At 48.0% G+C, this 135,291-nt stretch overlaps 3 protein-coding genes across 3 annotated transcripts in view; all 3 read right to left on the reverse strand.

The window, feature by feature from the left end:
* The window catches only part of LOC149364321 (uncharacterized), a 48,865-nt gene extending 2,085 nt beyond the window's left edge, over nucleotides 1-46,780 (reverse strand). The window contains exons 1-14 of the mRNA XM_089568668.1: nucleotides 44,946-46,780; nucleotides 42,466-42,622; nucleotides 35,271-35,442; nucleotides 33,876-33,988; nucleotides 33,250-33,571; nucleotides 32,584-32,863; nucleotides 17,366-17,508; nucleotides 13,684-13,975; nucleotides 6,360-6,516; nucleotides 4,790-4,961; nucleotides 4,147-4,259; nucleotides 3,721-4,024; nucleotides 1,198-1,465; nucleotides 223-339 (exon numbers count right to left, since the gene is read on the reverse strand). Of these exons, the coding sequence (XP_089424794.1) occupies nucleotides 223-339; nucleotides 1,198-1,465; nucleotides 3,721-4,024; nucleotides 4,147-4,259; nucleotides 4,790-4,961; nucleotides 6,360-6,516; nucleotides 13,684-13,975; nucleotides 17,366-17,508; nucleotides 32,584-32,863; nucleotides 33,250-33,571; nucleotides 33,876-33,988; nucleotides 35,271-35,442; nucleotides 42,466-42,622; nucleotides 44,946-45,235 (2,900 nt within the window). The 5' untranslated portion in view covers nucleotides 45,236-46,780. The remainder of the gene's footprint in view (nucleotides 1-222; nucleotides 340-1,197; nucleotides 1,466-3,720; nucleotides 4,025-4,146; nucleotides 4,260-4,789; nucleotides 4,962-6,359; nucleotides 6,517-13,683; nucleotides 13,976-17,365; nucleotides 17,509-32,583; nucleotides 32,864-33,249; nucleotides 33,572-33,875; nucleotides 33,989-35,270; nucleotides 35,443-42,465; nucleotides 42,623-44,945) is intronic.
* Nucleotides 46,781-55,776: 8,996 nt separating this feature from the next.
* On the reverse strand, nucleotides 55,777-89,528 carry LOC149364322 (uncharacterized). Its single transcript, XM_089574264.1, has 14 exons — nucleotides 89,290-89,528; nucleotides 80,750-81,038; nucleotides 78,234-78,390; nucleotides 76,618-76,792; nucleotides 75,959-76,068; nucleotides 73,720-74,291; nucleotides 73,489-73,586; nucleotides 70,737-71,004; nucleotides 67,812-67,968; nucleotides 66,284-66,455; nucleotides 65,107-65,219; nucleotides 60,716-61,016; nucleotides 58,299-58,578; nucleotides 55,777-57,016 (listed from the first exon to the last, which is right to left on the reverse strand). The coding sequence occupies exons 1-14, from the start codon at nucleotides 89,333-89,335 to the stop codon at nucleotides 56,809-56,811; spliced, it is 2,946 nt and encodes a 981-aa protein (XP_089430390.1). The 5' UTR covers nucleotides 89,336-89,528; the 3' UTR covers nucleotides 55,777-56,808.
* A 5,877-nt stretch (nucleotides 89,529-95,405) lies between these two features.
* Nucleotides 95,406-119,626, reverse strand: LOC149364323 (uncharacterized). Its single transcript, XM_089568669.1, has 13 exons — nucleotides 119,515-119,626; nucleotides 117,643-117,931; nucleotides 113,515-113,671; nucleotides 112,615-112,786; nucleotides 109,708-109,817; nucleotides 108,311-108,870; nucleotides 108,087-108,187; nucleotides 105,811-106,084; nucleotides 102,297-102,453; nucleotides 101,097-101,259; nucleotides 99,782-99,894; nucleotides 97,725-97,986; nucleotides 95,406-95,689 (listed from the first exon to the last, which is right to left on the reverse strand). Exons 1-13 carry the CDS (start codon nucleotides 119,624-119,626, stop codon nucleotides 95,406-95,408), a joined length of 2,754 nt encoding a protein of 917 aa, XP_089424795.1.
* Nucleotides 119,627-135,291: the final 15,665 nt, after the last annotated feature.

A 135,291-nucleotide genomic window follows, 5' to 3' on the forward strand; every position in this document is an offset into this window, starting at 1 on the left:
GGTACAGGGCTGGACAAGTTTTCAGGCCACAAGGTCTGCTTTTCATCAGTACAACCTGGCCCCTACGATGCCGATAAAGCTATCAAGGTTCTCAGAAGTTAGAACGATATTTCTACCCTCTACAGATATTTTGAGCTTCGGGGTGTCGTAACTGCCTTACTACACTGCTCAAAAGCAGACCCTGTGGCCTGTGAACTTTTGATGTTTTGAACACGTACAAACCTTTCCAAGTACCGCTGTCGGAAAGTTGGTGCACGGTGATGCGGAGCCCACTTGTTCCTGGTGTCATGCATCCCAGAAGGCACATTTAGAGTCTGCGATGAGACCAGGCTGCGAGGCCTGCGATACAAGAAGGCACAGGTACACATTTACAGCCTGCTGCAGAGGCGTGAGGGCCATGGCATTTGTGATCATTTTGATAGATGCATGTGCGCTGCCTAAACGTGCAGTGATGTATGCGGAAGGCTTGGGGTTCGATCCTTAGTGCCATCGTTTATCTAGCGGTTTTCCAATGGGTAAAAGCTTTCCCTGGCCTGGTGCTCGGCATCTCTGGATGTGAAATGCTTGGAAAATGACTCTTTTACTCCACCTCGGTTAGACAAAAACACCTTGTGCCAAGGCGCTCTCTAGCCACGGCTGACCATGCACCATTAAAATTTGCCGTAATCAAAAGCTCAATGGCTCTGATCGGCAATCTCCCGAGGAACATACTCTAATTGCGCCTCACATATTTTGGTTAGAAATGCCGTGCCAGCACATGATCTACATTCCAGATACCATCAGCACTATAGCAGTGTTTTTCATGGCACACAGCAGGCTGCGTTGGACAGATACATGGCACTATGCCTGGACCTTTACAATGAGCACATCCTGGGTGCCACCATAATGCTCACTGGACCGCTGTGCGCACCTGGCTCAAGCATGGTAAAAGCAGTAGCGTGAGTTGTCTGTGCCTGTTATCAACAATTCAAATAGCAAGCATTTTCACATCTGCGTGTATACCCCATGGAAAGGTCTATAGACACGTCAGGATGGACGGCTACCTACAGGCTGTACAGTATTGTTAAATACAAGGATGGAACACACAGAGCCTGGACGAATACGTAGACAGTGAGCTAGCTTTGACTAACAGATCAGCGACACAAATTGCAACAGCATAGTGACAGTGATGGTCGAGAACGGGAAAAATACTCTTACGTGGTGTGGGGCTGGTAATAACCTGTGAAGACAACATCCATCTCCACCGCCAGGTCGACAAGGAGGAAGACACCGTCGATTTGTGAGCCGTAGATGTCAATGCCAGCAACTGTCTTCACGCAGTCCTTTCCTGCTGCTGACTGTGTGCTCCAGAAGTGCAGCTTGGAATAAAGAAGCCTCCACGGAGCGGCCACGGCTCCGCTGTAGGTGTACTTGATCCCATCAAGCGAGCCAAGGGGCATGAAGGTAATCCTCGACAGCTGTGTGTCTGGGCAGACGCAGTGTCAGAGCTTCCAGTTAGCTGCATACTCAAAGCAGTCCGCCTGCTTAGCAAACTGAACAGTGAACAGAAAAGGTAAAGCGGCCCACCATCATTCTTTTGTACGAAAGTAAGCGATACTTAATGCTAATCAGGTCTTATTCCGGCTGTGAGCCGGCTATGTCTACACTGGAGAGCTTTCTCATTGTAAAAGCTTCTCTAAAAGTAATACATTATTTCCTCCACATGTAATTTCTCAGCGCCAGCACAAAAATAGCAGCTTTAAATAGCAGCTTTAAATCTCTAAAATCATTTTTTAAGACATTCATCTGCGAATCCTGGCCAATATCTCCCCTAGCGAGTACATACCATTTCAGACGAGCTTTGCAAGGACAACAACAACATGCAAAGTGCCATTTACGACCTATTTCACAATGCTCCTGATTTTAAGCTGAGGTGTTCTTTGCATTTTATCTATTTATTTATTTCAATACCCTAAAGGCCCAATGCGGGCATTACATAGGGGGGGATTCATCAAAGAAAACAACAGATATACAACACAGAATACAAACGGCTGAAAACAGAAGTAAACAAGTTAAGAAGGCAGGTACAAGCTAATAAGAGGAAGGAAAAAAAAAGGCTAATATGGGGTATTTGAAAAAATGCAGATGTAGCAAACCCCGCAAAAAATCAAGAAAAAAATCACGGCTTCGAAAGTTACTAAACACAGCATCTAACATTTTGCGGAATGTTACGGCCAGCACACACACACACACTGGAGCAACCAAGAAAAAAAAAAACATAAGAAGTGAATCACACAGTGAAAAAAAAAAAAAAAAACGCACATCAACATATGTTAGAATTTTCTAAATAGGACCAAAGAGCTGTTTGAAATGATGATGTTTCAGCGATAGTTGCAATGCTAGAAGGAAGCGAATTCCACTCTTCGATATACAAGACCAAAGGTGAGTATTTGTATTGTTCTGTCCGAGCGAAAATAGGTTTAATCTTCTGCATGTGATCTACACGAGCCGATGTGTGCGGTGCCGGGTGAAGATGAGAGCTTGAAAATGGTGTGTTGCTGTGGTAGATAGTATGGAAAAAGGATAAACGGCTGAATTTTCTGCGCATGGCCAGAGGCGAGAGATGGAGCGATAGTTTCAGTGCGGTTACACTTTGATACCGAGAGTAACAGGAAAGGATGAAACGAGCCACTTTGTTTTGAATAGATTCCAACATGTTGATGAGATAGACGTGATGAGGGTTCCAGATCACCGACGCGTATTCTATCGCAGGCCTGATCAGCATGTTGAATGTGTGTAGTTTTGCGTCCTGGTTGGCTTGGTGCAGTCGGCGTTTAAGAAGACCAAGTTTTTTTAAAGCTTTGTTAGTGATTTGTTCAATATGAGAGCTCCAGGATAAATTAGAGTTAAAATATACACCGAGGTATTTTACCAACGCTGCAGTTGCAATGTAGTATTATTAACTGAGTAGGCATTAGGGCTCGTTTTGGCAACGGAAGTAAACTTGAGGTGTTTAGTTTTATCGGCGTTAATTACCATTTGCCACCTGCCGCACCAATTAGTTAGCTCATCAAGGTCAGTCTGGAGAGCAACGATGTCGCGAGGGCTCGATATTACTCGGTAAATTACACAGTAATCTGCAAATAATCGTATTGTTGATGTTATGTTCGACGCAATGTTATTAATATATATTAAGAAAAGCAGTGGACCCAGCACCGAACCCTGAGGTACTCCTTAAGCAACACCTGTACGTCTTGATAAGAAGCTCCCTAATTTAACTGACTGAAAGCGGTTTGTTAGAAATGCGTTAATCCACTGCGTAGTATGTTGATCCAGCAGCAAGTTGCGTATTTTTATCATCAGACGGTTATGAGGCACGCGATCGAAGGCTTTAAAGAAATCAATAAAGATGGAGTCAATGTAGAGGGAAGAATCGATTGCTTGATGAAGGTCCGTTATTAGCTCAAATAACTGTGTCTGGCGCGATAAATGTTTGCGGAAGCCATGCTGGTTGTTGTGAAGCAAGTTGTTCTGGTTAAGATGAGTCATAATATTTGTGTATATTATGTGTTCGAATAACTTGCAACATATCGAGGTTAGTGAAATTGGCCTGTAATTATTAGGAACGGATCTGTCTCCAGATTTAAATACTGGGATTACATTTATGATAGCTTGAAAATTAAGGTCACAAGCGGTAGTGGTTGGCTAGCATTCCAGTACCAGCCTCTTTTGTGCTCTTGCCTTTCAGCTTAATCCGCTCGCCATCACAGCGTAGACAATCCTCTTGGCGACTACCGCCACCACCTTCAGTCGTGAACTTGGTGACGTCGACTGTGCAGGGCTCTTCATTCCACCATGAGGGACCTGGGCTCATCAAGCCAGCGTAGATGTCACTGTCAGCTCCATGTCCGCAGCCAGCGCCATCACGGCCCATGGTCAGCAAAGCCTGGTCGTCGCTAAGCTCCATCATGGCAAACAGGAAGCCTTGAGCAACGGCGTAGCCAAACACACGAAGCGTGTCGCTCTGCCCATAGGCTTTTCTCACCTGCGTAATTAGCGTGTTCAATTGCAGTTCAACAGTGTTCAACAGTGGGACAGTGGCTTGTCCTTATGCACAGGGCATTGAACAGATGTGCTGTACACTCATCTCTGCAGCTATCAATGTACCTGTTCACTGCAACAGTAGTCGTTGTCCACTTTGGCTCTTCCAAAGAGACACAGCCGTGCCAGACAAAAAGGAAACACGCAGGTGTTGGCCACGTTTTCCAGATCAAGGGAGTCTGAAAAAAGATGGCGTAAAGTAAGTAGGGATTTTTTTTTAGACAGGAAAAAAAGAAAGAATTCAAACAGCAGTAAGGCATGGGTCTGAGCAAGACGGTAAATCACGCATCGGTCTGAGCAAGACGGTGAATCATGATATAAATGTAACCCCTTTGTGTGCATTACGTTAACTACCACCTACTCCAGACCCATAAGTTAGTTATATTAGTGCTTTTTTTCTATAAACAAAGAAACTGTCTTTGTCGGTGTGAGCGCAACGTTAATCAAACGTAACACATATTTTCCCATCTCCCTGACTCTCAGCATGTAAAAGCTCGAGCTATCTCTTTCAAAATGACACAGACTAACTAGAAATCATGTGGTCAAATTCAGTTTCCATGGAGGTACTTGCCACTAAATTTTTTTTGTAGGTGATCGCTGTCTTAGCGCAAAAAACATCAAAACACTCCAGAAAAGTGATGTATTCGCTTTTCACGGTGCTTTCTCTAATTTACTGTGAATGCGAAGCCCTCAGATTTCAGACACTCACGGGGTTTCTTGAGCAGTGCTGTCCTCAGCTGCCGGAACCGTTGCACGAGCCATGCTGCGTCCTTGGGCCTTGGGGACCAGCCTGTGGCGAACGGGTGCACCTCCTCCCATTGCTGCACTCGATTGGTACAGTACGTCTCGCTGAGGCCCTTGTTGTTCGTTGCCGTTAGAAGCTGTGCCAAGACAAAATCAAGTGGTCTTTCTGCACCTTTGATCTGGCAGTCATGGAGCCTAAATAAATTCTTTACAGTGAAACAAAATCTGGCAGCTTATACCTTCTCTCTAATGTATAATACCTGTCCAGAGGCATTTGAGGAATAAATAAATAGGCGACTATTTAAGAAAGAAAATGTTGCCAGCGGGATCCGTGACTCTTAAAGGCTCAAATTCAACTTTTTTAGAGCTTCGATTTTGTAGTCTGTCTTGTGCAGTAATGCATTTCTCCTCGCTTTCTGAGAAATTCGTCAGGTAGAAATGTCAAACCACAGTAGCGTGCCATGCGTACTTCGGAAGTGCCTGCGGCAGAGTGTACCTACGGTCCACTCATCTGTTTACACAAGCACCGTCACCAGCCGGGAAGAGTTGGAGCAAACAAATCAAGAACTGCTGGTTGTGGTTCTTATTTATTTATTTCAGTACCCTCAGGGCCCGAGGGCATTACAGAGGGGAGTGGGGTACAATAGACAAAATGACAAAAGAACAGCAGTTACAAGTAACACAAAATGAACAAAAATATGGCTCGCGCAAATCAGTAGGTTACAGCAAATACAATCAAACAAATTAACAGTCATTTAACACGAAATTATAAGCAAAGGATAAAAGTAAGCATACCACGCAAAAAAAAAAAAAAGAAAACACGAGGAAGTTGTTGAAAATGGCAGGAAAACACTGGTGCACACATTCTGTCATGCCCTTAAACAGCAGAATTTGTGAAGGAAAAAAAAAACAAAAAAAAAACACCAGGTCTGTTTGAACTACAACATATGCTGAAAAGAATAAATGGCAGGGCGCAAGAATTACATGTACTATGTTACCATCAAGTTAGTTAAAGCCGATTTAAACACAGAATGGTCACTTATTTCAACGACCGATCGGGGAAGGTGATTCCATTGTGCCGATGTGCTGGGGATGAATGAGTTGCAAAAGTGGTTTGTTTGGCATGAAAGAATACCAACTTTATGACGATGATCGATCCGAGCTGAAACGTAGCAAGGTGGCGTTATAAATTTTCTCTTAAGGATGGGGTTATCATAGTAAATCTTATGGAATAGACAAAGGCGGGATGTATTCTACGTTGCGTCAGTAGTGGGAGTACTTGCATATTTTCCCGGCGAATGTCAAAATCACTTAACTCAGTTCAACTGGCACTACAAGATGAATTCTCTCTGACGAGCACGCAATTTGCGAAGGCATTCATCTCCTAGGTAACGCAATTTGAGAACTACGTGGTGAGTGATAAATGTTGAAAATTTTCTTAATTTTGTTTTACAGAAGAGCAGTTTGGTTGCAGTATTATGGGCCTAGGTCACAAGAATCGTGTGAAAGCAGCAAGAAATCAGTGGCTACCGTACCTTGGGGTCCGAGGCGAAATAAGTGGGCATGTTGACCAGAATGACAGTGTAACCGTACTTAGATGCCAGCTTCAGAAACTTTTCAATTTCCCACACCATGACATTGGTGTTCTTGTTTATGATCACTGGTACGTCATTTGTCATGAAACCTTCGATTCTGGAACAACGATGAAGAAACAAAAATTATCAGAGAAACTAGGCTATGGCTTGTTTAAAAGATTCGGCGAGAGCCCCAATGGGTCGAAGCTGCTATGGCAGCTCTGTAGCAGCTTCGGCCAACAAACATTTTCAACAAAAACAGCCGGCAATGATCGCAAAGCTCATGTGGAGGTGGTGGCTGCTTAGCAGTGACACTTTCTATACTCTTGACTGCTGCATAGCCTTCCACAGGGTGATTCTTTTAAAAACGTTTACGGAAGTTTGCTCTCGATAAGGTCAGTAGTTAACTCACAGGAATTTTTTAAAATCCCCCAGATAAGAACGGACTTCTCTGTACATACAAAGACAAACAGGAATTTCTGTTCTCCCGTTCCTCTCGCTCGTAATGCCTCCCACGGCTGTGTCAACCTCGCGAAATATTTGCATAGACCTCGTCTTTGAGAACCAGGCATTGGTGCAGCAAGACGAGCATGCATCCATCTATTTCTCCGACCACAAATCTTCCTTCATGACAATCAAGAACTGTTAGTGGAGTGTTTCTTGAATAAGGAATATGTGTGAAAAATAAGTTGTCTGTAATTGTACATACATGTCTTGCTGATGAAACAGCTGATGAGCTGCGCTCATATTTCGCACTAGGAAGTAATGTAATCGTATGCCATTTTTTTTGTTGGAGGGTATTGTAGTGTACGCTACACTACGCGGGTTGGAAGGAGTTTCGCGTGCCCTCTGCGCCGACCATACTGCGCATGCGCGGCAGCCCCGTGACGTCACGAGAGGCGCATCTGCGCAAAGCCATTCAAGATGGCGCTGATCTGCGTCGCCCTCGCCGCCGCGCTCCTCTCCAATGCTTCGCCAGTCGACGCATTCCAGAGGCGTGACGTCACAGTGTCGGCAGACGCGCCGGAGCAACACCGCCGGAGCCGCGTGCTCCCGCTGCTGTGTTTACGACTGCCGCGCGCAACTGCCATGCGCGAGGAGGGCGCACCGTGCGTATATAATGCGCTCAACATGGAGTTAAAGTAAGCCGAGCCGCTGCCAGTCGGCGGAGAAGACTGGAAAACCTCAATTCCTCAGACCCCGAGGTTGTCGCTTGGCAGTTCGCCGCTTACGCTACGTATACCTGGCACAGCAGAGCCAAGCCACCACCACCCTCAAGAAACTTAAACAGGTTGTAGGCGCGATATCGCACCTCACCCGCAGGGTTTCGGGACATCATACAGGCTTGAAAGAGCGCGACCTATGTCGCCTCATTCATGCCTTTGTCCTCAGCCGTGTGTTGTGCACTACCCCATATCTTCAACTATCCAAACATGACATAAGCGCTTTGGATGCCTTGATTCGCAAGACATTCAAGGGAGCCCTTCATATTCCCCTCAACACACCCACAGACAGATTATTAGGCCTGGGCCTCCACAACACGATCGGGGAACTGATGGAAGCCCACCGACAGGCCCAATACATCAGGCTCACACAAACCTCCATAGGCCGGTATATCCTGGACTCCCTCGGAATCAGAATACAGGTCAACGACCCAACCCTCCTCACTATCCCACGGCCTCTTCACCGGGAGCTCCTCTTCAGGCCTCTACCGAGGAATATGCACCCGTCCCACCATGAGCAGCGCCGCAGAGCCCGTGCGAAGGCACTCCATCGAGCGTACGGCTCCGAGCCGGACGCCGTATGGGTGGACGCTGCCTGCACGGGTGATGAAGCGACAGCAGCTGCGGTGGACTCCTCTTCATCCACCCTCCTCACACTACCTCTCCCTCCAGACACATCCCCAGAGGCTGCAGAGGAAGCCGCCATCGCACTCGCTATCACTCGCACGGAAGCCCGGTATATTTTTAGTGACTCGAAACAGCGATTCTAAATTTTGCTCGAGGCCGAGTTCATGTCCCTGCTTTTGACATGCTGGACTCGCCCGACGCACCCCCTCCCCGCCAAGTGGAGTTGATATGGGTGCCTGCGCACTCCGGGAATCCCGGAAACGAGGCTGCCAACCTTTTAGCCCGAGGTTCTTTAAACCGGGCTCAGGTGGCCTCGGATCGGGGATTCACGAAGGAGCGCATGCACTCATTCAGCGAGCTGACGCAGGCATACAGAGCCTCACGCCAGCTCTATCCCCCGCCCCACACCTCCCTAGATAACAAACACGCAACACTCTGGCACAGACTACAGACACACATCCTCCCCTCACCCCTTACCTTAGCCCACTATCATCCCTCCTTCCCCACTCCAGCATGCGCCCTATGCCCAGAACCCTTCGCTTCTTCCCTTCACATCCTTTCCCTCTGCCCGGCGGACCCTCTCCCGCGGGGCCTAGAGAACCTCAAGACCTGGGAGGACTAGGAGACCCTGCTGCGCTCGGAGGACCCGGCCGTGCAGACCATCGCCACCAACCGGGCTGCCAGTGTTATGGACCTTAGGAACATAAACACTTGAGTGCAGTGGGGTCGTGCGGGGACCCTGGGGCGTGCCTAGAATTCCTGTTGTAATAAAGTTTCTCTCTCTCTCTCCGCTGTCAATTTTTTTTTTGCGAAGCGGCGTTTTTTAGCAACACTACGCTAGGTGTGAGCGATTTCGTGAAGCCCCGGAGAGCCCCAACTGCGCATGCGCGAGAGTGAGCCAATTCCTCTCCTTAAATACAATTTTCATTTTCTTCATTACGGCCCTCTTTCTCTTCTTTCATTCCCACTTCCTCCCCTCCTGTAAGGTGCGGTTCAGGTGTCCACCGAGATAACCGAGAATTACTGCGGCATTTCCTTTTCTCAAAAAGCGTCGCGCATTCAAAGGGCAAGGCATCGCGCCAAACGGGTGGTGGTGTTTCGTGGACTCCCTGGCAGCGCTACAACACGCTGTCGCGTTCCACTCCTAAAGGCGAAGCTTAAGCGTGATTAATTAGCAGTTAATTAGTATTCAGTCATTAAGCATTAATTAGTCATTAATTAGTAATTGGTGATTAATTATGTCTGACGTCATCCAATTGTGACGTCACCGGTGCCACAGAGGCAGTCAAAAAGGTGCGGAAAACGCTTTCGCCTTTACGAACTTTAGACAGACCCTGAGATGCCGCCGCCACTGCGATTGCCGCGCCGTTGCTTATTCTACTCGGGATGGCCATTGGTCAAACCACAGCCAATTTTTTGTTGGCCTCCACCTTTCTGCCCCACGAACAAACCAATTAGCAGCCAACACCCACCACCTCGTTTCAAACGGGACGCTCCCGCCCGCCCGCCCGCCCGCCTGTTCGTCCGTCCGTCCATCCACGTGGAGAAAGGGTGAACATCGTAGTTTTAGGAGACAGCACATTACATCGACAAACACGCTGATACCGCTTACCCCAGGGAAATTTGTTCGATATAGACGGAATTCGAACTAAACGTTCCCGGATCAGTGTCACAAAGTGCGCGCATGCTTTATTTTTCTTCTTTCTTCTCCGACCAAAGTGGCCACGGCTGGCCACGGCGCCGGTAGTATGCGGGCATGTCGCGACGCAGCGGCGATGACTTTGCCTCCCCCCGCGTGGGCGTTGACCCCTCGCGACGCTGGGGGGTCAAGACTACGCCGCCCCCCTCCTCAGGATTATCGCCGGGAGGCGAGTGCTTTCACGAGGGGGGGACGGGAAGCGGCCGGTGAATGCCCTAGCATCCGTCCCAACCTTGGGAAGTTAACATCGCTCCTCGTTAGGACCATACCTTTCCTTCGCCCCGTCAGTTTCTTCATGTTTCTTCTCCCCCCTTCTCAACATCTGTAAATCGTTGGTGCACGGGGCCGAGAGGATTCGTTTGCTTTTATTTGTTTTTTTGTGGTTTGTCACGTGAACACGGTGGCGGGAAAATCACGACCGAGTTAGTTGGTTTTGAGATTTCGGTGCGTGCCGACGTGTGTAGGGTCAGCCAGGGCAGTGGTCGGCAAGCGAGCCTAGGCGGTGTCTGACGCGTAGAGCGCGGCGAAGGCGGCCCCGAAAGACGCGTGGAAGACGCGTAACCCCTGGCCCAAGTTCGCCCGTATCCGCACCCCCCCATCAGCACCGCGCGCTTCCGCAGCCCGACGCTCCCTGCGACCGGACCTTGCCACTACGCAGCTAAGCCACCGATTCTCACCACTCGCTTTGCTCTTTTCTTTGTTCTGTCGCTGTTCTCGTCCTATTCTTTTGTATATTGCTTTAATCGTGTAACCTTGTTGTATAGTTCTCACCCTGTTGTCTTCCTTCTTCTTGTTAATAGTTTGTGTTTGTGTTCTGATTTTGTGCTTGTTGTTCGCATCGCGCCTGTGCATTACCGCTATTTTGCTTGGCTTGTTTCGTAACCGTTGTTCTTGTTCTTACCCGAGTAAAAGGGTTGCTGAGAAACTTGCCTATACGCCTCATCCCTCCGGTCAACGGCTAATCAGGCGTGGCCCCTATCGCCGGTAAGCAGTCTATCCTCATCTTCCGCACGCGGGGTGGAGAAGTTTGTCGCTCCACCCCCTCCTAACTTACGGAGAGTGCAGTGGTGGGCAGGTTGGCCCGATTAATTATAATTTCGGCGCCAATCAAACATCTAGCCGCCCACCATATCGTGACAATCAGAAAGAGGAGCTGATGCACTGCGTTGACCGGGCAACAGCACTGAAAATGCGGCCGCTCGCGTTTGGCCTTTTACTGCATATGCAGCTGCTCATTACTGAAGGCATGTGATGGCAGGTGACGCCGGAATCATATCGATGTCACACGGCCGTGCGACATCATTTAAATTCACTGGTCCCCGGCCGTGACGGGGTATGGGAAAAAGGTACGTAAAAATGGACGGGCGCCTGCGGAAAGGCAGCGGGCATGGCAAGGAGCGTAGGCATGCCGTGCAGCGAGAACAAAAATCCGACGACAATCTGCGTGTTTTGAGGGTAAATAGTGCCGGAGAGTAAGAAGCCGCGCAAGCTCACGACATCGACAAAACTGCGGCAACCATGCGCTGAAGGTACTCGCACAATCGGAAATTTGCCACGGTTACTGCTGTGCCCGGAGGGGCCGCTGCAGGTCGGAAAGCATACGCCGTCGTGCTGGGCCGCGGCCGAGGCGGGCCGGCTCCACGACCGGTTCGCGAATCAACAGTTCCGTGCGCTCATGTGTTTGAATTGGTTGGCGTTTTGCACCGAAAGCTGCTACATAGAGCCCTGTCTGGCGACAGCGCAGACGGTCAACATGTGGACGCTGGCAGTCACGTGACCAAGCGCCCGCTGATAGAGTGGTAGCCCAGGTTGGCAGAGTGCACGTGCAGGTCATGAGCCAAAAACATACAAACAAACAACCAAACAAACATACGGCAAATACGTATTCGGCTTTCGCACCGGTCAGCGAGTTATGCGGCAAAGCGTAAAAGTACACCTGGAATATTTTCTCTTATCCGCCGCGGTGGCGGTTAGCGCGTTTGGGCTACGGAGTCGGAGTTCTAACCCGGCCGCGGCGACCGCGCTTCGATGGAGTTGAAATGCAAAGGCGCCCGTGTGCTGTGCGATGTCAGTGCACGTTAAAGATCACCAGGTGGCCGAAATAATTCCGGAGCCCTCCACTACCGCACCTCTTTCTCGATCTTTCTTCTTTCACTCCCACCTTCCTCCATTCCCTTACAGTGCGGTCCGGGTGTCCATCGGCATGTGAGACAATTACTGCACCCTTTTCTGTCCTCAAAAACCAACTTATTTGTACTTTATCACTGAGGTATACACATGATTTCCAGAAGAGGACAAATACGGGCTGGTTGGTACATGTTTTACGAATTGGAAGAACAGCGCAATGAAAGACGACGCAAGAGAAGGACAAAACACCAGCGCTGACTAACAACCAAATGGTTTATTGCTACAGGTGAGGCAGCATATAAATGAAATGGCACGAGTAAAAACACAAATAAAGCATGGTGGTGGTGGTGAAAACATTTATTACGAATGAACAGGAGGTATGTTTGGATCAGCCCATAAGGGACCGATCCTTACAAACACTAGGTGGAGGTCCCTAGTATGGGATCCCAGTGGCGGTTGCCGCCGCCCGGGCGCGCCCGACTAAGGCTTGTTGGGCCTGTAAGCCGTGGCAGCCGAGCAGGGTCGCCTCCCAGTTCTCCCGGGTTGGGTTGGGGATGGGGGGAATAGCGGGGTTGGAGGGGCAGGCCCACACCATGTGATAGGCGTCAGAAGACACTGCACTACAGTGTGGGCAGCTGCCGTTAAAGGAGGGGTCAAAATGTTTTAGCGCTGCCGGGTACAGCAATGTATTGGTGAGAAGGCGGAGAAGGAGCCGCTCATCCGCCTTCTTCAGGCCTTTACATGGGCTAGGGTAAAGGCGATGACAATTTTGATAATATGTTGTAGTATCTTGAATGTATAGACCGGATTAAAATCGGGTTCCTGATCGGATGGGGAGGAGAAAACAGCCCGGTGAGAGAGCGCGCGGGCGGCTGCGTCTGCTGCCCTCGTTTCCTGCCAAACCCTGATGAGCAGGGGCCCATATGAGGTAACGGTGTGCGGGGTCCGTATCCCGTATGCAATTTTGGTATATTCGATAGGCTAGGAAGGGAGTGCAGCCTTGTTCGACGTTCCGACAGGCCCCTCGCGAGTCGGTGATTATGTATTTTGAATTGGAATGTGAGGCCGCGAGAGCAATCGCGACCTCTTCTGCTTGTGTTGCACACAAATAAAGCATGAAAGAAAGATAGCGCGACCACACAACTTGACTAAAAAAGTCACTTGACTGATTAAGATACGCAAGTTCCTTAGATAGTAAATTTATCTATGGGCTGCTGATACAGGTGCTACCTAGTATCAGCAGCCCATCGATAAATCTACTACCTAAGGAACTTGCGTATCTTAATCAGTGACGTGCCTTCTTTAGTCAAGTTGTGCGGTTGCGCGCTATCTTTCTCTCATGCTTATTTTGTGTTTTTACTCGTGCCATTTCATTTATATGCTGCCTCACCTGTAGCAATAAACTATTTGGTTGTTAGTCAGCGCTGGTGTTTTGTCCTTCTCTTGTGTCGTCTTTCATTGCGATGTTTTTCCAATTCTTAATACACATGACCTTGACAGAATTACGGTGCTAGTTAGAGTAAACCGGATATTCGAATACGACATTCCACTTTATCTTCACAGGGTTGGCAACCTGTACGCAGCTCGCCAAAGCACATAGAAGACTCACTTGCTGACGCAGAGCGCGTGCGAGTCGCGCATTGTCTCCCAGTTCCTCTCGGGGGCCATGGGTGAGCTGAACAGCTTGTCGGACCAGTAGGACCGGCTATCCGGGTACAGCTTCTGGAGCTCGGCGACCACGATGTTCTTGCCAGTGCCGGGAGGTCCACGCACCAAGAACAGCAGGCGCCCGTGGGTGCGCAGAAAGCGCTGCGTCTTCTCGACCTTGACGCACGGGGCGTCTACGCGGTCCAGCAGCTGCGCATTGTCCACCGCCCGATCCGAGCCGCTGCCCGCCATCACTGCACACGGCACAGTTATCGTGGAGCAAAAAAAAAAAAAGAGAAAAAAAAATAGGAGGAGACACTTAAATTGCGCCTTAAGGGTATGACGCAACAGCGAAATGGATTATTTCCCATATATGCAAGTCATTCTCTACTTCATAGATCCCTAGGAGTTTTCGTACCTCTCCTGGGGCAGTGATGCAGTGGTTAAGCGATGCGCCCCTGCCCTGCTGTAGTGGGTGCTCCCAGCGGTGGGCTCTGTGCGGCCCAGGTTGTTCTTCCCGAGCGACTAATCATTAATTTAACCGCCACCTGCCATGATGGACAGTTTGCTCACTAGCAGGTGGGCAGGTTGTGATGACGCCGCAATGTCACGTGACCTAGGTAGCCCAACCGCCTCCTAGGTTGCCCTCTGGGGATCACCTGTCAGAGCCATGCCCGTGATTTTGTAGCCAAAGCTACATAAGATATACCTCACACTTCGCGTGCCCAGCCGCCGACGTTGAATGACCTTGGTTGAGCTATGGCTCGTGTTCCTAAGCGCTTATGTCTGGTTCGAGCCTATGGCTGGTGTTGCTATGCGCTTATGCCTTGCCATGTGCGGTCCAGTCAGTGGACCACCCTTGCCCTTAGACCGTATACAGCGTCGAGAGTTGTATATAACCCCAGAGCTTTGCGCCATAGCTTTCGTTACGGTTAACTTGGTTCGGCCAAGTCGAATGGCAGCCTATTTCCCTCAGGGTGGAACCAGCGGAACACAGACGCAGGACAAGAAAAAAGGAGGGACACACACCGCACCGCTGGACTTGCAACTCAGTGGTGTGATGTGTGTTTCTCCTTTTTTTCTTGTCCTGCGTCTGTGTTCCGTTGGTTCCACCCTGACAACATTATGAACCAACTAGCCCAGCAAATTTGCGCTCCTGAACTTTTTCCCTCACAACACTGACGCCGGATTTTGTGCGTAACGCGTTAAAACCGCGGGTTTAGCACAGGGGAAGGGAAACGAATAAGATGCAGTCGAAGACATCTTAAAAGCGCTACAGAAGGGAGCTAACTACTACTCGCGCAAACGGTTTCAGTTACGTGAAGTGAAGGTACCTTGTAATGAATTCGATAAGTGAAACGAGAATACGAGCAGTGTATGACTGCAGGCAAACGAGTGAACCCACGCCGTATACTTCGTCGGGATACTGTGCTGTTACGTAAAAAGTGGAATGAAGGCCGTGGAATTCACGAAATTAAGCAAGAACTCCGAAAGGGATTATTCTCACGCGAATACGTCCCCGCAGCAGACACTCAATAAAAGCACCGTTTTGCAATCCAATACATAAGCCGACCCGAGGCGAGCTAGATCACATCAGATACAGCGCTCATTCTCGAGAGTATCTGCTTCACAGTTGTCCGTGGTAACATTCTCACTGACCATAGGGTAAACTCGCCGATTGTCAATAACGATGTAGTACGAAGTCGGTGCCGCGTACTTTAAAAAGAAACCGCTTTACAACAGCTACTGCGAGGCCTACCAGCTTGTATCTGTAAGCAAGAGCCGCCTCTGATGAGTGTCAACTTTGAGCGCCACGAGGATTCGCGGCCTAAAAACAGGCCTAAAAATAGAAGTTCAGGGTTCAAAACTGGCACAGCGTAAAAGACAAAGACAATCGATTCATTAAAAAAGCGAATGATTGGTTAAAGAAACACAGAGAAAGAATGCACAGGTGATCATGCGATCTGATCTAGTAGAGAATCTGCGTTCGCAGTATAGGTTGCATATTTCGCTTTTGCGTTAATAGCCTTCCCATTGCCTCCCCGGAGGGTGTAAGCCTCGCTCTCGCATGCACACACAAGCGTCTGGATGTGGGTGGAACTTCTGGAAGCTCTACCTGGGTAGATGAGGCTTGTAGGTGGGAGAAGCTTTTTAGTTTCTTTAGGGAGAATCGTGTAGCTTTCACCCATCGAGGGTGAAGGCTACACGCACGCACGCACGCACGCACGCACGCACGCACGCACGCACACACACACACACACACACGCACACACACACACACACACACACACACACACACACACACACACACACACACACACACACACACACGCGCGCCACCGAATTTCGATGGAGGTGAAATTTTAGAGGCCCGTGTACTGCGCGGTGTCAGTGCGCGTTAAAAAACCCCAGGTAGTCGAAAATTTCCGGAGCCCTTCACTACGGCGTCCCTCATAGCCCAAGTCGCTTTGGGAAGTTAAACCCCATAAACCCAACCAACACTTTTCGCAGAAGGCTGCTTCGTGGCTGCGCGCCTACCGCGCGAGGCGCTCGCTAAGTTCTCCAACCCCCTCCATGCCCCCCGGCCCCTCGACGCAAAAGGCCCCCGTGTGCTGTGCGATGTCAGTGCAGATTAAAGATTTCCAAGCGGTCGAAATTCCTGAGCCCTCCACTGCGGCCCCTCTTGCTTACCTTCTTTCACTCTCACCGTCGATCCCTTCCCTCACGCCACGCGTGAGGCGTCCACCGAGAATGAGACAGTTACTGAGCCATTTCCTTCTTCAAAATCTCCTACAAATCCAACGTTCACCTCCTGCTCCTCCAGGGGAATCGCAGGATCGTCGAGGCGCGGCGACACGATGACAGCCATGGTCAAAAGACCCCACATATGGTATATGAGAGAGTGTGCATGCTCCAAAAGTACATCTCATCTATCACCATCTCATCGCAATACACGTTGTGAAGAGCAGTTGTAAATATAGTCTGCTAAAAGCGAATCTCCTGATGCAAATTTCTTCACGCACAACTATGCCAAGAGCAAATATTCTTAAGCACACCTGAGCTCGAACCCTGCCCCTGCATCATTCGTAGCACGTGCTCTTCGAGGGTTTGTATGCCAACATTTCAGCGGCGCCACAATGTCAAAACCATTTGTAAACACATTACTGAAGATTCTCTTTATACATACAATGGCAGCCTTAACTCAGCTTGGCAGCTGGCTGCACTCAGCATTAATTACATACTTTATGTAGGAAGGGTGGCGTCATCCATTAGTGTAATTTTTCAGCAGGCGAAAAAACCGTTGATCGCAGGCATGGGCCACAAATCGGCTAACAGGGCATTAAGGATGCCACGAAATTAGATTTTTCTTGTCTGAACTCTGCTTTCTCATACGTTGCCCTCTATTTACGTCTTTTCGCGCTATAAGTCCAAACGATGCAAGTAAGACAACACGGCACATTAAATATAGGTTTTCCCGCCAACGTGCGCCGGAACACTGAGCCACATTTTCCGTGTACACTTAATAATCGCAAATTACAATTATATATTGTTGCTTCTTCTTCGATGAGAGACGTTCGAGTGCTCTCAAGCTGAGCTAAAGTCACGCACAGATTGAGCCGTGAGTTCAATGAAGAGACACTTACTTTTCCGTATCCGCGCAGACAGACCTGACGATTTGATTTGTTCCGAATAAAGCAGGCGAAGAAGCAGTTTATCGGAGCTGTCGGATGACCGTCGTAGATTTACAGCAACACCATTGGTTGACCCTTCTGGCTCTTCAGCAGTTTATCCCGCGGGGAATAAAACGAACGGAACAACGGAACAATAACACCTCCTAAATTCAAACACGTCGTCACGGGGGCAAGGAGAAGAATGGCGGGAAAAAGCCAGAGACCAGTCCTATGCTGTTTTTTTTTTTTTTCAGTCGTACATGTGGCGCCATCTGAGAGGCGCAGCGGGAAAAAAAAAAAAAAAGCTTGGTTTTGGTTTTGTTTCACGGGGCTTACGATCCCAAAGCGACTATGAGGGACGCGCCGTAGTGGAGGTCTCCGGAAATTTCGACGATCTGGGGTTCTTTTACGTGCACTGACATCGTACAGACACGGGCTTCTAACATTTCGCCTCTATCGAAATGCGACCGCCGCGGCCGGACAAACAGGAAATGCTTAATAAATCACACACCTCTGTTCACTGTTGCGTTTATGGCCATCTCACACCTGAATTCGTGTACAGTGCTTTTAATTTTGGCGGCGCATTTGCCATGTTTTTTTTTGCGGGACTGCGCAGTAACAGCACGGACTGTCGAGCTGGTGGATCCAGATGGAGCTTTTAGAATCAGTGATATGCACGCATGCCTGACTCGACGCTTCAAGGCGAGTCTTCAAGAGTGACCCGTGCTGATGAGCGAACGCGACGTCTGCCTTGATTGCAGAAACGCCTTCCTGTGATGATTTACTGCGGTTTTCTGCCTTCGCTTCTGGGCAGTATAGCCTGCCGTAGACGCACGCCACAGGGAACACAGGCCACCGCAGCAGTGCATTATTGCTTGCTTGCTAGGCGTTCGAACTGGTTGCCGGCAAGAACCAAGCGAAAAAGCCATTTAAAACAAGCAAGTCGATTTGCTGCTGCCATTATCGGTGTCATAACAGCTGCAGAAATACCGCCTGGAAGCAGTTAAAGGTTACGTTTTATCGTTTTCCCTGGAAATCATACGAGAGCAAAACGGAACAGCGCTGCCGAGAGCAGTACGGCGTGCAGGGTAAACAGGCTAGCGTAGAGCAGCGATAGAGAAAATTGTCAGGTGAGAGCTGTGTGCACACAAAACACAAAAAGTAAACAAAACTAGACTAGTAAACAAACTGTCACGGTCAGTGCTTAAAGTCCGGCTCCAGTGATGCGGGGTCTCTAGTGATTCGAGCATAGGTGGAGAGGGAAATAAATAGGGAGAGCGAGAAAGCGTCTGGCGCCCTGTTTTACACGTCGTTATATTCAACGGGGAGAAATCATTTTTAAAGGTTGTTTGCTCAGTTTATGTCATATATCTGAAACAAACGATCCTCACGCTCTGCCAGTGTGCTCGTTTGTTGTTGTGGAGCCTTGGAGCTGATCTACCAGCTCTGGACTGACTCGTAGTGCGAGGGCATGGGTGTTTCTTTTTTTGGTGCGAGAAGCTTCACTTCTCGCACGCAAAACTGAAGGCACAATGACGCTTGTATTTGACCTCAAACTGGAGGCTTGCCGCAGGGGCTGTGACGTCATACCACGTGCTTTTGCAGCTGTTACCACTCGTTCCGCCGCTGCGCCGACCGTCGCTCGCTATCGTCGGTTGTGTCACGTGACTAACCACGTGATTCGCTCTTACTGAATAAAGGCCATCGCAGAGGCATGGAGCCGGGACCGGTCACCGGGACGAGTTCGACTGAGCGTTGGAGGCGCCGGGCTGCTTTTAGCGATCCCTACGACAGAGAGCGCCACAAAGCCGCGTTGGCTAGAGATAAGTCGCGGAAGCGAGCTCGTTGAGTCGATGAAACTGATGAAGAACGGGAGGTACCTCTGGAGAAGCAGCGGCACATGCATCAAGAGTATCTCAAACGGAAAAGGGCAGCGGATGCTGCCAACGTCTCAGCGTCGACATTGGCCGCTGGTTCGGTTGCCTTTCGCTCTGTTTAACCTGGCTCAGCCGAGTTCAGCCACAGCCATTTTTTATAACGTTATTTACTGCTTCAGAGCACAAGAACTGTGAAGTTAAAAAGAAAGAAAAAGGGGGGTGGGGTGGCGTTAAATGAATGAGAAAAGGCGGGCCAATCTAATGAAGGCGAGAGAGCGGTGATGTGGCCCCTGCGTCTAAGAAATATATGAGGATGGGTTGTTCGGCGCGAGACCCGCTGCTACCAGGTGCCGAATTCTCGTTGGCTTCAGCGCCGGCAAACCTACAAGTGGTGAATATCGGCCTCAGTATCTTGGGAGTTACAGACAGGGCACCCTGGGCGGGGATATAAGTGGCGAAAGTGAGGCCACGTCCGAGTGACGCAGGTGACGCGGGAACCACACCACAGTAGCAATGATCGGTGGTCGTTCGGTCACGAGATTTTGTGCTGTTTCGTATACAGTCCCCCCCCCCCCCCCCCTCAACCCCCCTCCCAGAAGACTACAGAAGGTGTTTCAAGAGTCCGTGAGAATCGTTGGACTCTTGGGTTTGTGGTTACGGTGAAAGCTATCGCGGCTTTTACCGCCTAACTCGTGTCCGTGGTTTTGATCGATACCCAGTTGATTAGGTCTCCATTCGGTGTCACGACCGCTTTGGTGGTACACCCTGTGAAGTTTTGATTCCAGCCTGAATGTTTAAAAACTCTGCGCAGAGGTGTAGATGTCTGTTGCGTGTGCCGCTACACTCGTATTCTCGCCACGGGTAAGCTCTGGCGAATGCCCTTTTTTGAATGTACCGGAAGCCAGGAGTAGTTATAGTCGTGGGGTTTCGGAAGCAGGTGCGGAGGGTACGCGGGCGTCACGCTCACGGTGACGGCCGCCGAGCCATCCATATAATGACGTATTCCAATCGGCGATTCGAAGCAAGTTTTCTTGCTCCGAAGAGCGTGTTTCAGAGGGCGATTCGGATTCAGGTCACGAGTTCTGATTGGTATGCGACGATATTGTTCCTAGATTCTCTAGACATCTCGCTTCTTCACGTATTCGGTGAGCTGCTCCGGATAGCCGACTGGACTATGCGCCCTAAAGCGGGCCTCCGGAGTGACAGGCGCAGAAAGGAATACAGGCCAGGATGTAGATGAAGAGCAAAGGGAAAGACTACGGTAGAGAGGGAGAGAGAGAACTCTGACGCCACTGTTGACAACGGTGGGGGGGGGGGGGGGGGAAATCCGACTGTGCGGCCTGCCCGTGCCCCCCCCCCCCCCCCGCCCCCCCCCCCCCCCCCCCCCGCCACCAAATACGGACTGGTGCGGTTTCGGCTGCTAGGTTTTGTTTTGGTGCAACGCATGCACAGCGGTGAGTGGAGCCGCCGGAACCCACTCTTAGGGTTGCGAATCCCCAGGAAAGGTTCAGCAGACTTTCCGCGACATTGTGAGCGTGTCGCGCCCACGATGCCCGTTGCCTAAGTGGGAGGGCAGGTCCGAGAAGGGAGACGGACTGGGCGCGTGGAATCCGGCTCAAAAGCAGAACTGGTGACTAGAACGACTTGTTTGCTTTTGGCGTGGTCGCCCCGGTAGACGCGGTCGGGACTTTGTCGTTTTGCCGTTGGTGCTCGCGCCTCGGTAGACGCGGTTCCGACTTAGTCGTTTTGCCGAGCGACGAGATCACCCAGGTAGACGCGGTCGTTCCAAAATTCGCAAAATTGAAAGTCACACGGTTCCCTCTCGGTACGAGGGCGTACCACTCAGCCGCGGACGCGTTGGTTTCCGATTCCGGGGAGCTCGGTGCTTCGCGGGGGCATGCGGCTGGGCGAACCAAGCTTTGGTTTTGGGGAAGCCGCCTTGGGCCCGAAAGCACGAAAAGTGACGGAGTAAGTAGCACGCTCGGGAGGCCAGTAAGCACCGAAACGCGGGAAAGCCCGGCGGTTGTCAGAGTAACGGTTAGTAGACCTGGCAAAATCGCAGGGAAGCATCAAGCTCCTAAATACCTCGACGGGCTCAGTAAAGCCTGCTTCGCATTGGGTTGATGGGGCCCGTGCAGATATACCTTGTGGTAGCACGGGATGATAACTGCGGACATCAACCGAGACTTCACCCATAACTAGTAGGAGAATGGAGTGGAGTTTCAGATATTATGCCAGGGGCGATCGTTGGTGGGCACGAACGCAGCGAAAACCGTGAAAGGATATCTGTTGTGTGTGCGAGTACTGCTGGAGTAAGAGCCGAAGCACCGAACGAGTGATGGGAAAAATCCATCATCTTAGTACTGCGGGACGGTCGGGGTGGCGGAACCTGGCCTGGGGGAGGGGATCCTAGTCGAGCCCCGGTAGGTTTTCCCTGTCTGAGATGCCCACAAAACGCTCTCTGTGGTGTGGGAGTACGCTCGACGCCGAGGGCCCACTATTGGTGGACTGAGTGCTCGCCCTTCAAGGAGGCCTGAAAAGGAACTCAGGATCAAATCAAATCGGTCAAAATCCCTGCTGTCCCCAATCCCACCTAATTCCCAGAACCCAAACCAATTTCCAATTTCCCATTCCTACAGCCCATCCCATCCCTCTACTTCCCAGGGGAGATTAGGGGAGACTCCCCGGGCCCGCTCCCCCGGTCGTGGGTCGCTAAAGTAGAGCTTCCCCATTGATTGCTTTCCACCTTCGGGTGGCAAAATCACAACTGCCCTCGGGCCAAATCTTTTATATTACTATTGGGCTTACACCCGCTATACATCAGTGTTGCGGGAGAGGTAAATTTTCTTATTCATTTTTTACGCCTCAACTACCATTTGTTGACAACGGCATGATATTGGTGAACGCGCCATATAGAGCTGTCGCGGTAGTAGCGCTCAACGGGTTAGTCCGGCCCTGCAAAGAGACTCTTTTTCTTGATTCAAAGACTTGCCATGTGGCATAATAAGAGGCATACATTAAGCTAAAGTAGGTCGTGGAGCCTATTCTCTTCAAGAAATAGTAGCAAGCTCCGGCTCTTGGCGTTGTTCGTTAGCCACAAGGACAAGTATTCCTACCTTGCGGCTGTAAGTCGAACTTCCAGTAATCATATTCTTGAGTGCTGCGTTCCTGGACAAGCCTACAAAAAATTTGGCGGGGGCTTAGCTTTGGTTAAGCCTGGTAGGTTGCGAAAACAGGTGTTTTACACTGCATATGCAGCGCCTCTAGTGGGAAGAGCTCGGCGCGCCGTGCCAAGCGGCCGCCGTTACCCGACGAGCCGAGTTGGTAGCCCGGCTACAGAGGCTAGAAGGTTTTCCTAGTGTCGCGACCGGGCCGGCGCAGCTGAAATAACTTGCTATGCTCAAGGCAGACGGCGCTGCCGCCCGCTGGCGTGCTAAAGCCCCTCGATAATTTGAAAGTAGCGTCTTTCTGTGAACTATGCCGCCGCGCCGCGCACCCTCGCCGATCCTCCTCTCTCACCTCTCCCATCGGCGCTTTTCTCAACGGTGATTGGCTCCGCGGGCGGTCTCCGGGAAAAGCGCGCGGAAAGTTCGCTCTTTTTGTGTTTTCATTTTTCGTCGGCGCCATTTTTTGGCCAGCTGCCGCTGCTACGACCGAGCTCCCTGGCATTGCGCGCTTGCACTTCGCGTTATTCGCGCTCTTTTAGAGCAGCGCTATGCCGAGTTGCTGCGCATTTCAGTGCACAAGCCGGCGTGAAAAAACCTATGTTCTTTTCGCGATTCCGAGCGGCAAGAAAGACAGCATTAGAAGAAAAAAGCGGCTGCACAACATCGGCCGCAAGAACTTTACCCCGACGAAGACTGCCCACCTCTGCGATCAACTGCGCATTTTTTCCAAACGACTGTGTATACTGAAACTGCATGCATGCGCATCACAAAGCCAACAACCTCACTTAATTCACTGATCATTTTGCGTCGTAATGCGTGTTATTGTTGTCACTTCCTGGTTCCGCTGAACGTGCTATAATAGCACGTATGGTATGCGTGCAGCGGTATCCGCGGTGCGGTAAATTTTTCGAACCTCTGGTTATGGTGCACATCGCAGTGATGCGGCGCATGTCCCGAGCGAGATTTAACCTAGATTTTTTTTTTATGAATGCAACTTGTCTAACTATCTACGCTTGTTTGTTGTTTTGCTGAACTGTTACGCTTCTACCAGGTGAGATTATCAATGCCACATTCTCGGAAAAGACCTGATATTGCATTCACGTAAATAATTCATTTTTTAATAACTTCAGTGCTTTCCATTGTTGCCTGAATCTACTCAAGTATCGTAATACCCAATGCTTGCCATTTTTGTATATTCATTGCTACAGTTTGCGATCACTTGCTTTAGTTGAGCATGGTCGCGTAGCCTTTTGTTGAAGACATCATCCGCTCAAAAACTATAGGCATACATCTGAGCTGTTTCATTTCCCTAAGTATATTTTTGTTTTCTTTGTTTTGTTTGGAGAACTGCACCCAACGGGTGACAGATGTCCACAGCTGGCTTATTCGTGGTTTTTATGTATATTTTCGGCGTAAAACTACACGACTCATCTGTAATAAACATTGCATCTGAAAAACCGTGTGTCATATTGTGACTGTATTTGTACTCAAGACTTATATAAGTCAGGCACTTGCTTTAAGATAGCCGTGACTATGGCTGACCAAATTGCTAAGACCCTATAACTTTCTCTTGGGTTTTGTCACGGTCGTTGCTATCAGTTTATTTCTTTCCTAACGAAACATCTCTTTAAGCGGATTTAAAAAGGAATAGCATGTGGGCGGAAAATGCCGAAGTGTTTCGAACTTTGGGGGTGGTCTACCTAAATTTGGAAGCCAACACTGAGTTTCCCATAGCCAAATTAGGTTGGACCCCAATGTTGGTCAAATATGGACGACGTCAAATTTATGGGGTCCAGATAGACAAATTTTGGGGATAGCCCGCCTAATTTTGGAGCTCACCATTGAATTGCTCATATTAAAATTAGGCTTGACACCAATTTTGATGAAATTCGGACAAGGTCAAATTTCGGTGGTTGAGAGGGCCAAATTTTGGGGTGTGGACACTTTCCTTGGATGACGGAAAATCGGTGCGTGGATCTTTGGCTCTCGGCTTCGGCTCGACATCACCTCAAGGTCACCGACAGCGGGAGCTGAAGTCGTTTCATGCTTATATTAAAAGTTCATATTCGTTTTTAAGCCACCGCGAAAATTCTCAACTACAAAAACGATTACGCCGTTGCATGTGCACTGCGCGGTGCCAAACTCAGACTGAACCTTAATGAAAAATTCTAAGACGGCCATCGAAGCAAATGCCCCAGCTTGTTCCCAGCAACCATCCCATTTCTGAAACTCGACTCGTGAACAACTTCATAAACTGTACGTCCGCGATAATTAGTTCGAAGGGAATATACATTTAACTAAACATTGGTATGCTGAAAATATTCAGGAATGTTCAAATATATTGTAAATATTATGCTTCATATACTATGCCGTGTTGAGACTTACGGTACTGAAAAGTCAAAAAGGATGTGAGATGTATGCAGCAAGTGGTTTTTGTTCGTGCCGCAAGCGCTCGTAATTGGCACTTTCATTGCGCGTACGAGACGCTAATTTATGTGGCTCGTGGTAGTCGCGCGTGTCGCATGTCTTTCTCGTGTTTTTATTCAATAACAGAGCGTGGAAAAAGCGCGAACTTAAGAGCGCGCGCATGTGTCAGCCAACTGCACGGACGGCGAGCGAGCGATGGCCAAAAAAGCGTGCCTTGTGCAGCGCGCGCAGCCGACGGGCGAGGATATTCGAGGAGGAAAACACCGGAGTGGAGGAGAGTGTCGCTACTTTCAAATTATCGAGGGGCTTTACTGGCGTGCGGGCGGGCGCAAGAAGCCCCTATGGGTAGTGCTCGCTGGTTCAGTCGGTTGATCGTGTGTGGGTTGCTATCACTGCTTTGGCAAGGCGTTAAAGTGTTAAAGACGGTGCAAACACTGGCATAGGTTCTCTTCTCATTTAGATTCGACACGGACTAGCTGTAACACCGACAGTGTGCCGCGGCAGGAGCAAATGCAAGCGTCACGTCGGGCCTCACCTACTGCGCCGTAAAGAAGCGTAAAAACGCATTTTGTACATGATACCGAAATGAGAAAAGGAAGCGGCACAAATTGCAGGGTGGAACGTCTTTATTACACAAGGTTCCATGACAACAATGTACTAATGCCTTTTTTTGTGCGAAGTGCCCTGTGCGAGGCTACTGACAGCGCCTCATTTTCAGCAACTTTTTCTTTTCTCTCTGCGCGCCGCGCTCTTTGTTTACCGACTTTACCAGGAAATGCATCCTAGTCAAGGCGTAAAACTTGACCACTTCTGCCGTAATTCGACGTCCATGCTCCGCGCAGCCCAGACCTTGAAGCTCACGTCCCTGAAGAAAATGCAGAAAGCTGACCATGCTATCTGCGTGTAGCTCATTGCGGCTGAAAAACACAGTAAATGCGTCCTCAAGCTTAGCTATGAGCTGTTCAATTGGCCTTGACGGATAAACTAAGCCTCCATGGTCAAAATTTCGAGTAAGTGAGGCATTGTTGTTTGACTCGGCTTGCAAAGGCGAAGTGCTGAAACAAGTTGCACATTCGGGGCAAGGAAATCTTTTTTTTCTTACGACATACCCAGCTACATAAAAAATTGGTCTGCTGTCACTTTTTTTGTCTACTGAGCCCTGATGATCGCTCAGGCTGCTGTGCTCCTCGAGCAGCTCTGCAGCAGAAGCCAAGTTTCCGCCACCCAGTAAATTATCGAGAAGTTCAGTTATTCGTTCATTTTTTTCTTTGGGAACATCAGATGGTTACAAGAGGGCAGTCACGACTTCTGCAGGTACGTTTGCTCCTTTTGGAGGCTGTAGAAAGAAAGGTTGTTGATAATTATCAAAAACTGCCCCACAGTTGGATGATGCAACCGAAGCACTGGCGCACAATCCCAAATACATTCTCCATCCTGACTTGGCTTAGGTTTGCAGTCAACAAGTACTTGTATTGCAGCGACGTGGTCAGGTATTTTACAAGCGACAGTGTGCTTTGCAGCGTTACACGCAGCCCAAGGGTAGTTCCTGCACTTAAAAAGCCGCCACCATACTGTGCAGCATGTTCCTCCCATTCCTTGAGAAAAACAATGAACTCATTCAAAAACTGTGCACTTTTTGAATCAGCACGAAGGCCTTTTGATGGGATTCTATATGACATTATAAAAATTAGTCTTTCCATTAGTTTTACAAACCGTTCTGTCGGGTCGATGTTTCTGACGTTGTCCCTTTGCAAATTGTCCCGGTAAAAGAAAATACCCTTTAGTACCTCCTGACTGAACAGCTGAAATGCAAGGTTTACTCGCATTTTTTCGAATGCGTTTGGATGCACATGTGATTGCGTGATGTGTGGCATCACCTTCATCAACGCTGCGACGGCGTCCTTTTGACACTACACATGAAATTCTTCAACTTTGATGTTTCTGCAGTGTAATGTGCAGATGTACCCAGCTGCTTCGGCGCAAGCCGAAAACGTTACGTGCTTTATCAAGCGCACGTCACTTTGCTCCAAACTGAACAACGATACTTTTTCTTTCGACGACTTGTAGCCACCTTTGTAGAGCGGCACGAAACACATGCGACCTTTTTTTGTCGGCATTATCACACGTGCTGCACAGACGTCACTTTTTCTCAACACTACGAGGCATCGAGAGTCGCACAAACAAATCACGCCCGAATCGCCCGCGCGCACTTGCCAACTGGCTGGGCGAACGGCGCGGCTTGCATAGCGCGCCAAAAGCCGCACGCCTGGCAGCTGCAGCGCCACCTACGCTGTGCATCCAAACCGGTTTCACAGGGGCCCCTTGAAACGGCGGCCGTTCACGACACTAGGAAAACCTTCTAGCCTCTGTAGCCCGGCTCTCGCTTCTGGTATGACGTCACGCCATAACGTCACTAGCGCCTCTAGCGGGAGGAGCGCGGCGCGCCGTGCCAAGCGGCCGCCGTTACCCGACGAGCCGAGTAAGTAGCCCGTCTCTCGCTCCTGGTATGACGTCACACTGTGACGTCACTAGGCATGGTATGACATCAGGGGTCATTCTAAAGGTCAAACGTGCCAAGTGGCCGCCGCTACGCGAAAGGCCGCTCTTGGGAGTAATATTGCTTTCGCAATAAAAGTGGTGAAGATCCACCTCAGCGGCCGGCGTGGGACACTTGAGGCATGTGCCGAGCTCTGAATCTTCTGAGAGCCTCGTAGGCATGTCAGCGACGGGGCAAGGGCGACTCTAGCCCTTATCCTTCCAAGGTATACTTCATCTAATCTCGTTAAGAGGGAGGGGAGGCTCGCATGCGATTCGAATACCTCGGAGGTGGGAAGAAATCATTTGCTTTCCCTTAAGAAGCTTAGGACATCTAGGTGCGCTATAGCGCCAAGCAAAACCCTTAACAAAGACAGGACATATACTCCGCCTCTCTCTTGCAAATATGTGGGCTTCTTTGCGGAGCAAATGAGCGCGCTATTATGGATGAAAGATCGCAACTTCACGCTAGGGCACTTGTGCGTCAGTGCCCCTAGATTTGCAGCAAGGTTACGAGAGAATTCGCAGCGCCAGTCGCCCCAGGGGCACTCGAGATTGGTCGCTTTTAGCTTAGCAAGGAAGAGGAAGTTACAAGTAGAGGATTCATGCTGTAATTGTCGCGCAAAATCCTCCACCTGGCCTTGCATGGCTATTCGCGGAGCTGGTCGTAGGGCCACTGTGTTCTTGATCTAATTAGGGTGCCTCGATGTCCGCGCCCCCGCTTTCAGGGCTTTATTCAACCTGCACCTCCCGTTTTCCCTTGTGACGCCATGTTGGGTCTCCGTCGCAAGTCGCGCTACAAGACCTGTGGTGCGGATTCTGCACTGTGGCGTGATGGAAGAAATAATGTGACTTAACTGGAAAGAGACAGCAGATAGTTTGTTTTTCTCGTGGCAATGATGCTCTGGCTGTTTGCATAGTTTTCTGCGTGATGCATTGGCTGTGATTTCAAGGCGGTCGAAAAAAAATATTACGGCCTGATTGCGTTAGTGGAAAAGGGACAGTAGTTATTTTCCCGTGTGTCCCTTCGTATTCGTGAATTAAGTTTCTGGATCACCGCATTGCGTAAATTACTTTACCTTCGTTGCACGAAAGTAACGACTGTTGACAGAAGGCACCGAGTTCCTCGTAAGATCAGCTCAGCAATGCTAGCTCCTTTGCGCAGCTGACTCATATTCACTATTTAAATATTCCCTAGCCCTTTCGCTGTCACGGACGTACCGGTACGTTTTCGCGCTTCCCCCCCCCACAGTGTCAGTGACGTACTGGTACGTTCTCTATCGTGCGTTCAAAATTTCGCGCTTGAGCGCAAAGCTGACGCTCTTGGACTAGCCGCGCCATCTGTTGAATCTTTCTACAAGTTCGTATTTTCGCCCCTTACTGTTTTGGTACGTGTATTGAAGAGTACGGAGCGACTGCCATCCCACCCCTCTCTCTTTGCTGAGTGGCGCGGTCGCTCCGCGTTCGCCGGATCATGACGCGTGCACGAGTGGTTATGGGTCCAAGGGTTGTTCTGCCATCTGCCGCTGTTTTGCAGGTTTTTATTTTTCTTCTGTCGGCGTGTGAGCTACGGCGCTTCAAGTTCAAGGGCGCGCGCCGTTGCCACTCCGAGAGTCAAAGAAACCGACACATGACTCGATCGTTGCGTTCGCTCTCTCTCGTCGCACCGTCGCTTGCGGCTGGCAGCATCAAACGTAAAGCTCCTCCAACTTTGTTTTAGCCTTTTTCCATCTCCGTCTCTCATCTTTATTACACGGCGTCCCATTTCTCTCCGTTTTGCGGGCCACTGAAAGCACACCCCCGCTGCGCGCGGTTACTTTCGGATATGGCTGACCGCGCGGGACCTTCCTCTGCGCATTGGAGCGGTGGCTCTTCCGATTCTGAATACGAGCCGAGCTCGGATTCGGACTCGAACAGCATCTCATGTCTCATCCGAGGAAGAGGTGAGTTCCGCATCGTCAGATTCTGATGTTGAAACAGCGGGACCATCATCCCGGAAGCGTGCGACACTGGGGGTGCGTCACGGGCAGAAACACCCGACAGCGAAAGGGCTAGTAACAATGTCTCTTGTAACAGTGCTAAACGTGCAGAATCGCATGGAGTAACCGCCAATTTGAGCATGTTGGGTTTGGTTTTTTGGGGAATGGAAATGGCGCAGTAGCTGCCTCACATGTCTCGGTGGACACCGGAACCGCGCCGTAAGGGAAGGGATAAAGGAGGGAGTGAAAGAATAAAGGAAGAAAGAGGTGCCGCGGTGGAGGCCTCCAGAATAATTTCGACCGATTCTTGGACGATCCCCCAGAGTGGGTATGTGCCATTCTGTCGTAGGCTACAACAACAATTTCGACCGCCTGCGGATCTTTAACGTGCGCTGACATCGCACAGCACAAGGGCGCCTGTTACGTTCCACCTTGTTGGGTCCCGCTCTCCAGTCCTTTCCTAAAAAAACCAAACCAAACCAAACCCAACAAAGTGCAGGCGAATGCGGTGTCTCCACCTTGAAAACGACGTTGGCACATCGAGGCAGCCTAGCGCCAACATACCCTAACACGAAAGTCCGAGAGTGTATGCAAGCAGGTATTGCTGTAACAAGTTCTCTACATATTAAAGCGGAGACCAATCTTTTATTAACAAGTTTATTTTTTCGATGGCATGAACAAGAACACGAAAGTGAGATTGGGGCTACAGCAAATGTGCGTATCTTTTACGCGATCAGATATGCTTTATTGCAACAAGGAAAGCAAGACAAGTAAAGATACAACACACAACATGGGGTTTAATACATGAGCAAAACAAACGAAACTGAGATTTCAGAGTGCTTATGAAAGCTTTCTGCACGTGGTATTAAAAAGTATCTCCATTTTACTTTTTGCTTTTGTTATAGCAAATATTCGTGAAAAACATAAGTCCAGACACCCTAATGAACAACTTTCGCACGTCGCGTGCAGTGCTGTACCAGCTGAGCTTCGGCGGCTACTGTCTAGCCTTCGTTTTTCGAAATATATTAGTGCTACGTGTAGCCCAGGTTTGAGAATCAAAAACGCCAACCCCGACCATACCATACGGCAGACGTGAAGGCCCTGTTGATCCGCAATCATGCTTTCACCTGAGTTCGATCTAGGAGAGCCCGTGTTCGTCATTAGTTGTAATAACTGTACTATCAAACAGGAAGCAATGCAATTGACAAATTTCAAGAAAACGCCATAGCGAAAACTTCTGCTCAACTTTTGAGCACCCCATGAGAAGTGAAAAAGTGGGGGAGGAATGTGCCGGTATATGCTTCGCATATAAGACAAAAATAAAAGACAAAATTGAGAAGCGTAGGCAAATGGTTGCTGAAGCACCCTAAAAACATTTGTGCTTGAGTTTATGGGGACAGTGCACACTTATCCCCATTTTATGTTAAACTTTTAACGGTAAATACTTTCAGTGTTTTATTTTCTTTTGTTGCCAACCAGCTCCAAACGCGAGGTGAATTTTCTAGGTTTTGAACGTCCAGAAATTGCGTAAGGAGGTGATCTCCACCACAAAAAGCTATCGGAAGCATCCTGTATGGAAGCTTTCAAAAATCACCATATCTATCAGCTGTAGCTGTGTCTAGATGAAATACCTTTTAAACAGTTTTATCTCACCGTATGGCACATATCAAAACAAACTTATTTCAAGAACCCGCATGAGACGGCACTGTCAGTACAATAAATTGTATTGTTCAGTCTGGAGTCACAGCAGCCCAGGAATCCTGAACCGGTACAGCGTTTGGTGCAAGTGCCGAAGAACGGCGCACTGAGAGGCGGGCCTCCAAGATGTCTGGTGTGGCCTGCAGCAATGTGTCTCGGACCAATGCTTTTAGGCACAATAGGCCGGATTAACTCTGTGATAAGGCACAAGGAAAACAGAGCGGCACGCAGTGGCAATCAGGAAAACATGTAATCTGGCTCCCAGTCTTTGCCAGCATTCCACTGTCACTCCTCATTCAGCAGGTCGCCCAACATCCGCTACTGCAGGCGCGTACTGCGGTGAGAGCTCAATGGAAGTAGGTAAAAGGTCGGCGGGGCCCACTGCGCCTCGGCCGTGCCCCGGACGCCATGTTCCGCGTCGGGGACCAGGTGTTTCGGCTAAGCCTGCGAAAGATCAACAAAAGAAGCACGGGCCAACATGTTGTACACTCTTCAGTTTCAATCGCGACTCCGCAAGCAACGACACTCGTGACAGTCACTGAGGCGTGCTGCCACGGTGGGCCTCTTGCTCCGATCTCTGGAGAGTGAAGAGAAGAACACTTGTCCTCTCTTTCTCGTCATATTCGGAGATCAACAGAACTAGGCGGCTACCCTGGTGACGAGTGCCGCGGCCTGCGTATACTTTACACAACAATACACCAGCGCGACTCGTAAATGCGAACAACAGCCTAAACTGTGTCGCAACTAGATAAAATCATGCAAAGCAAAGAAACCGTGAACTGCGCCGACCACCGTATATGTCTCGGTCAGGGCTTACAGCTAAACAGTGACCGTCAGGAAGGAGGACTGAGTAGAACGGCAGAATGAAGGATACAAATTCCGGAGGATTTACGGATGAGCTGTTTAAAATCAGGCGAACCCTTAGCCGAAGAAGTGACACCGACAGCTGTACCCTGCTCCTCCGAGAGCGCCCATTCCTACTCCGAAACGGATGACGTCACCACAGGTTTGTATAGTACGGGGCCAAGCAATAAGTGCCGGACCCCGTTCGGTGCGGCCCAGGCATGTCCTGATCTATCGCTGTGGACGACAGAGATGAAAGGCCGCATGTGGCTTATTCTCAAGAACACCCACTCCTAAAACTGCATGGCCCTAACCTCATCACTCAGGGCTACATAGATAACTTCCTTGCGTCCCAGAACTACACGGATGACATTCTAGTGGCCCAGGAGTACACAGATAACGTTCTTACGGTCCAGGACTACACATATAACAATATTTTGGCCGCGGACTGCGCAGTGAACAGTTCATTGACACAGGGCTACTCAGATAAAATTCTTGTGGCCCATGACAACATAGATCATTTTGTGGCTCAGGACTACATAGTATGCCTACTAGTCAGTGAGCGACCGCGCGCTTTCTTTCACTTACTGTGTGCGACGACGGCATAATCAGGAATTCTCCACACAGCTATTATTTAACAAAAACCAAAAGAAAATGCTCCTCACGAAGTTGTGTAGGGCTGGTAGTAGCCCGTGAAGACGGCATCCAGCTCCACCACTGTGTCATACACCAGGAGGCAGGCTTCGTCAGCTGAGGACGTGGCACCGTAGACATCGAAGCCAGCGACCCTCTTCCTGCATCCTGCTCCCTCTGTTGATGAATTTATCCAGAAGCGCAGCTTTGATGAAAGCCACTTCCACGGAGCGGTAACGGCTCGACTGTAGCTGTACTCGGTTCCCTCCATGGAGCCAAGGGGCATAAAGGTGATTTTCGAGGGATGTATGCCTGGGAAGATGTAGTATCATTGCTTCCAGTCAATTGCGTCAACAAATGCACGTGCTTAACGCACCTAGAAAGGCCAACCTTCGCTAAGTTAGTTTCCTTATACGCAATGATGCCACCCCATTGGACTCGGCCTGTTCATATACACATAACGAGCCGACTGTGGTTTGTTTCGGTAGATTCCTTCTAGTTAAAAAGGTTCCATGACATAGAAATTGATTCTTCCGCACACAACTACACACTGTGAAAATGAGGGGTAAAAGAGAAGCTGAAATGCTGCAAGTGTCAATTACGATCACGCCGCGTTGTCCCCTATACTTCCGATTTCGTGATCGGCGTTTCCTAGCAGATGATCGGTTGGCGTATTGGAGGCAGCCTTGCATTCTTACCTTTGAGATTAATCCCTTCGCTAGCGCTGCACAGATCATCCTCTCCGTCGCCACTGCCACCATCTTCTGTTGCGAACTTGGCGAGGTCGACGATGCAGGCGACTTCCTCCCAGTTCGAAGGACTGAGGCTCATCGAAAAGCGAAGTATAACTGCATCCATGTCATCAGCTCCACCCGCATCACCATCACCCTCGCCACCGTCATGACCCTTGGTCAGTGACGCCTGGTCGTCGCTGAGCTCCACCATGGCGAACACGAAGCCTTGTGTGATGGCGTAGCCGAACACCCGAATAGTGTCGCTCCGACCATAGGCTTTTCTGACCTGCGTGAGTATGTTCGACTGCAGCATGTGTTGTTGCCATTAAATTCTCCACAGCTACAAAAACAAAACACAGTGAAGCCATTCATTCGCTTCGATTAGTGAATTTTATTGCGTCGGTCAATCAGGTTGCGGCGTGTAAGGAAAGAAGAAGAAAAAAACAAAGGTGATGCGCCAAGGCGATCCCAAGGAGACCTTTTAAACTATCAAAATTCGCGACTAAACGAAACCAGTGGGAAACCAACCTGAAGATAGGCACATGTCATAGAAGTACACCTTACACTCAACTGCGTGTCTTTCAACATACCTTCTCGCTGCAGCAGTAGTCGCTGTCAGCTTTGGCTCGCCCAAACAGACACAGCCGCGCCAGACAGAAAGGAAAAACACAGGTGTTGGCCACCGCTTTCAGGTTCACAGCGGCTGCACATGAAAATGACGAGGGTAAAACCTTATCTGACGATTACACATTAGTTGTAACGCGGATGATGAGCGCTAGCAGTCTTTCAGTCTTGCTTTTGCGAATAATTATTTTGCGGTTTGTACTTGAGAGATTTATGCTTTAGCTACTTCGACTGGCGTGGTTCTGATGGATGTCCCGCTACCACCGGCAGATGACCTGAGGGCCCTGACGTATTTCTCGGTGGCTTCTACTCGGCGACTCCGTACTTAAGGATCTTGCCGTCTTTCATGGGCATAGACAATCTATTGATTTATGGCCTTACACTTTTAGTAGACTTTTTCTTTCTATCGACTATGAATTGAGAAAAGGATATACTTATGTGAAGTCAGTAGAGCCTATAAGAGTCCATAAGAAGTCTGTAGACAGTCTATAGACCACTCTTATAAAGGACTGCTAGGGCCCGAAACGCTTATCAGAAATGACAACCCATGACCCACCTGCACCTCTAAACCGATTGCGAGCCCTGGCCGCTCGTTTATACGCCGTGTCCTTTGCCCTAGATTCTGCACGACGTTGTCCCTCCAAACAATTGACGCGAGCTTGGCAAGCACATGGCAACATCGGGACTAGCAGCGAAACGGCGGCGCTCCCTGGCGATGAAGTTTGCCAAGCCGATGGCAGCGCCCTAACACATAGCCTAGCGACGACGGAAGCAACTTTAAAGCGGCCTCATAGCGGTGTTGCGACGCCACCAGTCATAGTAGAGGTCGAGACAGGAGCGTCGTTGTTCTGCAGAGGCTCGAGTCCGATCGCCTAAGCAGCGAGGGACGCTCAAACCACATAGTGCACGCCTGCGCTTCCTATCGCTGCGACCCCCGAAGGTACCCACTCACGGATTGTGTCCGTCCGACTCTCCCATCAGCCAAAGATCCTGAAAATGAATTCCACGCGCGTCAAGGCTGAACAGACATTCCCCAGGCCCCATGATAGAATGTGAGACAACTAGAACTAAGCCGCCGGAGGAGTATGGTGCGCGATATGAGTGGATGCACTCCTTGTGTGTGTGTGCTAAGGTGGGGGGGTTCTGTGGAGGTGGTGTGGTTAAGCTATTTCAGCGACTTCGTCCACGAAAAGGGCGAACAGACTTCGAGTTTTTCTTCCTGTCTTTTCTTCTCCAGCGATAAAAAAAATTCAAATGAGACAGGAATCTGAGAAATGAGTTTTTCACGGCGCCCCCGTTAGCACCTGACCAAAAGCTAACCCGCGAGTGCTGACCCTTCTATGACGAGTTGCTGCACTCACAGTCTTCCTCATTCAGCGCCTTGCTCAGCTGCCGGAACCGTTGCAGCAGCCGCGCAGCGTCCTTGGGTCTCGGGGACCAGCCCGTGGCGAACGGGTGCACCTCCTCCCATTGTTTGACTCGGCTGGTCAAGTACTGCTCGCCAAGTCCCTTGTTGTTGGTGGCCGTCAGAACCTGTTGGAAAGACATGACAAGCCCAGTTCAGGGCTCTGGTAAGGCGTCGCCGCGCTAGTCATGAGATGAAAACTTTTCGACTTCTCGCGTCCTCCTCCGGCAGAGAGGCGACATCGACAGCTCTACCTCAAACCATCTTCATGCCATCAGGGGCTTGAGCCACGAGCACCCACTCCAGGCCCACATGGCTTGTGAGTGGGGATTTGAACAACATGTCAATAGGGGCAGTTTAGTAGTGCGTTAGTATTAAAGGAGTCTGTGCTAACGGAAATGGAGACCGCCGTCTGTCAATAGCCAGTGGAAAGCACGTTACCCGCATCCGGGTGGGCAGGTGACAGCATGCCACTTAGGATATAACGAACCTTAGTGTGCTAACCTCAGGCATAAGGAACAAAAGTATTCCACCTCGGATATAACGAACTTTCGCGTGTTCGGATATAACGAACGTTCTTTTCTGGACGTCGGGTATAACGAACCTATGTATGCCACTTTGTATATAATGAACGTTCTTGTCTGGACCTCGGATACAATGTACCCAAGTGTACCGTTTCGGATATAATGAACGTTATTGTCTGGTCCTCGGATATAACGAACCTAATGTACCATTTGGGATATAATGAACGTTCTTGTCCAGACCTCGGATATAACGAACCTAACGTACCATTTCGGATATAATGAACGTTCTTTTCTGGACCTCGAATATAATGAACCTAATGTACCATTTCGGATATAATCAACGTTCTTGTCAGGATCTCGGGTATAACGAACCTAATGTACCATTTCGGATATAATGAACGTTATTGTCTGGATCTCGGATATAACGAACCTAATGCACCATTTCGAATATAATGAACGTTTTTGTCTGGACCCCGGATATAACGAACCTAATGTACCATTTCGGATATAATGAATGTTCTTGTCTGGACCTGGGATATAACGAACCTAAATGTACCACCTTGGATATAACGATCTTTAGTGCGTTAACCACGGATATAACGAAGGTTTGGCTGCTAACGCATTCCTAAGAGTTTCTTAAGAGTTTTGAGAGTGCATAAGAACAGGGCCACCCCTACAGCGTCAGCGCTAATGATAAACGCGGTACGTTCACGTCCAGGCGTTCGACGCGAAGAGCGAATGAAATTCACCAACGCCGTAATGCTGCAGCGTTATTCACATTCTTTGCGGCCGCTTCGACGGCGAGAACAATGTGACTCTTGAAGGAAGTGAAAGTTGACTGGCGCGTGTAACTTTTGGGTTGCACGAACTGCTGTCCCGCGAATGACGCAATATCCTCCTTGCATTTCTCTAGGCTAGCGGGGAACGGTCTGTTGTTCGAAATACGTTCCCTATCGATCGCGCTCGTCGCCTAGACTTCCGCCGGAATTCCACAGCGGCTGATCTTGCTCGCTGAAGTGTTAGCGTGCCACTTGGACGCATTCATAATGGAAAAACAGGCCGATGCGGGAGTTTTCGCTTACATTATGGGACAACAGTAGCGGCGAGATGTCTATTTACCAAGAAAAAGTCTACACAGTTATAATTATAAAACAATTTGATCAGCGCAGATGCCAAGCTGCGCATGTACTGAGATATAGTACCAATTTACTGCAGACCAAGGCGGTAAGATTATAGTTTGGTTTATGGTTTATGGGGGTTTAACGTCCCAAAGCGACTCAGGCTATGAGGGACGCCGTAGTGAAGGGCTCTGGATATTTCGGCCACCTGGGGTTCTTTAACGTGCACTGACATCGCACAGTACACGGGCCTCTAGAATTTCGCCTCCATCGAAACTGGACCGCCGCGGCCGGGTTCGGTAAGATTATGGGACACAGAGCTCCTAAATCTTACCTCCAATGCGAACCTACGCCGGGACGTGCGCTTTTCGGACTTCAATGGCACGGCTGTGCGAATTCAATATTTTCGAGCGGCAAATCAAACACTATCTTATTGATTATGTGAACCAGATGTAAGTACGTTGCACATTGCAGTGTATTAGAATAAGCTGTGGCTACAGGTACGTCGGACGGATCCGACCAATGTTTTTCAAGGGCGCGGCTAGAGGCACGTCGGACGGACCTGGAGCATTCTTTTCCCGAGTACGTATAGGGCGTATTTGACAAGTATTTTTCAAACCCCGGACATTCGATTCTCGCTCGGCGGTCTGCTCGGTTCGTTCCCGTTGCGTTCCTTTGGGTTACCAACTACGAGGATAGGTATACCTTTGGTTCAAGAATATTTGCTCATTGCCCGATACAGGCTGATTTGCATTCAGTGCATGCGTGCACATCGAAATCGCCATGCAATGAACTGCTTGTTCTGATACGTGAATTACAAAAACCATGACGGATCCTCCGGTTACCCCGTTTGCCGCACGTCGTTTGATTGAGTCGTACGAACTGCAAAATTGCTCCTGGATATTTGTAGACAAACATATATGGGGCTCATGTGCATTTCAGCCGTGTGCCGAAGACCGCTTCGTGAACTTGAGGTTTATTTTGGATGCAGCGAGCTGCTGTCCTCAGGTCCAAGTTGTGTGCCCGCCGCATTCGTGCTCCAAGTCGTGTGGCGATGGCTGAGGGGCTCGAGCTAAGCTCGAACAAGCTGGCGTTTAACTTCCATATGCGGGAACTTCCATGCAAAAGACCACGCTGCGAGTAGCGCACTTTCCTCGTCTTCCCGTAAAAAAAATGTGATGTTTGCCCAGAAGCGACTCGTATGCGCTTTAGGCTTTGCGTTCGCTCCTCCCCAGTATCGCGGTGTATTGCGGTGCAGTACCTTCCGAACTCGTCATGCGCATTAGCCTGGTCATTGCCGTTACCAACCGCAGTCCTCAAATAAGTACCGCTTACTGATAACGTGATAGCGTTAAACGCCCCGTTGTCCAGAAAATCCGGTTTCGGCGTCGGCGTTTTGAGAGAAAAATCGCTATCATGACTCTGGCAGTTGATGCCCAGAGAGCAACCAAGGCGGCAGGGCGGCCACCTAGGTCACGAAATCGTGCAGCGTCATCACAACCTGCCCACTGGATAGTGAGTAAACTGACCACCGTGGCAAGCTGCAGATAAATTAATGATTGGTCGCACAGAAAGAGCAACCTGGGCCTCAAAAGCCCCACCGGTGGCAGCACCTGACATCGCAGGGAAGTGGCGCATCGCTCAACCGCTGCACCACTTCGCCAGGAGTGGTTTGAGGGCTCCCAGGGATCTGTGAATGTAGACAGTGAGGTTCTGCGTATATGAGAATTAATTAGGTTATCGCGTCATACATTTAAGGCGGAGCTTGTGTCCCCTCCATTTTTTTCTTCTTCCATGGCTGCGAGGTGGGAAAAAAAATTGAAGATTTTGCCGGTAAAAGAGCTAGAATGATATTTATAGCGTATTACGGTGTGTTGTGCCGGGTACGGGCGCTCGATCCCTAGCAAGCATACCGCTGCGCTGTCGGTGCATAACTGCCGCCGGCACAAGCGCTGGCGATAACTTGCTTAAATTACGAGCAGAACGAGGTGAAAGATTACGAGTACTAAGCAAGCCGGACGAAGGCACCGAGCGAATACACATTAGCTATTGTACGTCGCGTCGTTCGCATATGCGATCTGGTGCGAGTGACAATGGTGCTCGACGCGCACAACAGGACCTGAAGACGCCTTCTGTGCGACTTTTAAGGCGAAAGCCTTTAATGCCTCATGCTGTCGTTAGCAATCCGTGTCGGCAGCCGTGTCGACAGATGTGTCCGCGTTTTGACGGGTGTCCACCGAGATATGTGAGACAGTTACTGCGTCATTTCTTTCCTCAAATACAATTTTCAGTCCCTTCATTACGGCCCCTCATTCTTCTTTCACTGCCACTTCCTCCCTTCCTGTACGGTGCGGTTCAGGTGTCCACCGAGATGAGTGAGAATTACAGCGCCATTTCCTTTCCTCAAAAAGCGTTGCGTTCAAAGGGCAAGGCATCGCGCGGAACGGATGGTGGCATTCCGTGGACTCCCTGGCAGCGCTACAACACGCTGTCGCGTTCCACTCCTAAAGGCGAAGCTTAAGCGCCATTAATTAGCAGTCAATTAGTGCTGAGGGATTAATCAGTAATTAGTCATTACTTCGTCATCAATTATGTGTGACGTCATCCAGTGGTGACGTCAGCAGTGTCACATAGGCAAAGTGGTGCGGAAAACGCTTTCGCCTCTACGCACTCTAGACAGTCAAAGTGCCCCCGGAATTTTTTGGGAACGCTCGGAGTGTTTCACTACATCTCAACGTAATCGCACGCGTTCATGATCGCGGACCCTTCGCGCATGTCAGATGGCGGACGAGCTAGACATGATTCGTCTTCGCTGCATAAACTGAACGACAGCCGGAGATATAAAAATGGGCGTACTTGTCTTTCAGCTACTCGAAAGTAGCGAATTTGGCGTTCACCTCGCAATGTAAACGCTTCGCAGAGAAGATCGCGTAGCAAGCAGCACTGGGACACTGGCAGCATGAGGCGCATACGTTGGACGTCCCTTTAGCCATGGACCTACAGTGACGTCCATCATCATCATCATCAGCCTGACTACGCCCACTGGAGGGCAAAGGCCTCTCCCATGTCTCTCCAATTAACCCTGTCGTTTGCCAGTTGCGGCCACCGTATTGCCGCAAACTTCTTAATCTCCATACCTTTAATGAGAATGAATTGGGTCCATCGGACGTATATTTAAAGACTTGGATAGGAAAATTAAAGGGCTTTCGAAAAGATTTAACTTCCGGGAAGAACTTTTGAACGTTGGGTCTAACACTGCGTGGAGAGCAACATCTTCCCCTCAAAATTAAAAAAAACTGCTTTAGCCTGGTCATAATCGGTACTCTGAGTAATCAACGTAGTATATGACGTTCTTCGGCTCGTGCCAACGTTCTGCTCTTTACTCCTATGGGGATTGGGCTAGCGCAAGGCTAGTGGTATATTGCGCTAGTGTTCCTAACTTAATTTTAGGTGTGGTATATGATTTATGGGGGTTAAAGTCCCAAAGCGACAAAGGCTGTGAGGGACGCCGTAGTGAAGGGCTCCGGAAATTTCGACCACCTGGGGTTCTTTAACGTGCACTGAATTAGCACGGTACACGGGCCTCAAGAATTTCGCCTCCATCGAAATTCGACCGCTGCGGCCGGGATCGAACCCGCGTCTTTTGGGTCAGCAGCCGAGCGCCATAACCACTGAGCCACTGACTTAATTTTAATAGCCACTGTAAATAACAGACGAACCTCACTTCGCGCTATATGGTTATCAGGACGCCAGCGTGGTCACGTATCAAACATTTGCTTTTCAGGTTTTTAAGGCGGAAGCTTTTAATGCCTCATCGTTGTAAGCAGCGGTTGTCGACAGAAATGTCACGCTTTTCAATTGGTCGAAACGGTCGTGACGTCACAGTGCGCGCATTTCAAACGGGGCCAATTGTACTTTGGCTAGTAACCATGAAACCAATTAAAGGGATCGTATAGTGACGCTCTAAGTAAGTGGGAATGAGTTTAGTTAACTGATTAATTTACCCAATTAGCCGAATTAACCTTTCTAATCAGGCTAGATAAATGAATAAAATCGAGTAGGAAATTGGTCGAGTTCGGGAACCGAACCCCGGCCTCTGGTGTGCGAGACGAGCATGCTATCACTCCGCCATGCCTGCTCGATGGTTAGGAGTGAACAAAGGCGCGTCTAGTGAATACGGTGCATTAGTTCACTCCCATCTTCCTCCCTTCCCGTTACGGCGAGGTTCAGGTGTCCACCGAAGTACGCGAGACAGATACATTTCCTTTCCTCAAAAACCAATTTACCGACTAGCAAGGCGTACAACCGAACGGGCGATGGCGTTCTGTGGACTCCCTGGCAGCGTTACAAGACACTGTCGCGTTTTACTCTTACGGGCGAAGTTTAACATCTTAACAACACATCAGTGACACAAGCAGCAACACTGCGCTTAAGGCTTTCGCCTCACTGCACTTTAGGTCAACAAAGTGCCCCCCTGAATTTTTAGTATTGATCGGGTAGCAGCATTGTCTTGCAAGCTGGTCATAAAATGGCACTTTCAGAAAATGTACTTTCGAGATACTTTGCTTTCCTTTGCAAGCAGAGTACACAAAACATGGTAAAAGAAATTGATTCATACTTGATTGGCTTTATAAAAAAACTGGTTTCGAGGAAAGGAAATGACGCAGTCTCACAAATCTCGGTGGACTCCTGAACCGCGCCGCAAGGGAAGGGAGGAAGGTGGGGGTGAAAGAAGAAAGGAAGAAAGGTTCGGTAGTGGAGGTCTCCGAAATAATTTTGACCACCTGGGGATCTTCAACGTGCACTGGCATCGCACAGCACACGGGCGCCTTTTGCGTTTCGCCTACATCGAAACACGGCCGCCGCGGTCGGGTTCGAACCAGGGTACTCCGGTTAATTATAAATCGATTGCTATCTTATTCCCGTTTTACCACGAATTTCTTAATTGACTTGGTTTTGAAAATCACAATTCACTAATATTAATTCTTTGTATACCACTAATTTGTCGTATTTCACACAGGGATGACACCAGGGTCTATTTTGCAAAATAACAAATGTGCCTCCGGTTCTCTCCTAATACTCTTTCCAGCAGAAATGGGAAACAGCAGTCGTGCGCGCGGGCGATTATTGCGAGAGCTGCAAGTTCAGCCAGCCCAAAGCCAGCCGAGCTGAGGGTCGCCATCTGGCCGGAAAAAATGGAAACAGCAAATCAGCGGCTGCTGCTTTCAGCCGTAGTTTTGCTTCTTCCCGGCAGATGGTAAAGCTGCTGAGCTCAGTTTGACTGACATTTTAGCATCAGCACCCTCTGTGAGAGGTTGGTACGCAGATGTATTATTTTGACCATTTTGACTATAAAGGTTAGGGTGTAAACACAAATATCGGCGAAATCTGAGCGCTATAAAGCCAGCGATAAACGTGCGAAAATTTCGTACGTTGTGTCAGAAATGCGCAGGTCACGATATTTCGCTTCAAAACAACCGCAATCATTTGTAAGTAGCTGTATCTATACCTTGGGGTCCAAGACGAAATGATGCGGCATGTCGACCAGAATGACAGTGTAGCCGTATCTAGCTGCCAGCACCAGAAATTTCGCAATCTCCCACACCATGACGTTGGTGTTCCTGTTTATGATCATCGGCACGTTGTTCTTCATGAAACCTTCGATCCTAAAACAAAGGAGAAGAAGGCATGTAATACCCTCTAACCTTTGAGGGTATCCTGAATAAATAAATAAATAAATAAATAAATAAATAAATAAATAAATAAATAAATAAATAAATAAATAAATAAATAAATAAATAAATAAACTTGCAGCACACCTTGCCAAACTGTGCTTATATATATATATATTCAGTAAGCCTCTAAAAAGCTACCTAAGTTTCGGGACATTGTTTCCGCAGGTGTTCATCTGGAAAGCGGAAATAAATTGATACAAAAAGGTTTTATTGGCCCTTCCAGCGGTAACGCGTACAATTACAAAATTGATCAAAAAACACAGGAAGCATGGGTTGTTGCCGGGTTATGAACTGGGACTCCTGCAGCAACCCCGGAATCGCTGGCTATTCTGGAGGGGTGAATAATAGAGTTCCCCTTTCTTGGGAACTTCGGAATAAACAAACCACACACCATGCGCGCTCGAGAAGCGAAAAGAAAGGCAGGAGTATGCTCTTCAACAAACGGCTTTGGCTAAGATACGTCGGACGGACACGGTGTATATATGTTTTTTTCGGACATGTGGGACAGATCCAGTAAGTGTTTTTCGAAGCCCGACGTGTCTCACACTTTCTCGTAGGTTCGGTATCATAGGTACGATAGTGTGTTTCCGTCCTATTTTGGTCGTAACAATTCAAGTCGACACGATTGCAAAAGTGCGGGTCGCGGGCTGGCGTAGCTTTACCGACTGCTTTACGCATGTGTTCCCACTGCCCGGGACGGGGCGATTGGCGTACTGTGCGCATACTTTGAGTGCACCCAAATCAATCAAATTAGTTTTATTAACATCGCTATTAAAAACAATTGCTCATGGTTTAACTTGGCTTAAACCTGGTGTGTAAGCGAAATCTGCACAGCATGGCTACGGTAAGGCGCTGCTTGTGGTTAAGCAACGATTAAGCAGGTGGTTTGGCTTTGTTGAACTTTATTGCTGCTTCTTCTTGGTTAATCCTATGAAGACGCTGCGGTGATCCGTAAAGTACTGAGACTTGGTTTGAAGTTGGTTATCGTAGCACGCATGGCTTCACTCACGAGACTCAAATCTTGCTTGTGCCGCTGCCTTTCGCAGACTCAACACATGCTGCCAAACGGGTTCTCCGTAAACGTGCGGTGAAACTCTCTGGTCGCAGCCTCAAGAGAGAGACATGCCCTAGTGGAGGGCTCCGGAATAATTTCGACCACCTGGGGATCTTAAACGTGCACAGCACACGGGCACCTTTTGCGTTTCGCCTACATCGAAACGTGGCTGCCGCGGTCAGGTTCGAACCCGGGTACTCCGGCTTAGTAGCCGAGCGCCTAACCACTGTGCCACCGCGGCGGGTGGGGGCATTGGCGGGCAAGACATCCGGCGCGCCTCCGCACCTACCGGACTCGAAAAATGTCTGGAGGTGCACCCACCAAGGGGTGCTCCAGAGGAAGAACCTTCGCGCGGGTTCAACAGGCACCTGTCAAATTTTACGGGGCACGGTTACAAAAAGGTGTGCAAGGTGGGTTCCGTATAACGGCTGCCGCCGTAAAATTACGGGACATGTGATGTGACAATTATGTAACAGCAGTAACAGCAGTAACAGCAGTTGGACTTACCCTCCAAGATTACTTTGATGCCTTTACTCGATCCCAACGCTCTACATAGGTGAAAATTTTTGTGCAGAGTGAGGGTGCGGGGAGGTAGTTAGGTTAGAAATCCCCACTCCAGTTGTAGGGGAGAGACCCGAAGGCGGTTGCCACGGGAAGAACACACCAGAAATGGCCGTAACATTGATAATCATAATAATGACCACGAATGACTCAGCAAAAATGAAAAACACTAAAAATGACTCAGCAAACAGTATACCATAGTTGATCAGTAAAGTTGAGCAAAGAGCTTTTAATGAGCAAAGAAATACATGGCAAAGTACATAAGAAAACACGAAATGAAGATAAGCAGTAGAAGAGAATCAAAAGCAAGGAGAACGCCTAATACTAACGCAGTGTCTTCGCATAATGACAATTAACCGCTCCAGGAATGTTTGCCCGGAATGTACCAGTGTTAATCTTTTCTTGTGTCGTGCTACTCGTCGGGTGGTACGATGGTTCGCGAACCACATTAATCATGATGAGTCGCCTCCGAAAGAAAGACACCGCAAATGCGATGGCGCTCAACTGCGTCATTTAGCAACCAGCCCATAGAAAACAGGAGCCTTCAAGCCGAAACTAACCACACCGACACGACCACCACCGCCACACACAGAACATGAACATGGACGTGGGCGCTCTACGTGCGCATAGACGACTTACTTGCTGTGACAGAGATCGTGCGACTCGCGAATGGTCACGCTGCTTCTCTCGGGAGCCATGGGCGAACTGAACAGCTTGTCGGACCAGTAGGCACGGCTGTCTGGGTACAGCTCTTCCAGTTCGGAGGCGATGATGTTCTTGCCCGAGCCGGGAGGCCCACGCACCAGCAACAGCAGACGCCCGTGGGTGCGCAGGAAGCGCTGCGTCTCTTCATCCCTCACGCAGGGTGCGTCGACACGGTCCAGTAGCTGCGTGTTGTCCAGCGTCCGATCGGCGCCGTCGTCCCCCATCGCTGCACTCGGTGATAACGTTCACCCCAGCTGAAAGGACACGGCGTTAGGCTTCGTTACTGTCAGAAAACAAGGTCGCGTGACGTGGAAGAAGGAAGACGAAAACAGTTCGTGCTTCCCTAACAACAAATTTTTCAGACAGTCTATAGAGTGTCCACAGACTTCTGTCTATAAAGTCTATAGACTCTCTATAGACAAATCCTAGAGAACAGTTCATAGGCAATACAAATGCTATAGACTGTCTATAGACGATCTATAGATTTATGACCATACACACTTGGTAGACTTTTGTCTATAGACAGTCTATGGAGTATGAATAGACAAAAGAAGTATCTATAGGAAGGCAATAGGCTGTCTATAGACCATTTTTATATGGGTTACTACGTTGCACAGGCGGTGACGCTTACTTTTAATGCAATTCTGCCGTACGAGTCCTTCCTCCGTGTGACCGTAGCGGTAATGTATGCCTCTGACTAGAAACGTCGGGGCTGATACATAGGTCGCGATTATACTCACCAAGCGGGACTCCTCACCCTGAGCTCTACTCCTATCCACCCACTACGCCAAACGCCTCAACAGACGCCTGTACCCACCACCCCACAAATATCTTCCCCCGGAAGAATCATGCTTTCGCTGGCGAGTTCAGACACTCACATACCTATATCCCCCTCCATCGCCTTCGCACCGCACTATACGTAGATGCATGTCTTTGGTGTGGCTACACCCCTACTTTCGCACATATCTCATGGAGATGTCCACACAAACCCAACCCGCCTGATGCGGCTTTGGAGTTGAGGGAGGTGAAGCTGGTCAGCGTCCTTCTGGAAGGCCAGGGGGCGCTGCCAGCCAACCCGTAACAGCTTTAACAACCGCTTCTGCGAATAAATGTTCATTCATTCGTTCCTCTCCCTTCACTGTCGTGCAGGCCAGTGAGCCACGCCGATACGCTGGACTTTCTTTGATTGCAGACTTTAATCGCACCGAACTCTCCACGAACGACGACGTCGGCCGTGAGGATAACATGGGAAACGAGATAATGATGCGCAGTGTTCGATCAAAGCCAGCAGTTAAAGCTTTTGAAACAGCAGGGCGAAATTATATAGTAGTAGTAGTTATAAGGTTTATTAAAACCGAAACGATTTGAAGTTGAAGTTCCACTGATTTTATCCGGTGGGAGGGGCCCTTATTCCAGAGCTCCTGTTGCTTAGGCTAATCGTGCTTCAAATGCTCCGGGGCTCGCTCGCGCAAAGGGATCCCCGCTGATTATACTCCGCGTTTATAGCGCTCATGGTTCTCCGAAGCGTTAAGTGAAGCGGGCTATCTATAAAAAAATTGGCTGTGGTTTAGCTCTGGTTAAACCTGGGGTGACGCGAGAGCTGGACTGGTTTCACTATCGGCGGCTAGGCGCGCCTTCCGAACGGCGTGGTTACGCCGCATATTGAGGCGTATCGCACGCTCTACCTCCGTCTCGGCTCGCCGCCTCCTTTGGTTTCGTCCCAACGCCGAGCCCTGGCTTCTTTCAAAGCCGCCGAGCTCAGCTCGTCCTCTCCTCCGCTCTTCATCTTTGCCCCGGCGACTCCGCCGAGCCGCCCCACCCTCCCCCCCCCCCCCCCCCCCCTCGACACGGCGCATGCGCACAGCTGTTGCAGCTCGGTTTCGCCGACGCGCCGCGCCGCCGGCTGCAGCAGCTGCTCCGCATTACGTGACCAACCCACGTGGCCAACGGCGTAGCTCTCGCTACAAAAGTAGCATCATGCTAAAGAGCTGCGACTTTTCATACCAGCGGTTGCATAATGGCCTTCGTCATCATCCGGTGATTGCGCGAAACTATGATGCTTTTGACCTTCTTCAGAGATGCATTTAATTTGCCGTGCGTGCCAGCGCACGAGTGGGCTTGAGCATCACTACACCTTTCACTCGGAGGCAATATGAAGAACAAAGTGAAATAAAGTTTCCCATGCTGAGTGCGTACTGTTTAAACTCTTTAACTCTTTGTGTTGTCTCCAAGTTTCTGTTTTTTATTTTTGGTCTTTCAACCGCTTTCTACGTTTCGACTGCTTTTCAGCGCACCATCGGTTACAACGCAAGTGTAGAGCGAATCTATCCCCCCCCCCCATTGTTTCTGTGCGACAAGGAAATAGACCAAAGATACCCCAGCAAAAATCTAATCACAGGATAATTTTTAGCGTACAAATTTTGACGCTTCTGACATGTTTAATAGAATTATGTATTAAAATCATGATTTCGCATGCTGCTGTTGTTGGTGGACCACGGGCTGCTGTTGGCGTATCTGTTGTTTTTTTCCTAAAACCTGTATCCCACTCCATGACCACTGCGCTTGCTTTTATTCTATTATTTCGCCTTGCTAGTGCAGTCCGATTCTTTCACTCTACTTCTTGGCTCAGGCAGGCAGAAGTTGTGTACCACCTAATGGCATGTTGCAAGCTATTTTCTTTTTTACATTTTCACGTGCCCATCTTCAAACCAAATCGCAAAAAAATAATAAACATCTCACTGTGTTTTCCTAGACGTAATGCACGTTCCCAGGCTATCCCACCGCCTCTGTTTTAATACGAAGTCATGCGCGAGTTTACAAAAATCTCAACTTAAAACTTGGAGACAAATCTCATTCCAGCACGAGCAGAAATCTCAAGAGAGAGAATAGGATTTGCGCAAACCGCTCACGGACGACGCATTCGAACGTACTCCATATCGTAAACGTTTTGAAGCGCAGTGGTAACGCGAGGAGTACGAGCTCTGGAGTCGTGTGAACAGTACACCGACTGCGAGAGCCAAGCATGGCTAGCCTCCGGCCTGCTCCGGCGATACCGCAGCCGGCCTGTCTGATCTGTTGCGGCAAGGGCGATAAAAATAGAAAAAAACGAAAGCAGTGGCCCCTCATCTCCCTCCGTTCGCACAGCTGACACTCACGCTGACTCAGTGAACAGGGATAATGTTTAGCTTTATTTTTCTTTCAGGGATAGAACGGATATCCTTTTTATCACCACTTGTTTGTCTCGCACTTGCCGAAACCAAATTAGGCTTGTTATGCTATCGCTTCTGTACAACGAGCGACTTCAACAAAAACAAAAGTATAGAGACACATGCGATAGAATAAATGTGGTATGGGACACTGATTTGCTGCATGCAGCATATAGTGTTGAGAACATTTTTTCTTTCATAATGGACAGAATTTTTTTTTTCAATTTCCAGTTAGCACTTCATAATACAATTTTTCGACAAATCCAATGCTCTTTTAAAATATATTTGCAAGCTAAGTATTCCCAACGGTAACACGGTTGAAATCGAAAACTTTAATCCGGCCTTTCATGGGTTCGGGCATTACTCCGATAAAAAGAAAAGAAAAAAAAACGCCATTTGACATCGGCATGATACCTGCCTAAAATGTTACCCATTACTTACATAGTTTCATATTCGCTGACATCTGCCCAGCAACAACGCTAAAAATGCAATGTAAACTTTGTAATCGGAAACTGTAATCCGGCCTTTCATGGGTTCGGGCATTACTCGGATAAAAATAAAAAAACAACAGCAAAAAAACGCTATTTGCCATCGGCATGATACCTGCCTAAAACGTTACCTATTACTTACATAGTTTCACATTCACTGAGATCTGCCCAGCAACAACGCTGAAAACGCAATGTAAACTTTTCCGCTGCCAAGGGGCAGGAGCAACGCAGTCAACGAAGTGTATACGCTGCATTTTTAGAGCATGCTATCGTTGGTAGTACTGGAAAAACAACAGCCACATACCGTTGTTGCTTCCTCAAGGAGAGACGTCTGATCGGTTCTCAAGTTGCCTGGCGACGCTGGCGGCGAGTCGTGCGCGCGCAGCACACACAGCAGTCAGTCAGATTCAGTTCTGAAACTATACACTTACTGTTCGTTCCTACGTGTCTGTGCTTCGCGCCACGAAGTGTGTTGCCTTCAAGCAAAAAGCACTCCGATCGCGTAGCTTATCGCCGGTGTCGGAATAGCGGAGCAGCTCAACAGCAACGGAGCCGCTAGACTGCACTGCCTGGCACTTCAGTTCTTATTGTCGAAAGCCAGTCCTTGCAAAATTCGAACACGTTGACGAGCGGCACGCGCTTACGAAATGTGGTGGAGCTACTCTACGCCACACGGCTTCTCTTTTCATGCTCTCGCACATAAACATTTGGCGCTGCAGTCGTATGCGATCTTGGGCTTTGCCGCGTTTGGCTGCGAGCTTCCTTAGCGGTCGCGTGGCCCGCAAAAGACGCTGGATGTCCAGAAGATGTAAAGAGGACATCTTTCAGCAGAAAATTTTGTGTGGTGCGGAGCCAAATACCTCCTGAAAAAAAGGGTGAAGGAGATGGTGAGGCTTCCGTGTGCACGCTAGTTACTGTGGCGCAGGAAATGCAGGTAGAAGGCGGACGCGATAGCAAAAATCTGGGAAGTGCCGCTGTTTCATGATGCACGTGAGTAGATAAACAGCCCCACTAATGCCAGGGGATTCCAAGAGAAGGCAAGCGTAGCAGGGGCGGCAGAAAGTTAGGTGGGAAGATGAGATTAAGAAGTTTGAGGGAGGGGATATGGTGGCGGCAGCTGGCAAAGGACAGGGTTAATTGGAGAGACAAGGGAGAGGCCTTTGCCCTGCAGTGGGCGTAGTCAGGCTGCTGGTGATGACACATGCCAGGAGAGAGGGCGGAGCTCGCCTGATAGTGTGGGCTTCCTCACGCTATTGCTTTCACCTTAACTGCACTGCCTCTACACGATCGTGTACAGTCGTGAATAATATGAAAAGGAACAAACTACGTATACAAAATTGCGATTTTTCTAGTTATTTCGCTACTGAATGTCAGAATGACTTGTGGATATCATTCGGCAAGGCGTAAACTAGTTAGGAAACAGAAAAAAACTGTGCTTTTCACGCATAATTATGGAGTAATAACTAAATGAATGCTCGAACATTGTTCCCTTCCATATTGCTCACGACTGCATTGTTGTTTCCCGACGCAGCCGCTGCCTTGTACTATTTGCAAGCCTAAAGAAGGTTTAGGAGGAGGAATTAAATTGTTGTTTAAAGCCGCCGGCCTAGAAAGTTGTGGTCAGCCGGCAGAGTAACCCAGTAAAAATATCTGAATGTATAAAAATTCCCTACTGTCATTAACCGGTTCTAGTAAATTCTCTTGTGGAATAATCTGACGATTATAAACATTTTTGAATTCTTACGGCACCGTACATGACTTTACTTGAAGGAACAATGAGGGCAATTCCGTGCATTTTTGTCGTTAGAAAAAAAAAACGATTGTGTGGCTTTCTATTGTGATGCTTTTTGGTATCGAAAGGCTCACTTATGCTGGCAAAATTGGACTTAGAAGTTGTTCTTTTTTTTCCACACTCGATTCGAACTCACAACGTCGGTAACGAAATGGCTCCGTGATCACTGCTTGCAAATGAAATGCGGTGTGGCCTCAAAGACCCGCTGCAAAGTTTGGTCGTGGAATGAGCGGTGGCGGCAATACATCATTTTATGGCATTTTGCAGCTCATAAAAGGTCTCTTTTCAGCTGAAGCAGCTTATTTGTGATAAGAACGAGGTGATCAGACCGTACAGGCAAGCTTTCGGATGCCTCCTTGTCAGATGCAGATCGCTGAAGCGCACGGAGAGATAAGATTTCTACGGCGGAAGACAGACAGAGGGTATCCGCCTTCATTTTTTCTTAAGTATGCTTCTACCTTTGAGGAAGGGAAGGCACCGGAAGAAAGAGGGTCGCTATGGACGACAGCGTGGACCGAATGTAGATGTGCATGCGTAAAACCACACTATCTGTGAACCTGATTACTGCCGGAAGTCGAGGCCGTGCACTGGTTTATTGAAACTAAGTAAAGATGGAAGGGTTCAAAAAGTCTACCGAGCGTCTGGATTGACTCAGTACGAAGACCGCCGTAAATGACTTATCAAGATGGGCTAAGGAGAAGCAAAGGGCAATACATTTGACTGGCTGTGCAGGGAGAACCGCAGAAATTGATTATCGTATGCTCCATTGTCTATGCAATAGAGCACGGTGCAGACTCCGGAAAGCACGGGCGCGCGCGCGCGCGCGCGCACACACACACACACACACACACACACACACACACACACACACACACACACACACACACACACACACACACACACACACACACACACACACACGCACGCGCACACACACACACACACACACACACACACGCACGCACGCACGCACACACACACACACACACGCACGCACGCACGCACACACACACACACACACACACACCATTCTGTTATTTGATGTCCGGGCTCTCCGGCCTCAGCACCTCATATTTCTCTATCTGCAATCCTCCCTCTGCAATAATTTGGAAAAATAAAAACAAAAGAAAACACACTTATATGGTTGTTTTCTCGAAATTTGCGCGGTACTTTAGAAGAAACAGTAAAATACTTGCCCAGTAGAATATTCAAGCACTGTTATTCAAAACAAGGCTTCAAAACGGTCTTACTGTGAACTCAGTCGAAAAGCAATTTGACCATTTAGACTGTGCACTTATAAGCAATGCTATGCTTTACCAAAATTAGCAAATGAACGTGAAAGCAAGACTTCTGTCACAAGGGCTGGCATGATAGTCTTCCTTTTTGTGTTGACACTTCGGCAGCGCTGATTTGATGAGAGCATGTTTGAAATAGAACACATTCTAGTTCACTGTAGCAGCTGTGCATTCTTCTGATCACTTCGTCGTCGTCGCCTCCTGGCTTCAGATCTTTCGCCAATTCCTTCATACCCTTAGCAATAGGACGAGGAACTAGTGTTGGAGAAGTAAGAACTGAAACTGCGCTCAAAACGGTCCGAATTATGAGACAAAAGCTTACAAGAAGGCTCTCACATTGGCCAGACTTCTATAGACATCCGCATCCAAGACGCCTTTTTAATGGACGAGGGTGGTGGTGGTGAAAAACTTTAATATGCAAAGAGAGTTTGAGGGTCAAAAAACCCTGCTACATGGTCGGTATCCTTAGTCCGGGACACCGCACGACGAGGCCCCGTCTCGCGCCCGCTTTACTAGAGCCCTTTGAGACTCCAGTGTGGAGCAGTTGAGGAGGGCAGTCTCCCATGCCTCTCGGGTGGGGGTGGGGGAAGGGGGAAGGTGAGGATTCTGAGTACATGCCCACACCATGTGAAAGATATCGCAGATCTCTCCACAGTGCGGGCAGCGCCCATCTGTGTTCGGATCGAAGTGTTTTGCTATGGCAGGACAGAGAAGAGTTCCTGTCTGCAGGCGCCGCAGAGTTCGCTCCTCCGCCTTACTCAGCCCCTTGGCAGGTACTGGGTAGAGACGGTGGCTGTCGTAATAATGAATTAGGATTTCGCGGAACCGCAGAGCGCCCAGCCATAGCCTTGAAGTCTAGTCATAAAAAGTAAAGAGGAGAGTGTCGGTCCCCCCGTGATCACGTCACGTGATAGCGTGCGTGATAGCGTGTGTTATAGCGCGCGCGCATGCGCAGACCAGCGCGGCAAACTGATCAACCTCCTTGCTGTATACTCCCGCGCCATGGGCCACGCAGACGCGCGCACTAAAACATACCAGAACCAAAACATTAGGGACTGACTCGGAGAGCGAAAAATGGAGGAGGGAGCGGCCTCACGAGCCCTTGGCTCTCGAAAGCTTGATGTGCGCTCCCTCGCTTAGCTTTTTTCCAGCATGCATTTTGGCTTTAGGATTGCAAAAAAACAATGAAAGTTGGTTTTGAGGAAAGGAAATGACGCAATAACTGTCTCACATATCTCGGTGAACACCTGAACCGCGCCTGAGAGAAGGGAGGAAGGTGGGAGTGAAAGAAGAAAGTGAGAAAGAGGTGCCGTAGTGGAGGTCTCGGGAATAATTTCGGCCACCTGGGGATCTTTAACGTGAACTGACATCGCACACCACACGGGTGCTGTTTTGCGTTTCGCCTCCATCGAAACGCGGCCGTCGAGGTCGGGTTCGAACCCGGGTACTGCGGCTCAGTAGACGTCCTTTCCTTTCATGACTTTTGCGCAGAGTTTGAAGTAGATGAAGACGACGATGTGCAATGCACAGCACGAAAATGTGGCAGTTTAACACGAGGCGTGATTGGCTGCGGCGATAGCATAGTTCCCTCCTGCAGTGGTCAGAGAAGCTGATCTTTTCGCGCCGCAGATGGAAGTTGATGAAGACGACGACGAGGTGCGCATGACAACGGCGATAGCGTAACGGACATTTACAAAGAATTTGACTTTTTCCCGGATTGGTTTCCTCTCCTGATGCGCTGTATATCCTTACCGGCCTTTGAGTTCTAATATGTTTTCTATCATGTTTGTGCCACGTAGCGCCTACCTAAGTGCTCTGGAAATATTAACGAGATAGCGTTAAGGGGCCCCGTGTCGCAGAAAAGCCGACGTCGTCGTCGGCGGCGTTCGCCGTGAGCGAAAAAAACTAAAGGGGCACCTTGGCTTTCTGAAGTGCTGCAAGGCCTTTGCTGGCGCCCTGTTTGGCACTGACTGCGAGACTGCTCGTTGCTGACGTCACGATGCTACAGCCAATTAGCCTAATTAGTCTATTTAGCAACACGAACATTTTTTGTGTATAACCACACACACACATATGTATATATATATATATATATATATATATATATATATATATATATATATATATATATATATATATATATATATATATATATATATATATATATCCTTTCTGTACATAACCATGCAAAATAAATACCATGAAAGAAAGAGAAAAAAAAGATAGCATAGTGCACTCGTGCAGTGGTCAGCGAAGCTGATCTGTTGGCGCCGCCGTGGAGTTAGAAACCCAGTCTGGGCAATATATTTATTTTATTTCTGCAGGCACCTGCGAGGCTTCAGACAGATGATGATGATGAAAATATCTATTGTAGTACAGGTACAGGTGAGGGAGAGGATATGATGTTCTTAGTCTGGGACTCCATTGGCGTAAGCTGCTGCCCCTGCTAATTCGATAAGCTGACTGCTTTGTTCGAGCCAGACAGTGCTGATAGACAGAAACCTTCTTTTTCAGGATTGCTGGTTAAAGAGTACTTTAGCACTAAAGGAAAATTGGGCTAATTAGTCGGAAAAATAACCCCTGACCTTTGGATTGCGACTCACGGTTAAAAGCCTTGAGTTGCGACGATCAAAATTCCTCATATGTCAAACCAAGCAATAAGATTTATATATAAGCGTTATGACCGCCAGTTCCCTCCCACAGCTCATGCCCACACCTTATCACTTGACATGCTTCAACACAGACGCATATGTGATCGCCTTATCACTCTTCACAAAATCATCAACAAATGCATTTATGTTGACGCCCCGCTTTTCTTTTCTTTCGCCAGTTCTTCAGCACGTGTCACTCGCCGTACCAACCCGATTAAAATTGTGCCGTTTATGTCATTTTTAGACTGTTTCAAATATTCATTTTTTCCTTCGACAGTCGAACTATGGAATGATCTGGATTTTACATTACGTCAGATGTCTGTTGACCGCTTTGAGCAGAATTGCCTAATCATGTATTTTCTTATTAATACCACACTATTGTTTATGTAAAATCTCTGATTCACACTTGTAATTATGCACTTTCCTACTGTTTTATCTATGTTTTCCATCCTCTGTACCACTCCTGCAATGTCCCAACTCATGGGATAGCGGTATTTGTAAATAAATAAATAAAAACTTTATTAAAAACTCAATTAAAAACGTAAACGATATGTACGCACAATAGTCATCTAATGAAGGAAACCCTTGTTACCCCAAAAATTATATACCTTGAGGAGATATCTTAAGATATTATTGCTTTTACACCTGTTTTTATGTATGGCATGCTTCTGATGGGGTTGGCCTGTTTAGATTTTTGGGCCGCTCATATTTTTCATTCAGGCAGCAGAACTAGTGTCAAGAGTGCCATGGCTCTCTGCAACTCATGGTAAACCCGTGCTGTGGCCCTTATTTTTGCTTATTCTGGTTACCTTCGCTTACATCAGCTTTGAATACGGCACTCCCATGAAAAAAAAAAAAAAGCTCATGATACAAATCCTGAACTAGCACTGAAAACGTCCCGAAATACGATCCTCAAGACATCTTGAGTATGCGCAAAGGATAGACAAATGGATCCCAGTTGGACTGCTTGAGGACCAATTAGAGACAATCTCAGGACGTCTGAACATCCTGACGCGGGCATCGTGAGGTCATACTCAGAACGCCTTTGCGTTGACTGGGTGTGTAGCGTGGTCTTTCACATAATATGGATACCGTGTGAATGTCTGCGTGGGCGAGAGTAGCCGCTGTCGGGATTCATTAATTCTATCGCATCATACCTCTAAAAGCGCAGCTTGAGTGTTCCACCAATTTTTTTTCGGTTTAGTGTGGCATAAGTGAACAGGCTACAAAAAACAAAACAAAAAAAACCACCGGGTTAGAAGTATCCTGTTGTAGTAAAGGATTGACAATATTAAAAAGGTTAAAATTTATTGGAAACAGAGAGAGCACTGTGGTTGACAGAACAGAAAAGAAATGAATATATCCCATAGCACCATCAGGTAACAAACTTGGGAGGTACATGCGATGTGGAGATGAGACAATGGATAGAACAGCCTATAAGATAACCTGCTGAGTTAGTTGAAGAGAAGTGATTCTAAGAAAAGGGAAAATAATGAGCGGCGGCAGATTGTTGTAGGAAGATAAGATAGGGAACGATAGGCGGCTGTGGCTGGCGCAGCGCCGAGCTATGCTTGGAGATTAATGGGAGAGTTCAGTGTACTTCAGCCGACTTAATCTGATTAATTATTACCATTACGGTGCTTCTCCTCACTTCGGCTTTTTTAAAATCCGATCTGTCGCAATGAATTCGTGCATTGAGAGGGACCTTAACTAATTTCGTTTTTTTCCCCCGAGAATTTCCTTGTGGTTAAATCTGGAAATCGTAAGGCTGCCACCAACACAGGGGTTTTCCCCGTAGTGCAGCATTGTCCTTTGCAAAGTTTATTTCGCAACGTCAGTTTTATGGGTGACATTTTTAGACTGCGCGAGCGCCGCAGTTTGTCGTGACCCAAAACTGCCGCGTTCGCCAGCTTTCTCTGAGAATATTAATCAATTTCCTTGGACCCTTACAAAAAATTTTTCAGACAGTCTATAGACTGCCCATAGACTTCGGTCTGTAAAGTCTATAGGCTCTCTATCGACAGATCCGAGAGAACTGTCTATAGGCAATACAAATGCTATAGACAGTCTGTAGACAGTCTTTAGATTTATGGCCATAAACTTTTAGTAGACTTTTGTCTATAGACTATAAATAAACAAAAATAAATATCTATAGGAAGGCAATAGAGGCTATAAGAAGTCTATTGTCTATAGACCATTGTTACAAGGGGAGGAGGCGCCCTCAAGTTGGAGTGGTGTGCGGGAGATAGTGGTACGCTTATGTCGCTGTCAGTTTATCTTTAAAAAGAACGCGTGTTATTGGCCCGCAATGCATTAGATTTTTCTTCCGTGTGCGGGAGCGAACTGTCAGCAGCAACTTGTCTCTTCAGTGTCCATTGCGTGGGTTTGGACGCCGGAAGAGCTGCCGCTCCTGGGAGCGCTCCTTGGAAAGCTCCAGTGAGTGCTCCTGTTGTGCTTTACGCCAGGAAAGCGCGCCTTCTGGTGGGCCTCCTTGTCTTTCTTGTCTCCTGGGGAGGCGTTCAGATGGGCTGAAGTGGGCTCCTCTTGACCACGTTAAGCAGCGGCCACTCAGCCTGCACGACAGGAAAGAAAAAAACATTGTACACAATTCGATATTATAGCACGGCAGATGTATTTCGCTCTTTTTCTGGCGAAAAATTTATTTCATAGGAAGTCTCGGATGCAGCGGACTTCATCTATGAAAGCAGGTTGCCCTCTCTTTTACAAACTTCATAGTAATACAACAGGAAAAATCGCTGAAACTAAATTCACAAACCACCCGGCATCTTTCGCCTGTCGGAACCTTGTGACGTACACATATATCAATGTGGGTATGTGTTCTATGGATGTCATACTGTGCATGCTAGGTGTCACGGATGCGGTACTGAGCTTAAGAACAAACCCCAGTAGCACAAGTGGGGCTCTGAATTGCGGATGGCACAGCCTGTCAAATCTGCTGCTCCGCTCGCCTGGACGAAAATTCTCGGCGCAGAGGACTGCAGTTTTTCGCCGATTCCGGACAATTCAGACAAGTTTAGATGTTTAAATTATTTATTGAAATACGCAGACTACGCTAAGCTACACTATGGTATGTTGAGCCCAAACAGGCGAGTAGTTTTCGCAAAGAAACTTTTACAACCCGGACAGATAAATACGTAACACCATGTATAAGCTTTCTGTAAGTTTTGTGTTTTTTACGTTCGGGCCCCACGAGTTTTTGGTGTCTTATCAGAGCCGCTCACCGTCGCGCTACCCATATTCTACTCCCTTCGCCTCCTCCTACTCCTCAGTCGTCCTCCTGGATTTCTTACAGTTGCACCATCCAAGGCCTGGTATTTAACCTGAACCTTCCTTTACCCTTTTCCAGTACCTTGCCCCTTCTCCAGCCCGACCCGCTTCCTCATGCATCAGTTCCTTCAGTGTATTCGCAAATACATGTTTTCCAAAACCACCGCCTCTCTTCTATTATCTATCCCCCTTAACTAGCGCAGCCCAGTTGCGGCGACACTTAGGAAAAGGAGGCAGTTACCGGCTGCGCTTCCCTTATAATTTCAATCACCCAATCCGCCTAGGACGTCCTTCCAAATAAGAATCACTCACTTCAACCAAGAACGGGCGCTTCATTGCTGCGATGTAAACAAAAGTGTGCAGCTCTCCTGTAGGCAGTGCAATCCTACACGTAAATTAAGACGTCAAGGGAGCGCACAGAAAAAAACCTGTTCTTGCTATTGCAATCAAATGCACCAAATGTTTATGCCAATCAAACCAACTTAATGAGTCCCTGAACAGCCACGAAAGACACCGATAAGCAAAGGAACGCAGACTGCTAGATGAAGAGATGATAAGGTTTCTTACTCGGTTGTGTAGGGGTGGTAGTATCCCGTGAACACGACGTCCAGCTCCACCGTCACATTGTCCACCAGAAGAAGGACGCCAAGTGTTGGTTTCATACAGCTGTACACGTCGATGCCAGCAACTGTATTTGCGCAGTCCATGCCTTCTGCCGACTGTGCGGCCCAGGACCGCAGTCTCGAAGACAGCAGTGCCCACGGGGCAGCTACGGCCTCGCTGTAGCTGTACTTGGTTCCCTCGACAGAGCCAAGAGGCATGAAGGTGACCCTCGATGGTTCCACGTCTTGCAAGAAAGGCATAAGGTAAGGGGGGATAGGTATTTTAAGGCCTGGATACTAAATACACTGATTGAAAGTTCGGTGCGAGTAAGCGTGACCAGTGTCGTTTTGAAAAGACGATGCAGGTTGCTGGAACTAAAAGACGAGTTGTACTTATTACGGTATAGCGGTGCAGCTATTACTGAGATTTATTTCTGCCCCAGAGAACGTCTAAAAGTGTAGAAGTCAATTTCTTCATCGCCTCGCCACGACCAGCAGCGGTGTAGTACCTTGAAGCTAAGCCATAAGCAGCACCTTTTAAATATATGTAGTGCAGACATAAAGTGCGTTAGACAAAACATCGCTTCTGTAAAAAAGTTAACCGGGGGACGCGAGAATGGTTGAAGATAAACATTTAACTTGTAAATGTTCAAAAAAGCGTCATCAGCGGATAGCACAACTCTCTCTGGGACTTCATTTTACATGTGTTCCATCGCTTCTGCTGACCTTTTGCACGAATTTGATTTCAGCCGTTACATTTCAAATCACCGACAATTTCCAGCAATCCAAACGCTTTATTCTGTAGGTCAGAGCACACTTCCACTCCTAGGTGCAACTCACTTACAAAAATTTTTTAGAGTCTATAGACTGTGCATAGACTTCTGTTTATAAAGTCTATATACTTTCTATAGATAAATCTTACAGAACAGTCTATAGGAAATACAAACGCTATAGAACGTCTATAGACAATCTATAGATTTATGGTCGTATACTTTTAGTAGACTTTTGTCTATAGACAGTCAATAGACTATGAATAGACATAAGAAATATCTGTAGGAAGGCAATAGAGCCTATAAGAAGTCTATAGGAGGTATTCACTGAGGCCGCGCTACCAGACGGCGCGAGCGTCGTCGCGGCAAGCGCGCCATGTTTGCGGTCGTTTCAGGCCAGCTCGCGCAGTGTCACGGTGCGCCATGAGGTACCCGGCCTGAACTGTTAGTGATCCGTAACATATTTGTACGTTGTTGAATGCGTCAGCGACCACTTATCTTTGTGGAGCGCGTATTGTGCATGAAGTTTGCAGCAGAATTCTTCTGCGCCGTGATACAACCGAGCTGCCTCAACTCGGCAACAAAACTGCCTGGCTGCGCTGCACGCAAGTATGTACACGACTTGCAGCTTTTAATATCAGTTGATAACTGTCAGCTAATCATGCAGGGCACATCGTGGATAAACAGCACGATTAATTACCGAAATTCCAAAACTGCCACCGCAGAAATTGATAACTCAAGCTCCTGTAGTCCGCGAACTGCTGACGCTTCTCAGACGGTCTTTCAGCAGAAAGGCAAAGCGTCATAGCTGCCTTATTTACCCGACAGAACGGTCAAACAAAAATACTGCCATGCGTTCGCAGCACGAACGGCAGGCACAGCGAGAATGTTTTGCAGTTTTCATTGTAGCTACGTACGCCGCTTCGTATGCACAAGACGACTAGCGCTTTCGCAGCAACGCAGTGTGCAGCCATTCCGCTAGATTCAGTAGTAACACGTCACTTTCAGCAGATAGAGATGACAAGTTAAGCTACAGCTAAGTGAACAGACCCTTCGAATTACTCACCTCTTCAAAAACGGCACTTCGGCCGTCGGCACCGCGGACGTCGGCACCCTCAGCACGGCTCTTGGACTCACCCGCTTGTCAAGTAATTGCACCCTCTCATAGGTTTATATCCTTTAATTACTTGGTCTGCCAGCAAACTTAAGCCGTGCACAGGGTGGGCCTCGATACCGGTGAATTCAACGCGCAGCAGCAGTCCTGTACGTCTCGCACTGCGCCGGCGCCTCCGCTTTCTTACGGGCCGACCTTTTCACAAAGTGGAACCTTTCGAGCATGGCCGCTCTTTTCTGCTTCGCGCAGTTCCCGGAACACCCTCTCAATAACGCGGTGTTACGGGCCGGACAGTAATTATCTATGGCGAGACGCGAAATACACTCACATTTCACACAACACCGGCTATTTAACGCTGCGGCTGGCTGCAGCGGCAGCGCGCGCGACCACCAACATGGCGAATGCCGCGCCGGCCGCTAGCGCCCCTTGCGGATGACGTCATGTGAATACCTCCTATAGACTGTGTATAGACCATTTTCATAAGGGTTGAGCTCGTACCTTTGGGGCTAGTCCTGCACGCAACTTTTCGCAGAGCATTGTCCTGGTCACTACCATCTTCCTCTGACGAGAATTTGACAAGATCGACGATGCAAGGGACTTCGTCCCAGCTTTGCGGACTGAGGCCCACTGCGAAGTGGCGTGACAGGGCGTCGACGTCACTAGCGTCAGTGGCGCCACCATCACCCCGGGTCAGCGAGGCCTGTTCTTCGCTCAGCTCTACCAGGGCAAACACATATCCTCGTACCACAGCGTAGCCGAATACGCGAAGCGTGTCACTCCGCCCGTACGCTTCTCTAACCTGCGTAAGTCGAATAACAGCGTGGGTTAAATACTCGTGTGGCTCGAGAGGCACAAGAGAAAAATCGACGGCTGGCAGCCAATGGTGTAAAAGAGCCTTTGTGCACTTCTTGGAATCATTAACAGCGAAATAGGGATGTAGTAATGAATGAATGAACGAATGAATGAAGTCTTTAATTAACTCTATAGAGGTTACATCAACAAAGGAGAGAGGACGCAAGGCAAAGAGCTGCGTTTATGCAGCTTGAAAGCCACCCTGCGCCCTCTGCTGGTGTGTGCCAGCAGCTGATCACAAGAGCAGTGGAAGACCGCACTCACAAACAAAAGAAATACAGCCACAAAATACCTGAATGTAATAGAGTTCTATGAAATTCTACTCTGCTATCATTGGATGAAATTATGACGCGCAAATTTCACAATGCTATACTCAGAAAATTATTTACAATGAACACACATGCACTGCAATAAAACAAAAGTATACAGAACAGTGCATGTTTGTTCTATTCGCGGTGTCCTTTATGTTTAGATTCAAACATGTGAATAATTGTGATTAATGCACGCCTTGAAGTCCCTTCATATGTAATTAAGCAAACAAGGGAAGGGGATTGAGGGGCTCGTTATAAATATGAGAGAAGCCAACAGCCACAGAAACCAAGAAGCACAGGGTTTTTTTTTTTTAAATTCATTTATTTCTTTTGTGGTGTTGATCAAGTAAGAATATTACTGAATATGTTGTCGCTTAAAGCTAATTGATTAGAAAAGCAGAAGAAAAAAACTACCGACGATTACGTTACTTCCTAATGCGAAATTTGAGCGCAGCAAATAAGCTGTTTAACCTTTTCGATAGATTGAGGCAAATAAATAGACTGATATATGTTCGACTTGGTACAGCAATGCTTGATTCTCAAAGACGAGATCTATACAAGTGCCTCGCGAGGTTGTCACAGCCGTGGGACGCGTTACGAGCGAGAGGAACGGGATGTTCTCCCGCATAAGTGTTAGGAAATTGCTGTTTGTCTTTATGTCAACATTAAAGTCCCCCACTACTAACATCGGTGTGGATCAATGGACGGTTAATGCGAGTTGCAGGAAGTGCACGACGTCTTTCGTGAGTGCGGTAGGGGCGAAGTAGGCAGCTACTACCAGCAAGCCGTTGGGCAACTTTGCGGCGCACAGTTCGCCAACTTCATGTGACGTGCCAAACATTTCGACTGGTATTGCAGAGAGACCTGTGCGCAAGTAGATAGCGACTCCCGCCGCTCTGTTGTGGTCTCTGCGAGCACCACAGCAGTATAGGAAATCTATGATTTCGAGAGGCTGTTCGGGATCCATCCAGGTTTCAGCAAAGCAAAGTACAGAGGAATGGCGCAGAATGTGATCGTGGTGTACGTCCTTGGCATGTGCGGCAAGGGAGCGTACGTTAAGAATGTGGTTGTGAATGATGAATGAAGTGCTGCCAGCGAATGACGCGTCCATTGGCTGTCTGCGTGTGTTACTGATGTGTGGTTAACATGTTAAGCTTCGCCTGTAAGAGTGGAACGCGACAGCGTCTTGCAACGCTGCCAGGGAGTCCACAGAACGCCATCGCCAATTCGGCTGTACGCCTTGCTGGACGGTAAATTTATTTTTTGAGGAAAGGAAATGTATCTCTCTCGCATATCTGGGTGGACACCTGCACCTCGCCGTAAGGGAAAGGGGGAAGATGGGAGTGAACGAAGACGCCGTATTAGCTAGACGCGCCTTTGTTCATTCCAAACCATTCAGCTGGCATTACGGAGTGGCTAGCGTGCTCGTATCGCACTCCGGAGACCCTGGTTCGATTCCCCAACTCGACCAATTTTGTTCTCGGTTTTATTGATTTATGCGGTCTAACTAGAAAGGTTAATTAGGCTATTTCATATTTATATTATTGTATTTCTATCCATCGTGTTCTGTCATTAACCTGTCAATTGTTGGAACTGTCTAGGATGTTCGACACAACGTATATGAAACGAGCAACGTCTTACTGAGTGGGGAAGTGCGTGGTGGTGGAGGGAACGCGGCTTCGTACTTATGTTTTTTTCAGCAGCGTCTCCTTCCGCGGACGCTGTTGTCGCTGCGGCGCGCGTCTTTCTTTTCTTTTCTTCTGACCTTTTCATTCTCCTCTATATTAATTAGGCTAATTGATTAATTAAGCAATTAACTAAACTCAGTCCAACTTAGTTGCAGCATCACTATACGATCCCTTTGATTGGTTGCATGGTTACTAGCCAAAGTACAATTGGCTCCATTTGAAATTCGCGCACTGTGACGTCACGACCATTTCGACCAATTGAAAAGCGTGACATTGGGGGCGGAGCTGGTTACGAGGCCGACGCCGACGACGACGCCGACGACGACGCGAAACCCAGGAACGGACGCCAAAGAGCTGCGCTCTAAAAACAACCACATGCCGCCGGTGGGATCCGAACCCACGACCTCCGAATTACGCGTCCGGTGCTCTACCTCTGAGCTACGGCGACGGCTGTCATACCTTCTGCTTTCGGGGGTATTTCTGTTTACAAATAACATAACCTTGAGAGTGTTCATCAGCGCCACCCACGTTCGTAAGCGGCGCACGTGGAACGTCCTGAGTTACCGCTGGTGTGACGTAGAATGCCATCGAACGGCGAGGGTGGAAGCTGTGTGAGAACCCTCTTATGCTTCCTATGGCGTCAAGGCTGCCAGAACCGAGGCCCTCGCTAGTCAATTAAGCAAACAAGGGAAGGGGATTGAGGGGCTCGTTATAAATATGAGAGAAGCCAACAGCCACAGGAATATTGTGGTAACGTGCGAAATTATATTAGCCACTGCTTGGGATATCGAGTGCGGAAGAAAGATATGGACCACGCGACTTGGCACCATGTATTGTAGGCTTAAATAGAAGGAGTGAGGTTGAGACCTGATAAAATAAATTGATTCTTAGTTGAAACGGCGTTATTATACTGATAAATTAACTTTTATGAAAATAACTGCGCGATTTTTCTTATGTTCAACCTTATGAAGTAGATGAACTATAGGGATTCGTATAAGCTGTTACATATCTGCTAGCATATATTTGTGCTGTTAAGCAGCGTGCATGAATAGCAGAAAATCGAACTTTCCGCAATAACATTAACCGTCTTACAGAATGGAGCACCGGGGCATTTATTCCGAGAGCAAATTTGTGCCTGCCAGCGGATCCTTTCCACTATGCTGATATCAGCAAACTGAAAAATACAAGAGATGTTGTCGTAGCTTTTAGGGGCCTGACCTTGACTTAACAAAAAAAAAATTCTTCTCATAACACCAGAATCTTGTTCTTTCTTGCTCATAAAAAGCGCCTCCTGAAGCATTATGCAATCGTATCTCGTTGCGAGAGACCCGGAGCAATCGCGCGGCTCGATTACTGGCTGATGAGTATACAGAAAGCATACAATATAATTTTTTTAATGTACTAAATTCTATAAAACAAATCGTAAGACACGAAGATCACGCCATAGCAATGCCAAACTAACGGGAAATGAAGTTTTGCCCTGTGTACCAAAAAAAGGAAGGCACTAAAAGCCGTTCGCCCCAGAACAAGATGTAGCTCTCTAGAGCAGCTTTAAGGTCAAATATTTCAATTTCTGGGCTACCATAAACTTCGAGGCATCATAGAATCTCCGACTATGCAAAAAATAAAATAAAACATAATGCACACGATTAGTAGCAGGGTACGTTTAAGTAAACAGATCGGTGACGATTTTGAAGACTCCAGAAGTCAGTACTGAAAGAAGAAAAGCTATTGCAGCGTTGAGCCCAATACCTTGTTCTTTGATATAAGTGTATGCGCCGCCACGGTGGCTCAGTGGCTGTGGTGCTCGGCTGCTGACCCGAAAGACGCGGGTTCGATCCCGGCCGCGGCGGCTGGAAATTCTTTGGAGGAGAAATTCTAGAGGCCCGTGTACTGTGCGATGTCAGTGCACGTTAAAGAACCCCAGGTGGTCGAAATTTCCGGAGCCCTCCACTACGGCGTCTCTCACAGCCTTAGTCGCTTTGGGACGTTAAACCCCATAAACCAACCAAACCAACCGATATAAGTGTATGCATACCTTTTCGCTGTTGCAGTAATCCCTGTCCTCTGGGGTGCGACCGAAACGGCATAGCCTCGCCAGGCAGAAGGGGAAAACTTGACTGCTGTACACGTCTCGTGGAGTCAAGGTCCCTGAAAGGCAATTTCATTCTTCAATGTAAAATAAATTACGAGATTGAACTTGAGTCTTCTTAACAGCGGAAGTGCAAGAGCCTTTCCCTGTCCTCTTTTTCACCCTCCGTTTTTTTCTTGTTTCTTTTTAATATATGTTTCTGTGTTTTTTAAGTTATATTTTTGTTCTTGCTCTTTTTAATCATTTTTTTTTAATTTGTTCCCAGATCACTGCGGCGACCCGCATTGGAGCAATGCGAAAGCAAAACGTCAACATACTATATCGACGTCCGGGGCTGTTCTGACGTCCATGCACTACATCGACATCCGTGGCTATTTTGATGTCTAATTGTATTTTTTCGCGTTTTTCGCGTTTCATTAATGAACTAATTATGCCTCATCAATCAAACTTTTCAAACAGCAACATTTTATCACACACTGTCACAATCACACTTTTACGCATTTATCTTGAGAGAACGACGTAATCGTGAGGACAAAATCGTGGACACTTTTTGCTGACGCGACAGAGCCGTACAATGCTCTCGCATTAAAAAAAAACAAAACAAAACAAGATGACCACTTGTGCTGCCAAGCTTTATTCTGTCCGCTGTCCCTGTTTAACGAAAGTGCCAGTGCAAAGCTGATCCGAAAACTCCACGACAGCCCAACCCCCGTCGTTTTCTTTTTCAAAGCCGTTTCAAAACTGCATGAGTGCAAAAATGCAGGATACTGTGACGAAAGTACACTGCTTATCGCTTTGGCTAAGCGGTCTAGACGGCGAAAGACACACGAAAAGCACCACGCTGGGTTTCTGCAACACCGCTGAAGTGGTTCAGAAAGGTGAAAGACCAAGGTGTTGAGGTATCGTGAATTTAATATGAGCCCTTGTCGCTTGTTTTACTGAACAGCGAACGACGGATGAGTGCTACAGGTACGGTTTTGTTCCTGGTTCGAAAATTTCACCACCCGTACATTCGTGGAGCAAGACGCGTTTGTACCGCAGCAGCCAAGCACTGGCGAGAGCTTTCTGCGATGATCTCATTGAACTGACAGCATACCCGAAACACAGAGCAAGTGGCACTCACGGTCTTGCGTATGAAGTGACTTCCTCAGCTGCCGGAACCGTTGCAGCAGCCGCGCCGCGTCCTTGGGTCTCGGGGACCAGCCCGTGGCGAACGGATGCACATCTTCCCAATGTTCTTCTCGGAAGGCCGTGTTTGGCCGGCCTTGTTCCTTGTGGCTGGCGGCGCTCAGAGCCTGGACAGACAACGGCGAAATGTCCCGCTTTTCAATTGGTCGAAATGGTCGTGACGCCACAGTGCGCGAATTTCAAACGGGGGCCAATTCTACTTTGGCTAGTAACCATGCAACCAATTAAAGGGATAGTATAGTGATGCTCCATGTAAGTGGGACTGAGTTTAGTTAATTATTTAATTAGCCTAATTAACCTTTCTAGTCAGACCAGATAAATAAATAAAACCAAGTAGGAAATTGGTCGAGTTGGGGAATCAAACCAGGGCCTCCGGAGTGCGAGATGAGCACGCTAACCACTCTGCCATTACAGCTCGATGGTTTGGAATGAACAAAGGCGCTTCTAGTGAATACGGTGTCTTCGTTCACTCCCATCTTCCTCCCTTCCCGTTACGGCGAGGTTCAGGTGTCCACCGAGACATTCGAAACAGATACATTTCCTTTCCTCAGAAACCAATTTACCGACGAGCAAGGCGTACAGCGGAATTGGCGATGACGTTCTGTGGACTCCCTGGCAGCGTTGCAAGACGGTGTCGCGTTCCACTCTTACAGGCGAAGCTTAACATCTTAACCACGCATCAGTGACACAAGCAGTATCACCGCGCTTAAGGCTTCCGCCTCACCGCACTTTAGGTCAACAAAGTGCCCCCCCTGAATTTTTTCTGTGCTATTGCACAAAAAAAAAAGTGGTTCACCACTGGTAGGCTAACCTCTTATTTAGTAGCAGTCTGCAGACAAGACTTGTTTACAGCCTCGGTCTGTACACTATCGCGAGAAACAAGCCATTGGAATACGCTGCATGTACAACCTAGCATTTGAAAAGACTCTTGCGTCGCGACAGTCTATAGTGGAAAGATCGCATAAATCCTTGATAATTAAGCAGAGTGGCTTGCTGGGCGAGTCAGTTGAGCAACTTCAAAAACCAGCTCTTAAAAGACATGGACTGAAATGCTCAACCAACTCGCCCAGCAAACCACTTCTGCTTGACTTCATTTCTTGTAGATCGGTCTCTTTCTCATGTACAGTTTTTATAAAGTAACCAGGCTGCATGGTTTGCTTCTAGCTTGTATAGTGGAGTCCTTGTGGCTTTCCTAAAGATCACAAGGTGTTGGAAGGTAAGAAGACCCCCAGTCCTTACATTTAACGACCATTTGAGCTTCAGAGAAGCTGTAAGGGCTGCACTGTACGAGCTTGAAGCGAACCATGCAGCCTGGTTAATTTTGACAAAGACTGTACATCTTTGCACAGCGCAGTGTGTATGCGTGTCTCGTTCCTTCAGTCCATGTTTTCTAGCGCTGGTTTTTGAAGATGCCTTGAGAATTATTTATGCGAAGGAACATAAATGAGAACCGATGAACTTACCTTGAGCATTGAGGATAGCTGCTGCGGCACATCGACGATGATGACTGTGTAGCCGTATCTGGATGCTAGCGTTAGGAAATTTGATATTTCCCACACCATGATGTTCTTGTTGTTGTTTATTATCATTGCGGTGTCACTTTGCATTAGATCCTCGGTCCTGAAAGAAAAATGGAAAAGAAGAGCGAAGGAGATGACAAGCACTCTACTGTGCGAGCGAACAACTAGATTGGTGGTGTCGATTTAAATATTAAACCACTGCAGATTGTATAGCCAGCGATTGTCTTTCCTGTACATGTCACTCGAGGGCAAGCAGATGAATAGGTAGTGTACACAGTCTATTCAGACTCACAAGCCACTATACACCACATACAGAAACGCACCCTGACCCCTTCTCACCAAAAGGAGGTCGAACGAGCAGTCTTCGCCATGCAGCTTTCCATCGTTTTCCTCCGCTGGGTCCCTGGGCATTCAGGGATTGACGGCAATGAGCTGGCCCATCAGCTCGCCCGCGACACACTTTTCCGGGCACCGTTGATCCCCTGGCCCAAGCCCTCGGAGGACGGTGGGAGACTCACCCTTCGCCGCACCATAAAAAGGTCTACCTTGAGCTCCGCCTCGACAAACGCCTTTACCCTCCCCCTCATCCATCACTCACGGTGCCGGAGTCTCGCCTTCTTCGGCACATTCAGATGAATGCAGTTATCACCCCGTCCAGCTTCCTTATCTATCGCTATCGGTCGGACCCTTCCTGTCTCAACTGCCCCTGTATCTATGCGGACCTGGCCCATTGCCTCTTCTATTGCCCGGCGGCTCAGCAGTCGGGTTCCTGACCCCCACCCTCTCTATCCATCACCACCTGGCTCGACTGGCTTGGCGCTGAAGGGGAAGAAGAACAGCCACTTCTGGTCGCCCAGGCGGTCGACATGCTCGGCCTATAAATTATGGTCGATTAAAGGTCTTTTACTACTACTACTACTACTAGGCCAGTAACCAGTACGGTGGGTGAGAACAAATGCGGAGTAAGAAGGTGAAAGTACAGAAGGGGAAAAAGCATGAAGGAAGCAGACTACGGATTCTCAGGAGTTCCGTGTTTCTGAAATGTTCTAAGACCGTGCTCACGTGCAAGTGGTGCCCCTTGGGTCATAAGGCACGCATTAGAAAACGGCGTGAGATTCATTTCGGCGGCCTAAGGTTCTTTAATGTTCACTGAAATATGAGTGCCCAAGTGTCTTCATTATTCGCCTTCGTTAAAAATGCGACCACCGCGGGCTGATTCAAACCTGCCACCTCTTGCTCAGAATAGAAACGCGATATCCGTGGAGCTAACGAGTTTGATATATGCGTATACCGCATTTTTGGGGCTACAGTCCACACCCGGTACACAGTCGGCAGAGAACGAGTAAACAGTTCGCGAACCCGTGAGGGCACGGAAACGTTAACGTTTTCCTTTCTGTTTTCTTTGGCAAGAGCCCGTTTTATTCTTTCAACTCCTTGCAAAACAATATGCATGGTCACGGCCCTTCATGATCAGCATTAACCAGGTCGCTGGAGGGAAACAAGGTCTATTATTTCTACCTATATTAACAAAAACTTGTTTTCGCTGCCTTTTCACTTACAGCGGCAGACTGCGTTGCCTGGTTGCGAGCAAGGCTTATGACGTCACGCACTCGGATGGCCAGACGCGTGCTTTGTTGTGTCTGCGAGTTGTAGAGAGAAATGACGGGATATCTTTCGAATATAGACTGCTGCTAGCGCGAGTAGTCAAGCTTAGGATCAGTTACGTTCATGGTAGCAAGAAACGGTAATATAGCCTAAGTATGAGTAGTAAAATCCTCACAATAGCGACAAGTGCGGTGTACATGGCAGGTTGTAAAAGGTGATTTTAAAAATACATTACTGTATTGTTCGCAGAGCGCGAAATTTTCTCATCGAAAAATGTACAGTCCGTGTATTGTTAACCCGAAATTACAGCGCCTCGTTGTAGGAGTTTGAAAAGTCAGAGGTGACGGTGCATTGCACAGTTGATGAGCGCGCTGTAGCAACAAAAATCGTACGTGTTGCGTGTGTCACATCGGCAATAGTGCAGTAGTGCACAGTAGTGCACTAAGGCCCATTCTGAGACCTTGATAACCTTTGCAAAAAAAAAAAAGCTGAAGGGTATGACCGATACCGTTAAAAGGTTAATGTTCATAAATGCGGAATTGGTAATTCTTGACTTGACATTCATTCATTCATTCATTCATTCATTCATTCATTCATTCATTCATTCATTCATTCATTCATTCATTCATTCATTCATTCATTCAAGCAGCCTGTTGCTCCGGCAGCTGACGGTGCGATGCTTCAAACTATCTGAAGATTCTGGACCGCTAATTAATGGCAGCACAACAGCAGTACGCTCTACATGTCAATATCCATAAAGCTAGTCAATTTTCAGTGTTTACATAAACCGAATATCTCAGTTCCCAGAGCCAGTGACTACTCGAGCTTCACACCCCACACTCTGAGCAGAAAAAGAGTAAAAAGGGTTGGTTGGTTGGTTTATGGGGTTTAACGTCCCAAAGCGACTCAGGCTATGAGAGACGCCGTAGTGGAGGGCTCCGGAAATTTCGACCACCTGGGGTTCTTTAACGTGCACTGACATCGCACAGTACACGGGCCTCTAGAATTTCTCCTCCAAAAAAATTCAGCCGCCGCGGCCGGGATCGAACCCCCGTTTTTTGGGCCAGCAGCCGAGCGCCATAACCACTGAGCCACCGCGGCCGAGTAAGCTGTCCACTAGAGCAGTCCCTTTTATGAACGTTAGTACGCTAGAGGGCGTCTTACTCCTTCTTTACTCCCATATGGGCGTATTCGTGCTCTGAGTGCAGGGTTTTCCCGCTTCCCAAAATCTTGCTGGTGCGTACAGTGCGCGCCTGCACTCACTTCTTGAGGCAGATCTCGTGCAATTCCCGCCCGGTGGCGCCGTCCCTCTCGCGAGGCATGCTGGGAATGTAGGCGCGGCTGACCGGGTACAGATTCTCCAGCTCGGCGAGCATGGTCCTCTTCCACGAGCAGAGAAGTCCGCGCACCAGGAACAGCAGGCGACCGTGGGTGTTCAAGAAGAACTGTGTCGCCTGGTCCTTGACACACGGTGCGTCGATGCTGTCCAGGAGCTGCTTGTTGCCCTCCACACTCCGGGTGCCACCAACCGCTACCAGTGCACACGAATTTCGGTGCGGTTAAGCGTGTGCGACTATTTTATTTCATGCATGATAGGTCAAGCGGGCACAATTCGGTTTGGTATTGGGGGTTTAACGTCCCAAAGCGACTCAGGCTATGGGAGACGCCGTAGTGAAGGGCTCCGGAAATTTAGACCACCTGGGGTTCATTAACGTGCACTGACATCGCACAGTACACGGGCCTCTAGAATTTCGCCTCCACAGAAATTCGACTGCCGCGGCCGGGATCGAACCCGCGTCTTTCGGTTCAGCAGCCGAGCACCATAACCACTGAGCCACCGCGGCGGACTAAGGGCACAATTCATACTATCCTACTATTCGATTGAAACACCACAATTTCAAAGTTACTGTCACGCTCTTTTACTATTGGTGGATCAAACATGAAAGATAAGGAAGGTTGAGTGATTGCGACTCATCGCGTTGAAAACACTCTTGACGACAAGCACAAGACGAGCTCGCTCACTGTCCACTACGGAACCAGAGGTTCCCGTTCCTCTGAGCAATAGCGATTTACCCGAGAAAGCTGCGACAGCATCCTGACGAGAAAGCGCTCGGAGGAACCATTGGTTAAGGCGGACTATGCGACGAATAGTCCTACTGTCTCGATACAAGGACTGTTCTAGGAATACAGTGTGTTAGACGTAGATTTGCTGCATAAATAGCTCCCTAGTTCCGGTTACCCGGTGCGGCCACATTCCAGTGGATATCGGAGCACCAACAGATTCGACATTTATTTCTTGGCTGTGCCACCAGACATCTGGATAATAACAAGACCACGTGAAGTGTCGGAATATAGACAAGAAATAAAAGGCGAATCTGTTGTCTAGACGTGTAATGGTACTACGCGTCTATTTGGAAACATTCTTTCGATACATAAACTCCACGTACGAGAAAGGAGAGGTAATATTTCTTTCTCTTAGAGAGCTGTACAAGCCGTATAAACGCGGTATAAACGTTGATATATACGTTGGACAGGGAGGAGTGCGGCGCGCCCTTGTGAGAGTTTAGAGGGACAGTTATAGGATTAACTTTTCCGGATAAACAGCGACGCTTCGGTGTAATGCATCGTAATAGAGAAATGTCTGTCTACACTTCCGCGCTGGCCAGACAGATGGCTATCGGATGGGTATGAGCCGTAACCAAGGTGCAGGGTAAACTACACTAAAAGGGAACACTTGATCGCATGGTACTGAGGCTCTCGCAGCGCGGCCTGCTGGCGGGCTGTTGCATTGTCCGGTCCCTGTACCACGGCATGGTCACGCTGCCTACGCGAGAAGCCAGCAGCTGGCGCTACGCAGGCCGCAGAAGGTGGGTGCAAGGTAAGGTGAACGCACATGCGGTAGACTTTAGTAAAAGAACGCAGGGAGCATTCGAACTTAAAAGCGGCCGGCCGGAGCAGTGACCTAAAGATACAAGTTCAGGATCCAGAGTTGTCATCGTGTAAGCGTAAACGACATTTGTATTTAAAAGGGGTGAATTCCTAGATACATATTATTTTAAGCTTGAAAATTTGTTTTAAGAACTATCAAGAGGAAAAAAAAATGATCGAACGTCTTGACGCCTTCCACCATCCCGTTTCTAACAGACGCTCTTTGTATTCATTAACCTTACCACGAGCTTGAATGTTTGAGCTAAGTGGGCTTCACACTGTACATGAGAGCCAGGGAGTGGGGTCTTGAAAAGATTCCAACTCTATGTGGTCACGTGGCTCAGGAGGGTTTGAGAATGGCTGTATTTGGGGAGGCGGGTGAAATGGCCGTTGGTACTGCGCAGTTATCGAAGTTATAACTTCTTCTTCTAGAAGTGTTGTGCAACGTCGCTGAAGGACACCTGTCAGAAAATCCGATCAGGGACTGGGTGGCGCCTATTCAAACAAATTTACACCTATGGAAGGTGAGATATATCTCTGCAGAATAAAAAAAAAAATCAGCGGATTTCAAGTCGCATCAAGATTCGAACCCAGAACCTTTCGCATATATAAGAAAAATGCTCTAGTTCTTCATCAATGTTGCATTTTGGTTGAGCGGGTACCAAGTGCTTTTCTTGGAAATCCAAGCATTTGACCGGAGGTGACTGCACTTTTCAAGTATGAAAACTAATTAATCGGACCCAGTACCTTCTGCACATGAGGGCGGTATGTGCTACCACAAAGATTTGACAGCGGTGAAAATCACTTTAGTGTCTGCAGCGCTGCGGACAACCAGGCTCATCGTGGGAGCGAAACCTCCAGATGTCAGCATGGCTTAAACGCCCAATAGTGGCGCCACACTTCAGGTGGGCTGTTCACACCCGTGGCAAATGCTGGATTCCCCGGACAGGGGGACAGATTGCTCCCTTCTGTGACATATTTGGTGTCCATGACGACCCTGACTGTTTGCAAGTTCAGCGTTGGACATAGCGATGACACTATGGGACCTGTCATTGAACAATGTGAAGAAAAGTTTCGTAAAACTCACTCTGCTTGTCCGCTCCGGCACCGACTCGTTGTGTGTCCGGAAACCCGCGCTTCACGGAGCCGCCGCCTGTTGACCACGTTTGACAACGAGGACTTTCTCTGCAGCATACGCGTGATTTTCTTATGACCGGAACAAGGGAACAAAAACGCGGTGGATGGAGGAGTGACAAACACATTGTAAATTACTTTATTCCGCACGCGGGAGCAGATAGAAGGCGCGGGAAGAACTCACCTTGTGGTGTGAGACTGGTAGTAGCCAGTGAAGACAACGTCCAGCCTGACCGTCTTCTCGTCCAGGATAAGAAGAGGGCAGCCGTTTTCTGAGGACGCTCCGTACACAACGACGCCACCTACGTTGGTCTTCGCCTTTGAAGCAGGCGTGTCCCTCGAGTGGATTATAGCATCGCGCAGACAAGAAGAGCAGCGGCGCACAACCTCACTGTAAGTAATGGACTGGGCGCTGGTGGAGCCCAAGATGATGAAGCTCATTCGCGAAGACTGCGGAAGCTCGTGGTATGCGGCCGCCTCCTCCGACGCTTGGTGATGCACGTCTGTAGTGGCCAGTGCGTCCAGGTCCAAGGCGCACCGCATTTCGTCAAACTCCAGAGGCAGTGGGAACCTCGAGAAAGCTGCATTTGGAGAACCGTTGAGTTCGGCGCTATCTTCGGCTGCGGCTGCTCCCTGGCTATGACCCGTAAGGACTGCTTGGTCATCTGTGAGGTGGACCATTGCCATGATGATATCTCCAAGTACAGCGTAGCCAAAGACGCTGATCGTGTCCTTCGAGCCATAAGCTTTTGTCACCTGTGTGAAAGAGTTGAGGCAGGAGCCTGCGTCACGCACTGATACCGCGCCTACGAAATAGCTCCTAATGTAAATCCTGTGGGAATTCTTCAGGCTCACCTTTACGGCCACTTTAATCGCGGCATATTATGCATTCTGAACAGAGGTCGTTCGAGACGTCGACTCGAAATAGGTCTCTACCTGAATGAAGCGTTTCTCTACTTCGCATTTTACCTCTGGTAACCAAGTGCGGTTCACGGTTGCATGGTTCATCCAACGCTTTCAACAAATCTTTCCTTCCCATCGCCATAGAAGAATGAAACAACATTCCTGAAACCGTTGTCATCGAATCTAATCCCACCAGATTTAGGCAGCTAATAACAGACCACTTGAACCAACAATAGCTACTTCCCTCGCGATGCTCTGCCTGCAATTTGAACTGCTTGTGTCATTGCGACACCCCCCCCCCCACAAGTGTTTTCTCACTTATTTAATTTCCGTACATTTCAATGTTTAATTTTATATACTACTGGTTTGCCATATATTTTCTGTACTATTTGAATTACCTGACGTTAATTTCAGGTCAAACTTGTTATTCTTAGTTATTTTTTGTTATGCTTTTTTATGTTTACATGGCTTTGTATGACCACTTTACACCACTGTCCCACCCCCACCCCCCCCCTTATGTAATGTCCCAGACGGGATCTTTAAGAGTTCAATAAATGATGATGATGATGATGAACCAAGTGCGTTTATTTCCGTCTGTCACACACACACACGCACACGCACACACACACACACACACACATCACACAAGAAAAGGTAAATGAGGGGCTCGTTATACATATGAAAGAAGCCAACAGCCACAGAAACCAAGGAGCATAGGGGCACTTTTTTTAGTTAGTGGTGCTAATTAATGAAAATTATTAGTGATTAGTTTATCGATTAAAGATAAATGATTAGAAAGCAGAAGAAAAGCAACCACATGCCGCCGGTGGGATCTCAACCCGCTACCTCCGAATTACGCGTCCGGTGCTATACCAACCGAGCTCTGGAGGCGGTAATACAGGACGTACTACGTCCGCCGCTATAGACGAGGGTGGCGCTGGTGAACACTCTCAATGTTAGGTTGCACGCAAACATAGATACTGAGAAAAGCAGAAGATTGGACAGCCGTCGCTGTAGTTGAGTTGGTAGAGCACCGGGCGCGTAATTCGGAGGTCGTTGGTTCGGATCTTGAAAAAGGACAGGCTCTGTTCGAAACGTCCAGTCTCAATAAATCTTTGCCTAAATGAAGCGTTTCTCAATTTCACATATATATATATATATATATATATATATATATATATATATATATATATATATATATATATATATATATATATATATATATATATATATATATATATATGTGTGTGTGAAAAAGAAACACCCCTGAAATTTAGCTCGCTGGTAACAATCTTATTGAGTAGTTCTTGATTAACCCTGTCCATTCAGCGCACATAACACTGACAATAGGCAACCCTGTCTCTGTACTTTAACAAAGCAACTGCAGAGCCACACAAAGGAACCGGACTGCCGTGGTAGACGTACGAAGTCAGTCCAAGACAAAGAAGCGGACCGACACTATACGGCATGCTTCACAGGCCGCACTCAAGGCCAGGTCAGAAAAGGGGCTCAGTGCTTACTGGTTTACTGCAGCAGTAGCTCCTGTCCTGCTCATCCCAACCGAACCAGCAGACACGCGCCAGACAAAAAGGGAAAACTTCACTGTTCCGGACCGCCTTCAGCTCCAGGTCTGCGAAGGAAAAGATAGGGAAAGTGGTTGCTTCATCTCTCTCTGCAGTGTGACAGCGTACCCTGTGTGTGCTGCACTATTCACGGTGTTTGACCTAAGATTTTACGCAATTTTTAAAAATAGATATTTTTTAAGTCAGAAGAGCGCTTTTTTCGGCATAGAATTGTGAACGGTGTAGTACATCAGAATGCAGCAAAGACGTGCTAAACCAATAACAACTTGGGTTTCGGGAATATTGGTCGGGTCCCTAGTCCGGGCCACCGTTGGCAAAAGCCGTTGTCCGTGCTCTGTCGACGAGGGCGCTTTGCTCCTCGCTCGTCGAGATCCTAGCTGGACAGGGCCGCCTCCCGATATAAGACCCCTTGTGTACTCTTTTTGCTACCTTTGTGCTTGCCCCCATCTCACTTTTTGTCTGAATACGAGCCAGCCTTATAGTCCGGATGTACTTGTTCCTTTTATGGTCCCGACCCACCCTTGTCCGGCTTGCCAGTACGATCTTTCAGACCGTCCCTCTGATCTGCACAGGCTCAGATATGAGTTTCTGCTCACGATTGTTGGCCGTGCTGAGGTGGGCAGCGATCTCCTTGAAACGGCTCAGAAGTGACGCAGCGTCCCGTGGCCGTGGGCACCAGCCCATTGCGAAAGGGTACACGTCCTCCCATTGCCTCAGTCTCATGCTCATGTAGCCCACGCCCAGGCCTTTGTTGTTAGTAGCTGCAAGAACCTGCAGATGTGAGCATGCAACAAGCTGATGAGCAGGCGCGCGAAGATACGTTCATTTCTGCCTGTTTTCCAGCTGTATACGGAGAGTGGCGTACTAGAGTGTAACACATGCAATCGGTAGTGTCCATCGAATGAAAACTCTCAGTCGCCTGCGACAGAAACGAAGCCATTGCCAATAAAGAGACTTGTGCTCTCTATGCCGAAATCTTCTGCCAAACGAAGGAAAATAGGAGCCTATTAACCTCGGGTCAGTGCGGCTGTAGAAGACTCATCATAGTATCGTGCGTTCTTGGACGAGATTTTTAGCTCTTGAAACTGTGCGCCGAAGACTACCGTGAAGAGCAGGCACCTGATCAGCGTTACGAGGACTCTGAAGGAAGATCGCTCAGTTAAAGCAGCTCTATTATACATTTGGTTCACCAGCAGGCATCGCTGAAGCAACATCAGCGTATGGATCATGATTCGCGAACATCTTCCACGCAATGTATAAAACTGAAAAGGGAAGCCTAATATAGATAACGAAAATAAATGTATTATGCAATTTTAGGTGCCCTCTCACCTTTTTTAGGGGCCCATAACAAATATACTGCATAGTGTACGACCAACCTAACACTAACGAATTCGCCAATGTCGACCCATGATCGCATTGCACTGTCTTAACACGGCGAAAAACACGAGCAAGCAATCCAAACTGCACATCTTTCTCACCAACGCACGACCGAGTACAATCTGATTATTGCACTAACAGGCACCCGCGTTTGTCGCCAAGCTGAGAAATCCTGTGCTGCCTTTTGTACCAAGTGTATCAGGGGAGACGTTAAGTAATTTTCAAAAATAGGCTTTTTGGGGTAAAAATATGGCTTTTGCGGCATAGTATTACCATTGCTGGAGCACATCGGAAAGACGGTGAATTGTATTAAATAGCAAGATGTTAACTAATTTCTGGTAATTAACTTTTTAACTATTACAGCTACAGGCAACTGATTGCAATTAGAGATTTGTAGCTGGTCGTTAGTAATAGCCTTATCAGTTTTTAGAATTTCGAAAACGCGATTGTCCTCGATGCTGTGGCTCGACAAAGTTTGGTTACACCGTGCCAAATACACGCACTTTCGAAAAGTATGTAGGCGAAGCAACCTTTCCAGTGCACGTAACTAGGCAAAAAAAGCCAAATTGTTTGAGTCCGCCAACACTGGTAATATATGCTGAAAAAGCCATATTTTTACCTCAAAAAACCTATTTTTGAGAATTACTTAGTCTTCCCTGAAACACCTTAAAATGGTGGTGTCCATTATCACCATTTAGCGCTTGCATAGAAAAGAGCTGATCCAGATCGAAAAGAAACTGTTCTGTGTACGTACAGGAATTAAGCGATTCCGGTACTGTATTTGGTGCTCAGTCAAGCGCAAAACACAGACAACATACTACATCAAACTGCTCACCTTGGGCTCAAATGAAAGATGCTTGTCATTATCAAGGATGATCACAGTGTAACCGTAAGTTGCAGCTAGTTGCAGATACGGGGAAATCTCCCACACATTTAAGTTGGCGTTCCTGATGATCAGAAATGGCGCATTCTGCTCCATGTATGCAGCCGTCCTGCAACCAATGTCGTAAAAAAAAGATAGCAGTGGTTTAGCGCTCGTTAAACCGGGTTGTGTTGCAAAAGCAACGGCTGCCTGGCTACGTTCAGGATTCGCTTGTGGTTAGGCGTTTAGGCATTTTGGCTAAGCTCTATTGTTTATACACGAATAAGACACATACATTCCATCGTTTTCGCCTGTCTTCCCCAATTGCTCTCCATAACGATTAGCCTCCGCTGAGGCAAACCGTATATATGTCCTCGAAACGACATCTCCTCCCCCTCTACTACGCACAAGTTACAACTGGCGAAGCGAAAGCCGGCGGCGCCATGTGGCAAAGCACGGCGGTGGCAGCTGCTGCGGTTGCTAGGCAACGACTCAAGGTCATTCGTGGAGTCGCCGCCACGGCGAAAGTGCGGCCACGTTGAAGAGGCGCAACGGTGGGCGTAGTGTTGCTTTCGCAGCAAAAAAAAAAAAAAAAAGGAATGAACGCCGGGTCAACTTTGGCTAAGAGAAGGATCACCAATGTTTGAAGGGGGCAAAGGATAAGCCAAAGCTGCGAATACGGCAAGAACCTGGCTCACCGTAAAGAAATCATTGTTAGCAAGCATACTTAAAGTGGGCCATTTGATCGCTTACAGAAGCTCACAAAATTCATTAAGATTTACGTATTGCGCACAGCAGCGGTGACGACAGTCTCATCATCAGGGTCCGACCTCGCTCAACGGCATGCACCGTCACTGATCTCTTTGCTTTGACTTGCGCGCGTCTCTCGAGGCCACTTCTCCCACAGGCTGTTTGGTTAGACCTTATCCTTCTTCACTGCACCTCGTTCGCGGTTGCTTCCAGGATGGAAATGGCATGCATGCCGCCGCCACTCGGCCGACCAGGGAAGGATAGAGCGTCATCTAATACCGGGAACGGCGCGCTTTGCAGCATCCGGCGCTTGGTTTTTGCTGCGAGCCTTCTAGCTATGGCCAATTTCCCCCTTTCCTCCTTCCTCCCTTCGACCAGTGCGTGCAGTTCAGCGGCTGTACCGTCCGTCTTTTCTTGGGCTACTGGGAGCCCGCGTTCCCCTTAGATTTTCTATGGCAGTGTCAACTACTCGACGAGAGTGATGGACACACTATAAAAGAAAGATTTTGCTAAATATCGGAAGAATAGACCATTACCTTCAATATTTCTATACCAGTACCTAACGGTTTTGAAATATTCAAAATTTTTGTCCAATAACAGAGCTGGCTGTATTGTCGCAATGTGTTGTACAAATGGGTGGTCACGCCCGCCGGGCAGAGTGCGACGTTGAGATTCGCAAGACTTTTTATGCACTCTCTGCTTTTCATATTCTCTCGTTTTCTTTGCTGAGGAGAAAACCAAAAAAAATTGCTGTGGTTCAACCCGGCTGAAACTAATAAGATGAGCAAAAGCTCTGTTAAGCATGGCTATACAATCTGACGCCTTTCCACATCCTAAAGATAATCAGATTCCGCTTGACGGCGACGATACATCGTCGAAGCACTACTTCCAGCACGTTGCTCATCCATGGCTTTGTGCGAAGGTAAGCACACGCCACACACTTTTACATAGCGAACGGCGCATCGCGCGATTTCCGGCAGTTGCGAGTGTGCCGTCGGCTCAGCATGCGAAGCTGTGGCTAGGCGCAGCGAGTCACGTGATTGGATAGTTGAGAGGCGAGCGAGCGAGCGCCGTCGGTTCAGCGCGCGCATGCTGTGGCGAGGCGTGGCAAGTCACATGGCATGACGTCAGAGCCAAGCCTCCGCTCCTCCTGGTTTGAAGGTCAAATTTCATAGCCACGTGACCTTCAGCTTTATATGGGAGGAGTAGAGCTTTCGCTCTATAAACCTGATGGCACCTGCGCTCCTTGCATCTCTCCAGAGCTTACTTCATGTATTTTACGCGCTGCTTGGCTTTAATTGTTTTTCTTTTTTGCGTTGATACTATCCTAGAGAGCGAGAAAACACAGGTTCAGAGCATTCAATAGAACTATTACATGTACTTTAATCCTTCCAGAAGATCACATCGTCGCTTTTTGCCCCTCATGTAATCTATCGATGAAATAACTCTCTTTTAATTACCCGAGGAGCCAGAATTGTGCACCTTTGTCGGCAAGACCAATAAATAGTTGTAGTAACTAAACACTTGGATTAATCAAGGGTGCCAGGATGTTTGAGCTGCACAGCTTTCAAAAATCTCGCGTGCACAATTTCCCGCCTTTTCGACCACTTTCTCGTTCACCAAGGCTCAGCATGCTAAGAAAGCTCCGAACGAAAGCCGCATTGACAACGAAATAAAAGCTCTGGCAGGGTCATTGCAAGTGACATCAGCGCCGGGAAAAAAAGGGGTGGCGGTTATACTTCTCCCTGCAGACCGTGTGCGACTCGGTCAGGGTCTCGGCGGTCCTTATCCGCGCATTGGGCCCAATGAACATCTGGTCGGCCCAGTAGAGGTGACTGCCCGGATACAGCTCGTGTAGCCTCGAGGACACTGGTCCCTTGCCGCAACCAGGGGGGCCACGTGACAGGAACAGCACGCGGCCGTGGCTTCGTAAGAACTCCACAGTGTCTTCGTCCGCCAGGCAGGGAAAGTCAACCACGGCCAGGACGTCCGTGTTCTCCGTGAAGCGCGTCTTGCTCCCGTCGCCATCTAAGAGATCATTCGCCATCAGTCGCCATCATTTACCACTCTGATTACATAATGATCGCTTTTGTATTTTATTGTAGAGTTGTGTTCTCCACCCACTAGTATTGTTCTTAAAGTACTTTATTAATCTGTTCCAAGTTAATTTTGCTCACTTCTTTTTATCTTGCCTCAGTTGTTCTATAGTTTTGTATGAATTGTGCTTTGTTTACTTTTTTTCTTGTTATCAACTGCCCTTCCCCTCTGAAATGTACTTTGTACCCTGAGGGTATCACAAATAAATAAATCAATAAATAAGAAATCACGAGGGTTGCAACAGCGAAATGTGGCACCATACCAGTCGCAAAATTTTGCCTTAACTGCGTGCGCCTTCATCATCCGTGCGCCCTTGACTGTCATGCTTTCTGGGAGCTGGCGCACTTGAACAACTTCTGAGGCACGTTAATTTGAATAAGCTTTGCAGCGAAGTGGATGCAAGCTTAAATGGGTCCTTTCCTCAGGATTTGTCAAGACATTTAGCGGTCACGTGAGAAGGGAACGCCGCCATCTATCGCCAGAATGAGGAATTGAACAAGGGCAGGGGAGGAAAAGATGTAACGAAAAGACAATCCCAGAAAACGTCGAATTGAACTATTTTATATTTCTTAAGTTGTTGAGAATAGAATTATTTTATGTGGGTGTATTTATCTCCCGAAAAAATGATCGTTATAATTAATTTATTTCTTTGATTTGTAGAACACGGTACGCGGGGGAAACGGACCGGCGATACCTAATTTTATTCCGTTAGGACAATTCTTCTGAGCTGAAATTCAAATTTAAGGCGATGAATGTGATAGCCAATACCCTGCGCCTGATGCAGTCTAGAGAACGATCAGGCTGCACTAATTACGACTGGGCAGGGGCGGGAAACCCAAAGAAGCTTACTTTCTTAATGGTTTCCGCTTTCACACTAGGTTATTCAGTGCGTAGCATAGCAGAGTAAGGTCAGCAGCAACAAGAAATACAAAAAAATACTAATAAGTGCAAGATTTATGGACTGTGGAGCGAAGAGTACACGCCGGCCAGTTGTGATCTTGGCCCAGCGGGTGCCGCGCGATACCTACTTCGCTGAACGGCGTGGTACTGTTGTGTTTTCCGTTTTCCGCGTGTTGACCTTTTCCTCACTTCCTTCATTTACGGTTTGATTTTTTATAGTTGGTTTTATAGTTCTGAATAGTGCCTTCATATGTGGTGCAGATGTGCGTCACGTGATAAAAGGTTCCGAACACCTTAGAGCAATAACACGAGAGGGTGGTGTTTGAGGAGAAGTGAAAAAGGCCGAGAGGCTTCTTCTAGTTTATGGGCAGATTTTTTTTTTACTTTTTTTGGAGAGGGAAGAGGAAATGCGTCCGTGACGATCGCATACCGTTGCGAAAGAAGTGTCTGCCCGCTAACAATAACGTATTTTGCTGCGTTAGCAGCATAGCCCACTTCCCCGAAAAATTCCTGTTTTGTGTAAAAGTGTGCACTTGGAGTCTCCGCCCTCCGGTTGCACCCTCCGGTGGATCCACCTCCGGTAAAAATGCATCTCCAACATACGAGTCTCTACCCGACACCCACACACCGACCCCCTTGAAAAGCCAGAAATAACCATACAGGAAAACAGCGTCACGAAGTGAGACGTTTATCCTCTGCTTCATACAAATGACAGCAGTTTCGGGTAAGAGTTGCGTTAGTTCAGCTAGGTTCGGACTGCTCCAAGCAAGTTGTGGCTTATGCAAGCCGGAGACTCAACGAGGCAGGAACTCAGTGCTCATTTCCTGAGCTCGAATGTCTAGATATCGCGAGAACAGTGAAGACATTTCGTTGTTACCTTTACGGCGTCCACTGTAGTCTCTGACAGTTCTCCGCAAGGGTTAATTACCATCTGGCATATTTTCTGCGGCAGCATATCCTTCTCAGACATGGAGTTCTGAAAACGGCGCTCATCGCTAAAGGTAGACCGTTTCTCTCAAAGGCGTTTGAAGCTGTTCTGCATGACGCTTGCTGTGGTCATGCATGCCACTATTTCTGCCAAACACTCCCGAACAAACGGGCTTAAAAAGCAGGCTAACCGTACGTTGGTGGACATTACAAGCCACCTTTGTAGACTTCCCACAAGTATTGCGATAGCTCCTTGGTGGCGGCCTTTGCCTTGAACACAGTCTCCCAAGAGTTAACGCAAGATGTACTATCTGGTGTACGGACTTGAAATGGTCCTTACTAGGGCGGCCACACTAAAAAATCCCTGGCTCACACGTGGACGTAGCTACCTAGGCTACTTCGTGGTGAGGCTGCCCTATGGGACACTAATTAGTATGAGACACTCAATAACCTCTTAGAATTACATCTATAATGATGAAAATAGATGTGGAGCACCAGCTGAAAAAAAAAAACAAAAACGACAGAATCGTACAAAAAATACGCCACAGAGTTTTGTAGTATTTTTGTGCAATTCGATCACTACGACAAGAGACAACACTGTACTACGGAAAATGTGTTTATTACAAAAATTTATGTTGTTATTAGAGGTTCGTGTCCCAAAATACTAGAAAAAAATGTGTTGTGACGACAGACTTTCCTGTTGTGAAGGATGTGCCTGGCAGTTGTGGGAAAAATGTGAGATCTCCCTTCCCCTGATCTAACGGCGAAGTCAGCGGAAGTTGTGGCGTGGAGGAATCCGCAACCCCCCCTTCCCTTCTAGCTGCATGGCGCTGTATTTTGTTACAGCAATTTCCGCAGTACACGTACATACACGCACGCGCGCCCAAACTTTCGTAACCCGTTTTTATCAACTGCGCTTTTCGCGAGGAACAAGAAACGCAAGAGAAATCCTGCCTTGACTAACTCCGGACGCCATGGTATTTGAAACAGGGCTGCCACTGCCGTTTCATCTGGCGCGATTCTCAAGCTCTCTGCCACAACTTGTTGACAATGTAGCCGAAAGCTCTCACATTTGAGGGCCTCGCGCGAAGCCCTAGCTTAAAAATGGCTGACATTGCACTCAGTTATAGCTAATGAGACGAGCGAGAGACCGGCGTTCATCGCTCCCCAGAGTCGAGTCCCCAACGGCTCCGACTGAAGCGAGCGCGGCGAGGCGCACGCTCCAGCTGTGACCAGTCACGTGGTATGACGTCAGCGTGTGAAGCCTGGCTCAAGGTCAAAGTGAAATCTTGTTGTCCTTGAAAGTTGCAGCTCGGAGAGTGGAGCTTTCGCTCCGAAATTTACTCGGAAGCAATGAAGAAGCTCATGCGCACTGCCGCCGGCAGCCTAACTGCACTGCCTTTCCTGGCCATTTGAAGCGAGGTTAAGTATAGGGGACGAAGACATACGAAAAGGGATTTTGTAAGCTAGAAAATGAAGGATGCTTGTCAGTGCGAATGCGCCCAGCATTCTTTAAGACCAAGCAGTTAGGCACGCCAGGGTATGAGTGTGAGTGGATCTGTCGAAAGCAAGAATAGTGTTGCCAACATGGCGGCCCCTTTTGGAGAGATTCAGTGCCCTCATTACGGAGTGAATTCGTCTTTCTTGCAGCGGTTGTGAGCAATGTTTACAGGAATCTATAATTGGTTATTGTCAAATGTTTAGGGGAATCCCCCAAGGTGGAGTAGATTTGTAATAAGGGAGTAATTACTCATTGGCATCCACCCGAGCGCAGCCATACGGCTACAAAGGAAAGCTATACAGCTTTCTCAGAAACTTCGTAGTTAAAGAAAAATTCGTCCTGGTCCGGGGTTCGAACCCAGGACCACCGCTTCACCGGAGCAGTCGCTCTACCAATTGAGCTAACCAGGACGGCAAGCTTATAGTAGGGCGAGAGCGAATTGATCAATAACTCGAAGTGGGAACTTCGACCAGGACGAACCCCGGACCAGGACGAACCCCGGACCAGGACGAATTTTTCTTTAACTGCGAAGTTTCTGAGAAAGCTGTATAGCTTTCCTTTGTAGACGTATGGCTGCACTCGGGTGGATGCCAATGAGTAATTACTCCCTTATTACAAATCTACTCCACCTTGGGGGATTCCCCTAAACATTTGGCGAACCCAGTTCCCACTTCGAGTTGTTCATCAATTCGCTCTCGCCCTACCATAAGCTTGCCGTCCTGGTTAGCTCAACTGGTAGAGCGACTGCTCCGGTGTAACGGTGGTCCTGGGTTCGAACCCCGGACCAGGACGAATTTTTCTTTAACTGCGAAGTTTCTGAGAAAGCTGTATAGCTTTCCTTTGTAGCCGTATGGCAGCGCTAGGGTGGATGCCAATGAGTAATTACTCCCTTATTTTAATTGGTTATGTCATAAAGAATGGTTTGCGACGTGTCCAGTGGTAATAAATGCAACATCGAGCTTTCACTCCGTCTTATCTAGCCAAGAACAAAAATTGCGACACTTAAGCTCCGCCTTAAGGATATGATGCGATAGCGTTAATGGGTGAATGCCCATATATGCGGAAATGGCCACGCAGAAGGCGCCCGTGTGCTGTGCGATGTCAGTGCGCGTTGAAGATCCCCAGGTGGTCGAAATTATTCCGGAGACATCCTCTACGGCACCTCTTTCTTTCTTCCTTCTTTCACTCCCCCTTTATCCCTTCCCTTACGGCGCGGTTCGGGTTCCCACCGAGATATGAGAGAAAGATACTGCGTCATTTCCTTTCCTCAAAATCAATTTTCAGTAGTTTTTTTTTGTTCCGGGCCAGAGCCTTTGCAAGGTCACACGAAGGTCAAATTTTTGCACATCCCGGAGAACGACTTTTGCATCTAGTAACGCGATCTCTTTGAAATCTCCGTCGAGAAGAGGCAGATTTCTGGTGCAAGCAGCAGACTAATACCCCTGTCAAGCACGCAAAATGAAGCGCACTTATGAAGAGTGTCATTTCTTAAAAGTGTACTCTAATACGGCTTAAGCGTAGCAACAAAAGTGCACTCGTCAAAGCGCGCTCTCGGGTGGCATTGCATTCACAGGGCACACTTTGAGGGCCGAGCGCAGAACCTCGACGACAGTGTCTTTTTGGGCACAAAATGTAAAAAAGCACACGCAAGTATTTTGCAATTTGCAATTACATGCACTTTGTAGTTTGTGCAATGCTTTTATGATAGCGCCCAGCAAACCAACACACCACTGTAACGAGCCATCTTGTTTTCCGTCAGAATTCTGGATGCGTTAGAAACTTGTCTTGACTTGCTATACACTGTTACCATAAAACAAATTTAATGCGGTCGTGGCCGAAAATTAAGTTCATTTTTATGCGGTATACTGCTTTCAACAAGCGTAATTATAAAGGTTAGGCAAATCGTCATTTCGAAAACTTTTGTTTTTAGCCAGCCACCATCTCTCTGCAACAAACAAAACGATCCCTGTATGTGAAGCCCTCGGTATGCCCACTGGCTCGGAAAGCTAGACCTCGAGTCAGTACGTGAGCTGCTTCATTTTCAGCCAGGGATGCATGAGCAGGTGTCCAGACAATGTGAATTTTGCGGTCGTCCGTTACGGTACGCAGGATTCCGTTCGTGAGGGGGGAGACCTTCCCCGTGGAAAAGTTCACTGCTTCAACCTTGGCGTCACTGCCTATCATTGACGCCCCCGTGCCCGCTATTGCGAGCGCGATGGCGGCTTCTTTCGCAATTTCGTGACTGCCCGACGTGATCGAGGCGCCGACTCGGAAATATATGTGTCGGCGATAGATACCGCTATCACCATTCTCCCCTTCCCGCTGTAAAGGTTTCTTTCTTTTTTCTCTATACACAGAGAGATTCTTGTGAACAAACCAGCGCAAAAAAAAAACAACACAACGGACAAGAAAAAGGCGGAACACGACGGACAGGAGCGCTGAACTTACAACTTTATTTCAGAAGTACGGATGCAACGTATATATACAGCCATGTCAGGGGGGCGTACCACACAAGGGAAGCAAGAACAAGTGGAAACTACGAGGTCATGATGAGAGAAGCCGCACAAGCAAACACGTGAAGGTGAGAAGTTTCAATGGAGGCAAGAAAAACAACAGGGAAAAAAACGCCAGACCTCGTGAAGATGAAAATTGATACTGATAACAAAAACCGATAAAAACAAAAAGGTAAAAACCAATGAAAGCGATAAAAGCGAAAAGTTAACAGGGCAATGAAAATGAAAAAGATAAGATGCCAACAAGTAGCACGGCAAAAATACTAACAGCTAAAATTAAGAAAACATCGCGGAATAACTAACAGCTAAAAAGTAAAACCCACAGAAACATAAGGTTAAGTTTTGTGTCTCGAATTTTGTGCCAGATAGGCGAGTTCTTTCTCAGATAGCGACACTGAAGGCTTGCTAATGCACTTTTCTTTCAACGCAGCTATTGTGATTGCCTCAACTATTTCATTGGGCCTCGTGCTTCTGATTGTGGCTATTACCTGAGTTTTTTCAAAGGGCGGCAAACAACCTGTTTCTACATCTTTGCAATGCCTACAATGGATACCGATGTAAGGCACTTTTGGACATTTGCGTTGTAATCATGTTCTTTGAGTCTTTCATTTAAACAACGCCCTGTCTGTCCAATATACTGCTTCACACAGAGATATTGCTCGAGGCATCCTCAGAGACGACAAAAACAAAACGAAATTAAAAGCCACTGCTTGCACTTCACTATTTGTACGCTTTCTGCATTTTTTCTCTCAATCGCATCATTTGTTATCGCCACATTCAGCTTTGCCTGTAATATCAGCGACTGCAGCCCAAGCGTGCTCGTACCATTGTAGCACCGATAACATATCGAGCAAGCGCCAACGCGATTCCAAGGAGCGGTTGCACACAGGCAACCGTATAGTAACAGCCGCGCGAACGTCATGTGCTGGATAAGAGTTTTTCTTATTTTATTCCGCACTGTCGCAGTCTTTTATAGCGAGCACATCATGTGCCTCAGGTAAAGGGCTGTGCGCAAAGGTGCTAGCAGCTGCTTGTGGCAGTCATCCTCACAGGCACTTCAGTAAGCCTGAGGTATAGTTTCGGTGTCGAGGTGTGGCTGGTCTGTTCGGTATGAAACGTAGAAGAGCAGACGTGCAGAGAAAACTAACTTTTTTCCATATTCTCTCCCCTCAGAGAGAAACATTAGAGAGAGAAAGGAAGCGAAACTATTGAAACATGCACCTCCCTGCACCAAACAATCCTACAATGGATACCGATGTAAGGCACTTTTGGACATTTGCGTTGTAATCATGTTCTTTGAGTCTTTCATTTAAACAACGTCCTGTCTGTCCAATATACTGCTTCCCACAGAGATATTGCTCGAGGCATCCTCAGAGACGACAAAAACAAAACGAAATTAAAAGCCACTGCTTGCACTTCACTATTTGTACGCTTTCTGCATTTTTTCTCTCAATCGTATCATTTGTTATCGCCACATTCAGCTTTGCCTGTAATATCAGCGACTGCAGCCCAAGCGTGCTCGTACCATTGTAGCACCGATAACATATCGAGCAAGCGCCAACGCGATTCCAAGGAGCGGTTGCGGTCATCCTCACAGGCACTTCAGTAAGCCTGAGGTATAGTTTCGGTGTCGAGGTGTGGCTGGTCTGTTCGGTATGAAACGTAGAAGAGCAGACGTGCAGAGAAAACTAACTTTTTTCCATATTCTCTCCCCTCAGAGAGAAACATTAGAGAGAGAAAGGAAGCGAAACTATTGAAACAAGCACCTCCCTGCACCAAACAGGGAGCTCTTAAAAATTTTACACATTCATTAATTTTCTTTTTACTGTGGTCTATGACGGCAGCAGTACTATGGTCTATGACGTGCGCCACAATAAAAGGCGTTCTTCTTTTTTTCGGAAAAGGGGGGGGGGGGGGGGGGGGGGAGGGAGGCGTGAAATTTTCTGAAACCACATTAGGTTCATTTTTTCGATGAAGATCAAGCAGTGGACTGTACATATAAGCTGCAACTCCTACCCCCCCTTTCCTCCTCCTCCTCCAATAATTGCCCACAATTTCACCTCCGCGCATAAATGCACCAAACTCTCGGTACACAGATGCTCTTGCGTTTCACATCACTCGAAATGCGGCCGCCGCGGCCGGGATCGAACACTCGAATACCGTGTCGCCCGCGGCTGCTGCATTTGGATGGAGGAGAACTGCGATAACAACCGCATACCGAGATTCCGTACGCAACCCGAAATGGTCGCAGCGCTTGAGAGCATAAATGGCCTATGATCAGTAATACTGTGTCGCCCGTGCAACACAGACGCATTCAAAAAAGCAAACCAAACATACGTACCAGAGGCCGGTAGCTTCTCAGTGAAAGTGTCTTCTCTGGAAGCCATGTAGCTTTCCTTGAGATTCCTTCGGAAGTAAGTGTAGCCAAATCAACTTCACTCACGACCCGACCAGGGAGGCTGGGAAAGCGGTACAGTATTTTGGGAGCTGCGAGAACGCGGACCTCACCTGGCGATCTCGACGCGTGACAAAACGGAACTATACGCCCGCGCCCTGCAGCGCTCGCTCGCGCTCCAGCTGTGCGACTCCTGTCAGATTAGCGCGTGACGACTGCCTGCGTGCGATATTTTATCCCGGTTCGGAGCTAGTGCCGTCGCGCCCTCTGCAGCCTTATCTCTCGTCACCCGAGCCGGCGCGTCCGTTTGCGCGCTCTTTCAGTCTCTGCAATGCAAAGCAGTTATTGCGGCGGACGGCGACTACATATGAAGGAAGGGGGTGCGGACAGCTGTAGCGCTCCACCTTATGCTGTGAGAGTTGTTTGCAGTGCCATTGAGGGCACAGTAACACGGTTCTCGTTACCGTGCCCAGAGAGGACGCGACCTTTTCTTTTTGCTCCGATATTGAGCACTACGCACATGGAGACATATCAAGAACGACCACCGTCCAAAGCAGAATGTGAGGCATTCTGACGTACCGTCCTTTTCAAGTAACCAGGCTGTACCGCGGTTTTCTTCTCAGTCGTAGAGTGTACCACTTAAACTACCCCTCGATCTCTGTAAATCTCTCTAGGGTAAAGAGAAGGCTCGATCTCACATTTCAAAAGCGTTACACATATTGGGAAGCTGTAAAGGCTCCACTGTGGGTATGAGAAGCAAACCATGCGGCCTGGTACACGCTCGATGTACTTGGGTGGTGTTTTAACACACAATTAAATAAATACTTCAGGATGGGCTCGAGCGCTTGCGAGGTAATTATGAAATTAACATTCGAAAGAATTCCGCCGCGGCCCGGTTCGATCCCGGCCGCGGCGGCATTCTTTCGACCCCCGGCCACGGGGCTCGAATTTCGATGGAGGCGAAATTCTAGAGGCCCGTGTACTGTGCGATGTCAGTGCACGTTAAAGAACCCCAGGTGGTCGAAATTTCCGGAGCCCTTCACCACGGCGTCCCTCATAACCTGAGCCGCTTTGGGACGCTAGGTACCTATAAACCATAAACCAAACCATCAAGTGAAGTCAAATGAAGTTAGTTGAGAGTCAGCGCTCGTTGTGTAGTCTTTACTTTCGTCCCCGTTCTTATTCGCGCGGTTGTTTCATAATAGACCCATACCAACTCGCCCAACTCGCTTTTGTTTTGTAACTACTCAATATTAGTGAACCAGCCTGCTAGTTAGCACGTCCTAGCTGTATTCTGATGTACTACACCGCTGACAACGATATGCCGAAAAAAAAAAGCGGTCAAACTCCAAAAACCTATCTTTAAAAATTGTGTTAAGTGAAACACCCATTATATGTACGATGTAGGAGAGACGTGGATACGGGCACGCTCCTCAGGGGTTTGCTGAATGTACTGTGTGGTTAATTGCAGTCTCGGACATCGCGTAGCCGAGATGCGAGAGGACATCGCAGCCCTGTGGGATTTCACACAGCCGCTCTATTTGGATTGCTCTCTGCGCGCCTAACATTTCGTCGAGCGTGTTGTGTGTGCCATTAGAAAGGAGTGCAATCATGCCTGTGCGAATTGGTAGCACTAGCGCGGGTCTTCGTTTTCACGCGTATAAGCGCCTCCATTTTTCGGTGCTCTTTGTTGGTGTAGTCTTGGTATGCGAGGTGGTAGGTGAGGCGCGAATTGACTAAGAATTGCGTCAGTCGAAGAATGTCGGTCTCTCCCAATCTGCAGCGTCTGTAGGACACAGATCTTGTCGTTGTGGGGGATAGGTTGTCCTTCGAGGCGTACGGTGAAACGTGACGGGCGGCACGGATGTAGAGTGTACCATGAGGAGATTTCTCTACGTAACAAGACAAGCCTGTGGGCTCCGTGAAGCATACAGTGGCGTCCATTGCCTCCCAGAGCGAATCCTCTACGTCTCCATCCGAGCTCGTTGTGACCCATGCGGTAATGTCGTCCGCGAAGACAGCGTGCATTATGTCGTCACTTTATTGAGAGCGGCCATTGCCAGGTTGATTAGAAGGGGCTTGAGCACGGTGCCCTGTGGAGTTCCGCGCCCATGGAGCTAGATGACGTTCGAGTGGGTGTCGCCGAACTGAACAGTTGTGGTGCGGTCGCGCAGCAAAGAATAGTCATTCATTGTTTTCACTACCGTTTTCCATAGCTTCGCGCTCTTTCCTCCTTGAAACTTTGGAAAACGGCAGCGGAAGCGGTGACTAAAGTAGGATACAACTTAAAAAAAACAGCAGTTGCTAACACTGGGCAGCGGTCCGCGGCGTCTTGTATTACTCCGCTTGGCCAATCGCAACTGTAAACGAAATCAGCTTTGTAATGTTTTACTATATCAAACAATCCACGTATCAAAATTCTAGAGCTCATAATTTTTTTCTTGTGCTAACCTTCTTGTTTACGTAGCAATAAACGTTTAAGCAGAGGACTACTTTTTCGTCGTGGAAGAATTCTATGCGCGAAGGCTGAAAGTGGGCGGAGCTTCACTGCAGACTTAAGTTGTATCCGACTATAGTTGTGGATTCAATATTGCAGCGAGCAGCCCCTGAAAGTAACTTCACTCAGGAAACAAAGTCAGCATTGTTTGCACAGTTACGAAAGTGCGTAGCTGCTCATTGCTGCCGAGAAGTGCGCGGGTATAGTACGACCGTGAAAGTTTATTTTCTATCATAAGGATCCGAAATTAGGTATGCGGATTATATGCGAGCACGATCAGTAAATAACGTAGAAAGAATCGATTCAAACAAGCCTTCGTTTTTCTTGCGTTCGTATATACAGTGTGTTTAACATAAGACTTTGCACAATGTTTAAAAATAGTCTTTTTTAGTTAAAAGAGCGCTTTTTTTACCATAGCATTGTAAGCTGTGTAGCACATCGGAATACAGCTAAGATATGTTAGCTCTCAGCCTGGTTAACTCATATTGGATCGTTAACTTTTTAACTATGACTGTTAAGCTCCTTAATTATTGAGAGGCATGCAGCACCCTGTAAGTAAAATCAATATCAGTTTTTAGAAATTCGAAAACCAGGAACCTAAGCGCTGTCACCCAACAAATTCTGGCTGCATCGCGCCTGAATAGACACGCTTTCGAGAAACTTGCAGACAAAACAACCTCTCCAGTGCACGTAACTCGTGGAAATAGCCAAAATTTGCTAGGTCACAGCGGTGAGGGTGACTGCTTCTTCAAAATTCTAAAAACTGATATGGCTATTGCTTAAAGGTGCACTGAAGAGGAATCTGAACTCGTCTTTTTGCCGCGGGAACTCGATCTACACGTTCTGAGCATTCTTAGAAACTTCGATTTATTGCCCTGTGTGGCTGATTTTCTTAATTAAATCGAATTAACGTCCGGCTCCCGCCTTTTTTTTTTAAATTCTCCCTCGTACGGTGGGCGGAGTCGACCAACGCGTGGAGTGCCTTTCAGCCAGTCCCGCGGCGGCTTGCCGCTCTGCCATCGGCGGAGTAATACGTAGTAGTCCGTAGAAGCAAATAGTCCGCGCGTATTTTTATTTCTTCGGGTTTATTTTGCGGCTATATTATCTGCGAATGAAACTATTTATTCACGGAAACCTAAAAAACAAAATAAAGCGAAAGCAAAGCCTCCACGGAGCTGGCTGCAAGGCACTCCACGCGTTGGTCGACTCCGCCCACCGTACGAGGGAGAATTAAAAAAAAAAGGCGGGAGCCGGACGTTAATTCGATTTAATTAGGAAAATCAGCCACACAGGGCAATAAATGGAAGTTTCTAAGAATGCTCAGAACGTGTAGATCGAGCTCCCGCGGCAAAAAGACGAGTTCAGATTCCTCTTCAGTGCACCTTTAAGGTGGGCTACCCGCCTATAATAATTAAGGAGCCTAACGGTGATAGTCAAAAAGTTAACTATTCATTATTAGTTAACCAGCCTGCTAGTTAGCATGTCTTAGCTGAATTCTGGTGTACTGCACAGTTGACAATGTTATGTCGAAAAAAGCGTCTTCTAACTCAAAAAGATTATTTCTAAAAATTGTGTAAAGTGTAAGGTGAAACACCTTGTAAACACTTAAGCTGGGGGTTGCCCAATGCTGTCGATAATCTAAGTGCTCCTGTGAGTGGTCCTATGAGCGCTCTCATTGGGGATCTATCTACGCCACGAAAGAGCTGCTTCATGTCCACCTCCTCTTCTTCCTCGCCTCCAAGTATAGCGTTGAGGCGAGCTGGGGCGTGCGACTCGTGGTATCGTTGGGATGTGGCGACTCAGGCTGCACGACAAAAAAAGAATCGTGTAAAAGAAAATATCTTACGATAACGTGACTGGTCCATACGCCTTTTCTTCCTCTTTGCAAAAAAAATACTTCATCTCAAAGAAGGACACCGATGTACTTGCTATCATTTCGCAAAATATCTTGGATACTCTCACAAGACTGGTAGTGTGGCTCAAAACCGATATAAAGACCTCATAAAGAAAACCACGAACTCACATGTGTTGTTTCAGATGTCAGAACATTAAGAGGAAGCCAGGGCCTCTCAAGCTGTCTATACAGCTTTTCCCTTGGCCATCCTCGCAACACCTAGTAGCGGAAATAAACCTTCAACCTTCAACATTGAATTGCGCATTTGTGGGTATGTGGGCATGTGTACCGTGTGTCCCAGCTAAATGTTACAAAGGTTTTAAAAAAGTCGGAGTGTCCTAGATGAGTGAAACGAACTCAGAGCGGTTGAGGGTCGTGTGGCCTAGTCTGCAGTATTTTTTTTTTGTTCTGAAAAGTTAGTTAATTAAGACTAACAGCAAACTTTCAAAATATTGGTTTCGGCAAAAAAGTGCTAGTATGTATGCGGTAGATCACCTTCAAGAATAGGCGGCTAAAATGTTTCCAACAAAGTACCTTTACGTAGCTTTTTTTTTTTAGCGGCCGTAAAAGAAAGCGTGCGAAATCTGCCACTTTACAGGGCTGCTTCTTCAGCCTCTCAACCACTGCAAAGCAGTGCTCAATAAACAGTGCAGAGAAGTAAACAGAAAATTTCCACTTTCAAACCTCATCAGGAAGCATGTAATAAGTAATTCGCAGAAACAGGTAAAAAGGAAAAATATTCCTTGATTGCTTCCTGACTGTTCGGTGTTACGACCGCACGCACGACCGCACGCACGCACGCACACACACACACACACACACGCACGCACACACGCACGCACGCACGCACGCACGCACACACACACACACACACACACGCACGCACAACACACTCTCTACCAAATGCTCTACCAAATGACCTACGGCGGCAGGTGCCCTGTCTGCTTACGCGACTGTTTACGCTGCGTGTAACCTAACCTATCGAGAGTGTTCACCAGCGCCACCCTCGTCCATAGCGGCGGACATAGTACGTCCTGCATTACCACGAATGTTAAGTGGAACATGATCGAACGGCTGGTACGGAGAGCGACTGAGAACCCTGTTATCCTACCTATTGTTGGTATCGATCATCCCAAGGAAAGGGAGTTGATCGGCTCGTTATAACATACATATGAAAGAAATCAGCCGTTCTCGCCCAGCTATCTATCCTTCTTCCTCCTTCGTCATCGGAACCAAGAACCTTGAGAGTCGAACCCCGCACCTCCCGCAAGCGAGGCTACTGCGGGCTCACATCGGAACGCAATTCATGCCTGTGCAGTAAGAGGCGTATTGAGTAACTGACCCTTTTTGATCACCTCCGTATGCTCAGTTGGCGCCTCTTGACGCGCATGCGCAGATGTCGCCTCGCGGTAATGACTGGCGATGTGGTAAAGCTAATAATCGATGATGCAGAAACCAACGGGAGACTCGATGGGCCACAGGTTAGTTGAGCAAACAGACAGGACTCAAACATTTTTCGCACACAATTTCGTCCTGTTTCTGGCCACTTCAATGTGGAAGACAGACTACATTAAACAAATAGGCTTATAAATGAAATATGAAAAAGACGTGCAATAATCCGATAAGGAAAGCGATGCATGCGACAAAATAGGTGAAATAAAGAAAGATTTCTCACGCAGTCTTGTGAGGGTGGTAGCATCCCGTGAAGACAACGTCCAGCTCCACCGTGGTGTCGTCCACCAGGAGAATGACGTCATCGGCCGCCCCTGTGGAGGCGTACACTTCGACGCCCGCGGCTCTCCCCACACAGCCCGCGCCCTCCGGCGACTGTGTGGCCCAAGAACGCAGCCTCGAAGACAGCAGCGTCCACGGAACACCCGCGGCTCTGCTGTAGCTGTACCTGGTTCCTCTGGTCGAGCCAAGCGGCATGAAGGTGACTCTCGAAGGGTCCATGTCTTGCGAGAAAGATAACACAAAATGGTGTTAGTTACAGGTACTGTACGACCTGAAACTGCAGAGCATACATGTACGTATGGTAGCCCTTCGAGCGAGTGGCACTCGGTAACACAAAATGAGCTAAGAGACACGTTTATCGAAACCATGCAAGGCGAAGCAAACGGCTCAGAAACGTCGTGTGAGTTCTTTTCGTGACTTTGTGCGTGAATTCCCCCCCCTCCCCCCCCCCCCCCTCCCCCCCCTCCCCCCACCGCTTCACCGGAGCAGTCGCTCTACCAATACGCATTCGTGACCAGTCGAATCTTGCATTCGACTCCCTACCTCCACCTGCGGAAACAGGAGGAGGATTCCCTCGAGGTCATCCTCCGCAAAATCATGAAACGAGCGCTGGACCTCCCAGTTTCTACCTCTACCAGCCGCCTTATGGCACTGGGGATGGTGAACACTTTTAGGGAGCTTCGGGAGGCCCACCTCAACAACCAATACACTCGTCTCACAAAGACAGGGTCGGGTCGCCGCCTTTTAGCCCGACTACACATCCAGCACACTCAATTCACAGAGGAGAGATGCCGCCTTCCCGTACACTGGAGACGCGCCCTCCACGTGCGGCCTCTCCCCACCAATATGTCCAAAGAGGATCATAATGGCAGGCGCCTGGCGCGGGCGGAAGCCTTGGACCGCCATTTTCGGAGCAAACCAGGAGTCTTCTACGTGGACGCGTCCGGCCCGGACTCTAGGGGATGGTACACGGCCGCGGTCGTCCACGAGGGTAAAACAGTAGACGCCCTTACTTTCAAGGCCCAGTCAGCAATTCACGCAGAAGAGGTTGCCATCGCTTTGGCAGCCTCTGACACCTCCTCCAAATACATAATCACCGACTCACGAGGGGCTTGTCGAAACGTCACGCAAGGGTGGGTTACTCCCCTAGCTTATCGTATTTACCAAAATTGTAGCCGAGACTCGGATCCCGCGCACCGATCTATCGTTTGGGCTCCAGGTCACCAAGGCGTCCACGGAAATGAGGCAGCCGACGCCGCCGCCCGCGCGCTCTCTCTCCGGGCATTTCCCACGGGACCCGACGCCGACCAGGACTTCCATTTCAATCCGATTTACACTTTTAAGGAAATATGCGATTATTACAAATCCACGCACCAAACTCTTCCCACCCCATGCAAAGGGCTGGGGAAGGACAACGAGCGGGTACTCCTGCGCCTGCTCACCAACACGATGTTGTGCCCGGCAATTCTAAAGCATTTCGATCCTAAATTCGACGGGCGGTGCTCACACTGTGGGGAGGTGTCTGACACCTACCACATGGTGTGGGCCTGCCAGCAGAACCCATCCCTACCCCCTATCCCGAACCCCACCCGAGAGGACTGGGAGGCGACCCTGTCCGGTTGCTGCACCCTCGAGGCCCAAAGGGCCTTAACGCAGCGCGCCCGGGCTGCGGCAAACGCCAATGGTGTGCCTTCAGGTCACGACCCCCAACACCTCTCTCTATGATTAATAAATGTTTTCACCACCCACCACCTACCAATTGAGCTAACTGGGACGGCAAGCTTATGGTAGGGTGAGAGCGAATTGATCATTAACTCGAAGTGGGAACAGTGTTGACCAAATATTGTGGGTGGACATCAATGAGTAATTACTCCCTTATTACAAATATACTCCACCTTGGGGGATTCTCCTAAATATTTGGTCAGATCAGTATGTTCTTTGAACAACGCAACCGGCCTGACAGAAAACGTTTAAAACTGTGGAAACCTTATTCCGTGGACTGAAGAGTGGCCGAAGACAAGTGTGCAGTTTGTAAATGTTTTAAATAAATGCCAGCAGCTGGTGCAACAGTGCGCTTTCATTTTTTCTGTGTGTCCTTCTACGATGGTTCCATTCTTTTGACTCTTGTTTATATTAGAAAAAAACATGCTCCAAAGAAATCGCAGTATTTGTACCACATTCTATCCACATACTCTCTGGGCATCACTTTGTATAGGTCTAGGCAGCCTTCCCTGCGAGAGGCAAGATAATTCTTACCTTTAAGGCTGACCCTGCGTCCAACACGGAGCAGAAGGCGTTCCTGTTCACTACCATCTTCCTCCGGCGAGAACCTTGCGAGGTCGATGATGGAGGACACTTCCTTCCAGCTTTGTGGATCGATGTCGTCACTGGCGCCGCCTTCGCCTCCGCTCAGCGAGGCCTGTTCACCACTCAGCTCCAGCAAAGCGAACACATATCCTTTGGAAACGGCATAGCCGAATACGCGAAGCGTGTCACTCCGCCCGTAGGCTTTCCTGACCTGCGTGAGTCGAGTAATGGCGTGGATCAAATACAGAAAAGGCTTGAGAGGCATTGCACTGGTATGCACCATACAATGGTGCCCTATACAGGGTGTTTCACTTAAGTACATAATTTTTAAAAATAGGCTTTTTTTGAGTTAGTAGAGCGCTTTTCTTCTCCATAGCATTTCCAGTGGTGCAGCACTTTGGAATACACCAAAGACGTGCCAACTCGCAGGTTAGTTAACTGATATTGAATAGTTAACTTTTTAAACTATTACCATTAGGCTCCTCAATTATTAAGAGGCGTGTAGCCCACCGTGATTAATATCCAAACCATTTTCAGAATATCGGAATCGCGGTTACTCTCGGCGCTGTAGCCGAACAAATTTTGGCTAAATCTCCAAAATATATGCGCTTTCGAGAAGCTTGCAGGCCAAGCAACCTTTCCGGTGCACTAAATCCATCGAAATAGCCAAAATTTCTTGGGTCACAGCGCCGAGGTTAACATCGTTTTCGAAATTCTAAAAACTGATATGGGCATTACTTAAGGTGGGCTACCCGCCTCTAATAATTAAGGAGCCTAACGGTGATAGCTAAAAAGTTAACTATTCAATATTAGTTAATCAGCCTGCTGGTTAGTACTTTTTAGCTGTATTCTAATGTACTACACCGCTGGCAGTGCTATGCCGAAAAAGCACTCTTCTAAGTCAAAAAGACTATAATTAAGAATTGTGTAAAATCTTAGGTGAAACACCCTGTATAAGGCGTAGTTTCGCTTTCAAACAGTGTCGTTGCCATGATTACAACGACCAGCTGTGGCGGCGCTCTACAGCTACAGCAGGCGCTGTCATACTCTTGTTGACATCTGCAGCAGTGGGTTTCACTGATACGCCTACCTCGAACGCCACCTGTTACGTTGAGGTGAGCGTAGCAACGTGTGCGGGCTCTATCACTGCAGAAGCGCTAATATACACCTGCATGCTTTTAGGATGACTTCAGCGATAAAGCATACACACACGTCCACCTGAAGACCCCTGAGTTTTCGTAGACAACTGCTAGTGAACCGAATAGCAGCACCTGCTCTAGCTCCTGTGGCCAGCGATCTTTGTGCGAGGCACAGATGCGATACTGGCCAGGCCCCGACGTTACCGCTGAATTGGTGATGTTTATGTGCAGGCGGGATTAACCTGACAATGGGCCAATCGACAACTGCGCCACCTGAGAGCTGCGCAGTGGCGCAGATACTTTAGGATATTAGGGAACACTTACTTTACGCGACAATCGGAGGGGAAACTGCCATTTTATGCTATTACCGCTGAAGAGATCGGAAGCAAATAGCGTATGTCATGTGCTTCTGGCTAACTTTAAAAATTTTGTCTTGATTGTTGATGAGTAGACAGAGCATAGAACATGCATTGTTTTTTTCCCCGTAGTACGTTCTAGAAATTCTAGTTGTATGGCACAAATTGCACACCCAATGAAAAGTTCAGAGAGCTGTCAGTTATGACTTCCATGTCACATCCGCTGCCAAAAATCTTCGCAGCCAGCTAATAATGTCAGTGGAGGACGGCGATTAGCGCAGCTGGATAAAAAAAATATGTTTCAATTCCTGTACTATTATAGCGTTGAAGCATTAAAAAATCTTGTACTACGCAAATAAAAATAAAAATGGCATGCAGAAGTTTAGTAGCAAGGTGCGTTTAAACAAACAGGTGGGTTGCTAGACTGAAGCGATCAGACTTTAGCGCTGAAAAAAAAAACAAGGAGGCAAATTGTTGATACCATATCTCGTTCGTTGATATATATTTGTACCTTTTCGCTCTTGCAGTAATCCCTGTCCTCTGGAGTGCGACCGAAACGGCAGAGCCTCGCCAGGCAGAAGGGGAAAACTTGACTGCTGTACACGTCTCCTGGACACAGGGTGCCTGCAAAACAAATTTACTCTTGGAAGTAAGAACGTCGAGCGCGCTTCTTCTGTCCAGTTCTGTTATGCCCTCTGTCACCTCTCTTCGCCTTTTTTGCTTTTTTTTAAAAAGAGGTCTAATTTACGGCTTTTGGCAAGGCCATACGAGTGACAGCCGAATACGTGTCCCCCTAATAAAAATGGTCTATAGACAGTCTATAAACTTCTTATAGACTCTACTGCCTTCCTATAGATATTTCTTTTGTCTATTCACAATCTACAGACTATCTATAGACAAAAAGTCTACTAAAAGTGTATGGCCTTAAATCGATAGACAGTCACAGACTGTCTCTAGAGTTTGTATTCCCTATAGACTGTCCTTTAGGATTTGTCTATAGAGAGTCTATAGACTTTATAGACAGATATCTATGAAGAGTCTACAGATTGTTTAAAAATTTTTGTAAGGGGGCTGTAAGATTACCCTAACTGAGGTGGCTTTTTGACGATCGCGTGAAAAGAGAATACACGTCAAAGAAAGAACCATGGGGCCAAAGAACTGAGTTTCTTCCCTTGCCCAAGAGGGTATGGCCGTGAAGCACATATGAAATGCACTGCATACCTTGCAACACCGTGCAAGCTGTCTGCACAGACAAACGCCTAAAGCCCTGAAGAAACCATAAGCGAAAAATAGATCAACCTTCGGCAATATTTTGCTAGTTGGACCGCACATTGGATTTATAGGCAAGGTTTTAAGTTAGAATCGATAATTTGGCCCTCTATGCATTTGCGAACCATTACAATTTTTTTAAACAGCTTATAGACTGTCTATAGACTTCTGTCTATAAACTCTATACACGCTGTATAGACAAATCCTATAGAGTCGTCTGAATGCAATACAAATTCTATACCTACAGCTGGTCTGTAGACAGCCTATAGACCAGCTGTAGATTTATGGCCATACACTTCCAGTAGACTTTTGTCTATAAACAGTCTATAGACTGTCTATAGACCATGAATAGACAAAAGAATATCTACAAGAAGGCAATAGAGTCTATAAGAAGTCTATAGACTGTCTATAGACCACTTTAATAAGGGAAGCATGACACTGATGCATTCTTCAACAGATAGGCACCGGGAAACGCTTTCTGAGGCGGCCATTTTGAAAAGGTCTTAGGCCGCCTGGCGTCTACAACGCCTCCAAAAAACAGCGCAAGTTTTACTAACGATCTTTCATTAGCAGCGCCGTCCGCAGCTGCCGGAATCGTCGCAACAAACGAGCTGCATCCTTGGGTCTCGCAGACCAGCCCATGGCGAACGGGTGCAACTCTTCCCACTGTTTCACCGCGTAGAGGACGTACGGCTTTTCTTGAGCCTTGGTTATTCGATCCTGGGTAAAAAAGCGAGCGATGGACGCGCGCACTGCCATTACTAATGGATAGAAAAGTGGCTCATTGCAGCTGAGTCAAACTACAGTCTATTAATAAACTACCAATATTAACCAATATTAACGAAAATACCAATATTAATAGCACTAGAGCGAGAGGGGAAGCCGCATTCCCAAGTCTCCACATGTTTTCTCGCTGCCTAGTGCGGCGCAAATACATGCCATCTATACTAATATGACAAATTAAATTATTCTAGCCACCTCCGTAATAGCTGTTATTGCCATTAATCTGAAACTTACAGGCAGTATACCAAGGACATTTTTAGCACCACGGTGAATACAAAAATATTAAACATAGTTCAAGGCTACTTGAAGGCAGGTTGTTAATTTCGTGTCCATTTGAACGCAAACGACTTTGGAAGTACCATGAAGGCTTCGCATAGGATTAGCGTAATCTTCGCGCTTCAGTCCCCGTCGCGCGATTGATTATCCGGCAGCAGTATGGACAAGCTCAGGGCCGGTGACCACGTCTATTTCTTCGCACGTTGCCGCGATGAATGTCAACGATCCAAGCAGCACAGATGACAGACACCTTTAGCATACCGTGTGCAGTGTTAGCGTTACCGGTACCAATGCGCATGCGCAAATTGCCTTGACGGCGCCAGATGGCGCCACATACCCGGCAGCTGTGCTCGCGCCCGCAGCGTCGGAACCAATCAGTGCGTACTCACCGCCGGTGGGCGGGCTCCCAGTACTCCGGTAACAGTAGCGGTAACACGGTATACGGTATGCTAAAGGTGTCTAATAGGCTTAGTATTGGGAACGTATTGGCAAATGCCGGTCGTATACAGAAGACCACAGTGAAACCGTCCATTCCCAATATTGAGCCGATTACCTATGGTGCTTGGGAGCCACGTTGCGTGTCAACTGGGCGTTTGAAAAAGACACTGCCTCGCAACAGCATACAACTAATGACCCAATTCCTAGACCATCAAAATTGTTTCGGGAGGTAGAACAAGAGTGAAAAGCGATGCCTTTACCTGGTAATCTGTATAAGTTTTTCGCGGCAAGTCGATGACAATTACGGTGTAGCCGTACGTGGATGCCGCCGCAATAAAACATGCCGCTTCCCACACCATTACTAAAGGGCTTTGGTTTATTATCACTGCGCTGTCAGTCTTCATGAAGCCCTCCATCCTGAAAGAAAAAGTTGGATAAAAGTTGGAAAAAGCGGCATATATGGGTTAACTCCAATATATGCAGAATGTCATTATCTACTTTACATTCACAGATCCCTGAAAGTTCTCATATGCTCAAGAAGAACTATAGTTTGGGCTAGTTGGTTCATGATTCAACAGGAAAATGGCGCAAAAGACGTGGACAAAAGAGACAAACACGACAGGACCAGCGCCAACTTACAACTGAATTTTATTTCGCACCAAACCCGCCTTTATGTAGGCCAACACGCCCTAACATCCGTGTAATCACGCACAGGCAGTAGAAAAGATCACTGTAAGATATCTAGCACATGAAGCGCAATAGCAACCACGTAACATACTATCATGGCTAAAAAAACCCAACAAAAAAAAACCCAACAAAAGTATAGCAAACAACACTAAAACGGCTATGGCCAAGCAACTCTTCAACACCAAAAACGATACACACTCATGAGTGATACCAGATGACCAACAAGAAACGTGGAAAAAAGGTGAAGAATGAAGCGTTAAGACCAAAGCAGTGTCAAAGGTAAAAAAAGGTTGAAATGGATGAAGAGTGGAAACCTTAAAAATTGGAAACCAAAAACCAGCAGCCACATGAATGATAACCGATGACCAACCAGAAAAAAGATGAACGCGAAGCTGAGACCAAAGTCGGCGTCAAAGGTATAAAAACGAAAAAAAAATTGGAAACGAACAACCAGCAGCCATATGAATGATAACCGATGACCAACAAGAAACATGAAAAAGGATGAATGCGGAGCTCAGACCAAGGTCAGCGTCAAAGGTGTAAAAATTTGCAATTTTTGACGATTTTTTTGACGATGTGCGGTTTTTGCGCGGTTTTTGTTCTCGTTTTTTACACCTTTGACGCCGACCTTGGTCTGAGCTCCGCATTCATCCTTTTTCATGTTTCTTGTTGGTCATCGGCTATCATTCATATGGCTGCTGGTTGTTCGTTTCCAATTTTTTTTTCGTTTTTATACCTTTGACGCCGACTTTGGTCTCAGCTTCGCGTCCATCTTTTTTCTGGTTGGTCATCGGTTATCATTCATGTGGCTGCTGGTTTTTGGTTTCCAATTTTTAAGGTTTGCACTCTTCATCCATTTCAACCTTTCTTTACCTTTGACACTGCTTTGGTCTTAACGCTTCATTCTTCACCTTTTTTCCACGTTTCTTGTTGGTCATCTGGTATCACTCATTAGTGTGTATCGTTTTTGGTGTTGAAGAGTTGCTTGGCCATGACCGTTTTAGTGTTGTTTGCTATACTTTTGTTGGGTTTTTTTGTTGGGTTCTTTTTAGCCATGATAGTATGTTACGTGGTTGCTATTGCGCTTCATGTGCTAGATATCTTACAGTGATCTTTTCTACTGCCTGTGCGTGATTACACGGATGTTAGGGCGTGTTGGCCTACATAAAGGCGGGTTTGGTGCGAAATAAAATTCAGTTGTAAGTTGGCGCTGGTCCTGTCGTGTTTGTCTCTTTTGTCCACGTCTTTTGCGCCATTTTCCTGTTGAGTTCTCATATCCCTCCCGGCGCAGTGGTGCCGCGGTTGAGCGGTGCGCCACTGCTCTGCGATGGCAGGTGCTCCCAGCGGTGGGCCTTGTGCGGCCCAGGTTGCTCGTCCCGAGCGATCAATCATTAATTTAACTGCCATCTGCCCCAGTGGGCAGTTTTCTCACTATCCGGTGGACATGTAGTGATGACGCTGCAAAGTCACGTGACCTAAGACCCCCCCCCCCCCCCTCTGCTTCCTAGGCGCTGCTCTCAGGGGACCCACTGCCAGAGCCATGCCGTGATTTTTCGCTCAGGACGCCAACAACGCCGACGCCAGATTTTCTGGACGACGAGGCCTTTTACGATGACGCGTTAATACTCTTGAAGTCTTGACACTGGCCTTAGAGGTGCACTAAAGAGGAATCTGTGCTCGTCTTTTTACGGCGGGAACTCGACCTGCACACTCCGAGCATTTTTAGAAACTCAAAATTATTGTTCTGTGCGGCCGATTTCTCTATTGAATTAAACGTCCCAGCTCCCGCCTTTTTTATTGAACTCACCTTCGAAAAGAGGAGGAGTCAGTCAGCCGCGTGGCCGCTTGCCGCTCTGCCATTGGCGGAGTGATACGTAGCGATTGACGAAAGCAAAGAGTCCACACGTACTTTTATTTCCGCGGACCTAATTTACGCCTGTGTAGTCTGCGACTGGAACTATTTATTCACGGAAACCTAAAAAAAAAAAGCGAAAACGAAGCCGCCACGCGACTGGCTGAAAGGAACTCCACACTTTGGCTAACTCTTCCTCTTTTCGAAGGTGAGTTAAAAAAAAAGGCGGGAGCCGGATGTTAATTCGATTTACTTAGGGAAATCGGCCACACAGGGCAATAAGTCGAAGTTTCTAAGAATGCTCGGAACGTGTAGATCGAGTTCCCGCGGCAAAAAAAGAACAAACGAAGGTGCACTGAAGAGGAATCGAATTAACATCCGGCTCCCGCCTTTTTTTTTTAATTCTCCCCGTACGGTGGGCGGAGCCGACCAACACGTGGAGTGCCTTTCAGCCAGCTCCGTGGAGGCTTTGCTTTCGCTTTATTTTGTTTTTTAGGTTTCCGTGAATAAATAGATAGATTCGCAGATAATATAGCCGCAAAATAAGCCAGCAAATTAAAAATACGCGTGGACTATTTGCTACTACGGATTACTACGTATTACTCCACCGATTGCAGAGCGGCAAGTCTCCACGGAGCTGGCTGAAAGGCACTCCACGCGTTGGTCGACTCCAAGGAGGATATATGGTCGACTGCGCCCAGTGTACGGGGAGAATTAAAAAAAAAAAAAAGGCGGGAGCCGGACGTTAATCCGATTTAATTAGGGAAATCGGCCACACAGGGCAATAAATCAAGGTTTCTAAGAATGCTCGGACAGTGTAGAGTTCCCGCGGTAAAAAAGACGATTTCAGATTCCTCTTCAGTGCACCTTTAAGGGAAAGTGGTAGAGACACTTTCATTCAGCCCCGCCGCGGTGGCTCAGTGGTTATGGCGCTCGGCTGCTGACCCGAAAGACGCGGGTTCGATCCCCGCCGCGGCGGCCGAATTTCGATGAAGGCGAAATTCTAGAGGCCCGTGTGCTGTGCGATGTCAGTGCACGTTAAAGAACCTCAGGTGGTCGAAATTTCCGGAGCCCTTCACTACGGCGTCCCTCATAGCCTGAGTTGCTTTTTGACGTTAAACCCCAATAAACCAAACCAAACTTTCATTCAGTAAAGTGACTCAATCACAGCAATTGCCTACGGTGAGGCTAACTCCGCATGGACATAAACGCCGCCACCACCCTCCCTCACTCACGCGTTGAGGCAGCGGTTGTGAAATTCCCGCAAGGTGGAGCCGTCCCACTTGGGGGGCAAGTCGGACATGTAGGCGAGGCTGGCCGGGTACAGCTTCTCCAGCTCGGCGAGCACAGTGTCCTTGAGACAGCTGGGACGGCCACGCACCAGGAACAGCAGGCGACCGTGGGTGCGCAGAAAGCGTACTGTCTTTTCTTCCCGCACGTACGGCACATCGATGCCATCCAGCAACTGCGTGCTGCTCGCCGGACACCAGACGTCGCCGGCCATTATCGCTGCACACGGATTTCAGCGTGGTTATAGAGTGCCCGACTATTGCACCGAAGATAGTATGCTCCTAATTCTTAGTATTGTTATGAAAGCACCACAATTTATAAGCGACTGACCCGGTTCTTGAAAAAAAAAAGAAAACAACTGTACCATGGAAGTAAAGTTCAGTAAAGCAGAAAGTTGGGCTAGTTGGTAACGATCCATCTAAAAACGGCGCACAGAAAAACACGCAAAACACAGGGAGAACGGACAGGACAAGAGCTCTCTTGTCCTGTCCGTTCTCCCTGTGTTTTGCGTGTTTTTCTGTGGGCCGTCTTTAGATGTACCATGGAAGTATACGAGTCAACCGAACGTGAAAGACACAGCTGGAAGGGGATGGTGGTTCTCAGGATAATGTTACTGTGGCAACTATCGCCGCCATTTAAACCAGGATGACCTACTCGGGCGTCGGGTCACAGCTAGGGTGTAGAGGAATCGAAGGTAACGTGAATGCATCCATGGTAGACGTTAGTAAAGAACAGTTGGAAGATTGGTGTCTTTGGTGGCTGAGGTCCCGCACCTTCAAGCGGGCCTGTGATCGCAACGTCTTCTTTCAGCAGAAAAGTGTAACTTTAACTTCTCTTGCAGAAAAAAAAAATTCTACAGTGACATTTAAAGGGGCCATGACAGCCCTATTTTCGCGCATACCCTGCTTATTGCATTTAATTCCCAACACGTTAAATTACAATTATAAGTTCCTTTTTTACGAGTTTACGTGTTTGTGTACTGGTCGCGCACCAGACCTCAAGCTTTCGAACCCTTCTCTGCACGGCGATGAGGTTGGCCGAGTTTGCATGTCGTGGACACATTTGGTTGTTTGTGACGCCCACCCGGAACGCTGTACTACTAATGGTGGCAACACAATTTTGATGCGAAAATCTAGGAAGGCACACAATTGAACAAGCACATGTCGTCTGTTCGAATCCCTGTCTCAAGCTAGCCTGAAACATTACTAGCAAATCTGAGCTCTCTGCAACGACGACAAATCGTACGACACCAACCGGAACGCAGTGAGAAACGGTTGCGTCACAATTTTGGTACGAATATCAGAAAAACTGGCGCCACATGAAGGTCGGCCAGTGGTGATTATATAGACGAATGACATGTATAGGATTCTCTGAAGTTTGCTTTTGAACCCACAGCGGTATGCGTCTGGACCCGCAGCTTGGGCGAAATTCTTTTTTCCTTTCAGCAGTTGCTCTCTCAGAATGAACAGTTTTATCCCCACATTGCCCCCCGGACGAACAGTTGCGCATAGCGATGATTCATGGCAGACTAACGGTTAGCTTCCCTACATCTGGTCTCAAAAAGGACTAATGGTTATGGCAACGCAGTTCACCTCCGCAGTTGGTTCGAAAGGACCAATTCTTGATCTGAAAGGACGAAAAAACGCTTAGAGTAAGCATTTCACTCCTTGGAGAGCCGGTTACCACTTGTATCCGTTACCAAAACAGCCGGCTTTGAAGCCGTGCCAGGATTCCACATCCATGCTGCACATTTTGGAAAGCTAATACAGGTGCTCTAGTAATCGACCACCACTGCTATATAAACAAACAAAAAAAGCGGGAGGCAGCTCTTCAAGGCGTTCCTCCAACACAGAAGTGAAGCATCTAGTCAAACATTTTTACCTTTCACAAAGAAACGGATATTGCATCCAGCACCTTCTGCACACAAGGCAGATGCCTGATCACATAAGATATATCACGACGGAAGACTGCAGCTCTGCGGATTGCATCCGCATAGCTGGAATGAAACCTCCAGACAGTAGCACGGTTTGACTACTCAATGGTGAACGCCGCTTGAAGTGTGACGTTCATATTTATGATAAGTGTGAGGTCCCCATAGCAGGAGAACAGGTTCATTTTTTTGTGATCTGTTCGGTCACTGTATTCTAGTGAAAGTGCATACCTATGGGACCACTTAACTTCAAATTCACCAATGTGAAGACAATAGTTTCATCAAACTCACTCGGTTTGTCACATCCGGTACCGACGTGTTGCGGTGTGTCCAGTAATGGGCGCCTCACGCAGGCAACTCCAGATGACCACGTCAGACAACGCATGTTTGCCCTGCAATAGAAGCGTACTTTCATTTATGTCCGAAACCAAAGAACAGAAGAGTTGCTGGTGGAGGGGGAGACAAAGACTTTTGAAATTGCTTCCTCCCGCAAGCAGAAGCGCTAGAAAACTCACCGTGTGACGTGAGACTGGTAGTAGCCAGTGAAGAGTACGTCCAACTTGACCGTCTTGTCGTCCAGGACAAGGACAGGGAAGCCATTGTCCGAGCTCGCACCATACACAGCAACGCCACCCGACTCAGTCCTTGCCTGTGAAGGAGGCATTCCGCTCCAGGAAAGCACTGCATCGCGCAGCGTTGCAAAGCGGCGCACAGTCTCACTGTATGTGATGGGCTCAGGGCTGGTGGAGCCCAGGACGATGAAGCTTAGTCGCGAAGGTAGCGGAAGTTCGTGGTATGCGGACGTCTCTTCCAAAGCCTCATGCCCTACTGCTTGCGTGGAGATAGTGTCCAGGTTAAAGGTGCACCGCATCTCATCAAACTCCGGAAACAACGGGGGCATCCAGTCCTCGTCGTTGGCAACATTGTTTGCTGCGTTACGATCGCCATCTCGCTTGTGATCACCTATGAGTGCTTCTTGGACGTCTGTGAGGTGCACCACAGCTAAGACCAGATCGCCGAGGACGGCGTAGCCAACTACACTGATCTCGTCTTTTGAGCCATAAGCTCTCATCACCTGGAAGAAAGAATTCACACAGAAGGGTGCATCAATCCACGTTGCCATCCAGAGAAGAGCTCTTTAAGTCTACAAGTTTGTTAAGCATATATTTAAGGCAACTTCAGCCACGACAGATTAGATAAGAAACTGGAGTGTTTCCAAGGGCAGTCGTAGCTGTGAATGCTTTTTCATGAGGTATGTTTGATTTTGTCTTTAATTTCGTGGGCTGTTGGTATCCATAATATTTCTAACAAAGCAGCAACCATCCTGAATCCAGCTTGCTGATAGGTAGTTTGAATGAACTTTCATTTACTGGTTCCTCACACACTCTAGAATTTGCTCTACCTTGACAGTTCAATAATTTATCAAAAATCGAGATGATCACATTATCTATAAGATTAAGTAAACAGAAATCAAATACTGAGGGAACGTCATCCAGGTAAACCAGGAAGAGGGCACTCTCACCAATTGCATGCTGTGTGATCCACTTTGGCATGGAACATGTGAAACTTTGAGACGTGGGCGCTTTGATATGATACAATGGGTGTAGACACAACAAACGCAATCGCTTGTTATCAGGGCAGGGAAATAGGAGCTTTGGGAGTTTTTATGGTCTCTGTATAAAGAAATCTCTTGCTAATTTGTTTTTCCTGAGGGTGGCCTCGGAAGTGCGACTGCTCAGTCAAGTCATATAAGACTTCTAATAGTCAGTCCTGTCTCGGTACTAAAAGAATGAAACTGCAATTCAGCATAAAATGCCAGCCCAACGAAAGCGTGAAAAGGCACGTTGGCGGTAAATATTCGTAACACAGGCCTTATCCAAGGCGAGATGGAAACAAGGTCCTCACTGCGTACCGGTTCGCTGCAGCAGTAGTTTCTGTTCTGCTCATCCCAGCCGAACCAGCAGACACGCGCCAGACAAAAAGGGTAGACTCCAGTGTTCCGGACCTGCTTCAGCTGTACTTCTGCCGAGAAAAGAGAAGGAAAAGTAATCGCTTCCGAGGCCCTTTCTGGTATTCCAAAAATAATGAACAGCCTCAAAAAGCAATGAATAATTACTCCCTATTTAAAATTTAACAGAAAAAGTTATTCTGAGTGTGCTGCATAATCATCAGCTTGAGGGAGAACACGGGAACACGTGACCTGGCACCTTCACATTGAGTGCCATGCCAGATTTCAAAGCTTCTGTGAGAAACCTGATCGTTCGCTGTGAGCAGGGGGCCGAAAATAAAGACGTACATGACATGCAGTCTCGCACAGTAAAGCAGTTTGTAGATAACAATCTCTGCGACATGTCGAATTTTTTTACGTATCTCTTGTGCCTCAAACTGATGTGGGCATTTGTTTGTAGCTTGAACGCTCTCAGTGAAGACAGAATGGACAAGGATGTACTAAAAGGGACGAGAGTGGGGTGTAGCATAGAAATGCGGAAAGAAAAAATGCATCACCAACTATAGCTCCGTTTCTTTAATTGATGTCGATGGTTGTAAGTATGGGAAAAACCAAGTTGTCAGACAGCATCAGCAGCACTACGCGGAAGAAAGATTAAAAACTCACGAGGGAACAGTGCGGTTCATGAGGACAGAATGGGTTAGCATATGTGGGATCCCCCTTCGTGAGCGCACGGACCCGTGGTGCCCTCTTTGTACTGTGATGCAAACTAGCGCGTGCGCGACGAATTTGTGGCGCCCTCTGTGCGCGAACTATAGTGCCAAAGTGCGACATGCTGGCCGTTAGACACGCAGGGAGGAAGGCTGCTTGTACAGCATTTAATTTCTTTGAAATCATTAGAGATAGTGTCCTGTTTGTTCAAATAAGATGTCCATTTTGGTCAAGCGTAGGCTTCAAACCGACCACGCGTTGCAACCTTGCCTCGTGCTCTTTCGTTTGTAAGTGGTCGCACAAAACTGGCCACGCGTTCGAATTTTGGGTGGTGCGTGCAAGTGCCCGCGTGGTCTTGGATTTGGTCTGTATTGCACATGGTTCGAAGTTGATGAAGACGACTATTTCCAAAGCACATCGCGAGAGGCTGGCAGCTTAACATTGAGGAAGAACGGCTGCGCCATTAAAAAAATAGATGCGATAGCCAAGTGACCTACAGCAGCTGCAGGCGAAGCTGATCTGTTCGTGTCGCCCCGGGTTCGAATCGCATTCGAGGCCGTAAGTATGGCAAGTGTTTTTTTTTTCGGCTTTCTCGGGGGCTGTGCACTGAAAGACGGACTTCGGGTTTTTTTCACATGGCTTTTTTAATGATAACACATTAACAGCGCCATCTGGCAGCATATATGCTGTACTCAACACATCAGCCCGTCGAGAAACCCGTCTACCATAAGGGCAAACCTTAAAGCGCTCAGGTTCAGGAAAGTAACCTATGCGAGCAACTAGATGTAATAATATAAAAAGAGAAATGCGTCACTCGGAGGACAGTTTTTTGGTGCAAGCAGCCATTTGTAGACTGTTTAGCGAAAACATGTAATTTTATATCCCGAGGAACAACGTCCACAAATGGTGACTTATTTTTAGTGTAAAAATCACCCGAAAAGGATCCAATTAAAAAACATTACCCGAATAACCTAATTTCCAGCCGACGTTGAACAAAAAACATATCACTCGATGTTTACTCCCTGTATTACGAAAAAAAAACTGTGTGCCAAAACAAAGGGCCGTGTATCTATAATATGCCCACACTTTTTCTTAATCAACCTCTTGTTGTGACCTCTTTTATTTTCCTCTGTCCGACGTCGTTGTGTTCCCAGTCCCATGCTCTTTACACGAGTCATCATCATCATCAGCCTGACTACACCCACTGCAGGACAAAGGCCTCTTCCATTTCCCTCCATTTAACCCTAACCTCATCCGCCCACCCAACTCTGACGCCCCTGCTACGCTGCGAGCATGAGTATGAGCCACTAACAACCCACTAGTCATTGTTACTTTATCAGTCCCTGCCCATCCATGCTGAGCGAGCATGTTCAAGCCCCATCTTATAGCCCTGCCACACGGCAAATTTAATGTCATTCTCATCGAATGACATTTGTTCGACTTAATGTCATTTTTTCTGTGCGCTGCTACACGGCAAAAACTAATGTCATTTGCAAATGATGGCGATTGCGATGGAAAGAGAGTACAGCATACAAAAATTTTTATGTATGCTTCAATACGTTGCAAGAAGTATTGCTTTGCTAATGGAAACCGGCTTTAAAATCCTAATCCTCATTTCAATAACGTGTTGATCACTGCTACACCACGAGTCCAAGTCAAGCCAAAGTTCAGCCAGCGGCGGCAGGCAAATGGCGGACGTCATTTTGTGAAATGCTCTCTATGGTGAAATTAGACAGTATTAGCTGTGCGTCCGCAAAAGCTTTGCGCATGCTACGGGCGCACCTTGCGCGCACTGCCGCCCGTCGTCACAACAGTTTTAGTTGGGAGCACGGTAGTTGGGAGTGGCTAGCGTACCGCGCGAGAAGAATAACATACTGTGGCGCCATCTAGACGGCAGCAAGTCAAACATTCCTGAACTGTGTGCCGAAGAAACGTTTTTCTCTTTTCTTAACGGCAGTAATGAATGCATTCGAAGGCTTTGTTTCTTTTTTAAAAGTAAATCAATTGGATGAAATGATGATGTAGATTCTAGTGCAAAGTTGGAGAAATACTTCGCCCGAACGTCATTCCATGGGAATGACATTAATTTTGGCGTGTGGCAGGGGTATTACAGTCCATTTTACAGGCCCTGGTGTAGCTCAGGCATAACTTTGCGCTCACGGTTGTATTTGGTAAGGCGTGCTGCGATCTCTTCGTAACGGCGCACAAGTGACGCTGCGTCCCGCGGCCTCGGAGACCAGCCCATAGCGAAGGGATGCACGTCCTCCCATTGTTTCAGTCTGTGTTTCATGTACTCCTCGTCCAGGCTGTGCTTGTTAGTAGCCGCGAGAACCTGCACATATAGGCATGCAACAACCCTTAAAGAAATAGTCTATAGACAGTCTATAGACTCCATATAGCAAGGCGGAAGTTTGGGCGAGTTGGTAAGTATTCATCATTTCGCTCACAGCGCAACAAGAACGGGACACGAGACGAAAGACTAATACAAACAAGCGCTGGTTTGTGTTACAGCGCTTGTTTGTGTTAGTCTTTCGTCTCGTGTCCCGTTCTTGTTGCGCTGTGAGCGAAATGATGGACTCCTTATAGACTCTGCTGCCTTCCTTTAGATATTTCTTTTTGTCTATTCATGGTCTATAGACTGTCTATAGAAAGAAGTCTACTAAAAGTGTATGTCCGTAAATCTAGGCTGTCTATAGACTGTCTAAAAATTTTTTTGTAAGGGAAGGAGGTCCTCATACACAGAAAGAAATGTGCGTTTACGTAAGTCTGCGGTGAAGCTCCGCCCACATTCAGGACCGCAGCACAGAATACCTCCACGACAAAAATGTAGTCCGCTGTTGCAACTTTTCTTGTTACTTAAACGAGAAGCTTACTGAAAGAAAAACAGTATAATTTCTAGAGTTTTAATACCGTAACCTGCTTAATTACGGTATTAAAAGTGCGCATGGAGGTCGAAAAAGAAACTGCTTTGTCTCAGAACAGCAATTTCTTGTTCGCTATTGAGAGTTTTAGCGCTCAGTTTGACGCACAGCGCAGGAAAAACAGGAAAAAAGTGCTTACCTGCGGGTCAAAAGCGAGATTTTTGTTCAGATCGAGGATGACCACGGTGTAGCCGTAAGTGGCAGCCAATTGCAGGTACGGCGAAATCTCCCACACACGTACATTAGGGTTCCTGATGATAATAACTGGCTCGTTCTGCTTCATATATTCAGCAGCCCTGTGATGAGAACCAGCAAAATCAAGGAACTGGAATGTTCAGCCGACAACTGCCTGCAAAGTCAAAGTTTCGGAGAAGCAGCACTTCTACAACGCGCCAAAGGTACTAAAAGTAGAATAAATCTGGGCTAGCGTAAATGTGTCGTCCACGTGTGATTAGGAACTGAAATGGCTCACGCAGTAGTCTTGCAGTTGCGTGTTCGGCACAAGATACCCACTTACACCATGCAACTGGCCACTGCTTCCAGTGTAGAAAGAAAAATGGGATATCTATCCTGCAATAAGTACTGCAAGTGCTGCAGTACCTATTTTCACTTTAAAAGACAGTTAGGCATTGGCATGCATAACACGATGAGGTTAGCAGTTGCAAATTTGTTTCTCAAGTGAATCTTGTTAGGTTTTACAGACGCCAAATCGTGTCTTTCGTTTCTAATGACGCACACTATATTCGCAAACATGTAAAGTTTTTGTCAAAAGTAACCAGGCTACATGATTTGCATCTAGCTCGTACAGTGGAGCCCTTACAGCTTCCCTGAAGCTGAAATGGTCGTTAAAGGTAAGAACTGGGGGTCTTCTCACCTTCCAGCACCTTTTGATCTTTAGGAAAGCCACAAGGGCTCCACTATACAAGCTAGAAGCAAACCATGCAGCCTGGTTACTTTTGACAAAGACAGTACCATCATGTTGAATTTGCCTGCACTCAGTAAATAATTTAAAACTGAATTTCTTCTCCCCAAAAAATCTAGGTTTTTATAGCTGAACATTGGTCGCTACCTCAGAAGTATAGGTATGAGATTGCGTCAGGCGTAGAAAAACTTCAACATATTCACTGCTTTACGTTCTAATTCGCGCTAACTGCTGCAATAATAGCCCGTTACCTAAGTCAGAAAGGCAGCGAGTGAAAAACGGCTATTATATTGTCCTTTTTTTTTTTAAATGACTCACGTGATTTCATCCTTGTGACACCATAACCTAGGAATTTGTGTACTCAGGCAGTTTTCATTTCATAGAGAGGGACAGCAGGCTCGTTGTGTCTCGCATCTGGTGTGTGGTGACCCACGTGACCAGCGCCAGTCTGAAGAGGAGGAGGTGGTGTTGCGCTAAGGTTCCAGCGTTGTGTGTAGTACCTGCTGTCGCCATCTCTCTCCTTCGGCACGTGGCCGGGGCTGGTCGCGCTGTTCGCTACTGTTTCTTTAAGTGCTGTAGCTTCTATTTTCGCGCTAGGCGGCGTGTTCAATGTCTCTCTCTGTTTGAAGCGTCGTCACCCTCGCTCATTCTTCACCACCACTAGCCGTGTTGGCTTAGTGATTGGGGCACTGGACTGCTGAGCCTCAGGATGCGGAATTAGTTCCTAGCCGCGGTGGCCATGATTCAAAGGAGCCGAAGTGCTAAAGGCAGCCGTGTGCTGTACAATGTCAGTGCACGGTAAAAAGCCCCAGGTGTTCCAAATTAATCGGAACCGTCCACTACAGCACTACTTATTGTTGTTGTTGTTGTCCTCTAGAAAATGGCGCATACCCACTGCGGGGGATTGGCCAAGACACAGGCGGCAACTGATAGGTGTACAAAATGTTAAACAAGAAAATAATGGTGGGGAAAAATAAAATAATAATGATAATAGCAATTAGGAAATAAATGAAAGGATCTCTCTTCCTTTTTTACTCCTTCTTCTTCATCCCTTGTCTTACGCTTCGCCGCGGTGGCGCAGTGGTTAGCGCGCTCGGCTACTGAGCCGGAGTAACCGGGTTCGAACCCGGCTGCGGCGACCACGTTTCAATGAAGGCGAAACACAAAAGGCGCCCATGTGTCGTGCGATGTCGGTTCACATTAAAGATCCCCAGATGGCCGAAATTATTCCGGAGCCCTCCACTATACGGCACCTCGTTCTCGTTTTCTTCTTTCACTCCACATTCCTCGCTTCCCTGACGACGCCGTTGAGGTGTTCACCAGGAGGTGAGACGGTACCATGCCTTTCATATCCTCGTCTTGGTAACACTCACGGCGCCTTTTTGAGGCAAACACTGTGGATGTGAGTTACGCGCCTTTCCCTTCCTCAGAACCAATTTTTCTCTTAGCGGCAGTCGTGAACATTCGCGGCATAGAATGATTGAATGAAAGATGATGATGTCGAAGGCTTAGCGCAAGAGGATGCGGTGATGGCTGGGTTTATTGGACTACTCAGCCTATGGGAAACTTTCACGATGAAGCGGCATTGTGGACCTATATTTTTTCTACAAAATCCCATTTCAGCCGAATGATTGCTCATCTCAGAGATGTGTATTCCCAGACACAATTCAAACCGGCGTGGCGCTACCTCCGTTAATGCGCTATGCCTTGCCTCCATTCTACAGCTTTGTTTCGTATGCGTGCTTTGTTCTGAGGTGGATCAGATGGTGCTTCCTACAGACTTTTTAATTAAATGAATGTTGATAGTTCTGGAGCTTTGTAGCGTGAACGTGTCTTCATGAATAGTTCATGTGCACCCTTCGTCAAAAGTTTAGAGCCCATGGGGTCTGCTTCTAGGCCATTCCGTATGGCTCCCTATTCATCTCCAGTGTTCTAAATCTCTTCGAGGTAAAAGGGACTTTGGTCCTCATCACTGCGCAGGTTACAGCCTCCACTGGTGCTGCAAAAGGCCCACTGCAAGCCTTAGAACCGCACCCCTTTGGCCTCTACACTTTTGACAACGGCTGTACATAGAACATTATTTCACTGTTATAATTCTCGCGTAAAAAAAAATGGCCGAGTGATCAAAGGCAGCAGGAAGTGAAACTGATCTGTTTGCGCCCCCGCCGGTTCAATTCCTATTCGGGGTTGAGGTCATTTTCTGTTAGATACCCTTCGGACAGAAAATTTCGGAATGTTTCGGCAAAGTGCGCCCTCATGTTCGGCGTCCGATTCTCCCTCATGCTCTGCTTCGGGTTCGAACAATGTGCGCCTTAATTTACCGAGAATGTGAGCTAAACGCAGGTCATGCTTCAAAGCTCATGCTTCATCCATGCTTCAAAGCAAAGGCATCTCCCATATCTCTCCAATTAGCCCTGACCTGTGCCAGCTACGGCCATCCTATCCCCGCAAACTTCTTAATCTGCGACGGCAAAATTCATTAATTATTTTGCTTTCTACCTATATGTCTTAGTGCACAAAGGTGTGGTGCCTCTCTGGCACCAGGTCTTGAAAAGAAACAGGCATAGCTCTTAAACTGCATCGTCACCCGACTGAAGCTGGTGTGTTTAAGATTACATTAATATAAGATCAGGCAAAAGACGGTTCGACGCAGCGTTGCATGGTTACCTTGGTGTTGACAGCGCTGCACATGTTATCACGGGAGTGTGTCTAAAGTCTACAGCGTCTATTAAACCAAACCCACATGCCAGTGTCACACTGCAGTGTTGTACAGGCCATGATACATACCGCAGTAGATAACTGGACTGATTTCTACCAAATGGGATCACAAAGGTGCACCAGAATCTCCCTAGGCGGCCGGTCTGGTATTTCGCCTTCATCGAATTGCAAACACCCCGATCGGGACTGAGTTCGCGAACACATACTTGGCAGCTGAGCCCCATAGCCTTTAAGCCGTTGCGGCTGCTTAAATCTTCAGCAAGCGAGCAAAGCTGACAGTTATAAAGCTTCGGTGGCAATTAAACGATAGGTGTGGCGAGGCCATCGGTAATGACGTCTGCGTCAGGAAAAAAATGGTTGGGTTCAACGTGGTTTGAACCTAGTTATATGAGCGAAAGCTATGTTAAGCATGGTTTCTACTGTCTCAAATCAAATGTCAAGGCCAATGTCAAGGTCATGGTCAAACGTCAAGGTCAGGTGCCCAATGGTATGACCCTATAGTCATACTACCATAGCATGGGCCATACCAGCACTACGTTAAGTTCGATTTGACCTTGTGAGGCATTGAAAGTCATTGTCTCATCGATATCGAAATCGAAAGAGCTCTCGCTGTTAAGGAGTTCGTACTTCTCTCTGCACTTCACGTGCGCTGACACGATAGCGTATTTCGTCTTCTCCTGAGCATCAGGCCCGTCGAAGACCTCGCTGGACCAACAAATACGGCTGCCCGGATACAACTCCTGAAGTCTCGAGGACACCGATCCTTTGCTCGAACCGGCCGGGCCGCGTGTAAAGAAGAGCACCCGGCCATGGCTTCGTAGGAACTCCACTGTCTCTTCGTCCTCCAGGCAGGGGAAGTCCAACACGTCCAACACATCCGTGTCGTTCGTGAATTGCGTCTTGTTCCCGCCGCCACCTGCAAAGGCGCGAGGGTTGTAAGACAGTTGTCAGCAGCAAACTCTCGAAGCGTATACCAGTCGCAAATGTGTGCTCCGAAATCCAGGGTTCTCGCGAGGACAAACTCTAATGGACAGCTTGACTGCGACGCATCTTCGGTGCGTCCTCTAATGCCACGCTTTCCGGGGGTTGGCGTACTTGGCGAACATAAACTTTACGCGGAGGAATGCGAAAACTGGATTATCGCCGTTTCTCGTAACTTCGCGTAACAGAAGGAAAGGAAAAAAACAGAACTGGCCACCTCAGAAAACACCCGATCGAATGATTTCATATGATCCTGGTGGCAAATGATAGCCTTTACTCGATAAAGGCTTAAATTTCTCCTATTTTTTTACTGAAAAGTGTCGTTCCCATGCATATTTTTGCTTTTCTTCAAAATCAGTTATCACTATCATTTCGCAGCATGCGGTACTCGGATCTGCAGAAAAGGGAATGTTTCGAATTAGCATAATCTATCACACTTTCACAGTACGGCGGTTGAGATAGCGAATACTTCACGACTAATGCAATGTAACGCTCCGCTTGCTCTTATTACAACAGCGAAGTGACAGGAACATACTTTTTTAGTGAAAAGAGGCTTGCTTATGAAACCATGATTTTTTAGTGGGTTTCGCTTGCAGACAAGCTTATTAAGTGCTTAACACGGGAGCAGGAAGGTTAGTAAAGAAACAAGCAAACACAGAGAGAAGAAAAACTCAACAGGACGGCTTCAACTTGGTGCGCGAATTTCGGCGACAACAGGCGGAGTATCTGTAGCCAGTAGAACCAATTTCTGGGCGAGAAGGTTAGTTCTTGGAAAAGGTAAAGCTGTACAGCGCTAAAGAAGGAAGAAAGCGCATAAGGCAATAGACGGGCAATAGGTCGGAGTTCCGAAGAGTGCCTTAAAAAGGACAGAGGGCCACGCTATCCAATTTTTGTTGATAGTAAAAATCTATTCTATGTCTCTCTGTAGGCATGTTGGCGTTTGACGTATTTATTGGTTGAGAGTGAGGTTTCTCTTCCCGAGCAACCTGTCGCGATTAACTGCGACCTGCCATAGTGGGCGCGCGCGCACGCACGCACGCACGCGCACACACACACACACACACACACACACACACACACACACACACACACACACACACACACACACACACACACACACACACACCTGGGCAGGGAGGAGTCTGCCTCAAAACAGGCTTCATGCAAACAAACAAACTGACAGATAAACACATAAAACGGCTAAATGCAGGGAATGCTCACTATAAGTGCTAACGAACAGAAAACTTTTTTCCCTCCTGCTTTTTCCAGAGACTAACTGTGTCGACCGTAAGCCCACTACGGAGTCCTTTACATGCGCTCTTGTAGCATAAAGGCATTGCCTGCCCACAGCACCTATTTAACTGTAATTTATCGTCAAGGTAGCTGTTCTGCCCATCACATTCGCCTTGTCACTCATGCTCGGACACCTGACATCCAGTGCGGCTGCAATCATGCCAACTACCTCTCCTTCGGCCGCCACGCTTCAGCTTTAATTGGCCGACCGTCCGAAGCCTTTACCGGCAACTAAACAGGGCCTCTGGCCTTGCTTTGTCAGTGCACTTCCTTTAACGTCAGCTGCTTCACCACGCACCCTGACCTTCAGCGCTGCACGGACGTCTTCGTCAGCCATGATGCCGTGCGCCCGCCCTTCAGCCACCATACAGTGATTTATTGAATGCACTCAAGCGTGCTTCCAAGTGTTTTCCCCCGGTCATCAACGGCTGGGAAGTCTCTGTTTACCATCTCAAGGCCATCACACTTGGACTCTGATGACAACGCCAGCAGCTACGTCACATGAGTTCTTAACCGTGGCACCTAGCTGTACACGACGCATACGGTTCGCACTGTACCATCCGTTCTTCGCCACTCTGATATCAATGCGAAAGCATTATATGGATATGTCGCGTCAGCAAAAAGTGTCTGCAAAACATGTCCGCATATTTTATCCGCACGATTACGTCGTTCCCTGAAGATAAATGTGTTATAGTGTTTGTGTGTGATAAAATGTTGTGGTGGGAAAATTTTGGTTCGTGAGGTGTCATTAGTGAATTTAATTAAACACGAAAAAAAGATGTCAAAGTAGCCATGGACATCGATGTAGTGCATGGACGTCAAAACAGCCTCGGGCGTCAGCCTCGCACGTCGATATAGTATGTGGACGTTTTCCTTTCGCATTGTTCCACTGCGGGTCGGCTCAGTGATCTCAAAGTTTTTTTGGCTTCCCCGTCTCTCATGGCTTCCTCGCTAGAGTGGAGACCCTGTAGCATGCCCTGTAGCGTGTTGCTGCGGTCTGGCAAATGAAAACGACGGCACGCCCCAGCGCACCCGCCTGACACGAGCAGATTAGAGCTTAGCTGCTACGTTATTGGATGGCAGTGGCGCGCTGTCTCGGCTGCCCGACAGTTCCGCTCTCACCCGGTTGAGCACGCCCTTTGAAAAGGGGGTGCTCAAACATATATGTTTTTGCTCATAAGCACTAATTTGCAGTTTGTCCACAGGCTACAAAGGGCACATCGGGCTGTTAATTCATCTCACCTGACTAGCAACAAAACGGATGAGCGATAAGCTTCCTCTATTTTTTAATTTGTTTTGACGATTCGGCGTGTCTATAGACCTAGCGAAGCGCATTGTCTGTTCGTTGACAAAAATGGTCCACTTTGTAAGCAGCTCATGACGCCACTGTGTCCATAACCTGTTTCGCCGCGCAAGTATACGATATAATAATGGGAAAGTGTTTCAGGAATGCCGAGCATACAGTAATTCATTGAAATTCTAATTTTTGCTAGAATTATTAGAGAGCGTAATAAATTACTGAAGGGCGCAGCGCAGTTAGCCCTAGTATGGAAATGTTTGCTGCTAATTCGAGGGACTCAGGCGCGCGATGTTCATATTACGGGACTGTTCGTGCATGAAGTTCCTAAGCGATGTGTTCTGCTTTTCCTGATGACTGTTATTTTGCGGTCACCCCTGCTCGGAGTCAAACCACTTTACAGGACCAATATAAATTTACGCCACGGTCGCTTACCTAACTCCTCCCCAACACTGAAAAGAAAGAAATGAAAGGCGGCACAACAAGAACACAAACAAGAAAGGGACACCCTAGTGTCCCTTTCTTGTCTGTGTCCTTGTGTCGCCGCCTTTCATTTCATCATGCACCAACTCGCCCCTCAGCCCATTATACTGAACAAGCCGCCGCGGTGGCTCAGTGGCTATGGTGATCGGCTATGGTGATAAGAGACAGACGAACGACAATGTGAGATAGGAGCTCTTGTTTTATCTAATATTGTCGTCGGCGGCAAGAACGCATAAAGGGCTTCGGGCCAAAGGGCACTTTGAATAGGCACTTGCAACTATCACCCTCACGATCGGCGCAAAAATGCAGCAAATAATTCATGTGGGCTTCAGTATCAGGACATAGCTGTCCGATATAGAGTATGAAAGAGCAGCGGTACAAAGGCCAGGAATTTCTCCGTTCTCTCCTCGCCAGAGAGGAACACGGAAAAGAAAGCAGAACAAAGGGTACACAAACAAGCGTGACCGTTGTACAACATTAGCAGGTAATAAGGGAGTAATTACTCATTGTTGTCCACCCGGTCAACATTTGCAGGTCTTAAGAAGTTTACAGATTAATGGAATTTTATGTTCAGTACTGTACTGTCTATGAGGCACTATTTCTCATCAAAGCGGAAGGAAAGCTTGGGAGGGGGGGGGGGGGGGGGGAGGAAGAACAAGCAAAACAATTTCTGTGAGAAAACTGCTTTGGCTACCACATTTCTTTTTTTTTTTTACAAAGAAAGTTCAAGAACACTATTGTTCACGTCAACCTCACTACATTCCGACCCGCTTCCTCCCAGAATAAATTGCCGATAAAACCTCCCTTGCTATTAACGGGCACCAAGATCTCTGTACACATGCGTTCTTGAAATTCGCCTCAGTCGAAATACTGTCGCCGTAGGCGGAATCGAAGTCATTAACTCCATTCAGTACACGGCGACTGCACTTATATATATAGGAAAACTTCGACAAAGCCAGTAAGTATATCGATAATTCATTATTCGGAGTTGCACCCGCAACACTAATTCAGTCAAGCAAAAAATGTAATTCCGACTACTTACCAGAGGCCTGTGATGGCTCCGTGAAAGATCTTTCCCTGGAAGCCATGTATTCTTTCCTTAGGTGGCTTTAGAAACACATATAGGGAAACTTGCCTAACTTGCGACGTGACCAACGAGTGTCGGGGAGCTGTCAAGGTTCTGTGAGCCAGACCATCCCAACGCTTGACCCCAGCGCCAGACGATCCCAAAGCTTGACAAAACGAAACTATATCCCCGCCCCCAGCAGCGCACGGCATTGAGTAGTGTGAATCAGGCATGTTGCTTTATTCCGTTCGGAGCAAATACTGTGGCTCCATCTGGCGCCTTCTCTCCTGTTTCCCTTTCCGCTTCCTCTATTTGTGGCTTTTTGGATCTCTGCCATCAGTAGCAGAAAAGGCCTTTATTGCATCTCTGCCATCAGTAGCAGAAAAGGCCTTTATCGCAGGACGACGACCTTGCAGCGGTTGTAATGCAAGAGTTGCAGCGGCTCGTCCAGGTACTGCAAGCTGTGCGCGTCTTCGTCGGAAGTACTGAAAATTGGAAAATTTGTTTTTGAGGAAATTAAATGGCGCAGTAACTGCCTCACATATCTAGGTGGACACCCGAACCACGCCTTAAGGGAAGGGACAAAGGCGGGAGTGAAAGAAGAAAGGAAGAAAGAGGTGCCGTAGTGCAGGTATCCGGAATAATTTCGACCACCTGGTAATCTTTAACGCGAACTGATATCGCACAGCCCATGCACGGACGCTTTTTTGCGTTTCGCCTCCATCGAAACGCGGACGCCGCGGTCGGGTTCTGGTGACATTTTTTTCAGGGCAACCCGACTTCCTCTTACCATGTCACCTGGCGCATCCCATCTCCGGACAAAGAGCTTCTTCAAGTTCACGTTCACCACCTCTCCACCCTCCCTAATTTCCGGTATCGCGTTCTGCTGAGCTGGCCTATTTCTTTATCGCGCCATTTTTTAAAGTCAACCGCATTAATCCTTTTTGGGATGCTACCTGTTGCGGCCTCTATGCCTGGAGAGGTCCCTTCAAGTTCACGTTCCCCGTCTCGCCACCTGCCCGCATCACACCCCCTTCACCTGTGCTTCCTCCTCAAAGTGAAGGCCCCACTTAACCGCTGCCAATGATTTACGAATTTCCTAGGCGAAGACAAGTCGTCTTGCCGACACGTTGACTCACAGACCGAGGCTCCACTTAACCCTTGTTCACTTCGTTTCAAGTCACATGGTTGCCTTTTGAACACTGCAGTGGAGCGCTTACAGAGACGTAGATATTCTTGGGGTGCCATATGTGAGCTCCACTACGCGGCTGAAGAGTGAACCATGTGGCGAGGGTTCCCGACGCTATGACGCGATTTTGAAGGGGCCTTTTAGAAGGAACTGAGACATTTGCGAGGTAAGTAATAATATTCGAAGAAACGATGCCACTGAATGCGGGCGTGTTTCCGGTATGAGCCAGCAGGCCTCACACTTCAGTATACCGCACCGCACTGCACGGATTGGTGACGTGAAGCCAAAAGCGAAGACTCCCGCAAGGGGCACTGGTGTGCTCTTGAGGAGACCGTACCGGCCACAGCCCTACCGCCAGCCCACGTCTCACTCCTTCGAAGCACAGCGATTTTCGTGAATTTATTTTCGCAGGCGAGTGAGTGAGTGAAAAACATTTATTGTCCAACAGAATGAGACTACCTCACCCAGACCTCCCCTGACCCATACCCTCAGTTGAGGGAGGAGGATCAGGAGAGATCCGGCCGCATGGGGTAGTCGCGTCAGATGCTGGCCGGGATCTCTTGTATCCCGGCGGCCTCTTCAGCCAGTCGGACGGCGGTGAGCTGGAGCTCAGGGTCCGAGCTCCGGAGTAAGGTCTCCCAGGCGTCTCTACTATTAATGTTCTTCGCCCTGCCTGGGGATTGGCTACACTCCCATATTATGTGGTCGAGGGACCCTCTCGCTCCGCACTTCTTGCACTTATCGTCTTCTATTTCAGGAATTATATGTTTGCATAGAATTGGGTGTGGGTAGACATCTGTTTGTAGACGCCTCCACGCCACCGCCTGTTGATTGTTGAGTGTTATGCTAGGCGGGGGAAAGTACCTGCGATGTTGTCTATAATATTCTGTAACTTCCTGACAGGAAATTAGTCGCCCTTCTCTCCCGTGATCTACGAGCGGTGGACCGTCGTGTGCAGCTCGGTGGTAGAGATCTCGAGCCACCTCGTGGGCCGCCTCGTTGCCACGGACAGATTCGTGGTCTAAGTGGCATTCGAAAGCTGAAGTGACTTTTACTCTAGAGGATATCTGAATGCGATTAGCGCCAGGTTTGAGCTTTTGATTGAAGAAGAAAAGAAGGAAAAATAGCGGACGATTTAGCATGGTTTGGCTAAATGCGAATTAGGTGATCTAGCACTTCGGTTTCGGTTCGAAGCTCGGCGTTCAAGGTCAAGCAGTCTTGTGGCCAAGAACGGCGACATCGGATTTTAGCTCCGGCTTTAGAATATGACGCGATTGCGTTAATGGGTTACCGCCCATATACGCGAAATTGTTCATTCTCTACTTAACATTTATAGATCGCTGGGTGTCCTCATACCACTCCTGACCCAGTGGTGCAGCGGCTAAGTGATACGCAACTGCCCGGCGATGGCAGCTGCTGCCACCGGTGGGGCTTGTGCGACCTAGGTTGCTCTCCCCGAGCAACGCTTGCCTATGCTTGGTTTCATTGCGAGACCAGGCATCAGAGAAGCAAACGCACAACGGCTAAAGGTGCCAGCGCATTAAAACAACACGCACTGTTGTGCGCCCGAGCGCAAAACAGAGTACCCCGTTGTCGCAAAATCGTTAGACGAGCAAATCATATCAGAGCGGAAGCTGTTACAGGGAGCCTTTCTAAATCGAACCTTTAGCGGTGCCAGTCACGCTCGTTATCGCGATCATGTGATCACGGGCAGCGCCGAAGACGACGAAGATATAGCATAGAGAAACATACTTACGTTTGTATGTTTCTCTATGGATATAAGTGCCGGGCGCGTGCAGGTTGCGGTCACGTGACCTGCCCTTCGACCGCCATGGTAGACGATGATGATGCGTTGCAGCCGTCGCCTCCCGCTTAGCTCAAACGACCCACTGACAAAATGCACATCTTTCTCTGCCCTTCGTCCAAAACATTTTCCTGTTCAGCGCTGTCCAATTAAGCAGGCCGAGAGACAACGACGCGCGCGCCCCCGGCGAGACATGCAGCAGCTTGAGCGCACACAACAGGGAGCAGCAGCAGCAGCAGAGACTGCTGCGGATGCCGCCGCCGCCACACCGGCTCCGTTTGCGTGTGGTTTTAACAGGAATTGTTGCCGCTGCAGTTACGTCACGACGAGTGTTTGCGCCGGTACTTTGACCGCGAGCTCGAACGCGTCTGAATGACATGGTACGCGCTCAGATTCTGTGCGCAAAGGCAACGTGTTGCATCTGTCCGCTTCTATAACGGGTACGTGTGTGCGTCAGTATAATCTGGTATGGTCAGTGTGATCCGGTGGCTGTCGCGTCTCGTAATTTTATCTTCAGCGGAAGTCATTTACAGTCAGCTGAGAAAAGAGGTGACAGCTATTGTTTTCGGCGTCAAGCGTTTCCACTGCTACCTTTCTGAGCCCCTTTTTGTTGTTGTTGCGGAGCACAAGCCACAGCAGACTATGTTGGGTCCGAATACGGGAATAATAACTACTGCAGCAAACTGACTAGATTGCAACGCTGGGCTCTAGCGCGTCCAGCATACTTGGACAAAAAATTTTGAATACTGGAATATTGTAAGGTACTCTTTAGAAGTATTGGAGGTAATGGTCCATTCTTCCACTATGTAGCAAAATGTTTAGCAATGGTGCCATCACTCGCATCGAGCAGTTAAAACTGTCATAGAAAACCAATGGGAAACTCTTTTGAAGATAGCAAAAACGTTAATAGCAAAAAAATGTAAGCCTGCCGAAGGGATATCAGCGGATATATTGGTGGTTATAGTGAAATATTGTCACGAATATTACACAGCACACAGAGACACAAGAACTGCTCCAGTCTGCCGAGCGGTCACCAGCCAGAAGACGAACCACTTCTTCTTCCTCGTCACAAGCGAGATGGCGAAACACTTCTTCTTCGTCCACTTCTGAGCTGTATCATTGCAGCGAGATGGCGAAGCACTTCTTCTTCGTCCACTTCTGAGCTGTATCATTGCTCCCTCCCCTGCAGCATCGCCTCGATGCGGGCCACTTTCACAGAGGGGAAAAATGGGTTAGACACAGAAAGTGAGACACAGCTATCACGACACACAACCGGCGGCACTCAGCGTCAAGTACAATCAGCAGGACGGTCGTGGTACGGCTTCATACGAACGACGTGCACAACATCCGGATGCGGTGGTCTGCGCGAAGGGCGGTCTGGGGTTGCCGGTGTAACTTCGTACGTCACGTCGCTAATGCGGCGGAGAACTCGGTAAGGTCCGAAGTATCGGCGCAGTAATTTTTCGGACAACCCACGGCGACGAACTGGTGTCCAAACCCACACATGATCGCCTGGTTCGTACGTAACAAATCGCCGTCCGAGATTGTAGCGGTCAGCGTCGGCGTGCTGTTGACGGTGTATTCGCTGCCTGGCCAGTTGACGTGCTTCTTCAGCCCGCTGAACGAAAGTGGCGACGTCAAGATCTGGCTCTAGGTCACACTGAGGGTCGACGGGCAACATGGCATCCAAAGAAGTAACAACTGAACGACCGAAGACAAGCTGGAAGGGCGTGAGCCGCGTTGTCTCTTGCAGGGCCGTATTGTAAGCGAACGTTACGTATGGGAGAATTTGGTCCCATGTTTTATGCTCCACATCCACATACATGGAGAGCATGTCGGCCAGGGTTCTGTTAAGGCGCTCTACCAAACCATTTGTCTGTGGGTGGTACGCTGTTGTACGCCTATGGCTGGTGTGGGTCAGATCTAGGACTGCCTGAGTCAAGCGGGCTGTGAAAGCAGCTCCACGGTCAGTAATGATAACCGCAGGAGCGCCATGACGCAGCACGATGTTGTGTACAAAAAACGTAGCTACTTCGACAGCAGTTCCGTTTGCAAGCGCCGTTGTCTCAGCGTACCGCGTCAAATAATCCGTCGCGACAGCAATCCAACGTTTTCCAGTGGATGATTTCGGAAAAGGGCCGAGTAGGTCCATTCCCACTTGTTGGAAAGGCGTCTTCGGAGGCGCTATGGGATGAAGAAATCCTGCGGGTTTGAAGGGAGGAGACTTACGGCGCTGGCAGTCGCGACACGTTTTGACGTATGTCCGCACTGATGGAAGTAATCTTGGCCAGTAGTACCTCTGCCGAATCCTCGCTAAGGTACGACTGACCCCCAGGTGGCCGGCAGATGGTTCGTCGTGGCAAGCGCTCAAGATATCAGGTCGCAACTCGGACGGGACTACGAGCAGAAATGTTGCAGTGTTGCTCTCAAAGTTGCGCTTGTAGAGGACGCCGTTCTGCAGAGTGAAGGATTTGAGTCCACGAAGAAAAATACGAGGAATGCGGGGACCGTCGCAGCCTTCCAGGTACGCGATGAGCGGCGCTAACTCTGGGTCTTCCCTTTGAAGCTGTGCCATATCGGTTGCGCTAACAGCACCAAGGAAAGAGAAGTCTTCAGTGATTTCCGGGGAAGCAAGGTCCACTGGCGCGCGTGATAAACAATCCGCATCTTGGTGCTTCCGCCCCGACTTGTACACGACCGTTACGTCGTACTCCTGCAAACGGAGGCTCCATCTCGCCAACCGCCCAGATGGATCTTTGAGGCTGGCCAGCCAGCATAACGAGTGGTGATCACTGACAACGCGAAATGGTCTTCCGTATAGGTATGGGCGGAACTTACTGATGGCCCAGACTACCGCAAGACATTCTTTCTCAGTCGTTGAATAGTTGCATTCCGAGCGCGAAAGTGTACGGCTTGCGTATGCGATGACTCGTTCGGCGCCATCCTGCCACTGTACCAGGACCGCCCCAAGGCCTACGTTGCTAGCATCAGTGTGTATGTCAGTTGCTGCGGCGTCATCGAAATGGGCGAGTATCGGTGGACGTTGCAGGCGGTGGCGGAGCTCCACGAAAGCATCCTCTTGGTCGCTTCCCCACAAGAAGCGTGTGTACGGCGATCGATACCCAGCACCTCCACCAGATTTGTCACGAATATTACACAGCACACAGAGACACAAGAACTGCTCCAGTCTGCCGAGCGGTCACCAGCCAGAAGACGAACCACTTCTTCTTCCTCGTCACAAGCGAGATGGCGAAACACTTCTTCTTCGTCCACTTCTGAGCTGTATCATTGCAGCGAGATGGCGAAGCACTTCTTCGTCCACTTCTGAGCTGTATCATTATTACAAAATACCAAGAAATTACTTTTGTCCACAATTATTGGGTATGTTTTTTCTGCTTACGATTTCACGTTGAATCAAGTATAAACCATCATGTCAAAATGCGAACGCAGATTGCTAATCTCTCTCGCCTATACCGAGCGAAAGGGAAGAATGTCCAGGTGATCAGTTTTATCTTATACCCATGCAGTCCCCGCCAATCAGATGTCGTGATCTGGCACGTGAAACTTCAAGAGATCCTATTCTAAGCATGGTCATGGAGCCCATCGTGAACCGATGGCCTAAGCACGCCGCAAGCAAAGGAATAAAGCCATAATTTCTTAATACACGCTGTGAACTTTCTGTGCATTTATAACGTCGCGTTCTTGCAATGCGAGTCGTCACTCCTCGGAATCTTTAGCTTTAAATGCTTGAATAATCGCACCAGGGATATCCTGGAATTGTCACAGTGAAATAACTAGCTCGCAGCTGCGTCTACTGGCCAGGAATTGAATAAAATCGAGTGCGTTCTTGCAGCTCCCGTTAAACTCAATGCACATTGCCTTGGGCTGCTCCTTTGAATCCGTACAACTCTACTATGGGGACGTCCGCGCATTGATTTTGCAGGACCTTTCAAAAGTGTCATGCTCTTAGCTGTGGTCGACGCCTAAAGTGACCAGAGGTGTGCCATATGCGTAAAGCATCCGCAGAAAGCCCCGTCAACCGTCTCCACGAACTTTTCTCCAGGTTCGATTCTCCTGAAATTGTGGTAGCAGACAACTGACCGCAATTCATCTCCATGTCCGGGTGTCTGCTGGCCTATCATCCCGGCAGTAACGGACGAGCCGCTCGTTTTGTGCAAATGCTGAAGGCGGCGCTACGCAGAAGTACTAGCGCGAGTTTAAGCACATCGGTGGGAGTTTCTGTAATCTTGCAGGAACACTCCACACACGGCCAAGGAAGAATCACATATCGCTTCTCGGATGCATCTGCGCACCCGACTGGACGCATTTACTAAGTCGTCGGGCCAGCAGACTGTATCTATACAAAACAATTAATCCAGACAGAGCGCCACAAGTAGCGAACATGTGGATTTGCTGTTCGTGACAGTATTCGGAGGCGAAATTTCAGACGCAGTGGAAAGTCGGTACCTATTATTGTGAAGAGCGAACTGGACCTGTTTCGTGCAGACTTCGGATGGAAACCGTCCACGGTGTGGTTGTCTAGAATTTAAAATTTAACGTAAAGCCTATAACATATCCCTAACCAAAACTACGCTAAACTGTCATGGATTTACGCAGTTATTTGTCAACTGTTAACCTCTAATTGTTAACACATCTATTTAAAAGATAACCCAGACTTGACAAAACCAAACCCTAACAGTAAATGACCATTAACCCACGAAATTAATTTGATTGCTAACGACTGTATTTCCAACGTAACATAACCTAAAGTTAGCAGAAAACTGAAACCTAACATGACACAAACCAAATCTGCGGTACAGTGCCATGAACTCAGCTAATGCTAATTGTTGTCATTTGCATTTAAAACCTAGCGTAAGCCTAACTGTACCTACGGTAAACAGTGATGAACTGACATCGTTGATATAAGCTGCGCTGCGATTAGCTTTTGTATGGGGTCGCGACAGATGTCGGTGAGCTTTTGTCCAGATAAGCTCAAAATTGGTTAGATACATCCGGTGAGGTTTCGATATGGTGCCCAGTTTTAGCTGACAGTGCTTTAGGACTACCGATGAGAGGACTCGGAAGAAAACACTGAACCGCCAAAAAAAAAAACGTTTTCTTCTTTTTTTTTTTAATTTTGCAGAGGCATGGAAAGTTGTAAAAAAAATCTGGCACCGTCTACAAGCCCTTTACAAAAATAATTAACAAATATTCCGGCCAACACTGAAAGTTGGATGGCTCGGCGGGCAAAAAAGAACACGTGAATAAGTGCACTTTATTTAATATTATTATTAAATTGCAAATATTTTAGAATTGATAGCCATGACGTCATGATTACCTGTCAGTTCTTAAAGAGATTTAACGACTGAGGCACGAAATACTCATATATTGCATCTTCATATTGTGCATTTTGCATTCTGTTCCAACCTAGCTATAGAGTCAAGCCAAAATCAAGTGTTGCACCGTTCTGTTCTGCATGCGAGCACGCCTGCATACGGTGAAATTTTTGAAACTGATTTTAAATCAGCTGATAACCCTCGCGACCGCTTATCTATGCACACAAATTTGTTTCGTCAAGAAAAAAAGCTTGTGGTGCTCTGGGGGCCTGGAAAAACGTTACGGCACTTATTAGTGAAGAGTTTGACGGAATCCCATCTGGTAGGAATGGCACATGATGAAAAAAAAGCATGCACAGTTCCATATACCGACTGCGCAGCTGCGTATATTGGTGAGCCAGGGAGCTCTGAAAGATTTCTGTAAAACAATACCGACGTGAGAAATCGACGCGTGGATACGAACGCGTTGACCGAACAATCTATATCGGCCAGCAACAATATATCGAATGGCGACAGGCACCTGGGCTTGCGAAAGAAAAGAACAATTCATCAAGGCTCTATCTCGAACCGTTTGTTATTTAGGCGACAGCGCATACGCGAAATCACGATGATGGAAATCTGCCGCCAGTACAAGCAGGATGTCTGGGTTCCATCATGCGCCGTACTCGAAGCGACGCTACTATATACGCTTAGCGTTCATCATCAACAAGGTTCCCGTGGGGGAGCCTAAAATCAGACCATCTTAATTTCGGCCAATGCCGTTTATTTCTCGTCATTAGGGCACTTGAGTTTTCCATTTTGGGAAACGCTTCCTAGCCGCTAACTGTCAAGCCTGGTGATGATAGAGAAAAAGAGAGCGATTCTGTTAGAATACTCTCCTGTATTGCAAAGTGAGCAAACGTTACCTGCATGCATTTCGTCTGCTAAAATTCTTGCAGCGGCTTTAGTTTAATTACTTTAAGACAAAAGCAAGTTACCTACGTTGGAGAAGCAACACAGCGTTTTGACGTAGGTTAGTGCCGACCAATCGTCGGCCATATGCGGCATTTACAATGCTCACATTCGCCATGACCGTCTAGCAAACTCTTTCTCACCTCCAATTTGTAACGAGAAAGAGTTAGAGGGGCTCGAATAGGACAAGGTCTCCCCAGACGGACAGCGAAGAGCGTATAAGCGCGCGCTCCTATAGCTGCGTGCCGTCTTCTGCTGCCGCTCTGGATTTTATTGTGCGGTAACTACGAATGAAAATGAGTAAACGGCTTTGTACCAAGCACGCGCTGCTCGCGGGTGAACAAGCTCGTAGGCATGTGACTGGCCCGTTCGATTTTGAAGGTATTTCCCTGATTGTCTCAAAGAAGCTCGTTTCCTATTGGTTTAAGAAATTAAACCAATAGGAAACGAAGTCATCAGAATCCAGTGAAAACCTATATAGGAGTCGCTGGTTGGCGCCAAGGGGGACTCCAGAATAGAAACTTCGCTTCGGCGAACTTGACGGACGAGTCGGCGTTTGTGCAGGCTGAGCGGAGCAAGTACTATGTACCAGTTGTCTGTTTTCACCTGTGTAATGAAGTGTATATATATCGTTCGAGGACATGGTTTAGTCTGTTGAAACAACGTGTTGCCGGATCACCGAACCATCATAGCATTTCATCAGGACATCGAGATCCACACTACCGATCACTGTTACAATTCTTAATTAACTTCGAAGTTCCAAAAATATCCCCCAAAGTTGCACCAAAGTTGCAGTTTTGCCTTGACTATTCGATGAGAACAAACTGAGGTGCAGGCAAAGTTATGGCAGTGAAATTCAATTGAGACCTTAATTACTTGTGCGCAATTGACTTAATGTTGATGCATAACAGTAAAAGAAACTTACGTTTCAACGAGTAAATTCAATAAAATTTCAATTTTAATCGGTTTCTGTTGACTCCACGAGAACTCAATAAATGGTCAGTTGAAATTGACTGTGCATTTGTATGTGTGTTGCTTCATAACGATTAAATAATGATATGCTATATGCTAGCAGTGATACGTCAAAACCGCGTTTGCGATATTTACATACCAGTGCGTGTGAACCTGCACATGGGTGCTATTACATTTCTCTAATGCTGTTTGTCAATAGTAAGTTCGGAAAAGTTCCCAGTGTAGTCGGCAATGAATGATTCTAGTTCAGCTGTGATGGACGTGGCATCGGCGGCATTGTAATCACATATAGTCTTAACTATTTTCTTAGGACGAACATTCTTCCTAACTGTGAAGTATGCGGTCAGGAGTTGAATCACAGAAATTTTATACATATATAATATAACGTGATAAAAAAGAGTTTGAAAATCCCAATAGGAACAGTTCATTATCACATGGTCTTCCTCCGCTGATGTTCCTTTGATATTCCAGCGTCGGCGAGTCGACAGATTGTCCTCAATGCTAGAAATTTGCTTTCGATAAGAATAGGCGATAAGCAAAGCTTCTCTAAGATAGACGTGGCAATATAAGATCCGCATTTGAATAAGATTCGTTTCGAGTGGATGAAATTAGGCTTTTATCTTACGATGTTATCTGTACTCTAATGCTGTTTGTCTTCTCCACCCACCCACCACAATAACGCTCCTAAGGGCGTTGTAGGTATCGGAAGTTTCGAAATTCTCATGGGTAGATGTCTGTCAACGCAGCGCCGCAGATAAAATAAAAATTATTGCGACGAAATGAATTATGCTGTCTCGCTCTTTGTAGTCTCCTCTGCGGCCGAAATTTGATCTGTGTACTCATACACAGCAGTCGAACACCACAGACACTCCGCTACAGCAGCGGGTGCACAGCATCGGTAAGAAGTTTCGCATAAAGGAAAAAAAAAAAGGGGGGGGGGGATAAAACATCACAGACTGCGTAGTGAGAGCATGAATACGCGATGTATTAGGTGTGGCAACGTATCGCCGCTTTTCATCTTATCGTATCCATGGTTGTACTGAATGCGCCTGACTGGTATCCTTTGTTTAAATGCTTTGTGCGCACAATTCGGCAGTATGTATAAGTTCTGCGATTTCTCATTAAATGCTCTGTTATTGGTGAGTACTTGCGATTCCCATTTCTTCCTTCTTCCCTGCTCTTTTTGTTTATTTTTTTGTGGAGGTTTAACGTCCCAAAGCGGCTCAGGCTATGAGGGACGCGAAGGGCTCCGGAAATTTCGACCTCCTGGGGTTATTTTACGTGCACTGGCTTCGCACACGGGCCTCTAGCATTTCGCTTCCATAGAAATGCGACCGCCGCAGCCTGGACCGAACACGCGTCTTTCGGCTCAGCAGCCGAGTGCCATAACCACTGAGCCACCACGGCGGGTCTCTTCCCTGGTCTGTTTGCGTTCTTGTTTGCTAAAATGTAATAGCAACTAGTCTAACTATCCGTAATACTTAGTCCACCGACTGCATGCAAGGCCTGTTTCATATTGTGCGACTTTCTTTGAACAACGCTGAGATTTGCGTCGGTCTGCATCTGGACAGAACGTCTCTTGTGTCCCAGACGGCCGGCGACGGGTCCGGTTGGAATTAAGTCGCAGCTTCGGTGGGATCGCTCTGACACTGGCCAATGCAGATATGCGCGACGTCATGCCACATGATGTTACGTGGGAGTTGCCGGTGGAACCATGGGAACGGCATAAGCGAGGAGTGTGCAGCAAACATCCGTTTCGCTCCAACCGAATTCGCTGGGCATGCGCCGCATGTGACAGCGCTCACAGAAGATTGTACGACGACACCACATCAATGACTACGCCCCATTTTTCTTCTCTAGCCACACCACGTGAAGCGGCCCTTGAGAGTGTTCTCTACCTCCAAGAAAACACTCTCGGATCGCGTTATTGACGTAGTACCCAGCAAACCAAAAACCTCTCAGAGACGTCTAGCTTTACCCAGCAAACCAAAAACCTCTCAGAGACGTCTAGCTTTACCCAGCAAACCAAAAACCTCTCAGAGACGTCTAGCTTTACCCAGCAAGCCAAAAACCTCTCAGAGACGTCTAGATTCTTGCACCGTGGTTAAAAGAGAGTGGGAGTTACCCAGCAAACCAAAAACCTCTAGACGTCTCTGAGAGGTTTTTGGCTTGCTGGGTAAAGCTAGACGTCTCTGAGAGGTTTTTGGTTTGCTGGGTAACTCCCACTCTCTTTTAAGTCAAACACAACCGCCTGCTTCTGCTTTCGAGTTCATTGATATCAATTTTTTTTCAACAATGGCAAGCACTGTTTCAGACGGGACGTGATGTAACCGCAAAATGCGGCTCAACTGGCATCACGCTGCCGTCGCCTGCGCTCCATTCCATCGACGCGACCAAAGTGGACACTTTAGAATGCGGTTCTTGGTGAAACCTGGAAACCGTAGGGTGCATAGTAAAGTCAGGCTTTACCCCATAATGCGCAATTATCCTCTACAAAGGATATTTTTCCACGTCAGCTGTATAGGAGACCTGTTCCGACGGCATGGGTGTCACCGTTTTTTTTTTTTTTTGTGACTGAAACCTGCCGGGTTTACCTCCTGCTGATATTGAGAATGTTTAGAAGGTATTTTGTGTAGTAGGCGCTCTCGTGCTGGATGGTGGAGTTAGCGGTATTGCTGTGTCGCTTTCATTCAGTGGAAAAACTGTATTATCGGCCCAAACAGCCCTTGATTTTTTTTTGCGCTCGCAAGTGCGGCTTCTGAGCAGGCCGGTGTTTGTCTGCTCAGTGACCACTGCGCGGTTTTTGATGCCAGAAAGAGTGCTGACCAAGCAAGCGTGGTGGAAGACACGCAGGTACGTGCACAAAGCCGTAAGATAAAAGCCAGGCAACTGTAATCATTGGCT

This window comes from Amblyomma mixtum, chromosome 2 (assembly GCF_055824585.1).
Source record: "Amblyomma mixtum isolate Tamu chromosome 2, ASM5582458v1, whole genome shotgun sequence".
NCBI lineage: Eukaryota > Metazoa > Arthropoda > Arachnida > Ixodida > Ixodidae > Amblyomma > Amblyomma mixtum.

Excerpts from the sequence above, each read along its gene's own strand:
- LOC149364322 (XM_089574264.1), bottom strand. The coding sequence starts at position 89,335 with ATGGCTTCCAGAGAAGACACTTTCACTGAGAAGCTACCGGCCTCTG. Across the intron at positions 76,793-78,233 it reads ATCTTTCATTTGAGCCCAAG|GTTCTTGCAGCTACTAACAA; the intron begins GTGAGCAGTTTG and ends TCACATCTGCAG. Across the intron at positions 66,456-67,811 it reads AGCTATCCTCAATGCTCAAG|GCTCTGAGCGCCGCCAGCCA; the intron begins GTAAGTTCATCG and ends TTGTCTGTCCAG.
- LOC149364323 (XM_089568669.1), bottom strand. The coding sequence starts at position 119,626 with ATGGCTGACGAAGACGTCCGTGCAGCGCTGAAGGTCAGGGTGCGTGGT. Across the intron at positions 101,260-102,296 it reads AAACTTATACAGATTACCAG|GATCGAATAACCAAGGCTCA; the intron begins GTAAAGGCATCG and ends TTTTTTACCCAG. Across the intron at positions 95,690-97,724 it reads ACGCAGGGTCAGCCTTAAAG|ACATGGACCCTTCGAGAGTC; the intron begins GTAAGAATTATC and ends CTTTCTCGCAAG.